Here is a 144,179-nt window from a genome sequence, read left to right as displayed (position 1 = left end):
TTCAGCTACTTGGAGATCATTTGCAGCCATTCATTCTCAAACAACAATGGAATTTTTATGCACAACAATGTGCCATGTCACTGGGCCACAATTACCCACAATTGGTTTGAAGAATGTTCTGGACATTATAAGCAAATGATTTGGCCATCCAGATTGCCTGACATGAATCCCATAATCAAGAGGTCAGTTCAAGTAAAAAATCCTGCACTAGTAACACTATTGCAATTGTGGATGGCTATAGAGGCAGCATGACTCAACATTTCTGTAGGGGACCTCCAACGCCTTTCTAAGCCCATGCCAGATTGAACTGCTATACTGACAGGCGAAAGGGAAGTTCGACACTATAGTAGAAGTTACGTCATGACTTTGGCATCTCAGTGTTAGCTGAAAGTGAATGCTGTGTTGTGATTAAAAATTTGCAGTAATGTCAGACCTACCAGCCTTCATCTGTAGGAATGGCTTTTTTACTGTGCTGAAAATAAGCGAGCATAATGATTAAATTGCAAAAATGTAGTAAACATTGATAAATTTAAGGAGCAAAAGATTGTTGAGAGTTTGAGGGGGAGCATTAGGTTACATTGGACTGGAACAGGAGAAAGGATTATGATAGAAGAAGAATGGGTAGCTCTGAGTGATGAAATAGGGAAGGCAATTGAGTATCATATAGGTAGAAAGGGAAGGGCAAATAGACATCCCTAGACAGCATAGGAGATACTGTAAAAATGGTTAGAGTAAAAATGCAGGACTGTAAAAAGTACATAACTACAAGAAAGATAGATGTTGCCTGTAGATAAATTATAGAGACCTTTGGACAAAAGAGAAGCAGATTTATGAATATCGAGGGGTCAGATAGCAAACCAGCACTAAGCTGATAGGTGGAACAAATACACAGATGGTGTATTTAAGAGAAACAATATTATAGAAAGAGAAGAGGAAGTATGTGAAGATAAGATACTGTGGGAAGAAATTGACAGAACACTGCAAGACTTAAGTGGAATCAAGGCCCCTGGAGTAGGTGATATTGCCTCGGAATTATTGAGATCATTGGGAAGGTAACTAATGACTAAATTATTCCTCTTGACGAGCAAGATACATGAGACATGCAAAATACCCACACGCTTCGGGTAGAGCTTAATAATTACAATTTCAAAGAAGGCATATGTTAAAAGGTGTGAATACTACCAAATCATCACTTAACTAAGTTACGGTAACAGAATATTGACAACTTATGTACAGAGGTGTGGAAGAGTAGCAAAAGCCAAATTGAGGATGATCAGTTTAGGTTCCAGAGAAATATATGAACATGCAAAGCACCATTGGCCATTCAACATATCCTAGAAAACAGGTTAAAGAATCTGCATTTATTAGATTAGACTAGATTAGATTAATTATTCATTCAATAGACCCATAAAAGAGGGAATCCTCCAGGGAGTGGAACATGTCAGGTAGAATTTTTAGATTTAGAGAAAGCTTTTGATGATGTTGACCAAACTACACTCTACTGAATTTTGAAGGTAGTAGGGATGAAATACAGAGAGTGAAAAGTAATTTACAATTTGTATAGAAACCAGACCGCTGTTATAAGAATCTATGGATATGAATGGGAGGCAGTATTTGAGAAGGGAGCGAAAGAGAGATTTATCCTCTCCCAAATGTTATTCCACCTGTACACTGGGCAACCATTAAAGGAAACCAAGGATAAATTTGTAAAGAGAATTGTTGCTAAGGGCTTGTAAATAAAAGGTTTCTGTTTGACTGATGACCAAGTTATATTGTCAGAAATAGCAAAGGACTTGGAAATGCAGTTGAATGGTATGAACAGTGTCTCGAAATGAATCAAAGAATGGTGATGGTGGTGGTTAGTGTTTAACGTCTAACATCCCGTCGACAATGAGGTCATTAGAGACGGAGTGCAAGCTCGGTTTAGGGAAGGATTGGGAAGGAAATCGGCCGTGCCCTTTCAAAGGAACTATCCCAGCATTTGCCTGAAGCGATTTAGGGAAATCGCGGAAAACCTAAATCAGGATGGCCGGAGACGGGATTGAACCGTCATCCTCCTGAATGCGAGTCCAGTGTGCTAACCACTGTGCCACCTCGCTCGGTCAAAGAATGGAAAATGCAGGGTGGAATAAGGGCAACATTAAGAAAAAGGATACATTGCTACTCACCATATAGAGGAGACATTGAGTTTCAGACAGGCACAACCAAAACGAAACTGCTATCCATCTGAACTTTTGGCTAAAAGGTTTCTTCTAAAGTACGAAACACACACACACACACACATTCGCACAAGCAAACTCACACACACATGACCATTATCTCTGACTGCTGAAGCCGGACTGCCAATGAAATGAGTGTTAGAAGATGAATATCAAATGTAGGGTGTATACTAAATACGTGTAACAATTATGTGTTATTTATGGTTGTTCAAAGCAGAGATCTGGCAGAAAAAGAGATCCAGCAGTAAAATACGTAAAGACTTATTAAAGGCTAAGTTAACATTTTAGAGACCATGACATGTGAAGCCACAGTATTGAGAAGCGGCAGCAGTCAAACAAGGAGGCCAATGATCAGCAGCGTTTCCACAGCGGCAGTCAGCAATTCAACAGATCAGTGATTGAGGAGATGGGCAATGCTTCCAAGAACAACAATCAGCACAATATGCGCATCAGTGGTCAATGTCCCAGGAACTGTTATCATACTAATTTACATGTGGGACATGTCTGGTGATTGCAGAGGAGGATGACAGGGCAATACGCGACCACACTAGCATAGAGATAAAACAAGGAAAGCCAGCACATGTGGCAACATTGTTCACATTTCTGTCAAACACGAGAAGAACAAATCAATGACTGAAGAGTGAGTCACGGCTCTAGAAGCTTTGCTACATTGGCGAAATCACTGAATAAATACCTCCAACAAATGGGCATGAGGGGCTTTTGAGGGGACAAAGAAGACATGAAGAAACATCACCTGGATGGATGGTCCAATGGTTGGTTAGTGGGCATCATACTTCGCCGACGACGTAGCCGCTACACTGCTCAACAGAAGATGTCAGTACCATGCCAATAGGTCAATGCAGATTACATCCCAGATGTTACTAGAAAGGAGTTCATGTGGTATTTATCCAGGTGCTTGGTGAGGACAAAGGGACTGCAGCCTCCCTAAATGGGTCACCTGTGAAACTAAATGTTGATGAATTCCACCCGAAGACACCGAACCTGAGGGTCACTGGTTCTATTCCGGAACAGGGCACTCCACATCACACCTCAGCCGCTCTTAATAATGCAAGGATCACATTCACAAGGAGAAGACCTTGTCACTGCTGTTGCAGTTGGCCACAGGTATGGTACTGAATGGAACAATATGCTGCTTGGCACTACGCTGCAACACGAGCCATCACCGCATGAGCGGTCACAGGAATCTGCACACTACGAGTCTGCCCTGCACCACTGCCATGAGGAAGTGAATCAGTTAAAACACAATGCATTACTCTGTTTGTTTAAAGGGTCGTAAGTGTCAATAAATGACTGATAGTGGAAGCACCAATGTTTCATTTATGTCACACACACTGAGCCAAGGAAAGAACCCATTCCATTGCCCTGACAAAATAATGATCTCTGCTTCCCTCTGCCACTGACATTCAATACCTAGTGTCGGAAAACCCTGACCTGCTACATTTGGTGTCAGATAACCTAGGCTCTATTGTGAGGTGTACATGGTAGGGAATTTGTGGTTCCAGAACTTCATGATGCCATCACCAGTGATGGGCCACGAACAACCCACAGACAGCTGACAAAATCCTGGAGCCAAAGACAGTATTTTAGTACATGGGTGAGTGCAAATTGGTCCCAGATGTTGTTCCTTTTCAAGCAACACCTTTGCAGTGTAAAAAACAAATGATATAAAGCTCTTATTCTTTCAAAGAAATTTTGCACTAGAAAATTTCTTTTCAGATGGTGTTAGACGTTCCTGTCATTTTGATCAAAATTGTAATCAGTTTTCTACTGTTACTTGTTATATAGCTGAGTCTATGTTTTTGTGGACATAGGAAATATATTTGTGGGAAAAACAATTTGATAACAGGAAAGCATTACAATGATAGATAGTAAGACACAAGTCTGGTGGGAGTCAAGAAAGCACGATGTAGCACAATATGTGCGCAATTCCAGTGTGCCCAGTATGCATACTATTGCCGTCAATGTTTACTGTTAAAAAGACTCCTGGAAGCATCATACCCATTTCAGATAGTAATAATGGACATTTATGGTCGCTTTAACAAAACAACAGCCAGGAATATGTATGTAATAATGATTACAGATCATTTCTCAAGATATCCAACCATGGTAAGTTTCCCCGATCAACAGGCTATGGTCAACGATTAGATTTTCAAATTTGGCATACCTGAAGCACTTATAACTGACCAAGGTAGTAACATCATGTATGACCTCATGACACAACTTTGCCATTTGCTGAAAGTATGTAAATTACACACCACCCCATTACACCCACGGGCAAATGGATGGACAGAAAGGGTCAATCACACTACCAGGAAGATGCTAAGTTATTTCATCAATGACTAATAGAACAATTGGGATATCATCATTCAATACTGTGTAAGCACTTACAACATCAAAACACATGAAGACATCGGCATGTTGCCTTATGAAGTTATTTATAGAAGGAAGATACCGTCACCATTTGATGTTATTATCCACAAAGAAGGAAAGAAGGGTGAAGCAGTTAGGAAATTTGTTTGAATCATTAAGGACATTTGGAAAGAAGTACCCAAAACAAATATCAGAGCATTAGAACAGCAAGAGAAACTAAGCAGTGAACATGCTAAGTATCCAGAGTTCAAATTTGGACAATGGGTTTTTCTATCCACTCCATATGTTGCTAAAGGAAAGACGAAAAAATTTGTGACAAATTACCAGTATCCTTACCAAGTTGCTGAAATCACATCACCAGTTAATGTCAAATTACAGTTACCCACAAAAACAACTATTGTTCATGCAAGACAGTTGAAACATTTTAAGGGAGTAACAGATGTAATGCCACCAACAGAGTCAAATACTGTTCCAAAGAGTGCTGGACCACAGAACTGGAAGACTGCTGATCCACCACCACAGATCACGCACTCGGCCTTGTATAACCTTAGGGCATGCACAGTCAAATAAGCATCCACAATACAAGATCTACCATTCCAATGCAAATGTAAATAAGCTTTGTATGCTACAGATTCTAGCATAACTTACTAACAGGGAATCAAATACAGAAAAGTGAATTAGCAAAATACACGAAGGGAAATTCTGGGTTTTAAACAATAGGAAGTACCAATATATGATTAGACACCCTGTGCCTAAATAAGTACAGGTCATTCAGTAGAATGTATCGATACGGATATCTAGGTCATACAAAGTGAACAATAATTTTTCTTTTGCCATAAATCACAATTATGTAAAATACACTTAGCAATACTACTTTCTAAATTACAGCTATTGCCTTCTACGACAATGGAGTCTGACATCATTGTAGCACTACTTTTCTTGTTTGCAGGTATGAATAACATGAGCTATGGATTACAGGTGCACCAGTTGAGAAGTGGTGTCATTTATGTTAGATTGGACACAATCGAACTAAATAATCATCAGTGGACAATAGTACTGGAATATAATCTATGGCAGATACAAAATGAACTTAGAAGGCAGGAACTATAATTTAGTACCTTATATTCAGCAGCAAGAAAAATGGAGACATTTAATGAGGTAGCAAGTGAATATAAAACTCTGTAGTACTCATAAGACCAGTTACAATACCAGTTGCATCAAACAGAAGGATTAGTCCCACATACAGTCAAATGATTTAGCGAGGGTGGATGAATGCAAATGGTAAATTATTTAAAACCATGATCGGCATAGCAGATGATGGCAATAACATGCTGTTAAATAATACATTTCAGGACGTTACAGTTGCCTTAAATGCAATAGACAATAAAGAACATATCTCAGCCATATTTCTAGACCTCTCTAAAGCATTTGATGCCATCAATCACAACACCTTACTTTAGAAACTTGAATCTGCAGGTATTAGGGACCCGGACTATGAATGGATAATATTATATCTCCAAAACAGAGAGCAATTAGTTCAGCTTACTATCCAAGAAGGGAAAATCTCATATAAAGATGTGAAACAATTACTAACAAAGAGATAGAGGGGCTGGCCAGTACTTACCTCAGCTCAGTACAGCCGATAGAGACACAAAAAACAACCGAAAATTTAAGCTCCTAGCTTTCGGAATAAATGTTCCTTCATCAGGGAGGAGAGAGGGGAAAGAAAGGGAAGAAGGGAAAGTGGATTTAGTTACTCACAACCCAGGTTATGAAGCAACAGGGAAAGGAAAACAGGGAAGGTAGCAAGGATGGAGGCATGGTTGTCAGAGGGAAGCCAAAGATATCATTCTACCTAATTTCTAACATTATTTTCAGAATTTGTCTTAAATCTGATCTATTTCAAGCTATTAGAGAATGAATATTTTATATAATTTGTTTTTGTTTCTTGTTTGTTAGTCATTTGTAGATGGACTTAGGAGAAAATTTGAGGACGAATTTTTCCGGATGGGGAGGAATGTAAGCTGTATAATAATCATGTGTTATTTATGGTTATTCAAAGCAGAGATCTGGCAAACAAGGAGATCTAGCAGAAAAATATGGGAAGACTTAGTATAGGTTAAGTGAACATTTTAGAGACAATGACATGTTAAGTCACAGTATTCAGAAGTGGCAGCAGTCGAACAAGGAGGCCGATGACCAGTGTTGTTTCCACAGCAGCAGTTAGAACTTCAACAGATCAGTAACCGAGCAGATGGGCAATGCTTCCAAGAACAACGACCAGCGCAGTATCTACATCAGTGATAAATGCTCCAGGTAATTTACATGCATGACATATATGGCGATGTGGAGGAGGACAACAGGGCAATGCCCGACCACGCTAGCATAGAGATAAAACAAGGAAAGCCAGTACATGTGTTAACATTGGTCTCATTTCTGCCCCTGCCCAGCATGAGAAGCACAGATTAATGACCGAAGAGACAGTCACAACCCTAGAAACTTGTTGACATTGGTGAAAACATCGAATTAATACCTGCTACAAATGGGAATGAGGGTTTTTTTGAGGGGACAAATAAGAGATGATGAAATGTCGCCTGGATGGAGAGACCAATGGTTAGTTAGCAGATGTCATACTTTGCTACAACGATGTAGCTGCTTTGCTGCTTGACAGAAGGTGATGTCAGTACTTTGCCAATAGGTCACTGCAGATGATGCCATTCCATATGTTACCAGAAAGAAGTTCATGTAGTACTCACCCAGGTGTACGGTAAGGACGAAAGGACTGCAGCCTCACCAAATGAGTCACCAGTGAACCTAGAGGTGTTTGAACTCCACCAGAAGATGCCAAAACTGAGGATCATTGGTTTGATTCTGGGACAGAGCAGTCTGTGTCATGTCATAGCTGCTTTTTAATAATGCAACAAGAACATTCACAAGGAGAAGACCATGCAGCCACTGCAGTGGGTCATGGTATGGTACTAAATGGAAGAATACGCTGCCTGGCACTCTGCTGCAACACTAGCTGTCGCCATATCAGCATTCACTGGAATCTGAATGCTACAACTCCACACTGCACTGCTGCCACAAGCAATTGATTGAGTTAAAACACAATGCATTACTGTGTTTGTTTAAAGGGTCTTATGTGTCAATAATGACTGATAGTGGCCCCACCAATGTTTCACTCATGCCTCATACACTGAGCCAAAGAAAGAACCCATTCCACCACACACAAAGTGTTGCTCACCCTCCTGCAATCCCTGACAAAATAATGACCTTTGCCCCCCCCCCCTGTCACTGACACTCAATATCTAGTGTCAAAAAACCCCAAACTGTTACCCAACAAAAGTAGAACAAGGATAATGGAATTCAGTCGAATTAAAGCAGGTGATGCTGACAGAATTAGATTAGGAAATGAGGAACTAAATGTAGTCCATGAGTCATATTATTTGTGCCACAAAATAAGAGATGATGGCTGAAGTAGAGGGGATATAAAGTGTAGACTGGCAATAGCAAGAAAAGAATTTATGAAGCAAAGAAATTTGATAGCATCTAATACCAATTAACTTATTGGTTGGCTGGTTGATCTGGGCCAAGGGGACCAAACAATGAGGACACCGGTCCCCTCATGTTAGGAAAGGATGGGGAAGGAAGTCAGTCATGCCTTTACAAAGGAACCATCCTGGCATTTGCCTGGAATGATTTAAGGAAATCACGGAAAACCTAAATCAAGATGGCTGGACACGGGCATTAACCGTCATCCTCCCGAATCCAAGTCCAGTCTGCTAAGTATTGAGCCACCTTGCTCGGTAATTTACACATTAGGAAGTCTTTTCTGAAGTTATATTTTGTTTGCAGTGTAGTATTCTGTGGAAGTAAAACTTGGACAATAAGCAGTTCAGACAACAAGACAATAGTGCTTTTGCAAAGTGTTGCCAAACAAGAATACTGAAGATTAGGTGCTAGTGAATAAATTGTGGAAAAATGAAATTTATGGTACAGCTTGATTAAAAGAAGGGATTAGTTAACAGAACACATCCTGAGGCATCAATCTGATGATGGAAGTGAATGTGATGGGAGGTCAGATAAATATTGTAAAGGAGACCATGGCTTGAATACATAATCAGGTTCAAATGGATGCAAGTTGTGGTACTTATGAAGAGGATTATGCAGGACAGACTAGCATGGAGAGCTGCACCAAATCGGTCTCTGCACTGAAGGCCACAACAACAAGAACAACAACAATAGTGACAAAATTATAGTCATGATCTCTCACAGCCATACTGGTATACCAGTTTGGTAGAGTTCAGTCAAGGTGTTCATTGTGTAGCACTTTCCACTTCTGTCAGTGTAGTATGAAGTAGCACAGTGATACTTTATTGTTGAGGTACTGTGCAGCTCAAGATTCTCGAAGTAGCTTATTTTTTTGTTAATGTGCATCTTACAACTGTAAAGGTTCTTCTTAATGCGGTGCACAGAATATTTATTAATAAATGGCAACCTTCAGCTGTGGGTACAATGCGTAAGTCAACTGACAGAATTCTAGAGTTAATACATTATAATACTTAATTGCCATGTTCTTTGTATAGCAACCCTGTCATTTGATTAAATAACATCTTCATCATACAGGAATTTTATCAATTATTTATAGTTAATGATTTCCTTTATTTGTAAATCATGGCATGATTATTTTAAATTATTATCTTAACACTTATTGTTTATAAGTTATTTCAAGTTCTTTTAATCATCTAATAATCTATTGTTATTGGATTTGAGTGTTTTAATAATTGGTGACACAAAATTAATACTTATTCCACAATAACTAGTTATCAATCTGCAAATTTGGGAGCTAACAATGGTAGTACCTAAAGGGTGTCCAGTAGAGGAGTCCCTTGTTTAAAAATTAAATATATGGAAAATTAAGATCAACAGACAAGTGTAAAAAATGACATGTTTATTGTGAAAGCTGTAATTTTACACAGAAGTTTTGAAATTGTTCGAAAGCTACTACAGCAGGTGATAGTAGCACAACTTTGGCAACCACTTAAAGGACTTGTCTTAGGCCCAAGTTAACCACAGGTGGTCTCCTTTTGGTGCCACCACAGTAAGAGGTGAAGTGTACCACCCCCACAGAACTGAGGCATGTAGACACAATCACAGAATTACGCTGTTCCCCACAGCAAAAAGAGAAAATTCAATCGCTGTTGGTGACAGTGCCCAGGTGCTATTGCTGTAGAATTTAGCAAAGAGACAAACAGTCGGGAAGATATTCATGTAATCCACGGAGAATTAAAACTAGAACCATGAGAGAAGGTTCAATACCAATGAGGGATACGCCGGCATTGCAAGAAACCGACAGACAGTACAACAATTGTCTGCTAGTGTCAGCAATGCCACAGTGGAAAACATCAAGCTTGGCGATCTCGTACCACTACCTCCACCAGCCATGTTGAGGTCTGAGGGGGGCTCCTGCCTCCTGCCTCCTGCCACTGATGTCACCACAGACACCACTGTCACCATCACACCGCCCCTGGTGCCACTACCCCCTCCCCCCCCCCCCCCCACTATCACTGATGCCACTACAATACCCACTGCAGCCACCATCGACCATTCTGTCATCAGCCCGAGGTCAGGCATGCCGCCTATCACTGTATCTCCTACACAGACAAATTATGCTCTGCAGTCAGTCATTGATGGCAGCTTCAGTCCCTTGCAAATGGTAATGGCTCAGATGACTAGCTCCCTTGAAAAGATGTCCCAGAAATTTCATTCACAACAAGTCGAGCTAGCAAGCTGATTCTGTAAGGCTGCAGAAGTGCAAAAACCTTTTGTTTAGTAAAATGTTAGACAAGAAATTAGAAGCCCAGGGCCAGTGGCTGGAAAGGATGTTGCTACAAAATGCTGAAATATTAACGAAACAAAATAGTAGGCTTGATGGGTTCCAAGAGCAAGTGAATAATGTAGCTAACAGGGTAGATGAGCAGAGAGGTGCTATCTTGCTTGAACAGATGGGCAAAATTCGGGTGCAAATTTTGGGGCAAACATTGCAGCTTACAACTATGGGATCTGGGATCGAAGGATCCAAGAAAAAAATATAGTTGAACCTAAGTTTCGTAGAAAAGTAGTAAGTGAAAAGGTCCAAAAGCAGTGTGAAGCATTAAATGAGAAACTATTTAGTCATGATGTAAATAAAATAGAAAGAAATTTCCACATGGGAAAAATATATTAAAAACAAAGATTCCAAGACTTACCAAGCGGGAAAGCGCCGGCAGACAGGCATTCCAATCCCGGGAGCGTAAAAGGGAAGTCTTTCTGCTCCCGGGATTGGAATGACTCCTTATCCTCTCCCTTAAAACCCACATCCTTTCGTCTTTCCTGAAGAAGCAACCATCGGTTGCGAAAGCTAGTAATTCTGTGTGTGTGTTTGTGTGTTTTGTTCATGTGCCTGTCTGCCGGCGCTTTCCCGCTTGGTAAGTCTTGGAATCTTTGTTTTTAATATAAACTATTTAGTCAAATTGATACTGAGGTGCACGGCCTGTATATAGCAAAAGACAATAGGATCAACTCTAGAACTGTCCCCTCCAGAGTAGAGTATTCTGGACACAACTGGGCATGAAAGCCTGGTCAGCGGCCTTTGCCCTTCACCAACTTTGGTCCCCCCAGGGGCTAGCTCAGACTGTGGGGAGGGTCACTTTTATTCTCTGCCATTGTCCCTTTCTTATAGAATGTCTCAGTCAGAAACCCTTTAAGTCTGAGAGAAACCTCATGATTTTCTGTAGCCCAAGCATTACATTCTGTGAACATTCCTTCCCATTTACCTACAACTTCCTGGGAGAAATCTGAAGGGGTTGTCTCCAATGGTCATTCCAACCATAATTTCACCAACATCTTTGGAGATCCGTTGGGTTCCTGCCCCTAATCAGTGAGAACTATCTATATCATACAACTTTTAAAATCAGCGACAGATTTATTTAGTGTTTGCTGTCACCTTCCATCAGAGGCTCACGTATGGTAGGATGTATTGTAGCGTCTTGCCCAATAGTGTAAGGAGGCCTAGCTGAATACTGGAATCGAGCTGAATAGCAACTGATGTTTCTGTTTGCTTTTTGATGGAACTTGAATATTCTATTCACTTTCAACATAATGTGCTCAATGCAATGAAACAGTCTATGTGGGTGGTGCACCTCAGCAGTGAAATAACACTTAGGTTAAGATATGATCATTGTACAGTGAGATCTTGCCAAGAACCGTATTCACAACTTAGGTTTATACAGTGCTTAAAATGAAATACGCTCAGGAGACACCGAGAAATGACATTTTATTTCACAATGCAACACAGATCTTTTGTTGCAGAAGTCAGAATAACAGTGGGTCCCACCATTTATAACTCATCTGCTTATATACATTTAATGACAACTGAAGCATTATTGATTTTACAGGTTACAATTAAAAATCATCACATCTAGTTCATTTGATCAACACACACAATGAGTCCGAAAAAAGAAGTTATCACAGGAATTTACACCAAATATGCAACACAAACAATACTTTTTACCATTTTGTTAATTACACAATAAATAAAGTAGGTACAGGATTTCTACCAAATTTTAGGTGCTTTATTAAACAGACCATTTTATCAGTATTATCAGAAGTTCAGACATTTAAACAGAAAGTAGGCTTTAGTTATTTGTTTATAGTTTCTGAATAACAATAATGCATAAAGTTTTAAAATTATTTCAAAAATTCATGAATATTGGCACATATTATGTTGATCATACAAATGAATATTAGCTGTAAATAAGATAAGTTAAACATTGTCTGAGGTATTTTGGCTGACAATTGAAAGTTAACACCTCATAAAAACATGATTTCATAATCTGCCAATTACAACTGAATGTGCCAGCTTCAGATTCTTCTACCAATTAACTGTTTTCTATAGCCTTGATGCTTTGCTGCTTCAAGATCATACACAATGAGGTGATAAAAGTCATGGGATACCTCCCAATGACCTGTCAGACCTCCTTTTGCCCTACATATTGCAGCAGGTTGACATTGGATGGACTCAACAAGTTGGAAGTCCCATGCAGAAATATTGAACCATACAGCCTCTATAGCTGTCCATAACTGAGATAGTATTGCCGGTGCAGGATTTTGTGCATGAACTGACCTCTCGATTAAGTCCCATAAATGTTTGACGGGATTTATGTTGGGTGATATCAGTGGCCACGTGATTCACTCACACTATCTAGAATGTTCTTCAAACCAACTGAGAACAACTGTGGCCCAGTGACATGACGTACTGCATCCATAAAAATTCCATTGTTGTTTGGGAATTTAAGGTCCATGAATGGCTGCAAATGGTCTCCAAGTAGCCAAACACATCCATTTGCAGTTAATATTCAGTTCAGTTGGACCAGAGGACCCAATTAATTCCATGTGAACACAGCCCACACCAGCATGGAGTCCCCACTAGCTTGCACAGTGCCATGTTAACAACCTTAGTACCTGGCTTCATAGGATCTGTGCCACACTCACTATACTATCAGCTCTTACCAACTGAAATCAGGACTCATCTGGCCAGATCATGGTTTTCCAGTCTACTAGGCTCCAACCAATGTGATCATGAGCCCAGGAGAGATGCAGCAGGTTATGTGGAGCTAGCAAAGGTATTTGTTGTATGTTCCATATTTATTTCTGTGATTATTTCAGACAGTCATTCAGTGAAGGCCGCATCATCCATGGTGAGAGGTAATGTCTGAAACCTGATATTCTGGACACACTCTCAACACTGTGGATCTCAGACTATTGAATTTCTTAACAATTTCAGGAATGGAATGTCTCATGTGTCTAGCTCCAACTACCATTCTGCATTCAAAGTCAGTTATTCCCTTGTACAGCCATAATCAAGTCAGAAACCTGTTCACGTGAATCACTAGAGTGCCAATGACAGCTCCGGCAATGCACTGCCCTTTTATACATTGTGAATGCTATACTACCACCATCTATATATGGACATATCACTATCCCATGACTTTCGTCACCTCAGTGTACATTGCATAACATTCATAAAGTATGGGCATCTTATTTAAACTACAGTGATACTAATCAATTGGAATCTGGATTACATATCCTAACTGAACTAAGACTTATAGTTTCAAACCATTCAGTTTGCTATCTAAGCTGATCTATTACATTTCACATTTAATGAGGAGAATTTTCACAATGAGCCCCTTTTAAGGTCCCACTGGAGGCCATGTTGCACGAGTTTCTCTGTACAACAAAAGATATTGATTTTGCTAATATATCATAGAATACCTGAGCAGCATTGAGGCAGTTCCTGACAGTACACTTGACTACTGACAATGCTCTCTAACTTCTTTCTGCTTCTGAAAAGCTGAAGCGCAGAGGCAGGTAAAGAATCGGAAGGCAGTTGGCTAACGAATGCTGCAGGGGCAGTCTTCTGAAAAAAAAAACCCATTACTCACTGTTTCTCATGTACTAACAGTCAACCTGTGCAAAACAATGTCACTCGATAGTCATCACAGTCAATAGGATGCGCAGATGAACCAGCTAATGGTAATAATGGTGCCACAGAGTAACAGGAAGCATGACTGGCAATCAAATCATAATATCACTGTTAGTAATTTCCCCGCAATTGTAGGACAAAGTGCTGCTGACAGTGCAAAAAATGCCTAAGCAGTGTTCAATTGCTCCTTCTGAATGTGTCAGCAAAGCCATGAAGGGAGGTGGGTTGCCTGCTGTATCTAGCAGAAGAAGTTTTGGCGGAGGAACAGAGATTCTCCAACAGTAGCTACTAGAGACCACAAATAGAACTTGAGGTTTTCTTGTTCCCACTAAACTTCTTTTAAATACAAAAGTGGTTGAGACAGCAATTTCTGAAGTATTTTTCTCATCACTATTTAAGAGAACTCTCTTAGAGGTACTTTAATGACCAGTGAACAAGACAGTGCTGTTGAAACTGGGAGCCGGCATGGCAGTCTTCTATCAGACCACTCTAGTGGTGACGGATCTATCACTTCGAGCCTTTACTGCTGCATATTGGCTTGGCAGTAGAAACAGTAATAGAACACAATGGAAATTTTGTTACCATAAACTTGGATGAACAAAAGGTAAAGCTTGGTTTTCGAAAAACTATACTTGTATGCAAGTGCATTGTTGAATGCTTTGGTGAGCATGCACACCTCTGGCCAGGTATGGAGCAAGAAATGCGCCCTGACTACAAGGAGTACAATGGTGTGTGGCAGTGTGAGAAGCACAATCTGCAGGAGGCCTTTCCCAAATGCTGCTGTCTCTTCCCCAAGTAGCAAGACATGCTGTTTGATCAACAGCCTTGATCGCATCTGTTTTACATGACAGGTTGGGGTGGTTATCATCACACATCTGCCAAATACAAATAAAACTGGGAGATATTTATATCACAACTTCTCCAATCCCCTTAGCAAAGAGTGAGGAAATAAACAGGATGTTGGAATGGTACATAATCACCCCTCCTTAGTGCCAGATTCCATTATCAGAATAATCACAGGAGTGTGCAGCTTTCTTGATAAATGTCAGAAGCTGTGAGTGCACTGTGTTTCCATTTGTTTTAAATTTAAATGTTGCAACATTCATATGCAAGCTAGATTCAGTCCTGAGTCTGGATCTTTTTAGGCAAGTCACTCTCCATGTAGACGACATTGCAGTATCATCTCAGAGTTTTATAAAGCACAGCAAAACTCTGGGAGAAGTTTAAAGGCAGTGTCTCATGTTGGGACCAACCTTTACCTTGAGAAATGCTGCCTTGCTTGCCAGGAAATAAAGTTCCTTGGTTGTGTACTGAGTTCGACTGGGAAATTGGAAGTGACCTAACAGTTCCCTACATCCAAAAGCCTGAGCCTACTGGGAGCAGGGAGACACAGTACCACCAGGACTGGATTACTAAAGTAGAATACTGCCTTTTGTTGGTCTGTGCAGCACAAATGCGAGTTCCAGAGTATTAAGGAATCACTAGCACAAAATCTCGTCCTTCACCACTGTTATTTCAGCAAGCAGTTTTTCATGCCAGATAATTGATTTTATGTGATTGCATTGGATATTTACTAGGAGAACAGTGAGGGAGAGAGCAAAGATCACTGGGTCACCTGTTTCACCAGTTGCATATTGAGAGTGTGCGAGTGTTACTATGGAGTACTGGAGAAGGAACTGTTAGCAGTAGTCTGGAGCTTTCACCAATTCCAAAAGTAACTGCTACATAATGGTAGTGACTGATCACTGGGAACTAAAGTTCCTCAACATCTGTCAACATATAAATGCAAAACTAGTGCAATGAGCTTTTGCACTGCAAGAATTCGACTAAACCATCAAATATGTCCAGCAAAGAAAATGTTGTGCCAGAAGCATTATTCCATCTTCCTTTTGGAATGTCCAGAGGCAATTTGGACCACCCAGAAAGTAAAGGGCTTTATATGAGATTAATTACCAGCATCCCTGGTGAGATGAAGTGCAGGTGAGGTATCACCCTGCTCCAAATGGCACTGCATTGCTCCATGTCTGCACCAAACTCCTTGAAGAGGAATGATGGAAAGCCATAAAGACTTACTACATGATCAAGGATGGGGTTTTGTTAATATCCACACACAGGGACAGTGAGCAACAAGCATTACATATACCTGTGCAGATCCAAGAGGAATTATTTACTGGAATTACCTACTGTTCGGACACTATGGTGCAACCGGATGTTTAAGAATCCTGATGTGAGACACATATTTTAAAAATATGGAGCTCATCAGAGTTAAGGTGCCAGCACAGTTTGTCCTATGCCGGAAAGTGAAACCTGAAAGGGAAAAGCTTAATGAGAAAATTCAACACGCCTGCATCTGCTTCACATGAGATAGTATCAGTGGATATCATGGGAAGGCTGCCTGTGGGCCAGGTAAGCATTGGTTCCCTCTTCGCTATTCTTGATATTTTTACTAAGCATATCAGGCTGCAACCTCTGCACACAACATCTGCTATAGTCGTACTCAGGTGTACAAAGTGTTATGTGGAAGAGTTTGGTAATCCTGAGGCTGACTGTCACACAATGGTCCTCAACCCATCTCTCACTCCTGGATTGGCAAGTTGCGGCAGCAGAACATCACAGTACACAGGATTAGTGTCTATCACACTCCCAGAAATCCTGTATAGTGGTGTTTATGAGACCTCAGGAAATTATCTGCAATATACTGCACTGAATAACATTCCAAGTGGGTATTCATCCCACAGTTTGAAGTCATAACTAACAAGATGGTCCATAATTCAACAGGGATTCTGCTGGTGGAGTAATGTACAATACTCAAGTTACAAGGCCCTTCGGAGAATTTGTGGGTATGCATGCAATCACCTGATATGGCTTGGGAGAAGAAGACTGCTTCAGCTTTAACTCGATTATGCAAAAAGGAAGGAATATGAAAGGAGTGCTATGAAAGCAAAATCAAAGCTAATTCCTTCAAAACAGAGGACTTTGCTCTTGTTTGAAACCGGTTCCTGGTCCAATTTGATTGAGAAGAGTATAGTGAAGTTTTTGTCTTTGTTTGGCAGTCCTTATAAATTAAGGAAATTCTAGGTGACTGGAAGATCCTGAATATGGTTCTAGGAAAGGTTTTCATTTCCACTGAGACAGTTATCTGAAGGACCCACTTTATCCTCTTTAGACATCACTCCAGAGCTTTAGCTTATGAATCATATTTAAATAAGTGCCTAGTTATCTAAGTATTATTTCAGCAGAGTCAGTGTGTGGTGTTAATGCCATTATTTATTTCGATTGTTACTGTATTGCTTTAAGAATAACATGAAGCTATTGGATTACGCAGAATGCTGTGAGATTGAATCTTGGAATTCAGCTGTAATGGAGTCCCAGGCTATCTGTGGTCTTGGAGATCCAAACCTTACTTCACTAATTCCACTCATGTAAGGGCTAATATACCACATGGTTACTTTTTGTTTATGAGTTTTAGTAGGGAGAGTACCAAAAACCTCTTGCAAGGTTGACCTCTTAGTATGGTTCAAATTCTTGTGCAGGCCCCAACAAATTCACATAACTGAAGGCAGCTCATTTCCTTCAGAGATGACTGCAGCAATTTGGATAGGATCTGCCTGAATCTGGCAACTACTGTAGCAGACTAGTCTGCCCCAGGAACCTGGAGAAATGTGTGTGTGTGTGTGTGTGTGTGTGTGTGTGTGTGTGTGTGTGTGTGTGTGTGTGTGTTTTCTCTAAAGTAATTGACACACCAAGAAAGTGACTTGCTGATGAAGTGAGGTATCATTTGAATATAAAGACCTTTTACTTATGTTGGAACTGAAACCAATAACGGAAGAGAAAGAACTTTCATTACTTCTGTCTCGGGTTCTTTGGCCGACGTTCATCTAATGATTTTTTTGACGTTTCGAAAGCACGAGTGGCTGGCAATGTCAAAGCTTCACCCTCCATTGCTGGTGGTGAACTGGAGCCGAGCTCGCGGCCGCAGACTATATGTGCCTGGCGCGCCAACGTTCGAGGGCTTCTCCGCGGCCATTTCCGGTGCGGTTCTCCTCTTGCTACCTGCGACGGTCGTTTGCTGCAGTATGGGAAGCCAGGATCAATTTACCGTAAGGCTTTCCTCTTTCTTAACAATTTTGTAACTTTAATTACCACAATATCCCCTTGCTGCTGCACCCCTAGTAACTTACGGATCCCAAATGAACTCAGCACAGCAACAAAATGAGCTTATATTAAAATCTGTTTGTATCGTACGCCATACTTTTCAATTACAGAAAGGTCTACATATTATTTTGTCACTGAATATGTAACACAATCAGATACAGATTGTTCGAATATATGCTCTGCAAAGGTGTAAGTGCTCATGTCTGCTTCCGGTTAATTTTAACTAAAATGGTGATATCCAGAAATCTCCCCTGTGCAGACAGCACTGAAGGTGTACATTAATTTAGATACATGAGACTTTCGGTTTACTTTAAGCTTTAAGAAAGAAGAAGAGGAGCAGTAGCCTGACTCGAGTTCCCAGAAGATTGGAGCTAAATTCTACTCCCATATTCAATTTTTAAAAATATATTTTCTCAGTTGTCCAGAATATTATATCTGTGAGACACTGAATGTGACCAAAAATACAAGAGGCAAGAGTTTGTAGGTGTACAAACCTGTGCTCACTGGACTGCACACAGCATCTCATTGGTGCAAGTTTGTCATATTGCTGTAAACTGGTTTTATGACAGGTTCTAAAATAACAGACGTAATACAGTGTTTAAATTACTTTAACTATTTTGTACATTTATAAGCACTTCAAGCAACACAATTACCAGACTCAGTCCTCACATAAAATACTGACCATAGGTAGACACACAAAATAACACACCTTACCACAGATTGTTACCATGTCTTGCTATATGCATTCACCATCATGCAGTAATAAAGTTAACTGTTTACTATCTTTAACAGAGCACAGCAATGTCACCTGATTTAACTTGTCCTTTCATCTGCTTGGTGACTGCGAATACCACGGAATCTGACTGCACACTAATGGTGTCAACTGTACAGTAAGGTTCAGTGAAGTCTCCCCCTTTTGTCACCTCGATCTTCTTCTCGTGGTTCAGCAATCCCTCTCTGATTTTTTCTTAGTTAGTACAGGTAGTACTTTGTGTGTGTGTGTGTGTGTGTGTGTGTGTGTGTGTGTGTGTGTGTGTGTGTGTGTGTGTGAATACATTTGTCTAGGTAACATATTTAAAAGATCAACATTGCAAGATTGCAAGCTAATGTAAGTGCAAGAAAAGCCACTGTGAATGCAAAACGCTGGTACATTAACTACTCGTGTAACTGGTGTATTATACAGGTGGCGGATGTCAGTTTGTAGGATGAGTTCCATGCCTGTTGCATTTGATCAGTCAATACAGAGTTGGTTAATGCTGGTTGTGGATTATGTCCTGTTACAAAACACCCCCTGAAATGCTGTTCACGAATGACAGCACGACAGGTCGAATCATCAGATTGACTTACAGATTTGTAGTCAGCGTGTGTGAGATAACCACAAGAGTGCTCCTGCTGTCATATGAAATTACTGCCCAGACCACAACTCCAGATGTTGGCCCAGTGCGTCAAAGATACAGACAGGTTGGGCATATGTCCGCAACTGGCCTCCTCCTAATCAACACACGGTCATCACTGGCACCAAAGCAGAACCAGCTTTCATCCAAAAACACAACAGCTCTCCAGCCTACCCTCCAATGACCTCTTACTTGATACCACTGAAGCCACAAATGGTGGTAGTTTGGAGTCGGTGTCCGTGAAGTGGCCGATTTGTAACAGTTTGTTGTGTCACTGTGGTGCGAACTGCTGCTCAAATTGCTTCTGGAGATACAGTATGTCTGACAGAGTCACACACTGAACACAATAGTCTTTCCTCTTGGTAGTGCCATGGAGTTGATATGAGCCCGGTCTTCTTACAACCGTACACTCTCATGACCATCGCTCCCAGCAATCAAGTACAATGGCTATATTCCTGCCAAGTCTTTCTGCAGTGTCACAGAAGGAACATCCATCTTCTCGTAGCTACACAACCTCATTTAAACTCAGTGAGGTGACAGTAATGGCATCTCTATTGCTTCAAAGGAATTCTCAACTAATATTAACTCACCACGTCCAGTCTCAAAGGTAATTAATACTGGCAACAATTACAGTGTGTACTTAAAGCAAACCTCATTTGCATCCTCAAAGTGAAGCTACTATGGTGCAAAATTTGAATAGACTTCATCTTTCAGATGTAGAAACACACCTACCATCTTCTGTTTATGTTGCACATCTGCCTCTTTGTGATGCGATTTCTTTTCTGCCAATGTACATTGGGAAGCAGTAGTTAATATGTCTAATTCACTAGACAGGCCTCTGCAAGATGGATATGAGTTTACACTGCATGTAATTCTTCTAAACACAAAAAGTTCAGCTTGGACTGATAAGCTGCCCCAGACAATAATCCATATGACATGTTGTTGTTGTTGTTGTTGTTGTTGTCGTGGTCTTCAGTCCTGAGACTGGTTTGATGCAGCTCTCCATGCTACTCTATCCTGTGCAAGCTTCTTCATCTCCCAGTACCTACTGCAACCTAAATCCTTCTGAATCTGTTTAGTGTATTCATCTCTTGGTCTCCCTCTACGATTTGTACCCTCCACGCTGCCCTCCAGTACTAAATTGGTGATCCCTTGATGCCTCAGAACATGTCCTACCAATCGAATCGATCCCTTCTCCTGGCCAAGTTGTGCCACAAACTTCTCTGCTCCCCAATCCTGTTCAATACTTCCTCATTAGTTATGTGATCTACCCATCTAATCTTCAGTATTCTTCTGTAGCACCACATTTCGAAAGCTTCTATTCTCTTCTTGTCCAAACTATTTATCGTCCATGTTTCACTTCCAAACATGGCTACACTCCATACAAATACTTTCAGAAATGATTTCTTGACACTCAAATCTAAACTCGATGTTAACAAATTTCTCTTCGTCACAAACGCTTTCCTTGCCATTTCCAGTCTACATTTTATATCCTCTCTACTTCGTCAATCATCAGTTATTTTGCTCCCCAAATAGCAACTTTAAGTGTCTCATTTCCTAATCTAATTCCCTCAGCATCACCCGACTTAGTTCAACTACATTCCATTACTCTCGTTTTGCTTTTGTTGATGTTCATCTTATATCCTACTTTCAAGACACTGTCCATTTCATTCAACTGCTCTTCCAAGTCCTTTGCTGTCTCTGACAGAATTACAAAGTCATCGGCGAACCTCAAAGTTTTTATTTCTTCTCCATGGATTTTAATACCTACTGCGAATTTTTCTTTTGTTTCCTTTAGTGCTTGTTTAATATACAGATTGAATAACATTGGGGAGAGGCTACAACCCTGTCTCACTCCCTTCCCAACCACTGCTTCCCTTTCATGACCCTCAACTCTTATAACTGCCATCTGGTTTCTGCACAAATTGTAAATAGCCTTTTGCTCCCTGTATTTTACCCCTGCCACCTTTAGAATTTGAAAGAGAGTATTCCAGTCAACATTGTCAAAAGCTTTCTCTAAGTCTACAAATGCTAGAAACATAGGTTTGCCTTTCCTTAATCTTTCTTCTAAGATAAGTTGTAAGGTCAGTATTGCCTCACGTGTTCCAGTATTTCTATGGAATCCAAACTGGTCTTCCCCGAGGTCAGCTTCTACTAGTTTTTCCATTTGTCTGTAAAGAATCCGTGTTAGTATTTTGCAGCTGTGGCTTATTAAACAGATTGTTCGGTAATTTTCACATCTGTCAACACCTGCTTTCTTTGGGATTGGAATTATTATATTCTTCTTGAAGTCAGAGGGTATTTCGCTTGTTTCATACATCTTGCTCACTAGATGGTAGAGTTTTGTCAGGACTGGCTCTCCCAAGACCGTCAGTAGTTCCAATGGAATGTTGTCTACTCCGTGGGGCTTGTTTCGACTCATATGACATTGTGGAATGAAAGAAAGCAAAGTATGCCAGGTTTATTGTATTTACATCATCTATGACTGACTACACTCTCTTTGCAAATAAGGATTATTGTAGCAGCAGATTATTTTAACTTCTCTTCTGATGTCTTTAAGGAGACGTATTACACCACTTAAGCTTTTAGGCTTTTGTGGCTGGAATCATTTTCCATGAAATTCTTTTGGGTTTGTGGACCATGTCATAATGCAAAATTCTCACATTATAATGTAAGTTGATGATGTAATTGCACGAAGAGCATAATTTAATCATCCTTAACATTTAGTTTAAAAACAATGAAAGTGTTTGTATGTGGAACACACGTGGAGACTGCTTATGTAATATTAAGACAAATTTCAGAACCAGGTTTTAAATTTTGAGACATGTCCAGGGGAAGATGTGGACTCTGACCAACATTGTTCGTTTTGAACCGTAGATTAAAGCTGAAGAATTTGCAGAAAGATAGGAACTCAAGGAGAAGGGACCTGGGTAGTTGAAAGAAGCAGAGGTTGCTGAGAGTTTCAAAGGGAGCACTAAGCAATGATTCACTGAAAACAAGAGAGAGGAATACAGTAGAAGATGAATAGGTGGCTTTGATAGATGAAATACTGAAGGCAGAAGAGAATCAAACAGGTAAAAAGACAAGGCCTAGTTGAGATCCTTGGATGTCAAAGGAGATTCTGAATTTAACTAATGAAATGATAAAATATAAATATACAGCAAATGAAAGAGGTGAATGGAATTACAAATGTCTAAAAAAACTGAGATTGATAAAGTGCAAAATGACTATGAAGGAATGGCTACATGACAAATGTAAGTCTTATAGAAGAGAAGCATGTACAATGAAGTGAGAAAACTCACGAGATTAATCCTAATATTGTTTTAGACCTCCCTTTGGCTAGTGTAGTGCAGCAACTTGATGTGGCACGGACTGGCAGCAAATGGTCTCCAAGTGGCTAAGCATAACCATTTCCAGTCAATGATTCGTCCAATAGGATAGGAGGATCCTGTCCATTCCATGTAAACACGGCCCACACCATTATGGAGGCAATGTACTGGCCTTTTATACCTTGTGTAAGCAACACTACTGCCATCTGCATATACGCATATTGCTATCCCATGACTTTTGTCACCTAAGTGTGTAAAGAGGAGAAACACAGATACCAACTACAGGGTAAACTGATGAAGAGTTTGGAGGAAAGAGAAGCAGTTATAGGGAATCAAGAGCTGAGATGGAAAGCCTGTACTAAGCAAAGAAGGGAAACAAAGATGGAAGGAATATATACTGGGGGAACACAAGGAAAATGAACTTGAAGGTAGTTATTACAGAAAGAGAAAAGGAAGTATATGAAGATCATATTAGACATATGATACTGTGAGAACAGTTTGACAGAGTAGTGAAAGATCTAAGTGAAAACAATGCTCATTTAGTAGATGAGATTCCCTCAGAACTGTTGATATATTTGGAAAAACCAATCATAACTAAACTATTTGACCTGGTGTGCAAGATACACAAGACAGGTGAAGTACCCTCAGACTTCAAGAAGAACATAATAATACCAATTCCGAAGAAAGCATTTGCTGACAGATGTATTACAGTACTATCAGTTTAATGAGACATGGCTGCAAAATACTAACATTAATTATTTACAGAAGAATGGAAAAACTGGTAGAAGCCGACCTTGGGAAAGATCAGTTTGGGTTCCTGGTTGGGGTTGTTTGGAGAAGGAGACCAGACAGCGAGGTCATCAGTCTCATCGGATTAGGGAAAGACGGGGAAGGAAGTCGGCCGTTCCCTTTGAAAGGAACCATCCCAGCATTTGCCTGGAGAGATTTAGGGAAATCATGGAAAACCTAAATCAGGATTGTCGGATGCGGGATTGAACCGTCGTCCTCTCGAATGCGAGTCCAGTGTCTAACCACTGCACCACCTTGCTCGGTATTTGGGTTCTGGAGAAATGCTGTAACATTCTAGGCAATACAAACTCCACCACTTTTGTCAGAAGATAGGTTGAAGAAAGGCAAACTTATGTTTATAGCTTATGTAGACTGAAAGTTTTTGACAATGGTGACTGGAATATAGCATTTGAAATTCTTAAAGTAGCACAGGTAGAATACAGGGAGTAAAAGGTTACATATGGGTACAGCTTGTGCAGACACCAGATAGCAGTTAAAGGACTCAAATGGCACAAATGGGAATTAGCAGTTGACAAAGAAGTAAGACCGGACTGTAGCCTGCCCTCAATTATTCAGTCTGTACAATTGTCGGGAATGATAGAAAACAGGGTTAAAAATCAAGTAAGATGTAGGCTCGGAAATTCTTGATACCAGCGAGGCAGACGTAGCTTATGTGTAATGTTTACTCTGCTAACAAGGGCGGACTATGCCACGTCACGAGGCTTGAAAGCCGTTACAAGCCACAACCCTTGGACACAGCAAACATAGCAGAGTACGGCCTGTTTGTCACGTAGGCATCATGTGCTGCCACATGACACACACGCAATACTCGAGAGTACTGGAAACTTCTAGAACAAGTGGTGCTGGGTGCACTACCGCTTATAAAAAGGCTAGCTGCCATAGTGTTTGGGGAGTGATGGCAGTGATGGAGCAGCTGGTCAGTCGGTCAGATATGGTTTAGCTGGAGTTATGATGCTGTGAGATTGTAGGGCAGTGCTGCGTAACCACAAGGTGACTTAGACTCATTTCCATGTAGTCAACAATTCATCTGGTGTGCCTGCCTCTGCTGTATAGGGACTAAGACTCGGGGAGTTATGAGAAGTTACTCTACTAAGAAGGCAGTTAGTAGAATTTGTATATAGAACTGTTTATAAAACGGATGTGCCACGGGTGCTTCCAGTGTACATATCCTCATGCAATTATCCAGAGTACCTTCAGATCCCAGCCAAGTTCCGTACTCTAACTCACCCTACAGCCCTCTTTTCAGTGGAGCAAGTGCACAGAAGGCAGCCCACGACCACAAGACCTCCTGCTAAGTAAGTTCTTTGACGCGCATTCTTGCAGTCCTTCCACTCCCTCTCAGAATTCGTCAGTGGGACACAACACAATGATCAAGCAGTAAAGGATTGCAAAGAAAAATTTAAAGAAGGAGTTGGACTTTTAAGTGCAGTTGAACAGATTAGATAGTGTTTTGAAAGGAAGAAATAAAATGGTCATTCATGAAAGAAAAATAAGGGTAAGTGAAACAAGGATGATATGCAGTTCAGTCAAGAAGAGAATAGACACTTTTGAAGTGTTGTGCTACAGAAGATTGGACACATTAATTGTGTAACTAACAAGGATGTACAGAACAAAATAGAGGAGGGAAGAAATCTGTGGCATAACTTGAATAAGAGAAGGGATCGATTGATAGGACACATTCAGAGACACCAGTGAATCACCATTTAGTACTGGAGGGAAGCATGGAGTGTAAAAATTGTACAGGGAGATCAAGAGGTGAAGAGAAAAAGCAGATTCAGAAGGATGTAAGTTGCAGGAGTTATTTGGAGATAAAGAGGCTTGCACAGGGTATAGTAATGTGGTGAGCTGTGTCAGCCAAGTTTTTGGTGTGAATACAACAACAACAATAACAACAACAACATGATCCACGACTCAGAAGAATGTTATGGAAAGTAACACCATGTTACACATAACATCAAGATTTTTGCCCTTTTACATTAGATAAAGAAACAGATGTGATACAATGGTGACAATACTGTCCATAGATTTCCATTTCTTGGCACATTTCTTGATCATTTACTTATCAGTCCATAAAGAGATGAACAGTAGAGTTGAGAAGCAATTTTATCTCTGCAAAAGAAGTTAGGCTGTTGGACAGAGTTGTTGTTGTCAGGTTGTAGACAAATCTGCATCTGAAGTTATCTGAGCATAGTATCAAAACAGAACTGCTGTGACAGAACTCTCCATATTTTTAAAGCTGCACTTACAGTAGCATCAAAATTAATGAATTCTGCCAATATTTATTGTAGGATTTCAGTGCAACTGCTCTCTTTGGTCAAACATGACTGATGCTGGATTGTGGTTGGCAGCATTCAAATCTTCTGTTTTTTGTTGTAGCTGTTTTTAACTATATCTTCATGTAATAGGAGATAGTGTAAAAAACATTAAGTTTAGTGGAAGAGAGAATACATTATTGGGTTCTAAAGACTTCGAATATCTGAAACAGAAACATATCTCAAAAGCAATGGTCTGTTAGCGTCACTTTGTTAGAAATCATAGGTAAGTAACTACAAAGAATTTACTATGTAAACAATTATACAAACATTTCATATAATTTAAAGAAGTGGAGTATCACATGACCAGATAAGGTACGTTTCTGCAAAGGAATTCTTGTATGAAGTTTCCACATATTTCAAATTTTGTTCACAAGTTCAAATTGACTAACATATTTACCAAAGCACCTACCATGTTCTTTCTTTCCAGGTTTAATTTTCCTACCAGAAAACAGAGACTCAATCACACTTGTTATCACAGTTGTTAGTGTAGTCTTCAGTCCAGAGACTGGTTTAGTGCAGCACTTCTTGCTAGTCTATTCTGTACAAGCCTCTTCATCTCTATGTAACTACGATTTGAACCTGATCACTCAGTACTTTTTCTTCCACAGTTTTTATGTCTCACCCCCCCTTTTATCCCCATAGCCAAATTGATGATTTATTGATAGTTCAGAGTACGTCCTATCAACCTAACTCTTCTTTTGGTTAAGTTGTGCTACCAACTTCTTTTTTCCCCATATTCAATTTAGTATGCACATCCTCATTATTTGTTACAGGAGTGGGTCAAACCTTTGTCAGTCATCTGTAGCATCACATTTCAAAATCGTCTGTTCTTTCCTTGTCTGCAGTCCTTATTGCCCATGTTCCACTTCCACTTCAAATAAATATCTTCAGAAAAAGACTTCTCAATACTTAAATTTATATTCAGTTTTAAAATATTTCTTTTCTTACTATCGCCAGTTTTCATTTTTGTTCTTTCAATTTCAGCCACTGTCATTTATTTTACTTTCCAAATAACAAAACTTGCACTACTTTCAGTTTCTCACTTCCTACTGTAACCCCCAGCAGTGTCTGATTTAATTCAACTACATTATGTTACCTTTGTTTTACTTATGTTGATGTTCATCTCATAACCTCTTTTTGAGACACTATCCATTCACTTCAACTGTTCTTCAAAGCCCTTTTCTGACTCAGAAAATCAGTATTGTAATTCATAAACTTCAAAGTTTTTATTTTTTTCTCTCCAATTAATGTACAGGCTGAGTGTCATCAGGGATAGGCTACAACTCCACCTCAGTCCCTTGTAAACCACTACTTACCCCTTTATGTCTTCCTACCCATACCTGAAGTCTAGTTTCTTGATCCCTGCAACCTTCAAAATTCTGAAAAAGAGTCTATTTCAGTCAATATGTTCAAAAACTTTCTGCAAATTCAAAAATATACGTTTGCTTTTCCTCATACTGTCTTCTAATAAAAGTCGTAGAGTCTATATTGTCTTGCATATCCCACATTTCTCTGGTGCCGAAACTTACCATCACTGATGTCTACTACCACCAGTTTTCCACTCTTCTGCTAACACATTCGGACAATATCTTGCAACCAAAACTTATTAAATAGGTGGAATTGCCACATTCACATCTGTCAGCACCTGTCTTTTTGGCATATGAATAATTAAATAATTAATTTTTTTTGTTTTTGTCTGAGCGTATTTTGCCTATCTCATTTATCTTGCTAAGTAAATGGATTAGTTTTGTCATGGCTGACTCTTTCAAGGATCTCAATACTTCTGAGGCAATGTTATCTAAGCCAACTTCTGTCAAATTTTTCTCACAGTATCATATCTTCCATTTCAACTTCATTTACTTCCTTTTATAATTCTATAATATTTTGAAGTTTGTTTCTCTTGTGTCTGCCTACTACATTTAACATAGTTGCTTCAGTTTTCTTTGAAAGTCACTTCAATTTTCTTATAGGCAGCATTTTTCTTTCCCTAGTCATAAATGTTTCTACAGCCTTAGATTTGTCTTCTGACCCTTTTGCATTTTCTGCCAATCTCAGTTCTTACGCATCTACCTGTCTTCCCACTTGCTAGTTTATATTTTTCCTTCCATCATTTAGATTGAATACAATATTTCATTTGTCAAGAAAGGATTTCTACTCTGCTTGCCTTTTTGATCCTGGCTTCATTATTTTACTACTGAAGGCTTCCTGTTTCTCTGCCCCTGTGTGTTTAATTGTTTCAATCAATCATTGCCTTACACTTCCTTTGACACTAACAATTTATGGTTACTTTAACTTACCCAAGTTCTATCTCCTTACTTCCTACCTGTGTGCAATTCCTTAAAGTTGTAATCTGTAGTTCACAAACTATGGTCAGAATCCATATCTTCCACTGAAAATGTTTTGCAGTTTAAAATCTGGTTTTGAGATCTTTACATAATGAAAAGGAGGCCTCTGATGTTTCCACATACAAAACCTTCTGATTCTGAGATTAAATATTAGTTCTGCGCAGAATTATAAGAGGAGGCTTCTCCATTCATTCATAACTCTCCCCCCCCCCCCCCCTTTTCTTCTTCTCCCTCTCTTATTTTTACCTACTATTGAATTCCAGTTTCCCCACCACAGTTGAATTTTCATCTCTCTTACATACCTGAATAATTACTTTATCCCATAATACATCTTTGTCTCACTTCATTGTCTGAGGAGCCAGATGGCATGTAAAGATGTACTACTGTTGTGGGTGTTGGGTTTGTTTCTGTTTTTGGCTATAATAATACATTCACTGTGCTGTTCATCGTAGCTTATTTGCATTGTTTTTTTATTCAACCCTTAAATTTCCCCAATTCTTTGTCAATAACCTTGTACTGACCTGACCAAAGTCCAATTTTTTCTGCCACCACACTTTGCCATTTCCTACTATATTAAACATCAACCTATCCATCTTTCTTTTTTTAAATTTTCTAGCCTAGCAACCCAATAAGGGGACACAAAATTTCAGTTTGACCCATACAGTTCATTTTATTTCTCCTGATATCATCATCCACCCAAGTAGACCCTGACTGGAGATCCAAATGGAGAGCTATTTTGCTTCTTAAACATTTTATTTGTGAGGATGCCACAATAGTAAACTATAAGTACAGCTCCAGGTCTCAGGAGAAACCTAACAGTTCTAGCTTCTCAGTTGTTCACAGTACCAATACAGCAAGGCCGTCTTGGCTAATGTTACAAGGCCAGATCCTTTTTCAGGACCCATATGTTTGTCTACCTATCCAGAGAAGTCCTTCCTAGGTGGCTGAACTTACAATATTGCTATCTGTATTTTTTAAGGAGCTCACCACCATTTGACTGTTTTCTTGTTTATTTAAGTACAATCCACGTTTTGGCCTTTTAGGCCATTTTCAAGTATTTGCTACAAGCAAAAATTGCATGTAGTAAGACCACATAAAATTTCAAAAGATGTAAGATGAATGGTTACACACACATTATATATACATGGTGGTAGGAAATTCCTGTTACGAACTTCTAGGTCACGTAGAGGGCAGTGAGTGCATAACATGCTGAACAGGAACCCATGCCTGCAAACGCATCATTTCCATTCTGCAATAGTTTCAATGCAGATGATTATCTCATCCACATCTATGTGAGAAATGTTCTTAGGTGTGACCCAGTACAATTGTTGCAATCCATTTGAAAAGAATACTGACTTGTTCCGTTATTACTTATGCACTTGCATTACAACTTACACCTTATAGTTTACATTAGTCAACAACAAGAACCCAGCATCTATGGCACCAGCCACAACGTACCAATGCATTACAACAGCGGCTTGATGTGACGACCACCAACATTGTTACACACATTGTACCTCCAAAGCATGTTCTGGTACACTCTCTCCATCCCACCTAGTGTCTCTTCAATGTCTTGTGCAGTGGCCAGAACTCGTGCCAGCAGATCTTCCTCTATCTCTACAGGTGTCTCATAAATTAGGCTCTTCATATGACACCACAAGTAGCAGTCCATATGGGTTAAATCCGGCGATCGTGGTGGCCACACAGTTGGACCACCACGGCCTATCCATCTTTCATCATACCGTCAGTCGAGATGTCTCAGGACTCAGTGAAAAGTGAGATGGTGCTCCATCATGCTGAAACCACATTTCCTGACGGACATTCAATGGCACAGCTTCCAAGAACAGGGCCATAACGTGTCGTAGGAAGACTAAGTATGCGGGACCCGTGAGCTTGGATGGAAGGAGGTATGGTCCAGTCACATGACCATCCAGAATACCTACCCACACATTAATTCCAAACCTATCTTGAAATCACTGAACATGCATGGCATGAGGGTTTTCGTCCGCCCAGACTTGGCTATTTCGAGCATTCAGAACACAATCCCTTGTGTAACTACGTTGATCTGTGAAGAAAACTCGACGTGGAAACAGGGGTGCGTCGATGCAACAGTGAAGGAACCATGTGCCGAAAGCAACGCGTTGTAGGAAGTCTGCTGGATCCATAGCATGTACCCTTTGTAAGTGGTACGGATGTCATTGTTGCTAATGCAGGATGTCTAAGATGGTACTGTGACTAACAGCTATTGGAGGTGCAATTGTTCGGGAACTTTTTGACCGGCTATCTTCAATGCAACACAGTACACCTTCAAATTCAGGAGTGCGGCGTCACCGTGGAGCACCACAGTCCTGCCTCCTCATGCTGAAGGTACCCGTTTCTCATAGCCGTAGTGTAACTTGGGCAAACAGTTTGTGCGATGGAGTGTGTAAAACGTGTAAGACAGCTAACTAGCAGCTCTTCCATTACCTCCATCTTCGCCATACACAAGGAACATGTCTGTGTATTCCTCAAAAGTGTACTGCACCATGTTTCCTCTATTGGTGATGCACAGGTATTGGCTCAGTCACACAGCAAAGCAGACAATAAGTGACATCTGGGGATTGTTTGACATAGTGCATGTCATCGTGTCTACCCTGTTGCATACCAGGAGAGGGAACTCTGAGTCGTTTCTCTTGCCCTAAGCAGACGTTGACGAAGGTACATATATATCATCCTGATGTTACTAGTATTTCCTTTGTGCATTCTTAGCACAATTATGTATAGGTAAGGCTTTTTACTCTAAAGTATTTGGTGAATGCTTCTATAAAATAAAATATTCTCTAATTCTCTGTAGTATGTATTTTAGTTGTTAATGTAAGTCTGACTCTTACTGCTAGTAATTAAATTACTGCTGTCTTTCCTTTTTTCCCCACCTTTTTGGCACTGCCTTCAAATGAATATTCTATGTACAGTACGAGGAGGAGGAGGAGGACGAGGAGGAAGGGGGGGGGGGGGGGGGGGAGGGGATCCTGGAACTGCTGTACACAATTGAATTATATAATGGCTGTTAATGTTGATTGTGTCCAGTAGACATTCTGGCATGTCTATTGTTAATAAGCCAGAACATTATTTACTTGTATATACTGTTGTGTTAAAGTACAGTACTTTCTTAGGGGTTTGTCATTACAGGTCTATTAGCCCATGTCATATAGTTACAATGCATATGTATGTTTCAGCAAGAAGATAACAGTTACCATACATACCCAATTTTTGAAATATATCTCAGCTGCTCAAATGGTAACTACATTGTAACATATTGATGTGAATGCATGTGGTATAAAAAAAGAAAGACATGTTCTACTAAAATTCTTCATCTCAAAACCCCATATACAAATAATTCTTTTACTCACAGCAAATGTTGGAGTGTAATATGTTTAAAATATACTGTGCCTGTTGACTTGCACCATACCCATAATATTTAACTGTTATCCTATTTGTTACAATAAGAAACAGTATGAGGCATTTTAATCTTATGTTGCCCATAGTCTTCCGAAGTTGGCAGGTGTGAGGAAAGTATTAAGAACAGTAACAAACATTAAATCATATTTAAGTACATCACATCTACTATGTTTAATGCTTTTATGTTCATCACTAACATACGAAGTACATGCATACTGATGTATTACTACTTAGTTAAATCAGAATTAAGAGGGTCGTTCAATAAGTACTGTGCCACATTTTTTTCCTCAGAACTTATTTACTGTTAAAAGAGTCAGAATTTGGTGACAATACACATCAACATCTCTTGTCCATATCCTATTTTTCTAAGTAGTCTCCAACACATTCTACGGCTGTATGTCAACATTGTGGAAGAGTATGTATTCCCTGCTCGTAAAAGCTCTTGTCCTGTACGCGAAGCAGTGTTTTCACTGCACGACTGACACTCTCATTATCTTCACAGTCTGTTCCTCGTAGAGAATCTTTAAGCTCCAAAAATTCAGGTGAACTGGCCTTTCCTTGAATCTTGTGGTCCACTGTGAGCATTCGGGGAACCTATTGTGAGCACCTCTTTGAATATCTGAGAGTCTCTATCACTGCAGACACAGTTCCAGTGCTGACCAACAACAGTACAGCTAATTGTAGAGTTGTGATGCACCAGTAGGAACGAATAATGGCATCTGCACGATTCAGCATGTCTGGAGCATCGGCTTAAACAGGACATCCCGAGCATGACTGATCATGCAGCTCTGTTTCTCAATTTCCTGAGGCACATCGCAAGCATGACTGACTGTGGAGCTTCGTTTCTGCATTTGCTGAGGCTGTAAAATTCATTGCCCATTTTCCAACTGTACTCTTATCAACAGCAGCAACACCATACACAAATGCATGTTCAACATGGTTTCTTTTTCTGCACACAAGAATTCAATAAGAGCACACTGCTTGTAACACGAGTCGTACGTAGACGCCATTTTGACACTGTACTATGGCTCTGCCATCAGCCAGAATGGCTCAAAACTTTACCAGCGCACAGAACAAACATCAAATGTAAAGCCCCAAAAAGGACATTTGTCTATGTATATTAATGGCTAGAGAACCCCCCCCCCCCCCCCCCCCTCCTCTCCAGCTTGGGCACACCAGTAAAATTTTTCCAGGTTCCATGTTGCTGGTTGTGCGGGTACCATGTGGCTGGTTGCTGCTACTGCTACTTAGACAGCCAACAGCCACATTTCTGTAGCCAGAAGCGGGAGAAAGTACTAAAAAGCCTTTGACACATTCTGCTGTTGGCAGACACTTGTACGAGCACTTATTTTATATGGCGCATTTCCTTTGCAATTTAAGTTTTATTTTCGTTTTTTCCTCTTGTTCATGTTTTAATGCTGCAGTATTATTCTGCCGTAGCGGGATACAGTAATATCCTTTGTTAAAGTATCGGTTCTTACCATCAGAATTACAAAAAATTAACTGAAAACTTAAACGAAAACTTCAAGGAATTCTAAAAAATTCCTGGGTTTTCTTGGTTTCCTACCGGATGAACAAATTCCGGGGTTACTCCCGGATCTCCCGGGTCGTAGACACCCTGTTAAAGTAGTAAATGAGTTTTGCTATTTGGGGAGCAAAATAACTGATGATGGTCAAAGTAAAGAGGATATAAAACGTAGACTGGCAGTGGCAAGGAAAGCGTTTCTGAAGAAGAGAAATTTGTTAACATCGAGTACAGATTGAAGTGTCAGGAAGTAGTTCCTGAAAGTATTTTTATGGAGTGTAGCTATGTATGGAAGTGTAACATGGATGATAAACAGTTTGGACAAGAAGAGAATAAAAAGCTTTTGAAATGTGGTGCTATAGAAGAATGCTTAATATTAGATGGGTAGATCACATATTAATGAGGAAGTATTGAACAGAATTGGAGAGAAGAGAAATTTGTGGCACAAATTGACTAGAAGAAGGGATCGGTTGGTGGGGCATATTCTGAGGCCTCAAGGGATCACCAATTTAGTACTGGAGGGCAGTGTGGAGAATGAAAATAATAGAGGGAGACCAAGAGATGAATACACTAAGCAGATTCAGAAGGATGTAGGTTGCAGTAGGTACTGGGAGATGAAGAAGCTTGCACAGGATAGAGTAACATGGAGAGCTGCATCAAACCAGTCTCTGGACTGAAAACAACAACAACAACAACAACAACAACAACATATACACCTACTAATATATTATCTACTAATTACTCCAGACTATAGAATTTATAATGCATTGTTAAATTTTTGTGGTAATATCCCAGCTGCTACATACTTTTTTCATGTACTGTGTTGCTCTTATGTATGCTTGGATGCTGCACTGTTGTGGTGCAGTTGCAGTCCCTTATTCTCTAGTACCATTTATCACCCCTTCCCCCTCCACCACTCCCTTGTCTCCCTGCTTTTCCTACTCCCCACCTACTCCCCCCCCCCCCCCAAATAATTACTTCTAGTACTATGCTTCCTACCTCTCCAGCTCGCTATTATTCTTACGTCCACAACCAAAACATGCAAGTTTTATATAAATAGCCTGTAAGTCATGTCAAGGGTAACTGAATATGCTGGAATTTCTACCATCTCCCTGTGCTTAGTTAACATTCTTGTAATAAATAAGACCTTTATCTATAGTGATTAAAACAAGTTGTACACATACACTGATCTATTTATGCTATGGAACACCGAAGTGGCTTTTATTGAGCATTTTTTCCTACTAAGGTGCAACTTCTCTGTTTTACAGAAGTGCAATGAATTTTTTTACATTTCTATAAGCGTATTATGATTACTATATATTTTCCTACTTTTATTATATTTTATAAATATTGCACTGTGACTGAAGTTTTCTATCCACCTTGGACCCCCCCCCCCCCCCCCCCTGTGTCTTCTTGTCTCTCTCCCATTCTCTCATCCCCCCCCCCCCCCCTCTCTCTCTCTCTCTCTCTCTCTCTCTCTCTCTCTCTCTCTCTCTCTCTCTCTCTCTCTCTCACCACACACACACACACACACACACACTTACAAAATGAAGTCTTGATTTAAAAATGTGCATTCCTGTATCTCTCCCATCCCTCTTCAGTCCACATTCTCCTCTGTCCCCTTTTTAGCTCCTATTGTTAACATTCACCTTTTGTATTATCAATGGTACGTATCATATTCCTATATGTGACTCACTGTCTTTGAACTGTATTTAATTGTGTTCCTTTTAGACTTTAGTTCCTGATCCAGTTTGATGTAGATTCACTTACAGTTGTTTATGATCTGATATATAAATGTTTATTGCAAAGATGATGGTGCACAGTGCCACTCAGAAGATAATTATATATAGTCTGGAAATACTAGCCATATCTATGACACTTTGTCATTTAAACAGTCAGTTCTATTATTCATACTTTTTGATTTCACTATTGTTATGTTTTAATGAGATGTGAACTCATCTTTTATTTACCAGCGTAAATTTGTTTTTACTAAATATTACTTGCTCCCACGATTATTTACTGATCTGTTACGAGATGGTGATTTTACACCTGGCGTTTCATGGAGAGCCAACACTTTTCTTAATTTAACGATAACTTCGAGCTTGACAACATGTTAAATGTTCTCCAATTATGTTAAAGACGCATAACTAAAGTACACACCAATTTACATTCATTGCTTAAGACATTTTATGTATTTTGAAATGTTACCTGGTCTTACTGTACACATTTTTTACTTTCAGCAAATACCTGAAAAAGGCATAAACCTATATTTTACCGAAATAAACATTAAATAGTCAAATAGCGTTGTGTTTCTTTAAAAAAATGACTCCGCCATGACCTCAAGGGGTTGTTTCCACTACCCAATCCGAGTGACTGATGTGACCTGGATTAAAGCAATTCCATCCCAAGGTGTCCTTATTTACTTACTATGATTATGATGGCATATTCAGTTTTTCAGTTAGTTACAGAAAACCAGTAACTAATACTTTTTTTATGGTGACCACTATTGTATCCATGAGACTACAGTTTGATTGTTGGAATCAATAAGGAACAAGAGGATGTCACATTCTTCTTGGGAAGGAAACTTGTCATTAATATGAATACATCATCTTTTTAAGAGCTAATGCGATAGAACTGGAACAGTTTCTAAACACAGACATGTTGTGGTATCTATCTGCCAACAACTGACAATGAGTACCAGATTCATAGTGACCACAATCCTAGGCAAATTACCTTCCAGATAATTCAGCACACGGCTCCCTCTCCCAGCCAACAAGATTATACGGATCTGACCTCCAATGAACACACATGCAAGTTGCTTCATTCCCTTCACGGCCACTGAAACCAGCACAGAAAAGGTATTCCAATTGTAGAACCTGATTAGTGTCCACTGTTTTATGTAGAAACAATCTGAAATCTTACCACAAGTTGATGAATTAAATATTCTGAGATATAGTGAATTTTAAGTTGCTCAGATTTATATGCAACTGCACATCAAACTCAGTTCATGTTTCATATATACTCAAATGGAAACAGTATATTGTGTACTTGATTTCTAACTTGTAGATTTAACTCTTACAAATACCAGAAATATATCTCGTAAAACAAACAATTTAGCACACCAATAACCTGGGAGATTTCTAGAAGTTCTTCAGTGTAATTTATGAGAACGATATGCTTGCTACCCAATGGTCCCAAACACCCTATGCCTTTATGAAGTCACACAGCTTTGTGTGCAAGTCACTTTTGCTTTACAGTTAAAAATTAAAAAACCATTCTTCAGGAGACCCACTGTACAGGTTCCTTTCCTTCTGTTGAAAACATTCCACGACACAAATTTTGACATATGAAATAACGGTAACATCAGTTAAAACAAATCTTCACCGTCTTCATGCTAAACAGACAAGTTTAAAGATTTCAAAGACAATCTTACCATCAAATAACATACACCAATTTCCAACCAAATCTAACTGCTTCTCAAAAGAACATTTTCAACAACTCAAATGCTGGAATGGAAAATTGTTGTTTTCCTTTGCTGTTACTTCATTTATCAAAGTTGTGGTAGAATTTTAAATAGTAAAACATGTGTGGAATGCTATAATTTTTAACTTAAATTTTTAAAGGTAGGTAAATTCCAGAACTACATCTATTTTTTTTACATGGTTTTAATAGCAGTGGAATAATATTTTCTTCAATAAACAACATTCGTGGACAAGTCTCCAATAAACTGATGTAGAACTGTAGCCCAAATATTACTATTTACAGAATAGGTTGTTGCTTTTTGTGCTATAACAGTGTTAATGTCATTACAGATATCTGTTCTTAAATATTACTTGGAGCTAAGTTGTTTCACAGAGAGGAAATCATTTACAAAAGAAAACACATCGAGTAACAAAAAATTTGTATATCCGATTTAATCATTAGAAACTTTATCTACACTGAATGTGAAGTGCCTCAGTATATGAACTAGTCCTTTCGGATTCTGGCTGCTCTTGGGTCATCGGATCTGTATACTGAAAAAGTAGAAAGTGAATGTCAGACTTCAAACTCTCAAATTTCAACAAATTTACTAGCATAGACAATTCTTACAAATAGCTATGTCATGAGCACACACCACAGCCAAAATATTACAACAAACAGTCACATGAAGGTCCATAATCAAACAATGCTTGAATATTGAAGTTATTAGCTATTTGTTTAGATACTAAATAACCATGTGGACGAAGCACATTGGGGCAACCATTAGTAGTTTTAAAGATACAGCCTTCTGGTACATTTTAGTATGGTGTGAAGACAGAGCAGAAATAAATTGCTTTCCTAATGAGATTATTAAGTATTACTATCTCAAATGCCACATCTGTAGTTGTCAGAACGTAGCAACCATGTGTGTAGTGCATTAGATTTGCAATGAAAAACTAATTTACACTAAAAAATCAGTAATGGTAAACAACATATGAACGAATTATTTCCTTAGCAGTGGTGTGGAAAATACTGAGAACTTTTTGAAAATCGAACTGTTAGTACACACTTTTTCTTTCTTGTCTAGAAACATGGCTATTTTTTAAATATAAAAAGAAACTTCATTACTAACCCTCACACAGACATTCAAAATTAAATGCAATACTACATCTTAACATTTCCTTTAGTATTTTCTGATGACGTTACAGAGCTCAGAAGTCAGTGTTCAAAATGGTTCAAATGGCTCTGAGCACTATGTGACTTACCTTCTGAGGTCATCAGTCACCTAGAACTTAGAACTACTTAAAACTTAGGTTACTAAGGACATCACACACATCCATGCCCGAGGCAGGATTCGAACCTGCGACCGTAGCGGTCGCTCGGTTCCAGACTGTAGTGCCTAGAAACGCACGGCCACTCCGGCCGGCTCAGAAGTCAGGGAATTTCAACAATTTATATTTGCCTTAATGTAGTGTTCTGTAGCATAAACAGAGCAGGAAAGCAGTTTTCTGCAGATGCTAATGCAAAGATAAAAAATGTTAATATTTTCTCTGACTAAAATAAATACAATTGGTTTCTGCTACCTCAGCAACAATAAATGTTCCTTGAAGCACTAACAGGCTAACTGTATTATTAAACGACATCAGAAACTGCTAAATTTTCAGAAGTTCTGCTACTCAGTAACAATAACAGTTTCTACAACAATAACATAGTTAAATAGATTTTCAAACTACAAGGACACTAAATTGGCTGCTCCATATCTAACATTTTTGTAGTGAATAGATTTGGTGGTTCTGAAAGACATGATAATAACTGCCAAGCCAGCCAGATCTCTTCACTGCACACACAAGATTTTCTAGCCATAACTTTCCTTACATGTACCCAGAAATCACACTAGAATTTTTTTTTTTTTTTAATTCTTATTGCAGAAGCATCTTTGTGGGCAAGCACTTTGTACAGCAAAATGAGGATTTTTTCCTTCTTTTTCGATCCACATCTTTTCTCCAATAGCTTTTCACCATCTTAAACAGGAAGAATGCATCGTTTTACCAATTGCAAAATTATCAGTCCCATTTACAATCCAGTAAACACTTTTCTAAGAACTGAGTCATTAGTTGGACTGCTGCTTCATTTCCTGAGTGAAGTTCATAACCTTACCCATAGCAAAAAAGCAGCACATGAAATAATGTGGAATCTTTCTACAAACATCCAAAAACTGATGAGAAATTAACTGTATAAATGACATGCTCTGTATTTTTTGATGTTTTCATATGTGGGTGTAGTTCTTCAAAAGGATCAACTTTAAGGGAGTAAGAGCTATCTTTGAACTCAGCTACCTATCTTTAACTGTTTGAAATGGAGGAAGAGACTTGTTCAGTTTTGGGCAAATTTTTATTGGTGATAAATCATTCAAAACAAAGAATTTTATGATAGGTGGAATACCAATTTGTTTGTCTGAATGAAATAATACAACATGACTACTTAAAAAAATCCACACAAACAAAACTAATCAGCAGTTTATACTGATACTTTTATGTTACTGAACAACTTTTTATTGCTGCCAATGCAATCTCTGTGACTTGGCATAAACTCTTCATCTTGTTCCTGCAGTTAATGGAACTGAAGATTGCCAATGTATTCTGCCCCTTTTCATAGATTTCTCTGTGACAAGTATGAAACTCAGACGTGGAGTGATCAGTCACTGTAGTTATGAAACTAAGTACCTTTGTCAGTTGTGAGAAACTGCTCAACCAGTTGGCAGAGCATTTGCCTGCAAAAGGCAACGGTCCTGAGTTTGGGTCTTGGTTTGGCACACAGATTCAATCTGACAGTAAGTTTTGTATGAACACACACTCCTTAGCAGAGTGGAAACTTCACCATACGCACTATAGGTATGTTACAAAGTCCAGAAATAATGTGATAAAGGCTTTTGCCAATAAGGAAAGACAACCACACCAGAAGATTTAAGGGCATTACATGAATTATGTAATACAATGTACTTCACTAAAATTTTTAAATAGAACATGTCTGTACATACTAAGTTAGTGATAAGAGTGGAACTTTGATTTTATACGTCTCATGATACTACATGATAAACTCATAGTCCCTGTGAAAAACCCATGAGATCAATGCTAAAAGTTCCCCAATTTTACAATTCTTTCTAGTAAGGCTTGACTCATTTCTATGTTCTTACTCAGTGCCTCAACTGACTTTTTGTACCATTTGACATGAGTAAAAAAGTTATGAGAGGTGGTGGAGTTAAGAGGATGTTTTAGAATATTGTGGAGAGGGGAAATGTGAAAGAGGAAATACCGACATAATCCACAATCAACACAGCCAACACAACTTGCAACATTTAGCTACACCGTGCAATTTTGATACAACTACTGCTAGGTTGCGGCAGCAATGTAAAAATGTGACAGTTGACGTGAAGTATTCTGGACCGAGTCAATATGTGTATGTGATGAAGGGGCCAAGCAGTCACCTTTTCTTGTGCAACTTAAATTAAGTCTTGTGTTTTTGTATGTATATCTGATATACTGTATCCAGCAAGAATATCCGTCATCAACCTTTTCAACTGAAATACTGAGTCTTTAAGAATATTCTTGGTCAGAATCAAGGCAATGTCTGCCATTTCTGGTTAGTGAGCTCTTATTGCCAGGCAACTTGTTAAGTCACCCAACAGCCAGCTCAGCTACCACACCAAATAACCCAAGTAAAATGAGTTCATTATGTACCAAGTTTACAGACCTTAGCCCACAAAACATTAGAAACTCCCTAAGTACAGGATTATAAAGTATAAACAGCCACAGAAGCTATAAATGAGTCAGTGCGAGAATCTCATTTTTCCTCCTCCCAGGTAGAAATTTTACTAACACTGGGTGGAAAAAAAAGGAAGAAGAAGGTTCAGAGGCTTCCTTTACCAGGCTACAGATTATCTAGATGTTTCTCAAGGAGTTCCTTGCGGGGTGGGGGAGTGGCTCTATACATAAAAAAAACAGTATTCCATAGACTTATCACGACACTGCACTGAACAGATATTTGAAAGTTGTGCAGCGTTAGTTGAATTTAGTGATACTAAACTTCTAATTGTTGTTGCTTATAGGTCCCTTGACTCCAATTTCAGAGCATTTTTGCTCAAGCTAGAGAGGGTTCTTGATTCACTTCGTAGGAAGTACCAGAAAGTAGTTATATGTGGTGACTTCAATATTAATTTTGTATATGATTGTGCAAGAAAAAGGATTTTGGTAGATCTCTTAAATTCATATGATCTGATGCAAACTGTGTTTTTTCCAACTAGGGTGCAAGGGAACAGTAGCACAGTCATAGACAATATTTTTATTCATTCTTCATTACTAGATGGGCATTCTGTTAGTAAAAGCGTGAATGGCCTTTCAGACAATGATGCACAAATTTTAACACTAAAAGGCTTTTGTACTCAAACCAATGTCATATTTAATTATAAACTATGTAGGGAAGTTAATCCAACAGCAATAGAGAGTTTTTTTTTTAACTTGTCAGGGAACAAGAGTGGCAGGATGTTTACAGTGCTGATAATATAGATGATAAATACAATTCTTTCCATTACACATTTCTCATGCTCTTTGAGAGTTGCTTTCCATTAGAACATTCTAAATGGGGTACTAGCAGTAATGGACAGCCCGGGTGGCTGACTAGTGGCATAAGGATATCATGTAGAACGAAGCGGGAATTACATCAAAAATGTTGGAAGTAGTCACAATCAAGTGACAGTAGCCCATTACAAACAGTACTGTACGGAGCTTAAAACGTTATTAGGAATGCAAAGAGTATGTGGTAAGCAAATAGAATAGCTAATTCACAGGATAAAATTAAAACCTTATGGTCAGTTGTGAAGGAAGTATCTGGTCAGCAGCACAAGGTCGATGATAAGACAGTTCGCAGTAAAAATATTTCTGTTACTGATAAATCAAATATATGTACAGTATTTAACAATCATTTTCTGAGCAATGCGGGGGAATTTAATAGAAATTTAGTTTCTACAGGAAATCATATAGCTTTCTTGGCAAATGCCTTTCCAAGATTGATGTCTGAAATACTCCTCTGTGATACAGACAAGGAGACTGAGTAAATAATTAAATCACTGAACACTAAGGACTCTCATGGTTATGATGGAGTGTCTAGCAGAATATATTACTGCGCTGCGCATGTTAGCCCTGTATTTAGCCATATTTGTAATTTTTCCTTTAGGATTGGTCAATTTCCTGAGCGATTAAAGTACTCATATGAAAGCCGCTTTATAAAAAGGGAGAAAGGGATAATGTAGATAATTTTAGACCTATTTCTATGCCATCAGTGTTTGCAAAAGTTGTTGAAAAGGCTGTGTATGTAAGAATAATTGATCATTTTATATAATACGATTTGCTATCAAATGTACAGTTCGGCTTTAGAAGTTGTTTAATAACTGAAAATGCTATATTCTCTTTTCTCTGTGAGGTACTGGATGGCATAATTTTTTATTTAACTAAGGCATTTGATTGTGTAGATCACCAAATATTGCTCCAGAAGTTGGACCATTATGAAATATGGGGAGTAGCTCACAATTGGTTCACCTCTTACTTTAGCGACAGCAGCAAAAGGTCATTATTCACGATGTTGATAACAGCTTTGATGTGGGATCTGAGTGGGGTACGGTAAATTGGGGGGTATCCCAGGGATCAGCATTGGGGCCACTCCTGTTCCTTATTTATATAAATGATATGCCCTCTAGTATTATGGTTAACTCTAAAATATTTCTGTTTTCTGATGACACTAGCTTGGTAGTAAAGGATGTTGTGTGCAAGATTGACTCAGTTTCAAATAGTGCAGCACATGACCTCAATTCATGGCTTGTAGAAAATAAACCAACATTAAATCGCAGTAAGACTCAGTTTTTACAGTTTCTAACACACAATTCAACAAAGCCTGACGTTTTAATTTCACAGAATGGGCATATGATTAGTGAAACCGAACAGCTCAAATTTCTAGGTATTCAGATAGATAGTAATCTGTTGTGGAAAGCCCACGTTCAGGATCTTGTTCAAAGACTTAATATTGCCAGTTTTACTATTCGAACAGTATCAAAAGTGAGTGATACTTCGACACAAAAATTAGTCTACTTTGGTTATTTTCATTCACTTATGTCATATAGTATTAGATTTTGAGGTAACTCTTCCCATTCTACAAGGACATTTTTGGCTCAAACGGGCAGTTTGGCAAATAAGTGGTGCGAGTTCAAGAACCTCTTGTCGACCTCTGTTCACGAGTCTGGGTATTTTGACACTGGCCTCTCAATATGTATATTCCTTACTGTCGTTTCTTGTTACCAATATTAGTTTATTCCCAAGAATAAGTTCCTTTCAATAGGTTAATATGCGGCAGAAATCAAACCTGCATTTGGATTGGACTTCCTTAACTGTTGCGCAAAAAGGTGTGCAGTATACTGCTGTATCCATTTTCAATAAGCTGCCACTCGAATTCAATAATCTTAGCAGTAATCCACGCGCTTTCAAGTCAAAGCTGAAGAGTTTCCCCGTGGGTCACTCCTCCTATTCTGTCGAGGAGTTCCTCGGAAAATTAAAGCTGATTCTTCTTGTGTTGCTGATAGCATTTACTTAAACTTATGGACTGACATATCTACATTTATACTCCGCAAGCCACCCAACGGTGTGTGACGGAGGGCACTTTACGTGCCACTGTCATTACCTCCCTTTTCTGTTCCCGTAGCGTATGGTTCGCGGGAAGAACAACTGCCGGAAACCCTCCATGCGCGCTCGAATCTCTCTAATTTTACATTCATGATGATCTCGGGAGGTATCAATAGGGGGAAGCAATATATTCGATACCTCATCCAGAAACGCACCCTCTCTAAACTGGGACAACAAGCAACACCACGATGCACAGCGCTTCTCTTGCAGAGTCTGCCACTTGAGTTTGCTAAACATCTCCGTAATGCTATCACGCTTGCCAAATAACCCTGAGACGAAACACGCCGCTATTCTTTGGCTCTTCTCTATCTTCTCCATCAACCCGACCTGGTACAGATCCCACACTGATGAGCAATAATGAAGTATAGGTCGAACGAATGTTTTTTAAGCCACCTCCTTTGTTGATTGACTACATTTTCTAAGGACTCTCCTAATGAATCTCAACCTGGCACCCGCCTTACCAACAATTAATTTTATATGGTCATTCCACTTCAAATCATTCCGTACGCATACTCCCAGATATTTTACAGAAGTAACTGCTACCAGTGTTTGCTCCGCTATCATATAATCATACAGTAACGGATCTTTCTTTCTATGTATTCGCAATACATTACATTTGTCTATGTTAACGGTCAGTTGCCACTCCCTGCACCAAGTGCCTATCTGCTGCAGATCTTTCTGCATTTTGCTGCAAGTTCTCTGTATACTACAGCATCATCCGTGAAAAGCCGCATTGAACTTCCAACACTATCTACTAGGTCATTTATATATATTGTAAAAATCAATGGTCCCATAACACTCCGCTGTGGCATGCCAGAGGTTACTTTAACATCTGTAGATGTCTCTCCATTGAGAACAACATGCTGTGTTGGGTTTGCTAAAAACTCTTCAATCCAGCCACACAGCTGGTCTGATATTCCGTAGGCTCTTACTTTGTTTATGAGGCGACAGTGCGGAACTGTATCGAACACCTTCTAGAAGTCAAGGAAAATGGCATCTACCTGGGAGCCTGTATCTAATATTTTCTGGGTCTCCTGAACAAATAAAGCGAGTTGGGTCTCACACGATCGCTGTTTCCGGAATCAATGTTGATTCCTACAGAGTAGATTCTGGGTTTCCAGAAATGACATGATACATGAGGAAAAACCATGTTCTAAAATTCTACAACAGATTGATGTCAGAGATATAGGCTTATAGTTTTGCGATGTCAGAGATATAGGCCTATAGTTTTGCGCATTTGCTTAACAGGCCTACTTGAAAACTGGGACTACCTGTGCTCTTTTCCAATCATTTGGAACCTTCCGTTCCTCTAGAGACTTGCAATACGAGGCTGTTAGAAGGGGGGCAAGTTCTTTCGCACACTCTGTTTAAAATCAAACTGGTATCCCATCAGGTCCAGTGGACTTTCCTCTCTCAAGTGATTTCAGTTGCTTTCCTATTCCTTCGACACTTATTTCGATGTCAGCCATTTTTTCGTTCGTACGGTGAGTTGGAGAAGGAACTGTAGAGCGGCCTTCCTCTGTGAAACAGCTTTGGAAAAAGGTGTTTAGTGTTTCAGCTTTGTGTGTGTCATCCTCTGTTTCAATGTCATCATCATCATCATCATCATCATCATCATCATCATCATCATCATCATCATCATCCCCCCCCCCCCCCCCCCCCCAAGTGTCTGGATATGCTGTTTCGATCCACTTACTGATTTAACACAAGACCAGAACTTCCTAGGATTTTCTGTCAAGTCGGTACATAGAATTTCACTTTCAAATTCACTGAACGCTTCACGCATAGCCCTCCTTACACTAACTTTGACATCGTTTAGCTTCTGTTTGTCTGAGAGGTTTTGGCTGTGTTTAAACTTGCAGGTTCATGAACATTTATTTATATCTGTTATTACTTTTATGTTGTAATTTCATGTACTGACATGTTCTATGACCTTGGAGATTTGCTCCTCAATTTGGTCCTACAGAACTTGATGTGTAAATAAATAAATAAATAAATATATAAAAAACAAAGATTCCATGACTCACCAAGCGGGAAAGCGCCAGTAGACAGGCACAATAAAATAACACACAAACACACACACAAAATTACGAGCTTTTGCAACCGGCGGTTGCTTCGTCAGGAAAGAGCGAAGGAGAAGGAAAGATGAAAGGATGTGGGTTTTAAGGGAGAGGGTAAGGAGCCATTCCAATCCCGGGAGTGGAAAGACTTGCCTTAGGGCGAAAAAAAGGATAGGTATATACACGCATACACACACACACACACACACACATCCATCCATACATATACAGACACAAGCAGACATATTTAAAGGCAAAGAGTTTGGGCAGAGATGTCAGTCGAGGCGGAAGTGCAGAGGCAAAGATGATGTTGAGTGACAGGTGAGGTATGAGTGGCAGCAACTTGAAATTAGCGGAGGTTGAGGCCTGGTGGATAACGAGAAGAGAGGATATATTGAAGGGCAAGTTCCCATCTCCAGAGTTCGGATAGGTTGGTGTTGGTGGGAAGTATCCAGATAACCCGGACGGTGTAACACTGTGCCAAGATGTGCTGGCCGTGCGCTAAGGCATGTTTGGCCACAGGGTGATCCTCATTACCAACAAACACTGTCTGCCTGTGTCCATTCATGCGAATGGACAGTTTGTTGCTGGTCATTGGTCATTCCCACATAGAAAGCGTCATAGTGTAGGCAGGTCAGTTGGTAAATCACGTGGGTGCTTTCTCACGTGGCTCTGCTTTTGATTGTGTACACCTTCCGGGTTACAGGACTGGAGTAGGTGGTGGTGGGAGGGTGCATAGGACAGGTTTTAAACCGGGGTTGGTTACAAGGGTAGGAGCCAGAAGGTAGGGAAGGTGGTTTGGGGATTTCATAGGGATGAACCAAGAGGTTACGAAGGTTAGGTGGACGGCGGAAAGACAATCTTGGTGGAGTGGGGAGGATTTCATGAAGGATGGATCTCATTTCGGGCAGGATTTTAGGAAGTCGTATCCCTGCTGGAGAATCACATTCAGAATCTGATCCAGTCCCGGGAAGTATCCTGTCACAAGTGGGGCACTTTTGGGGTTCTTCTGTGAGAGGTTCTGGGTTTGAGGGGATGAGGAAGTGGCTCTGGTTATTTGCTTCTTTACCAGGTTGGGAGGGTAGTTTCGGGATGCGAAAGCTGTTTTCAGGTTTTTGGTGTAATGGTTCAGGGATTCAGGACTGGAGCAGATTTGTTAGCCACGAAGGCCTAGGCTGTAGGGAAGGGACCGTTTGATATGGAATGGGTGGCAGCTGTCATAATAAATAAATAGAAATTTCAGAATTTTATGTCATATAACAGACTTATTAGAAAAAAGTGGGTTTTGCCACTATTAATACTGTTGGGTATGTAATTGGGAAGACTCACTTCTGCTAATGATGTACGAAGTCATTGAGCCATTTCCAAGTACACTACTGCCACAAATTATACTTTAAAATATGCAGTTTTGAGAGTTCTATCATTTTTTAAGTTCATCTCGAAAACAGCTATAATTTATGACCTACAACATGAAATGAACTGAAAACTGAAATATGGTGAAAACTGTTGGATTAAAACATATGGATGTTTGTTTTCCACCTGTAGCCAATAGCTGCATAGCATAGTGACTGCATGCTCAAGCAGTGGCTTCTAGCATGTAGAGTGGTACACAGCATGCTTACTAGGCGGCTTGCTCCGAAGTACGTGATGTGACTAGAGTGTAGCAAATGGAGTGACAGTGGCTGCCACTTAGGTTTCATTAATATAGTTATATCTCATTCGCCCTTCACTACGATGCATTAATTTTACTTAGAATACTACTGCTTGAAGCCCACTGACAGAATCTGGAATGTATCATGCCTTTACCGACTGCAGCCAACATAGGGTACTCTATTTGCTATGTGCAGCAACACCATTAACAGTGTGAGTTCACTGAAGAGCTGTGCAATGGATTGTTCATCTTTTTTGCAGTCCTCAAAGGTGTTTCACACATTGTGATGGCAGACAAGACTAATGGATTTCTGGGACAGAGGAACACTGAAATAACAGCAGGTTTAACTTTATTTAATACTAATTGGTTTAAATTAGTATCATAAGTGAAGGAACATTTTTTTGTATGTACATGCATCCATGAAACATGCCGTGTTTACACTACAGCAAATGATAAATTTGAAGTGCAAAAGGCGTGTGTTGTGAATACTGCAGGATGCACCACTTCGACCACTCAGCATGAAGAGTTTACAAGCAATACACCAGAGGACACTGCACTCTGATCACCAACATATGCTGCACTGCCACTGGCTACCAACGGAAAACACACACACACACACACACACACACACACACACGTCTCAATTTTTGGTTTAATTCACCACATTCAACAATTTTCGTCTTTTTATGAGTGAGCACAAAGGAAAGATCTTTCAAAAACAGATGTTTTGACATATAATTTGTGCTTATAGCATGTCAGAAAATAGCACAATTACCTTGTGATGATGTTTTAGTTGCCATTACACAACTGCGATTTTTTAAGAACTGATGAATTTCGTACCACAAATTATAGCATAATTTGTACACTGTATTGGACAGGATTAAGATTATTACACTGAAGAGCCAAAGAAACTGGTACACCTGCCTAATATCATGTAGGGCCCCGGAGAGCACGCAAAAGTGCTGCAACATGATGTGGTATGGACTCTTACTAATGTCTGAAGTAGTGCTTGAGGGAATTGACACCATGAATCCTGCAGGGCTGTTCATGAAGCCTTAGGAGCACGAGGAGGTGGACATCTCTTCTGAACAGCATGTTGCAAGGCGTCCCAGATATGTTCAATAATGTTCATGTCTGGGGAGTCTGGGGGCCAGCGGAAGCGTTAAACTCAGAGTAGTTTTTCCGGAGCCACTCTGCGGCAATTCTGAATGTGTGTGACGTCGCATTGTCCTGCTGGAATTGCCCAAGTCTGTTGGAATGCACAATGGACATGAATGGATGCAAGTGATCAGACTGGATGCTTATGTATGTGTCACCTAACGGAGTCCTATCTAGACATTTCAGGGGTTCCATATGACTCCACCTGCGCACACCCCACACCATTACAGAGCCTCCACCAGCTTGAACAGTCCCCTGCTGACATTCAGCGTCCATGGATTCATGAGGATGTCTCCATACTCATATACATCCATCTGCTCAATAAAATTTGAAACTTGTGCAGTCATCAAGGGTACACAAGTGGACCTTTGGCTATGAAAGCCTGTATGGATGTTGTTACTTTGAATGCTTCATATGCCGACATTTGTTGATGGCCCAGAAATGAAATCTGCGGCAATTTGTAGAAGGATTGCACTTCTGTCTTGTTGAAAGATTCTCTTCAGTCATTGTTGGTCCTGTTCTTGCACGATCCTTTTCTGACCGCAGTGGTGTTGGAGATTTTATGTTTTACCACGTCCCTGATATTCATGGTACACTTGTGAAATGGTCATGGGGGGAAAATCCCCACTTCATCGCTACCTCAGAGATGCTGTGTCCCATTGCTCGTGTGCCGACTATAACATCAAGTTCAAACACACTAAAATCTTGATAATCTGCCATTGTAGCAGCAGTAACTGATCTGACAACTGCACCAGGTACTTGTTGGCTTTGCTGACCACAGTGCCATATTCTGCCTGTTTACATATCTCTGTATTTGAACACACATGCCTATGCCAGTTTCTTTGGCTCTTTAAAGTACATGCCAATAGCATGTGTTTTTGCTCATATTTTGGGGGTTTTAACTTTTTCCTCGATTCTGCATTTTCCTCAATTTTGCATTTTTCAAATCTGAACCACATGAAAACATGCAATAAGGGTTTCACGGTAGTTGTATTGAATAAGCTGTATCATTGAAACCATTACTTAATGTGTAGCTGATGAAATGAACAATAATTAATGGAATTGTAGGCAATCAACTAATCATAATATCATGTTAAAATAACTATATGTGATTTATCACGTAATATATCAAAATATACAAATATTTCCACATTGTGATAACTACTTCTAGCACTAGGTGTAACCAATGACATTTCTCTTTACTTACTATAGTCTGGTTGTAGTTTATCACCTTCCTTTATCCTTCACTCCTTTTCTTAGTTTATTCTTTACCTAGTTTTTCGTAAACTACCATTTATAACTTCTCAGACTTCCAAATCAATATCTACTGTGGATTTCACTCTGAATTTCACTATTGTACTGGGTGTCTGTGTTCTTGCCTATAGACTCTAGGCTGAAAAGTAACTATGTAATTCCATCTTTTTAAATTCCTTACATTTCCTGTGACTCCTCTGATCTTATTGCCACCTTCATGCAATTAGGCTTCCCTCTCCTCTCCCCACTACCAGTCATAATTAAAATTGCTATGTCTTCTCTTGCCTTAGTTTATACAAAACTAATTTTCTACTTGTGGCTTGTGATAGTCAATGAATGCAATGAAAGTTCATATTTAAAGATGCAACAGTTGGGTTGAGAAGTATTGTAGAGTGAGGTAGTTATCAGATTTTAACGAGATCTCACATGGTTAATAAAAAACCTCCTCCCATACAGAGTACTTTTTATCCTGGTTCTTCATAATTAGTTTGGCCTGCAACCCATATGCAGCATTTTAGTATTTAGTACTGCACAACTTGTTCTGAACTATGTACATCTTACAAGAGCCACTCAATAATCTGCTAAGCAGATTCCCCCTCTCATTGACTTCCTTCAATGCAATGAATAGCTGAAATTGAGACCTCAGTATTTTACGAGTTATTTACCAGCTCCGCATCTTGCAATCAAGTCTTCCAATGAAGCCCTGGTGTAATGATAGAATTCACAACATTCAGTGATTTATCACATTTTTGTTCATTTGGAGAGGTGCATATGGGGCCTGAAGATGGCATAATGAAATGCTGTAACTGGTAGTCTTCAAAATAAAGTAAAATAACACCTTAAGTTACACGGCTGTTGGTGAATTTCATTGACATCGACAATTACTTAACCAGTCGATGTCCTCTGTCCATAACGGACTAACAGAGATCAAATTTATTTTGTTTCTGATTTGAATGTCTGGCACTACTGCGTCAATGGTTTCTAGCTTCAAAATGGTTTCTGTGGGAGTCCCAATGAGTTATATCTCCAAAGCTTGCTCTGTATTGGTGAACATCATGTCTTTGTTGACCTTAACAGCTGGAATTTTCTATCCCACCCACTGATGTTAAAGAAACACAGCAGTTGCTACAAACATGAAACTGAGCCATAGTATCACAATTTGTCTGCACAAATGCCGGAGGAAAACATTTAATGCACAAATTAAACTATAAGTCCTCCTACAACTGAATGTCTAAATAAATTCGAAGACTTGAAGAAGACAGTGGCCTTTGGTTTTACAATAGCATCTCCTTTACATGATTGAGGAGCAAATATACATGCTTTTCATAGGCATGTAAACTGTTCTGGCATAACCCCCAGTGCCGGAATGAAGAGGAGGAATGCAAGACCACAGAAGGTGGTGAGGCGACATCAGCCAATAGCTCACTGACAAGGACCGTGCCACGATAGAGTGACCTCTGCAAGAAGTGAATATAAAGCACTGCTCCTGCCAGCCTCGGCTGGACATTAGTGGACAGGATTCGTAGACTATTACCACATCCTAGCAGAGAATGCTACCATATCAGATTGTAGTGATCCTTCTCCACTGCTTGTCAGATTTATGTTGCATGTCACCCATCCCTTGCGACACCTTGTACATTTAAGTTAAATATTGTTAATCTGCTATACAGAAATAAAACTACTAATGTTATTTGCTTGAGTTGTATAGCATTCTGAGTACACAACGTCCTTTAGGCACCCTATATGAGATGGGTGGGCAGGACGCAACAAACAATGCTGTTTAATGGTTTGAATGTTTCCTGATGTTTAATGTCCATTCCAAGAAAGAATCATCTTAAGCACACGCCTCCAAGCTGTATATCTCACTACACGAACACTCTACTCCCAACCATAATGCCAAGTTTTCAACTTGCTAAACATGTAAATGAAGTGGTCAAGTCAATAATAAGATGCAGTTCACCTGAAACTGCTAAAGTGAGATAAAACAACATTTATGAATGAATAGTTGCTGTATTCCTGCATTATGTGAGCTAGAAGCCTCCAGACATTGAATAACTAACTGCATATTTTGTGCTGTGTCCACTGTTTACTGCGTTCGTAGCCAAGACGCTTCCTACAGTTTGTTCGATTGTGCAGCCTCATGGCTGCCTCCCAGAACCAAACAGGTACAAATACCTTCTGATGGCCTTCCTCCAATACTCCATGACACATCCCTCACCTGAGTTTTTGTTATCTAGTTTCTACAATGTGGGCAGGACATCCCAAAGGGTGCTTAGGTAAAGTATTACACATTCTCTGGCAGTCTTTTAGACATCCATGCCGTATGCCTTTATAATGAGAGGAGTCACGGCTGACCCTAGGTAGTAATGAATGAGACACCAAATGGCTTTTCTCTGTTTTGGGGATTACAATGTTATTTCATAAATTTTATTGTCATCTCAGAATAATGACATGTCTCATGTATTTCCTCATGTGATTTGAAATTCATGCCATTTTGGTGTGTCTTTAGGTTTATAATGTGGTTAATGGAGTTGAATAACATGTACAATCTACATAAGCAAAGTGGTGCACAACATCCAAAGTTTGTTGAGGCTGTTCGTAGATGGTAAACTTTTGTGTGGTTACAATGATACAAAATTGTAGTATATGTGGAACATCTGCAGATGGTCAACTCTGACACACAAATTGGCATTTTACCTCAATGTAAACAGATGTGCATTAATATGGGAAAAGACCAAGAAGGTAATTGTTTTGTTACATTATCAGTGAAAATGTCAATGCAAAGCACTCGCTGAAATTAAATATCTTAAAAGTACAGATATTGAGCTATTAAGCATAGAACAATTACATAAAACTGATTATAGGAAAGGCTGTTGCAAGATAACATTCATTGAAAGAATCATCAGATAATACAGTCCACCTAGGAAGCAGCTAACTTAGGAAACTTGTTCAACTGATATATCAGTATTATCCCACAGTCTGTGACCCTTACGAGGTAGGATCGACACAGGAAATAGAGAAGAACAGTATGTTTTGTCACAGACTTATTTGGGAAGTGAGAAGGTGCAACTCATCCGATTTCAGTGCCAGTGCTACAAGAGAGGCATTACATACCTAATCTATATCAATATACATACTCTGCAAGTCATTGTACGATTCTTGGCTGACTGAACCCTAAACAACTACTAGACACTTCCTTTCCACGACTGTCACATACACAAAATTATGTTGGTGGCAGTAGAATTTCAAATGCGGGTTCTCTGAACTTTCTAAGTAGTGTTCCTTGAAAAGAAAGCCGCCTTCCCACGTGTGTTCCCAAGACATCTCTTAATACTTGCAGGTTGTTCCAACCTACAGGTAATAAATCTAGCAGCCTACCCCTGAATTGCTTCTATGTCTTTCTTTAATCTGACCTGGTGCGGACCCCAAATGCTCAAGCAGTTCTCAAGAATAGGTCACACTAAATTCCTATATGTGGTCTCCTTTACAGATGAACCACACTTTCCCAAAGTTCTCCAAATAAACTGAAGTTTACATTTGCCTACATTACCACAACTGGCACATACTTGTTCCCTTTATCACTTGGGAATGTTATGTTCAGATATTCAGATGATATAGGTGAGTCAAGCAGGGCATTACTAATGCTGTATACGAACATAAAGCATTTAATCATCTTGTATACTCCTACAGACACTAACTGCTGCTCACCTTGTCTGCAAGATCCTTTACGTGCATAGAAAACAGCAGCAACCCTATTAAACTTCCCTTTCCTCTGATGAACACTCGCTGTCAAGGACAACATACTGCATTCTACCTCCAAGCCACTCATATCTGGGACTCAACTCTATATGCTTGCACCTTCATTAACAGTCTGCAGTGTGGTGCCAAGTCAAAGGTTCTTCAGAAATCTATAAATAAGGAATCTGCCTGTTGCCCTTCATCCATAGTTCACAAAGTACCATGGGAAGAAAGGGCAAGTTTAGAGTTTTGCACGAGCTGTGTTTTCTAAAAGCACACTGGTGCAAGGACATAAATTTTACAATCTCAAGGAAATTTATGAAATTCAAACTCAGAATGTGTTCAAGAACTCTGCTTCACAATAAATGAATGAGAGATTCATGATAAATGCAAACTAAGTAAGGAGCCAATGGTACAGAACACACACTGTAGAAATGAAGAGAGATTCCATCTGGATCTGGCAACTTACTTGTTTCTAACTCTTTTAGTTGTTTCTCTACACCAGGAGTGTTTGTTCTGTGTCACACATACACACACTGCGATGGTCAATTGATGGTATGTTTGTACAATTATTCTGTGTGAACTATTTCTCAAACACAAAATTTAAAACTTCGGCTTTCAGTTTGCTATCTTACACTACCACACCTGACTGGCTGAGTGATTTGAAGGAAGGCTTAGTGATTTTACACAGGACCAGAATTTTCTCAGGTTCTTGGCCGGAACTTTTACTAAGGTATGACAGTGGTGGCAGTTGTACACTTCACACATATTTTTTTCTACTAACCTTTGCCTGTCTTAATTTGTGCTTTCTCTTTTGAACTGAGAATGCAACTGTCTTTGCTTCCTTGGCATTTTCCAAATGTTACTGTTTAACCATGGTGGGTCTTTACTATCCTTATTTCACTGACTGGGCCACAGCATAATTTACTATCTGTTTAAACTTTGTTCATAATTTCTGTAGGTCCATCAAATTGGAACTAAACGCTGTCAATTCCCTGTCTAAGCGAAACACTAGCAACGGCTTATCTGCTGTTATAGCCCCATCTCTATACCGATGTTGATAAGGTCTTTGTAGCTGCACAGGCTGAAACATTTTCAAAGCAAGCGGACTGCCGAACTAGCTGCTGAAGAAAGTTTTTAGAAAACTGTGTTCAAAAGTACTTTGCAAGACTGTGTGTCTGTACCTCCTGCCATAAGTTTGATGGTTTGCTGTTACAATTTTCAGAATAAGTGTCTCAACAAGGATCAACTAATGTACTTCTTCCCACCCACATACATCTCTCAAAAATATCATGAAGGTGAAATCAGACAGGCCTCAAATTAAAGTTTACCACCAATCGTCATTGTGCACTATTTCACGATTGTAGCATGGACCTGGGGAAGGAACAGAGGTACTTTAAATACTGAGCTCATTTCACGAGACATGAGCATGAGAAAATGAAGTAGGCCAGGCATCATGCCCATGGTGTTGTTGCAAAGCAGAAGAACAGATTGAGGATGGTAGGAGAAGAATCGGCTTTGTTCTTTTCAGGGGAACCTTTCTAGCATTTGCCTTGTGACATTTAGTGAAACTACAGAAAACCAAAATCTGGACGACTAGATCAATGTGACTATTTCCATCGAGCAGATTAGGGGCCAGATAAGCCAGTGTGATTCTTGTGCAACAGCAACAGACAAATTTTTTTCTGGTTAATCCTATCAGAATCTTTGTAATATATGTACATCGCTTGAGAGGCATTAAAACTTAAAATTAATTATATTATGATACACAAACTGTATAGGGTGGATTCACACAGCTGGAATTCAGCATCTTCAGTTACAATAGATTTCATTGGATGGGTTGATTGTAGCACTTTACAGCTTGTGTCAGTTGATTTGCATCTTACAATGGTTTCCTTACTGTCATGATGTTATCAGGCAGCATACTTTCAGTGTTGGCTTGTACTAAATGGTTTTCTTGAGCTGTTCTGCTTTCCAAAAGAAGGAGAATTTGTCATATTATAAAATTATGAAAAGGATAGATTGCTAATCACCATAGTGTTGAGATGCTGAGTCGCAGACAGCCACAACAAAAAGACAGCTACACAAGTAAGCTTTCGACCAAAAGGCCTTCTTTTGAAGAAGACATGAATGAACGCGCCCACGCGCACGTGCACACACGCAGTCACTGTTCCTTCATGGCTTTTCCATTGTTTGATTATATCAAATTAGAAAGTGAGGTAGATTTCTGCCTTGAAGTAAGATTCAAAATGGAGATTAGCGTCTATTGAAACCATGGTGGGTTGCTCAAGCTTAGACTGCCAACTACTACAGTATGTGTGCTAGATAATCACTGCAGTGTGTTAAGTTGAATTTGGCAATTAATTGTATGTTTCCTTAACTACTTTTTATGCTTTAAGCATTAGTATCTGCCAGGAAACTTGGCACTGGTCAGGGGCTGCCTCTGATAAGCAGTCCTTGACTAGCAAAAACAGATCATGCTGTTCAGACTGCTGATGTTGGTCATCACACAAGTTACAAATACATACTAAATGGAAATTTCAGCAAAAATATTATGAAGTGCACTGGTTACAGCAATGCCCTCTCATTTTAATAAATTCAAGATGTAGGAGGACATGAAAGCAAATTTTAATCTTTGACAATCGAAGAGTTTTTCCTCCTGTAACAGCAGTCATAATGAAGAGAACAAGGAGTGTGTGATGTATCAACATACAGCATAACTACCATACATAGCATTGCGAATGACAGTATTTGGACTTTAGAACTTGTTCATAGATTTTTACTGTTCATCCTTTTTTCCTTACCATAGAAAGGAGCCACTTTATTCCAGAAGCCCAAAATTCTCTTTCTGCTTAACTCTGCATTACTTTTACATGTCATTTTAGTAATTACAGATGGGTTACCAAACTACATAACTTAATTTGGTATTAACTTATTCAAATATTTATTACTAAATGAGAGCAGCTTTTGTTACCTGTGTATAACTCCTTGTACCTACGATTGTTGCCATCATGAGAATAGTAATTGTATAATCCAACACCTGCTAATCCAAATCCAATCAATGCCATAAACGAAGATCCTATTACTTCGGGTATCTCATTCCATCCCCTCTTAAACAATGCGACCACTGAAAAGAAAAGCTGTTGTGAGTAAAAATTCTCATACTGAGTTATCCATAGAGCTTCATTGCACATGTTGAGTGCCAGGTGACAATTTGACATGTCTACCTACATGGGAAATGGTCAACAAAATGAAACAACTGAAATGTTTCAACACACAATCAGGAGGGGCAAAAACCATACAGTATGAAATTAATTAGTTTTCTGAATTGGGCCTTCCTTTGTCTGGCAAAATAGAATGGACCAAGATGAGGAGTTAATTAAAAAGGTAACTCAGGGCAAGGAATGGGAGCGCGCAAGAGGAGAAATGAACATTTGGTTCCGAAAAGCAGTGATTTGGAGAAACATTGTGCCTATCACTTATTTTTTATCTGCAAACATTCAACTTAACTCCAGAACATATACTCAATGATCCAGTGGAATGTGATTTGCTGGAAGCTTACTTGAAAAAAAAATAAATAAATAAATAAATAAAATAAATAAATAAATAAATAATTCTGTTGGTTCATAATGACCTGTAGAGGGTTCTCTCTCAGTATTTTACACATTGCCACTGACGTATCTTTTCTTTTAAGCAAAATGCAGCTACTTATGTAAGTATTTACAATATCTGCTGGTTAACAAATGATGGTGGTCCACACAGATGAAAGTGTGATGCAGATTGCAGTGTTGCTGGTTCAAGAAACCGATGTGAAATGCGCATGGAGGGGCTCTGCAATTGGAGAAAGCACGTATCCTGCAAATAGTGTGTCTTGCTTGCCTATGTAAAATATTTTTGCTTATTTGCTAAAGATTCAGTAAGTAACACCCTACAATCACGTTTGATGTTCACACTGGCTATGTTGTCTCAGTAGTGTGTTCTGAACACTTCAGAACAATCACTGACTGTTTGAGAGTGTGTGATGTCAGGAGCACAGCACAAGCATAAACTTAACTGTTGTCATCTGTGCCTCCAACTATGTATGAACATCACCAAATTTCCATGTTGCTTAATTTTGTTCATTCCTACCAAACACTCAACATGTTCACTCTTCTTTGAAACAAAATTTTCAATGCTTATACAACCAATGGTGTTAACAGTGCAGGATGGTGGGCTGCTAGATGTAGTATCGAGACAGCTTTGTTGAGGTTGGGGTGAACTTTGATCTCATCCCATTTTTACATTCATCTTATTTCATTTTAACTCTTTTCTCCTTACTATATGTAATCTTGTTTAATATTTTATGAATATTTATGATTTTTATGTCAGGGTGTATACGCAGGCAAGGGAAAAAAAATTCCCTGATTTCCCGGTTAAAAATACACTTTCTTCCAGGTGAAAATACACCTTTTCTGTGTTAAATGACAGTATACTCTTTCTCGGCACTGTAAAACTCATCAATCCTGTGAATGTTTATGGTTTTATATACCGATGTAGAATTTCCCCACACTTTAGGAAACGAAACTCGGGGAGGGGGGGGGGGGGGGGGGGGGGAAGGCATGTTTTGAATGTTCTTTGATGTGCAGCAACATATATGCTGCACATTTCCATATTATGAAGGTATAAGTTTGAATTCCACCAAAAACCGCATGTCACTTTCTGAAGCACTAAAATCTAGGTTGCGATGCACTTTTGTAAGCCAGTCATAGCTCATGTCACGTGACCTCGCCAGCTGATGACAGCACAGGACACGTGATGTAGTCAGCCAATAGCAAGATCACTCTCAAGTAGCGTGAAAACACAAATAAGAAAACTTAATGGTTTAAACTAATATACATAGCATTCACATATAATATTTACCTGTAATAAGCAGGAAGAGCAGCTAAGCTTCCACATATAATGGTGATCTTTTTTGCGCATGTTACACTTTAAGATACATCACACAAATGTGCCAGTAAAATTTTTAAAAACTACGTAAATGTCCGATCTTCTGGGCTTGAAATTCTTCTAAATGGTCGTCCTCAAAGAGGGGATTTTTAAATGAGTCAACCGCTTTGTGATTTAAGAAATTCATCGTACATTCTCGCACGTAGTTCATCTTGTGTACAAGGAAATTTGGTTCGAATGTAACATTTTTCAAACCACCATTCGCAAAATTTTCCCCGCAACCTGTTAGAAATAGGTTCGTTTCATCAATTGGAAGAGAGCGCCAGAAAACAGGCGTCACAGCGCTTACGCAGATACGATGACGCAGGAAGCCCATATGTCCGTACGTGTAAAACATTAAAAGATCTTACATTATGTCATAAAAGAAACAAGACATCAGAGGATACTTCAAGGGCATTGGAACTTCGTGAACCATACTAAAATGTATAATTCGGCTTAAAATGCAAATTCGTATGTAAATTTTCTTGGAGTACCAGTCCTGTATTTTCTCATGTTTGGTTCTTTATTATGGCATAATGCCATACGTGCACTTGAAATGCAGCGAACAGTTGAAACTAGCCAATTGTGTGAAATTAGACACTTCATTGCAAGTAAATTGACTGCCTCAGCAGAAAAGATTAATGAAAGCCAAATCTCTTTAGCAAGCTGACAAAAATAACTTCATTGCTCTGCAAGACGATTAATGCTTGACTGTCAGGAAAGTGGAAATAAAATCTAAAACTAGTAACATAATTTAGCATTCTGTAATTACGCAAACATATTTTAATTCATTTGATAGTTCCCGGTAGCAAAAATCCGTTTGTTATCATTTAATGTGAGAGAAATAAGCGAAGAGGAAATAACAAAACCACTGAACGTAAACAGGTCACATGGAGACAACCCATCTCCCCACCACAACTCAGACTGCTCTGGGCATCAGGCCCAGATGTACTACATTTCCGAACTGGGGCAATATTAAGTAGTGGTGCCCAGCCACACTCTGTAACCAGAAGCAGCAGAAGGTACTACTCATATGAGACTCAACTGCACAAGCACAAGAGCCCGCCCGCAACTGCTCTAACGATTCTAATTTAAACAGTTGTCACGTCACGCTAATCGGAGGCAATTTGTTGTTATGAAATATTGCATAGCCATCCTAAAGCCTTTGACACACTTTGCTCAGGGCAGACGCTTGTCGTATACGGTGCATTTCCTTTGCAACTTAAGTTTTATTTATTTATTTTTTCTCTCGTTCATGTTTTGTTGCAGTATTAACTGCAATAGCTTTGTTAGAGTATTTGTTCTTACCAGTCAAAATCACAAAAATTTAACTGAAAACTAAAACAATGAAAAATTATAAACAATTATATTATAAACAATTATTATAATTATATTATAAACAATTCCCAGGTTTTTCCCGGATCGTATACACCCTGTATGTATTTTATTTTCAAACCATCTCCATATGCCATTAACACTGTCATACCCACTACAGCTACCACAACCTAGTACTACCGTCCAAACGGTACACAGCCAAGTGCCTAAACACATCCACCACACAGTTTTGATCCTGTCTTCCAAAAGCCCAGTGCTGCAGAATTATCAGTCCTCTGAATTGCTCCAATGTCTTCCTTCATTCAGACTTGGTATGGAGCAGTATTCAAGAATAGGCCGCACCAGCGGTTTCCCTTATAGGTGAACTATTCTTTCCTAAAATTCTCCCAATAAACCAAAGTCAACCATTCACCTTCCTTACCACAATTCTCACATGCTCATTCCACCTCTTATCGCTTTAATATGTTATGCCCAGATATTTAAAAGACTTGACTGTGTCAAGCAGGACACTGGTAATACTGTATCCGAATATTACAGGTTTGATCTTTCTATGCATCCATATTAACTTACATTTTTCCACATTTAGATCTAGCTGCCATTCATCATACCAACTGGAAATTTTGTGCAAGTCGTCTTGTATCTTCCTACAGTCACTCAACTTCCGACACCAGGCAACAAATGCAGACTGCTGCCCATCCTGTCAGCCAAATCATTTACGTATATAGATAACAGCAGCAGTCCTATTACTTCCCTGGGGCACTCCTTATGACACCCTTGTATCTGATGAACACTCACCATCAAGGACAACATACTAGTTTCTATTATTGAAGAAGTTTTTTAGCCACTCACATATCTACGAGCTTATTTCATATGCTTGTACCTTCAGTAACAGCCTGCAATGGCTACCACCCATCACATAGTTACTGAATTGCCACAAAGGAACACCTACACTAGGACTGGAAGAACTGAATCATATTCTCTACCATGGTTTGAACTTCCTCTTGTCATCTCCTGGAATGATACAAATCTTCCCCCATCCCTGACACACTATTAATCTACTGCCCACCCAACCTACACAATATTCTTGTCCATCCCTAATGTCCCATACATCCTCCAAATACCACCTACTCCAGCCCTGTTACGGGCATTTCCTTCATTCTCAGAGGCAATATTACCTGCAGAAGCAGCCACATAATATAGCAATGAGATGCAATCACTTTACAGCATTCTACACAGACAAGATGACTACCGAGCATCTGTCTGCATGGAAGGCCACTACCGAACTGTGGTAAATAAACAGCTAGACCAACGCAGTTGCTGAGCACGCTACACAACTCTTTGTGCTTCACTTCAATGGCTGTTCACAGCCCTTGCCAGCTGAGCCCTTCCCATGCAATGAACCTGATCAACACATCTCTTTTACATGCAGTAGACCAAGCGAGGTGGCGCAGTGGTTAGCACACTGGATTCGCATTCGGAAGGACGACGGTTCAATCCCATCTCCGGCCATCCTGATTTAGGTTTTCCGCTTCAGGCAAATGCCGGGATGGTTCCTTTGAAAGGGCACGGCCGATTTCCTTCCCATCCTTCCCTCACCCAAGCTTGCGCTCCGTCTCTAATGACCTCGTTGTCGCCGGGACGTTAAACACTTAAGATCTCCTCCTCTTTTTTTTTCCGTGCAGTATCTAAGTAACTGATACACTGTAGTTTAAATCATGAATATTTAAATTCTGAACTGTATTTAACAATTTCCATTATTCAGCAAAAATTTGAAATTGATAAAAAATGCTTTTGTTTATGAAACATTAACTGACTATAACACGTAATACTGTGTCTGCCTGTCATGGTTGCTCTATGGAGATAGAGCATTTAGTCTGAACAGACATGTAAAACTACAGCGTGTGCTACCTTGTGTTAAAACTAATTTAACATTCATTAAATAGCTGATGAGAAGCAAATAATCTGCATCGTAATATTATACTTTAACGTGCATATTTCTAAGTAACAACACAACAAAATGTTGCAGGAAGGAGAATCTACCATCTATATAAACAGCCAAATAACAATTTAAACATCAACAAGCACAAAGTTACATAGAAAGAATATACTTTGAGTCTTCTACGTGCACTTACTCACACAAATATGTATTTATAATGCAAACACATGCAATCAGTAGTTTACCAAGTTTGCTGATTTCCTTAATACTACAATTATTGGATTATTGTGGTCTACAGAGCAAGAGGCAGTTGAGAATTTGGGGTGTCTGCACACGGGACAGATATATACATCAATGTGTACTGAAATAATATGTATGTTGCAGGAAGTCAAGGTAAATAGAAACACTGTTAACTGAAGTAAAGAGTAAGTTCTTTTTCCAAAGGATGATAACGCTGAACAACACATTTGAAGTGCAAGTGTGTAAACTGCATGATTTTGAGTTAGTTATGTTTATTTCCGTATAAAATGATATAAAATCATCATCTTCATAAACATTTAGCTCTAGTTTTTTTTTAAAAGTAATCTACATTTTTGTATAAATAACTCACTAACTAAATATGCATTCATGTTCCAAGATTCAGCATAACAAATTTTAAGTGACTAATATCTTGAGTTATGTTATGTGTTAAGCATTGATAAATTTCAGTGACATTCTGAAAGTACAAAAGTAAAATATTAAGAAAGAATGAAGATAATATTACATGAATGAATATACTTTGTAAGTTTACTGCGTACCAGAACTATGTAAAGTACAATAGAAAATATATAAATTAACTGGTCACAAATGTATATAAAGGATTACAAATGTCCATGTGAACAGTATACAAAATTACATATTTTGTTCAGAGAAACTCTGAAGACGACCGTTTTTGCTTGCTTGATGTTTATACACATACTCTGAAACATCCTTATAACAGTCCAGCAGTAATATGCTAAAATAGTAGGGCTCCACTTTCTGGCGTACCTCTTCTAAAATAAGGGCAATATCTTGACGAAATCGCTCCCTATGTTCATCACTTACTGCACCACAATCTTTGGGGAAGAAGTCATGATGACTATGTAAGAAATGCATATTCAATAACATGTTGCAACCAAGTTTTTCATAAGATGACAACACACATCTACAATCTCCTAATTTATTGCTCATTTGTTCCCCAAGAACTGTAAACAGACTGTCTTAAACCATTCCCATGCACATGCTTCTCATCACCTTGTACCGATTCCATCAAAAGTATGGTTTCCAAAAAGTGCTCTAATCTGTGGGCCTACAAAGATGCCCTCCTTTACTTTGGCATCGCTTAAGATGTAAGCGTTTTTAATTGCTGGAGTTATTTGCTGTTTTTGTGACGCAAATGTCACTTCTCCACACACACACACACACACACACACACACACACACACACACACACACACACACAGCAAAATTAGTCAGCACTGTTAACACAAACGCATGGCATTTTTGTTCACTTCAATAGCAGTCAACCTGAAAAATTTGTAGTTAACAAAAAAAAAAAAAAAGAAAAAAAAGTGCAAAAATTACTACATGCATTACTAAAGTCACTGAAGGTGAAGAGGAGGGAGACAAAAAGATCACTAAAATTGGCATCAAAATGTTTATATCCAAAATATTGCACACAAGTAAGACCAGAGACAATAATATAATCCATTGTTATTAGTTATTATGATTTTGACAAACCATTATAATATTTGATTTTAAATTAACACAAAAATCTGTATATAATTATGTCACTGTAATAAAACAAAGTAAAATGAAAACTAGAACTAGTTTTGAATTGTATTTATGATATTTGCGATCAGCACATTAGAACTGATGTGAATTGGCCATTTTCATTCAATTTACATTTTCATTGATTTGCAGTGTAATTATGACAGACAATAAAGGAAGTGATCTAGCCAACAACAGCAGCTAAAGTTAAGTTGTGATGCAAGTGTGATTAAAGCCATCAAAAATGACTAAGGAACACAGATATTCAGAATTAAAAAGATTTATGCTAATGTTGGATCAAAGAGATAACTAATGCTCAAAACCAACAGTTTACATTTGGAAAAATCAATTAAGGTTAAAATTGAAGAAAATTTAGAAGCTGTAACACATCTAGACACGAAAGTTTCACATGTGAATCAATTCATGTAAAGCAGAACACAATAAGACTACAGATATAATGGAAATATTTGGAACAAATGATAAAATTTACAATGAGAGTGTGCGTGTTGAAAAATAACGATGTAACCTAATCACAACCTAATTTAGTGGTTTAAGTAAAATGCACTGGTGACCAAATGAAACGTGTGCCAACTATTAAAGATGAAACTCTAAATGGACTTTACAATGGTGCAGTTTCAAACTTAGCTGCTGAATTATTTGGACTCTACCATTTGCAAACAACCTGCGGGGACAGAAGTGTCTGAAATATCAAAAATTTTATCTTTTTCGAAAAAGCTATCAAATTTTGCAACTGCTTTCAGCTTAATTGGTGCACAATTTATCAAACCAAGTTTTGTTGTCAGTTTGCAAACAGTAGTCCAAAAATTGGTGGTAGTAATGCAGACAATGCAATAGTCACAAAAGCCAACTCCAACTCGCAAATTTCATTGTCCAGTTAAATACTATGCAGGAATAATTCTGAGCAACATTGTAGCATAGCTAATGATGTAACTAATTTACATGAATGCTTGGCTGATTCTGACCAAAATGATCATAAATTTGAACATAAAATTGTAATGGGAAAAGAATACTGCAACAGTTGATAGTAAACCCGTACCAATATATACTCCAAAGTTGTGTTGCGTTTGTGTAAGAACAAATATGAAGAGGTTACTAGTAGTGCAAAAAGTTAAAGTACTACAGTTTGTGTCAATTAAAAAACCCAAGAAGCCCTCTGATAGTCATTCTTCAAAGAAGCAACAGCGAAGTAAAGATATAAAAAAATTAAAAACACAATAATAATAATATTTGTCTATCACGGATAATGCAAAAGACTTTACTTATGTTTGTGGTTATGAACATTTTCTTGTCATGTCACGCTAAATTTTATGAATGAACTAATGGTTCAAAAGAACATTTAATACTGGAACCTATATGATGGTAGGATTGGTATTTTATGGTGATTATCTGATGTTTTTACCCTTGTTATGCTTATTATTTATGAGTTGAACTATGTTGAGGACAATTAGTACTACAAAATCAGTTAGTTACATGTTCTATTGATAATTTTGCACAATACAGCGTAATGAAGTGGAATGACCAATTTTACATTCACATCGCAAATTAATTTGTACATATGGTTGCATCCTGAAAATTTCTAAGACTATTTAAAAAAAAACCACACACACACACACACCAAACATGTATACATATGTCGAGAATTAGTTTAGTTTGTTTTCAAATTTCACTTCGCTGTCTCTCTCACATTTTATATCACTAGGTACGTTATCAAATGTTTTTGTTGCAGCATTGTGCATTCCTTTTGGTGCTAAAGACAACCTTAATCTGGAGTAATGAATCTCATTTTTTGTACTGGAAACATAGCATGATTTTTTATTATTGTCACATTGTGCTCTGTCTTTTTATTCAGTTTCTATTGTAGAAAGCTTTGAAGGATAAACGTCTACACTAGAATATGGTATTTACTGTTTTGATGGGAAATATTACTGGAGAATTTTCCATTGGATTTTCTGAAAACAGTCATGTTTTGTGTGAAAGAAAAATACCAATAGATGAAATAGAGATGTCTGTCATACTTTTGGATACATTTGGGATTATTGCAACATATTTAGGTAAAGTTTTATTTTGCAAACATCAGACATTGTCCTTATTCTCTCACTATTTGCCGCCAATGCTTGAACAGAATGGTTATGAAACAGTAAATCAACAAAGATTATGTAACATTAAGTACGTGGTATGTTAACCTGAGGTCACATTAAGTAACTTTTTATCCCATGCCAGTCATGTTTTTGAGGAGAAAGTTGTTTTGAGAGAAAGGACTGTTTTTCAGACTGCATAGATAGAACATGATAAATGCCGTAAGATGGAAGTCAGGAAAGCTATGAACAGGTGCCAAATGAAATATTGTGAATAATACATTTGCTATGGTCAGAATATTTTTATTTTGCATTATGGAGGAAACTATTCCTGTAAGATATTTTAAGAAATTAAATGAGTATGGTGAAGTAGAGATAATGTACTTCAAGTGATAAGGAATGTATGGCGTGGGGAAGAATAAATTAAAGTTAGGCCCTGTATTCTGATTAATAGTGTAGTACTGTCAGTTGTAAAACTTAAGTATGCCTCCACACCAGGGAATAACCTGACGGTTTAGAATGATCTTACTGTGCATCTTATAACTAAGAGAAAAACACTAGTGACATTAAATGATTTTGGAGATAAAAGCACGTGATCGGATAACTTTCAAATCTCCCAATTCACAGTACGAATACAGCAGAAACCATGAGCTCTAACCTGTGTGCTGCAGGAGCACATGGCATGGGCAATGTTTCCAGTACTTGTCCTAGGGTTTTCATCTATGTGATGAAGCATGTCCTGTTCAAAGACAAGAATGCAAAACATCAGTTGAGCATCACAGCCAGCTTTACTAGTTTTGAACGTATCAATTTCTCATAACCGTTGTTGTAGTCTGATGGAGATGTTAAGTGGTCTGGAATTAAATTTTCACTCTGCAGCAGAGTGTCTACTGATATGAAACTTCCTGACAGATTAAAATTGTGCTCAGTCGGTAGTGCCTTTGCTGCGAAAGGCAAGGTCCCAAGTTTGAGTCTTAGTCCAATCCACAGTTTTAATCTGCAAGGATGATGTTATATGCATAACGGGGACTGATGATGGTGCCCTCTTCTCAGCTTACGTGTGTACTGTGGAGTGACAGCATTTTCAGACTCATTTTATATCCAAACATTGATTCCCTATCAAAACTTCATTTATTAAGTCCCCTCTAAAACCCCTAGAAGCCTGGACTAGGAATTCAGAATTACTTCATATATTTAAGTACTACTACTATTTTCATTATTTTGTTTTCCATATGTTATCTTTGCATTATGGTACAAATGATTCCTCCAGAGGAATGTACACTTATTTGCATATTATGAGCTTAGCACACATAGGGCCTTCAGTTGTTGCAGCACTGTTTTCTCATCTCTTCCGGGGTTACAACTTCCTTCTCTAGCTTTTAAATCTATCACTACATACATAGATACATATGTACTTCAATACTTGTTCCATGCGTCACAAATATGAAATTTTGTAATAAAGTGGAACACGCCACTTTAACATAAGTTTTCATTACAGAAAATAATTTTTTTACAGCTACCACTTCGTATCTAAAAATTATTTTATCTCCATCTACACTACCTCTCTTCCATTTGAATGGACAATTATTTCAATATACATATCTACACTTTTTGTCTTGCAAAGTATTTTATTATCTTCATCAGTAATTCAAGTATTTTTGCAACATGTTGCATATTGCTTCAACATTCATTACAGTTTGACAAATTTTTCAGTGATAAGGTTTCATATGCTTTATTCGGGACATAACCACAATCATTAATTCTGACAATCTGTTTTGTGATTCAATATTTGTGGGTGGTTGTCATTGGATGCGACTCAGCTGAGTTCTTCAGCCCTCCCCTTTCGTATTCTTACCGTACTGCCTTATCACTATTGCTATCTTTTCTTTCTGCTTGCACTGATGAACGATCATTTCAACTGAACTTCTGTCTTTCTTTACATTCACATATTTTGAGGGATCATATTTTCCTTGTTGCACTGACTATACTACACTTATCTCCTGTTTAGTTTGCCAGTGGGTGTTATGTTTCTTCTATAAATAATCCGTTGTAAAGTTATGTGATTACTTAGAGATAGTCGATATTTTGCTTGAAAGTAAAACTATATTTTATGAGTGATGTCTAATTCACCATTTAACAAAATGCAATAGCTAAATATATTTTATCCTATTTTGTTAAACATATGTAGATAATTAAACTTATGTGTGACAACGCTGGAAATATTTTACAGTAATTTAAAGAGAGAGGTCAGACTTGGTACACTGTCATTCACTCAGTAACTGCATTATGACTGAAGACCCATAATATTATTATGAAGTAAAGCTTTTCGATGAAATTTCATGTACGAAAACAATTCTGAAATTATTGTCTTAATGACATCATGTAATAAATGCTATGTGAGCAAAGAAACTGATTTCCAGACTACAAAAGTGAGAAGAAACTTGATAGAAACAGTTACATTTTCTGAATGAATAGTTGGAGCCTGTGTATACTGAAAGTGACTGCAGTTTAACTACAAATACAGTGTGTACAGAATTATCTATTATATGAAGTTGATGGTTTCAAGAAAATGTTGATATGATACATATCAAAGTAGTCTTTGTGAGATGTTGAAGAGATGTTCCTAATAATGTTGAAAAAATGTTGATGAAAAGATTGAAGACAGGGTTAGATGACTTTATTCTGTATTATGGTGTAACGTCCAATTGTGACAAGAAGCGTGAATGTGATGTATAAAGAAAGCTCCATGTGCCTTGATTGTGGTTCTGATTTTTAAAGACAAACATGAAATAGTATTAAATAATTACTATAATAAAAAGGGAAGCTTTTGACAGTAGAAATGATGGAAATAGCAGGAGGATTGGATATGAAGGAATATTTGTAGTAGGAGAATGTTTCTGACCATTTAATAACATCAAAAGCGGAGAGGAGGGGGAGATGGGGGAACAATTTATTATGTAATTCGGAATGACAAGAGAAAAAGGAGTGGAGGTGATTTCAATTCATCACTAACATGTCCAAGAGGTAGCTGTGGAAAAAAAGGAGACCAATGCCATTGCAAAGTAGACAAATTTGTCAGTGCAGAGGTCATCCTTAATAAAGATACTCATTACAATTGTGGCTCTTTGCAGCTCAGTGTCCTAAAGAGCTTTAGTCTATATCTGGGATATATGTTCCCTGGATTGAGGTGAAGCATTCCCAGCTTTCCTTCTTACAGTGTTTAGTTAGAGTTAGTTACTTTCATGTTCCATGGATCATTTTGCACAATAAATTGTCATGATATGGAACAAGACTTTTATATTCATATTGCAAATTAATTTGTACATCTATTTGTACTTTAAACATCATCATATTATTCCCCCCCCTCCCCCCCAGAATGAAAACAAGATATACAGATTGAGTTAGCAGTTCCTACCCACCACTTCTACAGAATAGGAGTTGTCAATTTATTTTCAAATTTTACCTTGCTGTCTATTATACATTTTATATCACTGGTAAGTGGTCAAAAATTTTTGTTGCAGCATAGTGTGTACCCTTTCTGTGCTAAAGACAACCTTAATGTTGAATTATGAAAAGCTAGTTGTAGCACAAAGTCACTTGAAAGTAATAAGGTTGGTCTGTGAAGGATGTCGCTTAAATGTTACAAAGCTCCTTGGTGATCCTGAACAACTATTGCAATGTCTCTGGCTCATCATGCACTGGCTGGCAATGAGCAGGACCTGTAGCATGAGGAACAGCAGTTTCGGTAGCATCAGTAATGCGTTTGGCAAGTCTAGCACAGCCTTATCGATGCAATCTGAGAAAGCGGGGAAAAGATATCCACAGAGGCACACATCTGCCTACTCACTATTTGAAGCACTCAGTGTGGTAGTTGGTCTATCTCATGGTGGAAGGCAGCAGCAGGATTACTAGAAAGTGGTTAAAGTCATGAGATGCCCAAGTAGTGACCAATTTAGCAACATCATGAGATTGGGGGAAGATCATAAAGCGTGAGTGTGTCTGTGTTTTCTCTTTATTCTTTTAACGACTTTGTCCAATAGCTAAAACCTAACTGTCTACTGTTCAGTGCCTCCTGTAAGTGGGGAGTAGCAATCTATCTTAACATTATTGTTATTAAATCATGGATTTTCCAATTTTTTTTTTTGCAAACAAATATGTAAGAAATGTGTATTTTCCAAAGAAAGAAATTGAAAATAATATTTTTTTTAGTTGGACAATTTCATACACTTAGAGAGAGAAAAAAACTGGAATGGTCAAAAGCTGTAAGCATTTGCAGTATTTACTAACTGTGAACATCATATATATAAAAAATCATAAATCTTGGAATCAAAGTCTAAAAATTAACCAAAACTGGTTAGCTGAATATGGACTAAACACTTGGAAAAAGCAAGAAGGGGCTTTGACTGAACGGACTCGCTGTTGACATATGGCCACAATATCTATTGGCGAGATGGAGCTCCTTTACTATATAACTGAAAGCTAATAAATTAATAAACACATCAATGTGAAAAAACATTTGAACAGCATCACTGGCATGTTGAGTGATGAAGTCTAATCTTTCTGCATTGTACTGATATTTGTTCCTTAGAGATGGCTACTTAAGTGTTAGATGCTACTGTGGTGACTTATCTCACAGCATGAATTATTGAGTGGTACAGTGGACAAATACCAAATCTGATGTTTGGTACACCAGTGGTTACAACACACATTATGGACTTTTTTTTTTTTATATTTAACATAATACGGACAGTAACACCTACATCAGGGAAACTTTAGAGTTACAGATAGAGCTCTTCTTTCTGACAACTCCCAATGACACATTTAAATAACATACTGCTTGGCTTAAAGTGATGAATTCCTCATGTTTTTGCTGTCTGCAAATTTACCTGTCATGCCACTTGTCAAACATGACTGAATTTGTTTGTATTCAGTTCTGTTCCAGTCCTCCAGAAACCAAAGTCGATGCTCTTTGGACATGCACAGACAGTATAACACTCTTTGCTACCATACCAGGATATTAGAGGTTCTGATTGCAGCACATCGGGGCTTCACATGATGCTGATTTTTAAGTGAGAGATCATACACAATTCTCTAACCCTAATCATTAGTGTATTGTCATATACAAAGCCATTGGTATTATGTTTATTTCAGTCATATTTACTTTCCTTGTCCCTAGAATACTGAGAAACGTTGTCGTACGTCACCGAGTGGACTGAAAACTTCACCTGAGGCACGTGTTCATGTTGGACTAACATAGTTCAGCATTCCATTATTACAATAATAATAATAATAATAATAATAATAATAATAATAATAATAATAAAGGTAGACATGTTATGCCATGCTATGACCTTGTGTCATTCACATGGAAGAGCAATTGAACAAAAACATATGTTTCTGCTTAGGAATATATTGACTGGCACTATTTCAAAGAATACTAGGCCTAACAAAACAGTGCAAGTATGCAGAAATAAATATTTCCAATACAGTACTGATATTTATGAAATAAGAAAGCTTATCAAAACAACTACCGAAATCAGTCTCAATAAGATTGTCAAAATGAGATACAACAGCACCCAAGAAACTTTTACTGTTTGTAATAAAAAATGCAAGGAAATGAGAACAAATGTGGTTCAATCGTGAGTGAAGTGCGTCCAGTGGAAAAAAATAGTGAATTCATTTGTTTATACACTGTCTACAAATACTTTCATAACATATCTGAATACAACTTGATCTTGTGGGATGCACACGAGATTTGACAGAGGAGAGAGGCGCAAGCAACACAAGAAGGGTGACAGTGACATACGTTCAACTTGAGAGCCTCGCAAAAATGTTGACTATCCTGTAAACACTGCATGGAAATCGAAAGGGGTGAAAATACATTTCTTTTGTGAGAACAGTATGACAACAGGGAAAGATGATCAAGCTGTTGATGTGTTTCTTGACTATCAAAATGCATTCAATAGAAATCTGTCACTGTAAGTTAACATAATGCATGATACGAACAGAATATGGGTCTATATGGAGAAATTATATTCACAACTTATGGTGGACTGCACACAAATGCTAGTGAAATGTAGCAATCAGACAAAATTTCTCACCAATGCTTGAGCATAGTGTTAGCAATAAACAAGTACAAAATAAGCAATTTACAAGACGTGTAGTCTGACGGAATCTACATCAAAGTTTATAGTTAAAGAAATGGAAGTTAACAGAAGTGCTGCTGCTATTTTTTTGAATTACCTATTTGATTGAGCATGGAACTATTTGATATTGACACGGTTCAATAAACCTATTACTGTTCTCTATACACTGAGCAAAGATTGTGAGACAAAAACAAAAGCAAAAAGCAATTTTTTTCCAGAAAAAATTTCACTGGAGGATACAGACTGCAGCAGGTGGATGGACACATCTGGTTATACACATCAATACACCAAAAGTGACTTGTGGATTACTGGCATAAGTGGTCTGAAATTACTCCTCTGTAACAGTATAATGAAAAGGAAAGTTGCTACTCACCATATGGCAGTCACAGATCAACAAAACAAAGAGACTGTCAACATACACACACTCTCACTCTCTCTCTCTCTCATGCAACTCACACAGATCTTTCTTTTATGTGGGGAAGTGCTCTACCAACTGAGTTATCCATGCACAACTATAGACTCTCATTCACAGCTACCTCTTCTCTGAGGGCAGGCTGATAGTCATGTTTGGATGGCTCAGTCAATAGAGCATTTGCCCACAAGAGTAAAAGGTCGTGGGTTCGTGTCCTGGTCTAGCACACAGTTGTACTGGAAAGATAGTTTGGGGGGGGGGGGGGGGGGGGGAGAAGGATACCACCCAGTGGAAGTAAGTTCTTAAGTAAAAGAGCAGATAAATTCTGTTCAATAATGATATGCTTTTATTCAATGATTGGAAGTACATAGGATGCACACAGGGAAGACACCAACTGTTTGAATGGAGCATTATGGCCAGATAATAAGAGGACCAAGAGGCTGCAGGAAAATACATACTGGTAGCTTGGAATCCTGTTGGAGAGAGATCGAGCTTGCCTGGGCCCAGTACTCTGCTCCCATCTACCAAGGCGTCATGTGATCTTCCTTCCACACTTCAACTGGTCGAGGGATGTGAGAGAACATTTACTAGGCGTCTGTCAGAAGTCCTCCACTATTAGAACTTTACCATATCATCAATATGGGCCTGCACTGAGCAACAAGCTATGGGAACATATCTAGCAAACAACTCATATCAGAATGAAGGAAAACCCTTTCAATCCAAAACTTTTGCTATAACTATCCCCAAATACCTTCAGATGGTCACCTGCATGCAGCTCTAATCATCCAGGAAGTTTTGATCATACACACTCCACTACAGAATAAATATTTATTCTAGAAGTCTTAAGTTCCTTTGCCAATGATTCCAAATGCAGGAAGCAAATTATGACTTTTGCACATAAATAGATACAACCTTCAATATTGCATGGTTGTCTCTAACCATTTGTTTCACAATTAACTGCCTCTCTCCCCATGCACTCCTTCCCACAGAAACAGATGAGAAAAATTTAAATTTACTCCCATAAGGGTAACCCCTATTTTTAATAATTATCAGAGTTGAGAAAAACCTGGATATTTTTTTTAAAAAAAAAATCCCAACTAGTGCGTAAAAGTGGTTTTGAGAGTTTTTTCATACTGACAGTTTAATACTTCAGTTTATATTACTATGATTAATGTATTCAAAACACTAACCCATTCCTCGAATATCTGCGGGCCTCTTTTTCTTGTCCTGTCAGCACTGCATTCATACAGTGAATCTTCCCCCTTGGATTTGTTTGGTCAACATTAAGAAATAATTTACGAGAGAAAAAGAGCTCGAGAATTTAATGAAGATCTATATATTTCTGCATGCTTCCGAAGAGTAGTAAATTGTACTTTACGTTTACAGCAACTACATCAATTTAAAGTTTTTCTGTGGAAGTGCAAATGTTATTCAGTTATGTTTCTCAGGGTGCAAGGTTAAGTTAGAACCCAGTAATAATGATGTAAATTCTTGAGACAGTAAATGGTTGCCTTCAACAAACATGATGGCTCTATGATCTCCATAGTTAAATATTATAGTGTTTCATGTTTTTAAACATTTAAAAAAAACAGGTTTTTTGGTTGAGGTAAATTATATCAACGCTGACAACTCCGTGCTAATTCAAATTGTTAGTCTCTATATGAACCGCAACTAAACCTGGGAGTCGGCAGCTGGCACGCAAAGACGGTGCGGTAGTAGATGTGAGTTTTCGAGTTACAACAGCAATTGTCTGTATTCTTCAAGTAATTTTGACACCTCATTTCCCTAAAGCCTGCTACAAATCAACAAACAGCGTATTTTTGTTGCTAATAACAAGGTATTACGCAGTTGCATGAGACAAAATTAGTAGAAGGGCTCTAATAATATTTCGCACTTGTTAACACTGACTTCAATACCACTATATGTGGAATAATTTTTAAAAAATGCAAAATTGGCTAAACATATGATGGTGTTTATACCTCCCCTACTACTCTGCACCGCTGCAGCCATCCTCAAACTCAATTCTTCACCCCCGCAACCGGTCACTTTGGCTACAGAAAAAGATGTTAGCAAGGTTTATTGCGAACAACCAAGGATAACTGAAGGTAGCATCAGAGATAAATATTTTATAATGCAAACGCACTCATAATTTATCGCTATTACAAAAACACTAAAAAACTTGTATGCTTATTTTCGATTTTATTAAAATGTAATTTATTACTTGAAATTCAATTTGCCCATCAAGAACATTTGAAGAGTTAAATATGTTTCTTCCCGCCCTCTTGGCAGCGTGTGACTAGTAGTGACTGAGTCAGAGCGGGAGTGACAGAGGAAGGATGAAGGAGTGGGAGGGGTAGATGTTCATGTCAAACTAGCTTCGTAAATATAAACAAAGCCCCGCAGTTCAAGAAAGTGCCATTGTTTTGTGCCTAAAGGAAAAAGAGGAAGGGTGGTGATTTGTTGCTCTGCAACGTGATTTCTACCAAAGCGTCCAGTCACAGATGGATAAAAAATAATTCCTTATCATCTTCAGACATGAGGTAAATCTGCCTTCAGTCCGTCATTTCTTTCTATTTTTTTGCCATACACTTACTGAAATATTAGGATTGAGTGTGACGTTTTAATCGATTTTAATGTAACACATTCTTCGAAGAAGGAGATAGTTACATCGAATTAGGTCACTGCAGTTAAGTGTTCTAGTTTTTTATTTCCATAACGTTGAAAGAAAGAGAAATACATGAGGTGCTGCGGTCGCCTTAAATTCTGAACTTTGTTTCAAACTGTAAATAAATGGGTTTCCTAGCCCACATGCAATCTCAAACAGGGATTTAGTTCCACGTGATATAGATGTATTTGTCAAATGGTCTGATGGTAAAATTTTACTTTTACATTGCTGTGTGACCAAGCTGTAATATACTGACACATTTTGGTGTTACCCTAATTTAATTTCAAAATATCATACTAGTGCTCTTCTTCATTGCCATGAGATTTTAAGGTATTCTTATAAATTCTGGGATTACATAAAAAAACAAGTTCTTGACAACCTGCTAAGTATCTCCAAATATGGTTGGTCTAGAAATTGCAGTAATTATTGTATTTTGATGTTCAAGGAGTCGAAGAGTTCGTTTCACTGTGCTGTGGAATTAACTATCTACTTTTTGCTCACTTACCACAGAACTATACAACTTAAAAATTTCACATTTATAAAATGTTAACCAACAAATTCTTTCATCTGTGTTGTAGTACCTAGTTTACTTACATATTTATTCTATTTCCAGAATGCAGCCTATTGACTGCAACAGATTTTTTGCACTCATCAGAGTAACATAATTGTTATGCATTACAAATATGTCAGAGTTGTAGAGTGCAGAAGGTTATTAGGTATTTTATGACACTAATGGATCAATATAGTTGAAGCAATGGTGTACACAGTAAAAATAGCAAGTCTTGTAAAAACTCCGTGAAGTATTATTTTAGGGTGTATTGGTAAAATAGTAAATGAAGAAAATTAAATAAAAATCTAAGTAATGTTTGATTTTGTTAAGCAATATTTTCATGTTTTGCATCTTGGCTCCCTTCCCAATCCTCACTTCCGCCCCAGTTGTTGTTAACAAAGATGGATATTACTGTTCTTGAGGAGTGCAGGTTGTTGTTCAGAAACAGATCGGAAATTTTTATTCATTTGTTATTCATCATGAAGCATTAAAGATGCAACCAATTTTCTATTTTGTGGAGTACACATACATGGTGTAAAAGATATTTTAGTTCATTGTGGTTATCAATAAACAAAATTGTTCATTATAAAGTACATGATATATTAAACATGTTCATGTATATTATCAGGTGAAACTATATTAGTATTTAAGGTCATTTTTAGAGCACATTTTAAACTCTCCTATTGTGTAAATGCTTTTGTGCGAGCCATTTCTGTGAGGTATTTTTAATAAACTCAGTGACACAAAGTGTGCCTGTACTGGCAACATGTAAAATAGTTGCAACCCCATTATGTGTAACTATCTCAAATTTTCTGTAGTCAAGCGACTGTGACGTCAATCGCTGTTTTAGACGTGTGTTAAGTTGATGGAAAGATAGTCGCAGCTTGTGACTGTATTGGTTCTCTTTTGTTTGTATTAGACAATTTGTATAAAGAGACACACAACTGTTGACACTTTCAATTTTCTTAAATACAGTCTACAAGGCTCATTGTTCCTGACTCTGTGGATGCACATAATTGCCTTCTGTTGCCAGATGAGAACTTTTTTCACTCCAGTGGTATTCCCGTATTACAAAATGGCACATGTCAAATGGATGTGGAAAATGGTGTAGTATGCATTGAGCACTGTTATCACAAACATCAGACTTTATTTTACTTAACAAACATGTAACACATGCTAACTTAGTTCAGGTATTATCGGTATGACTCTTCCATCTTAACTTTGAGTCAAGATGGATCCCAAGGAGTTAATTTGAAGTACAGTCATTGCCATTATCTTTAATACATAAGCTGAAGCGAACACTTTTCATGATTAATAGGCATTTCATAGATTTGGAACCACTTACTGGCTGCTCCAAGATGATCCATACTTTGCTGCTTTAATGCTCCTAAGTCTTTCCCCAGCTGTAACAGATGTGGTATTGTCAGCATAGAGTGTAGATTTACACAGCACAGTGGTGGGGAAATCATTTACATGTATTATCAAGAGTAAAGGTCCAGACACAGAACCCTGTGGCATGCCCTTCATGATATACAAGACATTTGATGACATATTATTGAACTTTACAATTTGTTTTCTAGCGCTCAGGTAGTATCTGATCAAAATAGCTTTAACCTCTAAAACTGCAGCAGTAGTGTTTTTCTAGCAGAATTCTATGGACAACACTGTTATGAAAAGGAAAGTTGCCACTCACCATATAATGGAGATGCTGAGTAGCAGATAGGTGCAATGAAAATACTGTCACAGTATAAGCTTTCGAACACACACACACACACACACACACACACACACATATATATATATATATATCAGCCTCTGGCAGCTGAAGCCAACAGCAGCAGTGCATGATGGGCGTCGCACCTGGGTGGAGGTAAGGAGAAGGGTGGGGTGGGGAGGAGGAGGGATAATAGGTTAGGGGTGGGCAAAGTGCTGCTGGGGAGCAAGCAAGGACAAGGTGGAGAGAAGGTAGGGTAGTTTGGTGCAGTCGGGAGGTGAGACGGAGGGCAGGGGAGGGGGAGGGGGGGTACTGGAGAAGGAGAGAAGTAAAACAACTGGGTGCATTGGTTGAATGAGGGCTGTTTAGTCCTGGAATGGGAACAGGGAAAGGGTAGAATGGGCAACTAACGGAGGTTGTAGCCAGGACAGTTACAGGAACGTAGGATATATTGCAGGAAGAGTTCCCACATGTGCAGTTTAGAAAAGCTGGTGTTGGTGGGAAGGATCCATGTGACACAAGTTGTGAAGCAGTCATTGAAATGGCGGATGCCGTGTTGGGCAGTGTGCTCAGCTACAGGGTGGTCCCCTTGTTTTGATTTGTCTCAGAATTAGCAGTTACGTTATCAGGGCCTGTAGATTGTCTTTGAGATATCCTTAATAGAGCACAGATCATGTGACCTTAGTATATTGAGCAGACTAAAAAGGGGGGCCATGATGTTGGGGTCACTGATTTACTTCAAACTTTGTTCACCTATAGTAGGCCATTAAAACAATGTAATGTGCAAGTAGTATGGTGCACTACTCTGGCAATTCCAAGAAAATTGGAAGAGAAGTTTTATGCATTCATCATGTGGTTTATGTATCTGTACATAGGTGCCAGACGTTGGAGTTCATGGTGGTCAGCTGGTTAGTGTTTGAGCGTCATAAGATGAAAGTGTATGAGGCGACGGTTCAAATCCTGTTCAAACCTTAATTTTTGTAGCATGAGTGTAAATTTTGTAGTATTCAAAAAATTTGCCCCTACACTATTCATTCATGCTATATGAGCGACAAAATCTGATAACTATGAGCCTCTGTGTCTGCAGCTCAAAGCGTCGAGGTACAAAGTAGTTTTGGATACCTTATCAGATTACATTTGTAAGGGATTTTGCAAATCACGACAGGCTTACATGTTCAGGAAAACTCTTTGCATTTCTTCATTTACTTGTCAAAAGTTATAAATGTCTTAGTTCTAATAATTAAACTTAATTAAAAATAGTAAATAGTCAAATAACATGAACTTCACTAAAACTGCATGCAAATACACGTGGTTTTCTTTAATCATATTACCTCTTAAATGTCCTATAAATTAAATAATAAGACCAGTGACAGAAAAAAATGGATTAAAAGTTAAGGTTGAGCAGGAGTCGAATTGTACCTCATATCCGTTCGCCTTATAAAGCTCAAAAGCTGAGCACTTGACCACCAACTCCAATGTCCGGTCACCTACGCACAGTTGCATTCATTTCATAATAGATACCTAAAACTTCTCTTGTGATTTTCTTGGAACTGCCAGAGTAGTGCACCTTACTACTTGCAGATTGTGTTGTTTTAATGGCCTACCAAAGGTGTACAAAGTTTGAAGTAAATCCGTGATCCCAAAGTCATGGCCTTCCCTTGAAAGTTGTTTAGGAGGGTCTCCTTCGCTGTACAGAAATATGTACTGAATGTCACCAAAAATTGAAATTTCTCAAAGTGTGCAATCGGTTTTTTAAGGCCTATGCAAATACTTAAATATCACTATCTGGTGTGCAGTTTACTGACACAAGTACAAGTTTAACATGAGCAGTAACATTGCTGCCATTTCCAGTGCATTACCTATACAGTAATTATTGGCACTAAAGGGCACTGCAATGAAAGTTTATCCCACTACTAACATATATTGAGCATCCCAGCCCCTCCATCCTGCTCCCATAGTTTTGTGTACTTCACAAGTGTTCATTAATAAATAAAACAATATACTTGCTCATCCCTAACAGAACACTGACATCATCAATTTTATTTTTTAAAGACTTGATGTTTGTCATTGTAAATAATAAGTTGTCATCACAAAGTGGTAGTTCTGGATTTGTGCACAGTAGCACACCTGTTTGGTCACTTAGCTAGTAGTCTTCTGTCACCTGCAGATTGTGTTCTTACACATATGGCTAGTTTCTTGATCATGTTGGATCCAGATGGTGATGAAAAAGTGATTTCCATGGTGCCAGCCATAAGAACCATTGCTCCTCTTTGGACTTTTTCTTTTTTTAGAAGACACATGTACAGCAGCTTATTTGCCTTCACACATGCACTGGGTGGTTGTTCTTTTTAATTTTACAGTTTGATGGTTTTCACACACTGACTGAGCATTTGCTTTTAGTGCCTTTACAGCTTGGCTGTTTTTACTCACTTACTGGGTACTTACTTTTAACAGATGAACATGGGCTGGAGATGCCAACTTACAATTTATATGTGCAGGGTTGTTTTTGATGTCTTTCTATTTTGCTGTGGAGAAGTGGATTGGGTAATGGTTTCACTTCTCGTTATCATCTGAACAGCATGCCCCTAAACTGTTTTCATCATATGTTTGCAATTTACTGAGGAGGTAGCTGTCTTTACCAGTATACACCTTGTCATGTGCACCTTGCAGAAGTAGCAATAATACTTCTATATGTTTTCTGTTTTCCTCTTACAATAAGGTGCATCCGCTCTTTTGTGTGGTCTTCTCTTTGTAAATGGTGGTTCATGTTGCTTACAGTGATATTAGCATATGCATGGACTAGATCGATTATCACATAATTAAGTCTAAATATCATGTAGTTGGTTCCTGACTTGTCATGTCTGTAAGGTATTGTACACTGTAACACCCTTATGACTCATTCTTGAAATTAATCCCTGTGCATTCATTTTGAAATATGTTTTGTTTCTGTTATGCCTTTAAAACCACAACTACCATTAAGTCATTCAAAGTGAAGTCCCCGAAGAGTTCAATTGTTTCCCTGTTAACATTCTCAAACCATACAATTGGTTTAACTACTGCTGTTGTGCTGTAGTTAGCAGATGTAGCTTTTAAGAATGATGCACTTCAATGCTCATGACTGTCAGGTAATCACATATTGCATACAAAACTGGGGTGCTCTTCCAATGTCGAGACAGCCTTGGCATTACTGATGATCTAAAAAAGGGAAAATGGGCTGAAGGTGTGAATTGAAGTTTGTATTAGGGAGAGCATTAAACAAGTGTAGTCCTTAGAGCTACAGTAGCCACAGTGCTACATTGGTGTTGTTGTTAGCACATCTGACTAGTAAGCAGGAGACCCAGGTTCAAGTCCCAGCTGTGACACAAATTATAATCCCTTGCTTTAGCTTCTATTCTTATCGAAGATAAAGTTGAGACTTGTATGTTTCCAGGAAAACGTAATTCCATCAGATCAATTTCACTAACCATTTTTGTGCAGTTGAAGATTTTTCCGGTCTTTTCTCCTATGTGGTGTGAGAGAGAGAGAGAGAGAGAGAGAGAGAGAGAGAGAGAGAGAGAGAGGCATCAGTATTATTGTTTGGCAGAATATTGGCACTAACAATTGCTGGTTTCAAATTGTGCCCAGTAGGTCTGCTGGTTATTCCACTTTGTTTTAAATTGGAATGAAGACTGTGTGTGTCACATAATGCAGGTTCACTTATTCCCAAGAACACATCATATTCAAGTTTCAGAAGTTAAATCTTACCTAGTAATGTCGAGATAACTTCATATTTATTGTTACATGTTTGGCCTACTACTCGTGTACATTTTCAACAAAGTCAGATTATTTGTAAGCATTTGTATAACAATGATAAACAGCCCCACATTTTATGTACAAATCAGCTAAAATAACAAGTTTTTGCAGTACTGAGTTCCACCTATTCCATCATGAAATGAAGTCAGCACTGACACATAGCTTCATTAACGTATTTCACTGTGTTTGTACTCCTTTTTTCTGCTACATTAACAGTGATATAAGACACAGTTCACTTGTTGTTGCAATAAGTGGTGGGTGTTCTTATTTCATCCCAGACAGGTTTAAACATTTGTTGACTGTTAAAGTTGGCCACACTACAAAATAATGAACAGTAATTATTGTTGCTTTGGTTGAATTTGACCTATCCCCTGGTTAAAAAACATACTCTCTTGTTTTGAGCACTGTAGGCAGAAGGGGAAAGGCATCATCATTGGTATCAGATACTTTATTGAAGTTATATCATTCTTTGTGTGCTATTCTTTACAAGAGTTTTAATATCCTGTAACTTATGATAAGGACATCAAATCCAGAGTATTCCTCATCAGTAAAAATAACTGAATAAATCACCATGCAAAACCCAACTTGCACTCTTCTCACATGACATCCTCAGAGCCACCGGTCCAAGAAATCAGTACTGTGAAAGTACAACCATAAAGGATATCAAAATTTTTGACTGGATGGAGGAATTAAATGTAGAGAAAACTACTCATATTATCTTCGATGGAGACATATTGACAGCTGTAGGAAAACACCATAGAAATGCATTGGGATCCTTGCTGTTCATACAAGGTGGCAATTATTGAACCATATGAAAAAAATCATCATAACTTTTGAACAGTTTGAGTTAGGATGTTCAAACTGTATGGTTGGGCGCGGGGTGAGATAGGAATTATTATGCGTGTATGCACGCATCTTGTTGTTGTCAACCATTTACATGTGAAAAGTCACGGTACAGCGTGCCCAAGTGTACAGCGCTTGTGAAGGCCTACTATGTGAGCCATAACAGCCCAATTGCGGCTCAAAGGAAGTTTGCATCAGAGTTCAAGCTGAAGACAACCGGTCCAAGTGTGCTAACAATCAAGAATTTGATTTGAAAGTTTGAGAGAATGGATAGTGTTGATGATGACAGTGATGGCGATGTTGATTGTCCAAAAAAGCATGAAAACACCTGAAAACATCGAAGACAAGCTAGATTTCAAACCAGCCCCAGGAAATCGATCAGACAAGCTGCACAACAGGTGGAAATCAACTGGGAGTCCCTGTTGTTGAAGACCTGCTTCTCTTCCCATACAAAATTCAAACCCATGAGCCATTAAGCCCCAGGGCCATGGAACAGTGCTTATGGGGGCATGGGACAGTGGTCATGGGGCCACGGAACAGTGGTTATGTTTTGCCAGCACTGTTGTCCACTGAATTGACCATGACTTCGATTTGAATATGATTTTTTGGTTTGTTGATGAAGCCCTCTTTCATTTGGACAGATTCATCAATAAGCAAAATTGGTGCATTTGGTGGACTGAGAATCCGCATTTTGCTATTGAAATCTTCACCCTCAATGGGTGACTGTGTGCTGTGCAGTGTCCAGTAATGGAATAATCACTGTGAGATTCCTTGATGGCATGGTGACTATCAAATTGTACATGAAGGTTTTGGAAGATGATTTCATCCCCATTATCCAAAGTGACTCTGATTTTGATAAGATGTGGTTCATGCAAGATGGAGCTCGACCCCATTGAAGCGGGAGAATGTTTGATTTCCTAGAGGAGCACTTTGTGGACTGCATTCTGGCTCTGGGGCACCCAGAGGCCACTCGTATGGCCCTTGATTGGCTCCCATATTCTCCAGATCTGCAACTACTTTTTGGAGGGCTGTACAGCAATAACCTTAAAACCATTGCGGGATACACCAGGATATTTATTCTGCTATGCTCATCATAGTTGTTTTCAGAGTATAGATGTAGCTACATAAGACAGGCATAGGTAACTCCTCCATATCCACATGTGCATCATGAGATCTTCGTGCCACTGCAAGTGAACTCTGTTCCTTTTGTAGTGAAAGTCATGCCTCTGTACATTTTTCTCTTGTCACATGTTGTGCTCATTGTAAAAGAAGAATTAAGAGGGTGGTATGAAGTAAGTGACTAATGATTTTAATCACTGTTTTAATCAATGCTAGTGATCTGGGGAGCAGATTCCAAGTAATTTCTGGTGCATACATGAGGTATAAGTCAGCAAAGAAGAAAACATTGATAAGATGTTGGATATTACAGTGCATGGGGAGGAAAGCGATTCTTAGGAGAGTTACCACAGGATGAACTGACCCATTGAAAATTTATACAGATATGTCATTTCAAATTTTAATAAGCAAAGGAAATTAAATTTTCACATTTCAGTGAAGTACAGTGACAGCCCAGTAGAAGAGTTTTGGCCCGTGATTTTGAACTTGATCCTTATGATGGGTATATCCTTATGATGGATATTGTCAAACTATGACAGCACCACATAACTACCAAAAACTGTTACTGAATTTGATGATTGATCTGCTTTAAATTTGATGTTTCCATAAGCTATCTCAAGGAGCCTGCGGGTATTACGAGTTGTGACGAATGTGTATGTTGTATGTTTGATTTTGGTGCACATACAGCTATTTAATCAGGAATAATTGAAAAGCTAATATCTCAATGAAATATTCGTTTCGAAGAGATGAATACATTTGGAATGGCCAGTACCCTCAGAAGATTTACCAGGAATTCAGTTTGATTTGACTGAATCATGTTACTAACTAAACAAATTTTCCCTCTTAAAAATGACAGGGACATGACAATTCTTTTTTCCCCAAACTATGCACTTAATTTATAATAAGGAATAGTGAAAAACATATTGGTGAAACTATTATGCTCTAGAAAAGATGGACCAGACAATATTTTGAACAAGTGTCACTGCTTTGAGAGTGAAATCTTGTAATTGTGTGATGTTGAGGAATACACACAAATTTTACATATTTACTTCAACTAAGAAAAATATCTCCCCCTCCCCCCCCCCCCCCCCCACACACACACAGGTGTTCTCCCCTCTCCCTCCCCTCCCCCCTTTCTCTCTCTCTCTCTCTCTCTCTCTCTCTCTCTCTCTCTCTCTCTCTCTCTCTCTCTCTCTCTCTTTTAAATGAAACATTGTGAGCTAAATTAAATTTAAATCCCTCCAGTGTGCTGAACAAGAAACTTGAGAAGGATATGACAGAAGAAAGCAGTGTAGATGTTGCAGTATTGAAACGGAAAGACAAGTTGGATGTTTTAGTTCTTAGCACAGGACATCTCACTAGAAAGACAACCTATACAAAGAAGAAGAGAAACCAAAGAACCCTTGTTAACTTCAAGTAAGTCACATCAAACTAAAAGATGCATTGTTCACACCCAGTTCACTGGTAAATACGGGTGTACATAAAGTCTGGGAACACTTTCAATTATTTATTGTACAAGAACCAAACATTGTACAGATATCATACATAAGTCATTTTGAAGAGAAACCCTGAAAGGGTTTATTTATTTTAATTTTTTTCATGTATACCGCCACAGTGTAATTTGGTAAGTTGCCAGTAGTCAGGACTATTTGCAAACATGGCGAGTTCCAGTGCGGAGTGAGCTTTCTATGTGTTGGAGTTCGGCAATAACAAGTGTGCTACAGCTGTTCAATGGATGTTTAGAACCAAGTATGGTAAGAAGCTACCAACAAGGAAGGCCATTTACCACTGGCACAATAAATTCGTTATTTAAGGGTTGCCTGTGCCCAGCAAAGAGAAGCAGATGTCCCAGTGTGAGGGAAGTGAATGTGGAGTGCTCAGGAGAGACATTTATAAGCAGTGCAAAGGAATCGGTGCAACGTGCATCCTGTGAACTTGGAATGGCTCCCATGACTGTGTGGAAAGTCCTGCAAAAGAAGTCTATGAAACCATTCAAAGTTGAGCTAGTGCAGAAGCTCAATGATGACACCACAGACAGGCATTTTGAGTTCTGTTCACAGTTGCAACAATTGAATGAGTATGGGGATGGCATTGTTGATCACTTAATTTTTAGCAACAAACCCACTTTTCACACTAATGGGAAAGCGAACAGGCATAATTGTCAAATGTGAGGTACAAAGTGTGATCCCCAAAGGTAAATGTTTTTTGTGCCTTGTCACGTCGAAAACTGTACGGGCCATTCTTCTTCGCCGAGAGCACAGTCACTGGATATTCCTACTTGGACATATTGCAGCAATGGCTGATGCCCCAAATGCAATTGGACTCTCCATTCATCTTTAAGCAGGATTGGGCTCCACCCCATTTACATCGTGAAGTTCATGGGTACCTGAACACAGAGCTGCCACATCAATGGTGTTACGGAAGGGGACAGCTGTTTCATGAAATGGCGTCCCCCATCATCAGATCTCACTCTGAGTGACTTCTTTCTATGGGGACACATTAAAGATCTGGTGTATGTTCCACCTCTACCCCGCGATGTTAGCAGAGCTCAGGGGGAGAATACAGGAAGTGACTGCTACAGTTGATAAAGCCATGCTGCGACGGGTATGCCAAGAAATGGATTACCATATTGACATCTGTTGGTTCACTCATGGTTCACATGTCCAATGTTTGTAAAAAAAAAAAAAAAAGAGAGAGAGAGAGAGAGAGATATTTCAGAATTTTTCTTCAAAATGCAATATGTTTGACATCTGTACAATGTTTAGTTCTTGTGCAATAAATAATTGAAAGTGTTCCCGAACTTAATGTACACCCTGTATAATGCCAGTAATCAAATAACCACTAAAGCCAAATGTTTAAATTTGTATGACAGAGGATAGATGGAATTCCTGAAAGTATCACATTCAGCATCTGGTACAGAAACTTAATGTTGATGTTTTCACCAAAGGAATAATCTCCACTTTCACAGAAATGTAGAAGCTTGTTTATATTATTTACTTTCACTCTATTACACCCAAACTATTCCTGGTGTTTGAAGTGCTTCGAAATGCTAACTCGGCCATTCCTGTACAAATATACCCATTAGGCATTTATGGTCAATAATATGAATGCATTAAGGAGGAACTGCAGTACTCACTCAGTACTCTCTAAGCAGGAAACTATTATTGACAGCACTACTTTAACAACTGAATGGGAATGTGTTCACTATCCTGCAGACTTCTAGTATAATTGAAAAATCTGAATTCTAAACCTCATATTTTGAAACTTGGATGAAAATATTTTATGACTCAGTCTTTCCATTGTGTCCTGTGCTATTTATTTGTATTCACTATTGTCAGACTCTTTTACGACTGGTGTCAGTTTTGCAAATGAAACAGCTGAACAATGATTTAAACTAAGTGATTTTGGTAACATTTTATTGAACCGACCAGACTCATATTTATAACAAGGTGATAGAAGGTAAACAAATTTCAAAAATATTTCACTGATTTGAAAGGAATAATGTTTTACCACAAGTTGTTGGAAAGTAAATAAATTTCAAAAATATTACAAAAGAAAAAAGGCACATAGGAAAGATACACAATCAGTTTTGCCATTCTCAGTGCCTTTTATGATGACTTGTGTGTTTTCAAGGAATAACTGTTTTTAATCATGTTTTGAATAAAATCGTTATCTTACATGTTGGTTTGCCTTATAGTATGAGAAGATAGTCACATATTCTTCTCCTAGCATTCTTAGATAATTATAGTACAGGAAATGAAAATGAATCGTAAAGCAATGTGGTCACTGTAGCTAGTGTCGTGATAGCTAATTTATAATTTTGAGAGTCCTTTAACATCATTTGTAGCCTTTATTACCTCGTGTTGTCTAGTTTTAGGCCTATAGTTATTATAGATATGCATAGCTGTTCTAGACAATTCACATCTCAACGCTCTACATTTCTCCAACCAAACTTATTTTTGTAATGTGTGATTCATTAGTGGGAGATAGGATAACTTTTTGTGCCGCAGTGTGTCAGGATTGGTAGACATTTTATGAACATTAGAATCTTCTTCTTCCTGAAACTTTTCTGGTTATGCAGGTCATGCAGAATATTAGAATAGGTAAAATAAATGTGTATTAATATGATTAAGTAAAATCCTAATGAAATACAAACAGTGGCACAAGAAAAGAGAAGTAGTTACCTTACTGAAGAAATGAAGTATACATACTGTTTAATCCGGAGTCAAGGGCTGCTTCTGAGCTTTTTGAGTTTATGAAATTGCCTCTTTCAGTAGACACAGATTATAGTGTGAGAGATCTCCCCCACCCTCACTGACTCACATTTACTTAATGTTCTTTGTTGTAATGGTTTCCTTACATTGTATTAAGTAAGATAAAACTGCTTTCCAGTTTACCAAGACCTCAGATGCAGTCACTGAATGGGAAGAGACCAAATATTCAGCGAATGCAGCCAGATATAACTACTCCACAACACGATGATTTAATTAAATACATATATGACTGTAAGTCTGCTTATTATTCAGTATTACTTATAGTTTATTGTACATCGTGTCCGTTTCACCCCATTTTACATTTCTGTTGTAGCGTGGAACAAAGTCACGAGAGAACTAGAAAACTTTAGTCAAAATGGATCTGAAAATGGGAAAGGTAACTGAATTCTGAATTGGTCTTTTGTGACATAACAGTGTGTGAGCTACTTCTCTTACAGCTTTTGATGTTTTATGTTTTAGGAGGTCCTTGTGTTCTTTATTATGCAGAACAAGATTCAAATCCTCAGTTGAAAGGTATGATAAATGTAGCTAATAAATCAGAAGGAAAACTACAGCTTTGAAGAAAGCTGTTATGTATCTTCTGTTCTAGATTAATTTTTTATAAACGTACACTGAAGAGCCAAAGAAACTGGTACACCCCGAGCATGCAGAAATTTGGTAACATGACATGGCATGGACTCACCTAATGTCTGAAGTAGTGTTGGAGGGAATTAACACAATGAGTCCTGCAGGGCTGTCCATAAATGCATAAGAGTGTGAGGGGGTGGAGATTTCTTCGAACAGCATGTTGCAAAGCATCCCAGATATGCTCAATAATATTCATGTCTGGGAAGTTTGGTGGCCAACGGAAGTGTTTAAACTCAGGAGAATGTTCCTGGAGTCACTCTGTAGCAATTCTGGACGTGGGGTTTTGCAGTGTCTTGCTGGAATTGCCCAAGTCTATCGGAATGCACAACAGACATGAATGGCTGCAAGTGATCAGACAGGCTGCTTACGTACTTGTCACCTGTCAGTGTTGTATCTAGACATATCAGGGTCACATATCACTCCAACTGCACACCCCCTACACCATTACACAGCCCCCATAAGCTTGAAAAGTCCCCTGCTGATATGCAGAGTCCATGGCTTCATGAGGTTATCTCCATACCCGTACATGTCTGTCTGTTTGATACAATTTGAAATGACACTCATCCGACCAGGTAACATGTTTCCAGCCCTCAGCAGTCCAATGTCCGTGTTGGCAGGCCCAGGTGAGGCATAAAGCTTTGTGTTGTGCAGTCATCAAGGTTACACAAGTGGACCTTAGGCTACGAAAGCATGTATTGGTGATGTTTCATTGAATGGTTCATATGCTGACACTTGTTGGTGCCCCGGAATTGAAATCTGCAGCAATTTGCGGAAGGGTTGCACTTGTGTCACACTGAAAGATTCTCTTCAGCAGTTGTCATTAGTCCCATTCTTGCAGGATTTTTTTCTGGCCACATCAATGTCAGAAATTTGATATTTTAGCAGGTTCCCGATTTTCACGGTACATTCGTGAAATGGTCATACGAGAAAATCCCCACTTCATCACTACCTTGGAGATGCTGTGTCCCATAGCTCGTGCGCAAACTATAACACAATGTTCAAACTCACTTAAATCTTGATAACCTGCCATTGTAGAAGCAGTAACCAATCTAACAACTGCACCAGACACTTGTCTTATATAGGTGTTGCCAAGTGCAGCGCTGTATTCTGTCTGTTCACACATCTCTGTATTTGAATAGGTGTGCGTATACCAGTTTCTTTGGTGCTTCATTGCTTATTGTTAGCAGATACCTACATATGTAACAGCAGAGACCTCTCCCCAGTACACTAGTTTTTGTCACACAGCTTTACAATGCTCACTCCTACTTTGATCGTGCCAAGAGAAATTTTGTCATTGAATCTAGATAATTAGATGACTTTTTATGGGTGTCTAATGATGTATATTCATAATTTTCTTTGGATTTGGTAAGGGTTCCTTTTTTGAGTGTTGCAATCCAGTAAATTTTGGGAAAGCTATTGTGCAGTTCCCATTCCTTCTACTGTTGTTGTTGTTGTTGTTGTTGTTGTTGTGGTCTTTCGTCCTGAGACTGGTTTGGTGCAGCTCTCCATGCTACTCTATCCTGTGCAAGCTTCTTCATCTCCCAGTACTTACTGCAACCTACATCCTTCTGAATCTGCTTAGTGTATTCATCTCTTGGTCGTCCTCTACGATTTTTACCCTCCAAGCTGCCCTCCAATGCTAAATTTGTGATCCCCTGATGCCTTGGAACATGTCCTACCAACTGGTCTCTTCTTCTTGTCAAGTTGTGCCACAAACTTCTCTTCTCCCCAATCCTATTCAATACTTCCTCATTAGTTATGTGATCTACCCATCTAATCTTCAGCATTCTTCTGTAGCACCACATTTCAAAAGCTTCTATTCTCTTCTTGTCCAAACAGTTTATCATCCATGTTTCACTTCCATACATGGTTACACTCCATACAAATACTTTCAGAAACGACTTCCTGACACTTAAATCTATACTCGATGTCAACAAATTTCTCTTCTTCAGAAATGCTTTCCTTGCCATTGCCAGTCTACATTTTATATCCTCTCTACTTCGACCATCATCAGTTATTTTGCTCCCCAAATAGCAAAACTCCTTTACGACTTTAAGTGTGTCATTTCCTAATCTAATTCCCTCAGCATCACCCGACTTAATTCGACTACATTCCATTATTCTTGTTTTACTTTTGTTGATGTTCATCTTATATCCTCCTTTCACGACACTGTCCATTCCATTCAGCTACTCTTCCAAGTCCTTTGCTGTCTCTGACAGAATTACAAAGTCATCGGTGAACCTCAAAGTTTTCATTTCTTCTCCATGGATTTTAATACCTACTGCGAATTTTTCTTTTGTTTCCTTTAGTGCTTGTTTAATATACAGATTGAATAACATTGGGGAGAGGCTACAACCCTGTCTCACTCCCTTCCCAACCACTGCTTCCCTTTCATAACCCTCGACTCTTATAACTGCCACCTGGTTTCTATGCAAATTGTAAATAGCCTTTTGCTCTCTGTATTTTACCCTTGCCACCTTTAGAATTTGAAAGAGAGTATTCCAGTCAACATTGTCAAAAGCTTTCTCTAAGTCTACAAATGCTAGAAACGTAGGTTTGCCTTTTCTTTAATCTTTCTTCTAAGATAAGTCGTAGGGTCAATATTGCCTCATGTGTTCCAACATTTCTACGGAATCCAAACTGATCTTCCCCGAGGTCGGCTTCTACCAGTTTTTCCATTCGTCTGTAAAGAATTCGCATTAGTATTTTGCAGTTATGATAGTTTGGTAATTTTCACATCTGACAACACATGCTTTCTTTGAGATTGGAATTATTATATTCTTCTTGAAGTCTGAGGGTATTTCGCCTGTCTCATACATCTTGCTCACCAGATGGTAGAGTTTTGTTAGGCCTAGCTCTCCCGAGGCTGTCAGTTGTTCTAACGGAATGTTGTCTACTCTCGGGGCCTTGTTTCGACTTAGATCTTTCAGTGCTCTGTCAAACTCTTCATGCAGTATCATATCTCCTATTTCATTTTCATCTTCATTCCCTTCCATTTCTATAATATTGTCCTCAAGAACATCGCCCTTGTATATACCATCTATATACTCCTTCCACCTTTGTGCTTTCCCTTTCTTTGCTTAGAACTGGGTTTCTATCTGAGCTCTTGACATTCATACAAGTGGTTCTCTTTTCTCCAAAGGTCTCTTTATTTTTCCTGTAGGCAGTATCTATCTTACCCCTCATGAGATAAGCCTCTACATCCTTGTATTTGTCCTCTAGCCATCCCTGCTTAGCCATTTTGCACTTCCTGTTCGCCTCATTTTTGAGATGTTTGTATTCCTTTTTGCCTGCTTCACTTGTTGCATTTTTGTATTTCCTCCTTTCATCAATTAAATTCAGTATCTCTTCTGTTACCCAACGATTTCTACTAGCCCTCGTCTTTTTACCTACTTAATCCTCTGCTGCCTTCACTACTTCATCCCTCAGAGCTACCCATTCTTCTTCTACTGTATTTCTTTCCCCTATTCCTGTTAATTGTTCTGTTGTGCTCTCACTGAAACTCTGTACAACCTCTGGTTCTTTCAGTTTACCCAGGTCCCATCTCCTTAAATTCCCACCTTTTTGCAATTTCTTCAGTTTTAATCTACAGTTCATAACCAATAGATTGTGGTCAGAGTCCACATCTTCCCCTGGAAATGTCTAAAAATGTAAAACCTGGTTCCTAAATCTCTGTCTTACCATTATATAATCTATCTGATACCTTCCAGAATCTCCAGGGTTCTTCCATGTATACAACCTTCTTTCATGATTGTTGAACCAAGTGTTAGCTGTGATTAAGTTATGCTCTGTGCAAAATTCTACCAGGCGGCTTCCTCTTTCATTTCTTAGCCCCAATCCATATTCACCTACTATGTTTCCTTCTCTCCCTTTTCCTACACTTGAATTCCAGTCACCCATGACTATTAAATTTTCGTCTCCCTTCACTATCTGAATGATTTCTTTTATCTCATCATACATTTCATCAATTTCCTCATCATCTGCAGAGCTAGTTGGCATATAAACTTGTACTACTGTAGTAGGCATGGGCTTCGTGTCTATCTTGGCCACAATAATGCGTTCGCTATGCTGTTTGTAGTAGCTTACCCGCAAGCCTATTTTTTTATTCATTATTAAACCTACTCCTGCATTACCTCTATTTGATTTTGTATTTATAACCCTGTATTCACCTGAGCAAAAGTCTTGTTCCTCCTGCCACCGAACATCACTAATTCCTACTATATCTAACTTTAACCTATCCATTTCCCTTTTTAAATTTTCTAACCTATCTACCCGATTAAGGGATCTGACATTCCACGCTCCCATCCATAGAACGCCAGTTTTCTTTCTCCTGATAACTCCCTTTTACTAATATCTACTTATATTCACAACATGGATGATTTGCATCGGAATACACAGCTGCACTCTGAACCCTATACAAGGGGGCAAAGTCTACACAAAAATAGTTTTGTCTATTGTGATTCACAGGTACTATCATAATGAACAAATTAAGGTGACCTTTGCAAAAATAGCACACCACCAGGGATTGAGCTTGGAGTGAGTTTGGCATTGGGTAGAGAGGGAAATTCAGGGACCTGCTCAAAATGCATCTTTACCTGGCCAGTAGAGGCAGTCCTGTCTCATGGGAATTGATGGGACAGCATAACATTATTCAAAGCTGAGTAACCAATAAGGAGGCCGCAGTAACATTCTCTCGATTACTGGAGATCATATAGTTAAGGAAACCAAGGAGTACAATGCTGAACTTAGCCACCTGAGAGTGACACATCTGTATTCAGTAAGTCTTCAAAAAGGGGTCTCAGTTTTTCTCCTGTACTGAATGCAATGAGCATCTGCTGTTTCATTGTAACAAGCTGCTGCTAGGTTTCTTTCTGAAGCACCTGAGGACATCAGATGAGATATGTGGTTTCATCACATGTGCGTGACTGCAGAAATAGAAAATCAAGAAAAGGAAGGTCAGCCTTGTGGCATCTGAGGGAAGATTAGAACACCATAATCCTCTCAGCAAAGGCAATGCAACCATATTGTTATTAGAAGGAGAGTTCATGGAAGAGAATGAACACCCACCTCTATGTAGTTTCTGTTTGGCGGTGACTATTGTGAACTGAACAGTGTGGCAGCAATGGGAAGCCACTATCCCCTCTGTTGTTACTAACCTATAAGGGGCAATCAAATGAAACTTAGACAGAAGGAAAAAGGTAATTAAACTGTTTATTATTTCAAAAGTAATTCCCATAACTGTCAATACATGTATCACGCTGACAGACAGGCAGTTGCAAATGGAACTGATTGTACCCAGACATGCACATCTTCATACAAAGTAAATCAAAGGTTATGAATGTCTTTCTTCATTGCTGCAAAAATATGGAAATCACATGGGGAGAGATTGGGACTGTGTGGAGTATATGTAAGGACCCACATGTTGCCAAAGTTACTTTGAGTAGGCTGCAGAAGATTTGCTGGAAAGCTCTTTCACACTCCTGATCTCTCCCCATGTGATTTCCATATTTTTGGAGCCCTGGAGAAAGGCATTAGTGAATGTCACTGAAAGATTCACAACTGGACTAGAACATCTGACAACAGAATTCTGCAGCTGTGATTATACTGAACAGCAGCTGTGCAAATTCTCTACTCTGTCCTGTTCAGTTGTTGGAACAAGACCTGGGAGAGCCAAAGAAGTTGAGAAAGACTGCCTTGGTGCACTGTGAAGAAGGGTCAACCACATTATGGAGAAGTCTCAGTGCAATGCATATTCTGCCCACCTCACAAAATTCGATCACTTCTGGCCCAATCGAAAGACGATTTTCTCCTCTGCAGGCTGTAAGTTTACCAGATTCCGTACAAAGTAAAATATTCTGAACCATGGAATAATGTTGCACAAAATATCAGTATACTGAAATCCTTGTAAATCTTGTCATAGGGTACTGCCTAAATGAAGCATGAGGTCATATCCTCTGTCTGATTAAAAAAAGCAAAAATATAGACCATAACAAAAGAATAGAAAACCAATGAACAAGCAATAACATGGTCATCGGAAAAGTGGGTTTCCTGGACAGAGCACTGTGAGCCAAGCATGGTAATGGGACACAAACGTAGGACAGAGTGCCAAGTCTACTGCCAAGAAAGAAGAGGCACCCGAGGATTAAAAGAGACTGCTTCTGCAGCACATAACCAGCAATACTTCATGATCCTGTTAACATCCAGCCTACACACTTGGTGTCATCAGTTTCAACATCTGGTGGATGTCATCAGTTTCAGCACAGGTGAATAAGACTAGCCTAATCATCAACATATATGCAAAAAGACTGAATGGCTATCTTGGGGAATGCCAGGAAATTTGTTGTTTATTATGCAATTTGTTGTTGGAGAAATGTCTCCAGACATATCTGAAGAAAATGAACAATTCCTATACAAATTAAGAAATAGTCATTAGTTATAGGGATGAATGGGTGATAATAGAAAGCAAAGAAAAGAAACATTGCATATGGAACAAGAATATTTTGAAATACTTTTTTACAGAGTTGACTGGAATACACTCTTTGAAATTTTAAAGGTAGAAGAGAGAAAATAACAGGAAGTGAAAAGTTATCTGTGATTTGTACAGAAACCAGACTGCAGTTATAGTTGTCAAAGGACATGAAAGGGAAGCAATAGCTCAGAAGGGTTGAAGGGCATACCCCAGGTATTATTTGACCTTTGCACGGAGCTGAAATAAAGGACACCAAAGAAAAATTTGGAAAGGAAATTGAGTTCAGAGAGCAGAAATAAAAACTGTGAAGTTTGTTAATTACATGGTAATTCTTTTAGAAATGGGAAAGTAGTCCTCAGTTGGCCTCACAATGCTGAATTCTTCCTATTCGAATCCCTGGCAGCCCCGAGAACTGACCTCTACATGGCAGTCATACAGAGTGGTCACTCAACATGGAGGCTAAGACATATTATGGTTTGAAATGGTATCCTCTACATTAACAGGTAAGGTCGTACCATAGACACGTGTAACTTTAACATTGTCATAAGTTTGCACTGGAAAGAAACACAGGATACAATTAAGAGGGGTGAAAAGTATTTGTGACTTTTCCAACAAGGACTGTTAAGGAAGGTCTGTAGATCTGAGAGTTATGAGTGGCTAGAAAGACAGCAAAATGAGAAATTGGCTGATGTAGAACAGTCTAATGTATTTATGAGAATGGTGTCATGTGATAGGGAGACATAATGGATGGCTGGTATTTACATTCAAAAAATGAAATTCCGAGTATTGCCAATAGACATAAGTGTATGTCTATGAGGTAAAACTGTATTTTGATTAGTTTGTTAGTCTCATGTTCCACGGAACATTTGCATTATAATTTGTAATGATGTGGAACAAGTCATTTTATATTCACATCACAAATTATTGTGTAAATATGACAACATTCTGACCACATGTAAGCTTTTTTTTAATGTGCCGATGTGAGTTAGTAATTCCTAACTACCACCTTTTACCGGTTACAGTAATAGAAATTCTTTTACAGAATAGAAGGAGTTGTCAAGGAGAAACTTTTTTCAGTTTCTTTTCAAATTTTATCTTGCTGTCTGTCATACAGATCAAAAATTTCAGTTGCAGTATTGTCCACCACATTTTGTACTAAAGACAATCTTAATGTGGAGTAATGAATGCCATTTTTTCTTCTGATATTGTAATTCGGTACAACATTGTTCCCATTGAACTGCAGTGGATTATTTTCAACAAACTTCAAGAGGAAATGAACATAATGGGGAGCTGTAGTCAAAATGCCTACCTCCTGAAACAGATGTGCACAAGATGATTGTGAATGAGCACCACATGTTATTCTTACAGCATGTTTTTGACAATAAAGACTTTCTTTCTTAAAGATGAGTTACCCCAGACTGTTACTCCATACAAAATTCATGAATGAACATGTGCAGAATACATCAACTGATTGATTTGTCTCTTCCTAAGATTTCCAACGATTCTAAGTGCAAAACAGACTGAACATAGTTGTTTTATGAGTTCTAAAATGTGTTTTTCTCACTTTAAATTTCTATCAGTATGGACATGTAAGAATTTTGAAGTCTCCAACCTATTTGCTATTTCCAAGCAATTTGTTACACTTATCAATGGGTTCAGTGATTGTTTTAAGAACATTGTTTACCACTTCTTCCGTTGTATGTGTAGTTGGATTGATTACAATATTAGTGTCATCTGCAGAAAGAACTAATTTTGCTTGTTGTATATTAGATGGTAGATTGTGGCCACAGTGCTACCTCCTTCATCCTGTACAAATTGCCTACTGGCTTTTGTCTCAGGTTGTTCGGCCTACATTCTGCATGAGTGGCTGGCATTGTCAAAGCTGCACCCTCCATTAAATGTCGCACACTGTGCAATGGAGATGAAGCTTTGTCGGTGCCAGCCACTGGTGCTGGCAAAACGTCAGAAAAATTGTCAAACAGATGTTGGCTGAAGAGCTGGAGACAAAATCCAACAGCCAGTGTGTCAACAAGTGGTGACAAAAACCCTAACAGTTTTGTCCTTCATCTTTTTCTCTCATTGCCCTCACAAAGGTTGGAGGCACCACTCAAATTGGGGTCTGAGTTAACTTGCACTCTTTTCCTACCTATCCCAATCTATCTCTCTTACCTTGTTTATGAAGGTACTGATGATTCAGAAAGTTAGGTAATTTATTTTTTAATATGTCTGTTGGCTGTATCTGGAATTTTTCCATCAGAATGTAAGTACTTCTCAGCCATTCTGTTCCCTGGTAGTTTTACCATGTTCTCAAGTTAATTAACAATGGAGGCAAAAGGAGAGGACAGGACGATTGTGTGCATATTGGTTCTGTGAATACTTCAGTTTCACTTCTTGTAATATCTCCAATTGGGTAAATGCAGGTTGCAGTTTTGCTGCTCCTTGTCTTAATCATGACTGTCATCGGCATCTGCCTTCATGTCACAGAACCATGAAAGAGGCAAATATCTGATCACCACTTTTAGATATGTGCCCCCACCATTGTGTTTGTCTCTTCAGTGGAAAGTTCATCACTCATGACATTGTTTTAAGGTCCAGCAGGAGTATCTGTAATTTGTCACCATCAACAGTTTTAGTAAAATGTTGAAACTATACTGTATTCAAATAAGTGAAAAGTTGTTCAAAAATCTCTAGTAAGAGTTGTTTGGTGCATATGTCTGTTTTTCAGCTAATGATTAAATGTGTCACTTCTCTCTTTCTTCGGTACAGAAAGTAAAAATGGAACAGAAACAGAACATTGTACGAGAAATGTCCAGCTGCTAGTGTCCACTGTTAGTTTTTATTGAATGATCCTTGCCTTTTCTAATTCCAGATACTTCTTAACCAGCTACTGTTACTGTGTACTGTATGTGGATGACACAGTTGTTAAAGGGTGGCAGGGAAGTTGGTACATTACAAGGTGCGTGGTAAGCAGGTTGAAACATTGTTAAGTCCTCTTGAGTTGGAAATTAATTGGAGCTAGCTTTCTCGGTACTAATTGTAACAAAATGCATTGTTTTACATTGAGAGAAAGTAACTGCCCATACCCTAACCAACAATGCACTCTGGGGCATACTGCCTGCACCAGGAACCAGAAGCCTAATAGGGGTGTGTAACTTGGTTGCAATGCAGACCTAACTATTGCTGCTGCATCTCTAAAGTCCATATGCACTTCCTTGTCCCTGCAGTGCAGTTGCCAGTTCACGCAACTCCATCATATGAACTATGATGAGTTATTCTAACACAACACTCTGGGAGAAGCTGGTACATTGGTAAATGAAGCACAAACAAATCCAGTAACATTTTAATATATTATTGAGGCCCAGTGTCCTCCAGTTTTGTAGGTGTACATTTGTTACATCAATTGTACAAGTTATTTATTGTGAGTATCATAATTGTGGAACTCGTGTGACTATGACTGACTACTTGTGATGAATGCGGCACTACTACCCTGTGCGAAACAGTTTCTTACATTTGTATTTATAATTTTGAGCTGCCACAACCTGCTATACGAGGGCTGCTATATATATTTCTGGCCTAATAATGAAAATACGAATATTTATCAACAAAAATGGTTTATTGTTTTTCAAAATATTCTCCATCAAGATTTATACACTTTTGCATGCGCTCAAACCAATTTTCGAAGCACTTTTTCCACTCCGATTGAGACACCTCCAAAACATGGTTTTTGAATGCTGCAACAGCATCTTCTGGCGACGAAAATCGTTGACCACGCATTTTTTTCTTGATGTGTGGGAATAAAAAGAAGTCATTGGGTGCCAAGTCAGGGCTGTACGGCGGATGACCCATCACTTCGACGTTTTGGCTGGTCAAAAAGGCGCTGGTTTGAGCCGATGTGTGACAGCTCGCATTGTCATGGTGCACAATGATTCGTCTTCTCTTGTTCATTTTTCGAATTTCTCCGAAGACTTCAGGCAAACAAATGGTGGTGTACCACTCAGAATTGACCGTCCTACGTTGCTCAAGCGGAACAGTCGTCACATGACCAGTTTTGCCGAAGAAACAGGCGACCATTTGCTTCGAAGTGCTTCTTCCACGAACAACTTTCGTTGGGTTTGGCTCGTCTTGGAAGACCCACACGGTCGATTGCTGTTTTGTTTCGGGTTCATACGCATAGATCCATGATTCGTCACCTGTGACGATCTTATAAACATCTTTTGAAGCACCACGATCGTATTTTTTCAGCATTTCTTTACACCAATCCACAAGAGCTTTCTTTTGAGCGATTGTCAAATTGTGCAGGATCCAACGGGAACAAACCTTTTTTACGGCCAGGTGTTCATGCAATATCGAATGTATGCTGGTGGGAGAAATGCCTAGGCATGCCTCTATCTCACGGTATGTCACATGACGGTCTTGCATTATCAGTTCATTTACGGCATCGATGTTTTCTGGCACAACGGCTGTTTTTGGACGACCTTCACGGAATTCGTCTTTGAGCGAGCGTCGGCCACGATTGAATTCGTTGTACCAGTTTTTCACAGTGCTATGGGATGGTGCTTCGTCGCCATACAAAGATTTAAGTTCATCGATGCACTCTTGTCGTGATAATCCACGTCGAAAGTTGTGAAAAATGATCGCACGAAAATGTTCACGAGTTAATTCCATTTTTGTGCCAAATTGATTTCTTCAAGTCCCTGTAAAAGAAAAAAAAATTGTCGTAAGTCAAAAAGTTCTGAGTACATTTATGCTAAAAAATGTCAAACTTTCCAATGGAAATGTCAGATTGCACCTGGCAACACTTAGTGTTGCCTAGGCCAGAAATATATATAGCAGCCCTCGTACTATGTGGCACATGACATACACTGTCACTGTATGGAATGTATGACCTTGACAGGATAGTTTAGGATCTGTCGGCAGTAATTAGCATGTTATTCTCCAAGACACAAAAATAATTTAAACGTGCCATCACACCCAAGAGGTTGTCAGCAAAGCCACTGAAACAGTAAACAACCAGTTGGCCATGTTGTCCCACTCTGACGTGCATTGAAGTGTTGGTGTATTGTACGGCATAAACTGTACTCACTGTCTGTCATCTAAGTTTGTATGGATTGTAACAAATCAAAATGTACTTTATTGACAACAATGAAAGACACTGTGTGCATCTGCACTTGATTATATATTGTTAACTCGACATGGGCAAAAACTGAGCTCATTATGCCATAGAGGCGAAGCTGCTATTGGTCTCATGTCTGATGTCTTCCAACACCCATCACATTCTCCCTGAACGATGTCTGATAGGTTGCATTTCCCCCCTACCACCACCACCACCACCACCACCACCACCACCACCACAATAACATTTCTGGGCAGCAGTGATGTCAGAAAATACACCTTAGCAATATTCATCGTCCATATGATACAATGACATAAAACAGTCCTCTTATGGGACATGAATGTGTTAATGAACAACGAGCTGGTGATGTCACAGCATAAAATTCCACGTTCCACTACATTGTGTAGTGTTAAACGGAGAGGAATGTGGTCAGTGAGGTGCAGCGTTAGTTTTACATCACGGGCAGAACTTAGGAGAAACCATAAGATATTAAGACAAATGGCTTTGTATTCCGTATTTGGTGGTTTTTATATTGTATTCGGTATTAATATAAATCACTTCAAACCAACAGCATATTGAGGCTTTCTCAAAATTGCATATTTTTTTACAATTTTTTTATAATAAAATAACAGAAATTACATATTGGTAGTTAAAGCTCCTGATATTTGATGTTTTCTGTATCATAACTTGCATGCCGTGGCAGTACGTTATTTTAGTGCCACAGCACATTGATGATTTATCAGATGCACGTCATTTTCTATACAGTTTGTTACAGTTTAATATCAAATAATGACATCTCTGTTTACAGCCATAAAAATTTGTAAAAATGCTGCTGTCGCGGTGACGCCATAGCATAAATGTTACCTCCATGAACTATGAAGAGAGGGGTAGGAGATTTGCGTCTTAATTCCAGATTGTCATCCATGAAGATGAAAGCCTTGCCGATATGCTGCCGACATGGTTGCACTGTCAGTTGGAGGATGACATTCACGTATTGTACAGTCGTTATGGCACCTTCCATGACCGCCAGCGGCGTACGTTGATCCCACATGATGCCATCCCAAAACAGCAGGGAACCTCCACCTTGCTGCATTCACTGTGCAGTGTGTCTAAGGCGTTTAGCCTGACCGGTTTGCCCCCAAACATGTCTCCGACGATTGTCTGGTTGAAGGCATATGCTACACTCATTGGTGAAGAGAACGCGGTGCCAATCCTGAGCGGTCCATTCGGCATGCTGTTGGGCTCATCTGAACACCGCGCTGCATGGTGTTATGGTTGCAGAGATGGACCTCGCCATGGACATCGGGTGTGAAACTGCACATCATGCAGCCTATTGCGACAGTTTGACTCCTAACATGGTTTCCTGTGGCTGCACGAAAAGCATTATTCAACATGGTGGCATCACTGCCAGGGTTTCTCAGAGCCGTAATCCATAGGTAGCAGTCATCCATTGCTGTGGTAGCCATTGGCTGCCTGAGCAATGCATGTCATTGACAGTTTCTGTCTCTCTGTATCTCCTCCATGTCCGAAGAACATCGCTTTGCTTCACTCTGATATGCCTGGACATTTCCCTTGTTGTGAGAGCCCTTCCTGGCACAAAGTAACAATGCATGCGGACGCGATCAAACCACAGTATTGACCGTCTAGGCATGTTTGAACAACAGACAACACAAGCTGTGTACTTCCTTCCTGGTGGAATGACTGGAACTGACAGCTGTCTGACCCTCCTTCCTCTAATAGACACTGCTCATGCATGTTTGTTAACATCTTTGGATGGGATGAGTGACATCTGTGAATAGCCAAAGGGACTGTGTCTGACACAATATCCACAGTCAGCACATCTCTTCAGGAGTTCTGGGAATCAGGGTGATGCAAAACTTTTTTTGATGTGTGTATGTACATTACTTATTCTCCACCTTTTCGGACACTTTTGGCCATTCAGCCTTAGTTCCACACCAGCCATGCTACAACTAGCCCCATCCAAAAATGTAATACTATTCTTGTACTCAAAGTGTCTCAGTCCAGCATTTACCAAAACATGAAACATAACTTCTTCACCATAATATTATTCTGGCACTAAGTGCTATTCGGTCCCTGTTTCCTTAGCCTGTTGCATAATATTTGTGGATTAGCCAGTGTACACAAAAGTCTTATCTCCTTGAAACAGACATCTCATCCTCATATTTGTTCTGCACTCCATAACGTTATCTGTTCCAAACTTCATTTCCTTTATATTTAGGCATCATCCAACCTTCTTAATTTAAATCACTCGAACACTATTCATACATATCTAACTCGGATCATTGCTTCCTAGGTCCTGCTTTAGCCAGAATTATTCTTGGTTTCTACTCATCCCAAATTGAGACATTTTCCTAATTTCATATTTTTGTCCTCCCTTAGCTAATTTGGGTACTTTATTTTTCTCGAGCTTCCTTCCCACCATTCTATATCCACATTGTATTTACTTGGCATATTCTTTTGCTGCTTTAGTAACTTCCCCATCAGTTATTTCATGGAAGGTTCGCAGCTTCTTTTATCCATACTAGAAGGAAATAAAAGCATGGAACAAATAAGGGAGGAAGAGTGTAGAACAAGAAAAAGGATTGTTCTATGCAACTCAGGTGCACATTATTGCCAAACTGTGAAGCTTCTCAAAGCATGGGAAACCCCGTATGCTTGTGCATTAGGATAACACCTCATGAACTTTCATCTGTTTATCCACCTCCACTTTCACTGCTTCCATTTTAACTCTGAGGTCATACAAACTTGTGGTTCATACTTTCTTTGTCACTGAGTTCGGTCATAGTCGGAATTTCAGAGGTTCCCAAAACTTGGTGATTTTGCTTCATAAATGCTACCTCAAGCACTTATTCCATTATATTTATTTTTATATAACACAAATCAAAATTTGCATCATAGCATTACAAATTAAAAAAAGTACGCAATAATCATGTTAATACTTAGGTTTGGAACGATCAAGAACATGTGCTCTGATGACGCCCTTTAACTACCAGGTAGTGCCAGATTATGTGGGATGTCTTCGTTGTAGGACCAAAGATTTTAACATTTGATACAGCCAGTATGGCTGTGTCTGTTTCGCTTAGTAAGGCTGTAAAGCATTTGAGAAACTGCCAGAATCTCAGAATCACTGTTGACTTAACAACTCATTCTTCCAACCACCTACTGATACTGTAACAATAGGATTGACACCCATCTGAATACTAATTTATAAATGACTGTATTTACCTCCAGAGACATTCTTGTACTTTCTAATTTATGTGATAGATAGAGTTCTCTCCCTTGTAATTTGGAAGTGCTTTCACCTTTCACTGTTTAGCATTCTGTTTTGGAGCCCAAAGTTCCCACACTTGACAACTCAATGCACTGTTATTCTTTGCTGTCCCTACTGCAGTTGGTTCCTGTATGTCAAACAGCCTCACTATTCCGAACATATAATTGGTGCGAAACTATCCAAGGATCTCATGAGGGCTTGAACTACAACTGTGGTGGTCACATCGCATGACACTCACTCCCCAGTCTTCAAGACTATCAGTCTCTCCACCCTGACTGAGATCATAAGAATAACCCAGTCGCTGCTCCAACAGACTAATCTGTGGCCTTACAGCCCCCATCAGCTGCTGCCACATTTCACCAAGGTCAACCATGGGTTTTGCTTTCCACACCTTGTTCACTCTCAATCTATGAGTATCCTTTGCCCATGATCTGTTTAATATTGGGACCTCGGTCCTTGTTGTTTCTGGCTAATCGTGTGCCAAGACACTGTCTAGTTTAATGGCTAATGCAGGTTATGCTGATTGCCATATTCCGCATTGTCTTCACAACAACTGCTACACTATCACCTATTGCATGTGTTTTGTGCATCCTGATCTTGCATAAGCTGCACCAACCTAACACCATCTTGTCGTGGCTGTCTGTTCTGCTGGCTTCCATACTGGCTGTGCAATCTTTTCACTCTTTTGGGGATATGGACATAGTTATCATAACTGACTTGTGGTGCTGCAACTAACTCTCAACGAATATAAAATGATAATATATGCTCAGTACACATGGCAAACAGTTCTATAGCCATGCCTGCTTCCAGATAATTGATTTTCTTGTATTAGTGTTCACAGAACCCTTTCATTGTGCTACAGTCTGATTGCTGCTTATTCCCACTCCAAAAATCCACTAGCAACTCTCTGTATTCTGCAGACGAGTGCTCTTTCAGAAAATTTTCCTAAAATTCCTTCAAACCATTCCAGACATTGGCCACATCATTTGTTGTATAACAGCACCTACTCTGAAATGTCCTACAACAAAAGGAATTTCCTCTGGCACTGAGCAAGATACCAGCAACATTTCCATGAATTCCTGTATGAATCATTTTGGATGTACATTTCCATGTGGATTGAAATAATTAAACTTTGTCCAGTGAATGAATACTGCTTCGACTGAGGTAACAGACAAATGTTGTTCTACCCTTCTAGACAACTTTGAGATCTTTTGATCTGTTTTGACTGGTTTTGTGTCAACTACTTGATTATACGCCAGCTGCTGTGTTTGAAATGACTTGTTCACTCTGCTCTCAGAATGTGATTTGTCTTACATCCACGTTAAGATTAGTACCGTATTTACTCGAATCTAAACCGCACTTGAATCTACGCCGCACCTGAAATTTGAGACTCGAAATTCAAGGGGAGAGAAAAGTTTTAGGCCGCACCTCCAAATCGAAACAAAGTTGGTCCATTGTAATATGAGACACAATTTAGGTCGAATGAATGACGATACAGCTACAGTAGTTGGGTTCGAGTCGTAAGCTTAGCAGTTAAGCTTTACCAGGTAGCCATTGCTATGTGTCAGGCGCTCCGTCTGTATTTATACGGGTACCCTTCCTTTTTCACGTGCTTCGTCTGGTTTGAATCGATAGCTTATTTTGCTTTGATCTGATAAGTGCCGTTTTCTTTGTTATAGGTGTTTACGTCACTCGAAGCTGAAAATGCATTACTGTATTGTGTCATGCATTGTTTGGATAGTGCGTGTTTACGGCTTGTCGCCGCTCGCGGCATGTCTTGCTTTTGTGCGCGCTATCGCCGCTTACAGTTAAAAGAGAGAGAGAGAGAGAGAGAGAGAGAGAGAGAGAGAGAGAGAGGAATTGTCTCATTAGTGAAACAATGGCAAGAGACTGCTATTTGTTGTTACGTACACTGCTGCTTTCTTTGATAATGATCAACAAGAACCAAATGATAGAGGATGTTCTGAACGAGAGTTTAGCGAAAATTTTTCTCAGTTTGAAAATCTTTGCTGCCGCTTCTTTAGTACATCAAATTCTGCACAGAAATTAGTCATCTTAGATTTAAAAATCTAGTCAGTTGCTGTGCTTCATTTCTGGCTGTATTACTGTTACGCTTAAGAATAATACGAATATAAACATGACACGATACGTATATTCTTCCGCGTTTGCTGTTGTCTCACTCTAGTTTCGTAGTTTATTGGGCACACAGGATTTAAATGAGATAGTAGCAAACACGAAAGAATACATGACAAAATGTTTATATTCGTATTATTCTTATGGTGAAGAGAATACTGCATGTGATTCACATTTCATCAGGATCCTATTAGCAACCACCTCTTCTCACAGGTAGGAAAAAATTCAGAACGTAGAGTTGGCCATATTGACAAACATCCCAAACAGTCTTACCAGTCGGTTTTTCGCAGTACATTGAAATTCTGCTACATTCGAAGATGAACAATACGAAATTTGTATTTACTTCGTTGGATAATGTATGAAAATGTAGTGGTCGAAACTCGGGGCGGAGAAGAAAAAGCTCGTCTTCCAGCGGGAAAAAAGTGCGGCTTAGATTCGAGTAAATACGGTAATCTGATCAAGTATTCACTCATACTAGTCATTTCTTTGACTACCAGCTCATGTTCTGTATGCTTTAACTTTATTTGCTCAGGATAAATGTGATGGACAGCCTTGTTAGTGTCCAACTATTTTACAGTCTGGCAAATGCATCAAAATTTTTGTGCACCTTAGTGAGACCTGAACCTACTTTTGAAACAGTCTTTTTTTTTTTTAACTTTGCATTATATGCTGTTCCAGTTGGGCTCGAGAGTGGGTAAACTGCTCTTTGATGTCATTCTTTACATCAGATTTTAACTTAAATATTCCTTTTGATATATCTACATTAACCTTGGCAGTGTCTGTTTTTGCATGTAAATTGGCGGCGTCAGTCTCTGTTTTTACATTTAACTTTATCTCTTCGTTACCCGTATTGCTTGAAATGTGCCTCTACCAGCTGTTTAAATAAAGCAATTTAAGTTGTTGATGCTTGATGCACATTTTCAGCATAGCAATTAAATCTGTGTGCTTATGCCAATATGCTGGAGAACACCACTTCATAGTAAGAAATAAAATACTCATCTTCTCTGTATCCATTTGTGGGAGTTGTTGTCTTCAGGGAATTTCTTCAGATGCTCACATTGTTTCAATAGCTAATGAGAAAACTAGTAGTTGATCATCTTCAGAATTTATTGAATTACGTATATGAACACAGTCACAACGTAATTCTTACTGCTGCCATAAGCGAAAAACTTCATCTAAAGCAAACTACAACTGACCTGCTTTTGGTGCCAAGTGCTGGTGTTGATAATAAACTGTGTTGTTTTATAATGTATTAGAACAGTGCTATCAAAGTAACTTACATTTCTAACATCCGGTAATTACAAACAGTGGAAAGATACAGACAAAGTTTTAAAAAGTTATTTAAATTATACTTGTGGAAATAAAAATATTATTATTATTATTATTATTATTATTATTATTCATGTATGGGCCATCAATGTCACTTTTTATGGTTGGCCTTCCTTTGTGTCCAACTTTGTTTCATCCTTTCAGAATGAAGTCTTTCTTTCATCAGATCATGGTGTTCCAGTCCGTTTTCTAATTTCCCTCTGACCAATTTTCCAAGCAAATATTTTTTGCTCGAATGTTTTTCTATCTGTAACGTCTGCCTGAGTTACATCGGCCATGTTAAGCTGCTCTTAATCACAGTGATCCATTTAATTGGCTCAGTTTTGGTCTTACTTCTGTTTTCATAGAGTTCTGCTATTTGTTTTGTCAATCAAGTGGATGCAGTTCTTTTAATGTGGCCACAAAATTTCAGTCTTCGTTTTCTCATGTCACCATGTGTGTCTGTGTATTATTCTATTTCCTTATTACTTCTTAGCCTGTAAGTTACACCATCAGTAATTTTGAGGCCTAATATTTTCCTAATAATCTTTCTTTCTTTTGAATTTCCTCAGTATCTCTCTTTCTATTTAAAATTAAAGTTTGTGCTCCATAAAGACATTCAGGTTTGATTACAGTGCTGTAAAGCCTAAGTTTACTGAACTTAGAAAGTGGTTCTTTATAATAAATATTTTGTGTTAAATAAAACTTCCTGGTAGACTAAACAACATTTTGCAGAAGAGCTGCTGTGAAGTTTGGAAGGTAGGAGACCGAGGTATGGCAGAATTGATGCTGTGAGGATGGGTCGTGAGTCATGCTTGGGTAGCTCAGATGGTAGAGCACTTGCCCACGAAAGGCAAAGGTCCCGAGTTCGAGTCTTGGCCTGGCACACAGTTTTAACCTGTCAGGAAGTTTCATATCAGCACACACTCTGCTGTAGAGTGAAAGTCTCATTCTATCTTATGTTAATCTGAATGCAGTTGCTATCTTTTGACAGCGATCTTCATTTGCACCTTTTTCCAGACTGTTTTCTTGTATCATTTTCACCAAGTATTTAAACTGAGAAAACATTTTATTTTTCCATATTTTGTGTTCAAAAACTTTGCTACTTGTTCATTTCAAGTTGTATATTCCATTTTTTTCTTTTCTTTTTTTCTTCTTTTTTTATGCTATTTGTAGTCCTACTTCTTCTGCAACTCCTTTAAGAATTTCAATTTGTTTTTGAGCTATGGAAATATCTGTCGTTAAAATTGGCAGATCATTTGCAAAGGCGAGGCAACCTACTCTAATATTGCTTCTGCCTAACTTGACTAATTCATCTGAATTTTGACTCAGATTTTGCTCTTTCCATTCTGTAATCACCTTTTCCAAAACACAATTAAACAGTAATGGGGAGAGTCCATCTCCCTATCAAACACCAGTATTTATCTCAAATGGTTCAGAAATTTCTCTCATGAATTTAACTTAAGAGCAAGTGTCAGTTAATGTTACCTTAATCATTTTTAGAGTTTTATTATCTAGCCCTTGCTCCTTTAAAATTTGGAAAAGAGATTCACTATCAACTGAGTCGTAGACCTTTTTAAAATCCACAAATGTACATACAATTTTGCTACCAGGAATTCTTTGGCGCCTAACGATTAGTTTTAAATTAAGAATTTGTTCTGGACAGGATCTGTTTGGTCTAAAACCTGCTTGGTATTCACCAGTTTTAGGTTCTAACTGTCCTTGGGCTGAATCAAGTAAACAACGTGAGAGAAACTCCCTGGCAGGTTAAGACTGTGTGCCGGACCAAGACTAAAACTTGAGAACTTTGCCTTTCACGGGCAAGTGCTCTACCACCTGAGCTACCCAAGCACGATTCACGACCCGTCCTCACAGATTCAATTCTGCCAGTACCTCGCTTCCTACTTTCCAGACTTCACAGGAGCTCTTCTGCGAACCATGCAGAACTAGAACTCCTGGAAGAAAGGATATTGCGGAGACATGGCACACAGTTTTTAATCGGCCAGGAAGTTTCATAACATCGCACACCCTGGTGCAGAGTGAAAATCTCATTCTGAATGGGAGAGTTTTTTTGTATGTGGCCGGGAGAACAGAGAGTCCTCGTAAATTATTAACATCAGTTCTATCCCCTTTTTTATGCAATTGATGAATTGAGGCAGTTTTCCAGTCCTCAGGTATTTTCTCAGTTTGCCAGATATGTCCTGTTAGTTCAGTGATCCCTTTTACAAAGTTAGGGCCAGCTGATTTTAGTAGTTCTGCAATTACACGGTATTTTCCAGTGGCTTTATTGTTTTTTTAGTCTCTTAATTTGTTTAATTATTTCAATTTTTGTCAGTGTTGGTGTTACTAGGTTGCTGTGGTTGGAATTTATTTGTTGATTCTCGACAGTTTAACAGTTTTTCAAAATAATTAGCAAGTACCTTACAATTTTCCTGATTGTTAAGAGCCAAGCAGCTATTGTCATTTTTTAAGCAAAGACCAGTTAGTTTCGTTTTGAATGTTTTATAAACATGTCTTGTATTGTTCTTTTGGAAGTTTTTTTTTTATTTCTAAAACTTGGCCATTTTCGTAGTTTCTTTTAGTCTGTCAAACTAATTTAGATGTTTCTTTTGTTACAGTTAGAAAGGTGTTGTGTGTATTTCTAGTTTCGTTACTATTCCAATTTTTGAATGCCTCATGTGTGGACTTAACTCCTGTTTCACAATCCGCTTTCCACCAGGGGTGTTTTAGTTTCTTTTGAAGCAGAATTAAATTTTGTGCTGTTGTGATGAATGTTTCTTTTAGGCTTTGCCAATTGTTGGATTGTTTTTTGTCAAATTTGCTTGTTAGAGTTGGAGTTATTTTAGCAATGTCTGATTTTGGGATAACATTTTTGTTTTGTTTTGAAGAGTTTTTGAGGTTGAAGTTTTACTTTTATTTTTTAATTAAATAATGGTCAGAATCCATATTAGCGCCTTTCCTAATGTGGACATTTAAAATTTCTTTGTAGTTAGGGTATGAAATTGCTACATGATCTATTTGAAATTCCCCAATAAATGTATTGGGTGCGCACCAAGTTCTTTGTTTAGAAGGGTTCTTTTTAGAACGTGTTAACATGATTTTAAGGTTAAAATTTTTGCATGTTTCAACAAGTCTCTGGCCATTTGGTTTGTCCACTTATGCACAGTAAATCCACCCACCATTTGTTTATATTTTTTCTCTTTATCTAATTGAGCATTGAAATCATCCATTAACATTTTAACGTGGTTTGAGGGTGTTTTCAAGATGATGCTTTCTAATGTTTCCCAAGCTTCATTAACTTCCTCATTTTTTTGTGGTTATCCTCATTGACTGGCATATGAGCATTAATTACAGTGTATGTCTTATTTGCACATTTAAGAGAAATTGTCATTAGTCTATTATTGATGTGTTTTACATCTGTTATTGAATTTAAAATATTTTTGGAGACTGCAAAAACCACTCTCAGATGTGGTGTATTATTAAGTATATAATCGAGGGAAACATTCCACGTGGGAAAAATATATCTAAAATCAAAGATGATGTGACTTACCAAACAAAAGTGCTGGCAGGTCGATAGACACACAAACATACACACACAATTCGAGCTTTCGCAACCGGCGGTTGCTTCGTCAGGAAAGAGGGAAAGATGAAAGGATGTGGGTTTTAAGGGAGAGGGTAAGGTGTCATACCAATCCCGGGAGCGGAAGGCTTACCTTAGGGGGGAAAAAAGGATAGGTATACACTCGCGCACACATACACACAAATCCATCCGCACATACAGACACAAGCAGGGGAAAGAAAACTGGTATTATACCGATGGGAGCGTGGAATGTCAGATCCCTTAATTGGGCAGGTAGGTTAGAAAATTTAAAAAGGGAAATGGATAGGTTAAAGTTAGATATAGTGGGAATTAGTGATGTTCGGTGGCAGGAGGAACAAGACTTTTGGTCAGGTGAATACAGGGTTATAAGTACAAAATCAATAGAGGTAATGCAGGAGTAGGTTTAATAATGAATAAAAAAATAGGCTTGCGGGTAAGCTACTACAAACAGCATAGCGAACGCATTATTGTGGCCAAGATAGACACGAAGCCCATGCCTACTACAGTAGTACAAGTTTATATGCCAACTAGCTCTGCAGATGATGAGGAAATTGAAGAAATGTATGATGAGATAAAAGAAATTATTCAGATAGTGGAGACGAAAATTTAATAGTCATGGGTGACTGGAATTCAAGTGTAGGAAAAGGGAGAGAAGGAAACATAGTAGGTGAATATGGATTGGGGCTAAGAAATGAAAGAGGAAGCCGCCTGGTAGAATTTTGCACAGAGCATAACTTAATCACAGCTAACACTTGGTTCAACAATCATGAAAGAAGGTTGTATACATGGAAGAACCCTGGGGATTCTGGAAGGTATCAGATAGATTATATAATGGTAAGACAGAGATTTAGGAACCAGGTTTTACATTTTTAGACATTTCCAGGGGAAGATGTGGACTCTGACCACAATCTATTGGTTATGAACTGTAGATTAAAACGAAGAAATTGCAAAAAGGTGGGAATTTAAGGAGATGGGACCTGGATAAACTGAAAGAACCAGAGGTTGTACAGAGTTTCAGTGAGAGCATAACAGAACAATTAACAGGAATAGGGGAAAGAAATACAGTAGAAGAAGAATGGGTAGCTCTGAGGGATGAAATAGTGAAGGCAGCAGAGGATTAAGTAGGTAAAAAGACGAGGGCTAGTAGAAATCGTTGGGTAACAGAAGAGATACTGAATTTAATTGATGAAAGGAGGAAATACAAAAATGCAACAAGTGAAGCAGGCAAAAAGGAATACAAACGTCTCAAAAATGATGTGAACAGGAAGTGCAAAATGGCTAAGCAGGGATGGCTAGAGGACAAATACAAGGATGTAGAGGCTTATCTCATGAGGGGTAAGATAGATACTGCCTACAGAAAAAATAAAGAGACCTTTGGAGAAAAGAGAACCACTTGCATGAATATCAAGAGCTCAAATGGAAACCAAGTTCTAAGCAAAGAAAGGGAAAGCAGAAAGGTGAAAGGAGTATATAGATGGTCTTGAGGACAATATTATAGAAATGGAAGGGAATGAAGATGAAAATGAAATAGGAGATATGATACTGCGTGAAGAGTTTGACAGAGCACTGAAAGATCTAAGTCGAAACAAGGCCCCGAGAGTAGACAACATTCCATTAGAACTACTGACAGCCTTGGGAGAGCCAGTCCTGACAAAACTCTACCATCAGTGAACAAGATGTATGAGACAGGCAAAATTCCCTCAGACTTCAAGAAGAATATAATAATTCCAATCTCAAAGAAAGCAGGTGTTGACAGATGTCAAAATTTACTGAACTATCAGTTTAATAAGTCACAGCTGCAAACTACTAATGCGAATTCTTTACAGACAAATGGAAAAACTGGTAGAAGCCGAACTCAGGGAAGATCAGTTTGGATTCCGTAGAAATGTGGGAACACGTGAGGCAATCTTAGAAGAAAGATTAAGGATGGGCAAACTTACATTTCTTGCATTTGTAGACTTAGAGAAAGCTTTTGACAATGTTGACTGGAATACTCCCTTTCAAATTCTGAAGGTGGCAGAGGTAAATTACTGTGAGCGAAAGGCTATTTACAATTTGTACAGAAAGCAGATGGCAGTTATAAGAGTCGAGGGACATGAAATGGAAGCAGTGGTTGGGAAGGGAGTGAGACAGGGTTGTAGCCTCTCCCCGATGCTATTCAATCTGTATATTGAGCAAGCAGTAAAGGAAACAAAAGAAAAGTTTGGAGTAGGTATTCAAATCCATGGAGAAGAAATAAAAACTTTTGAGGTTCGCCGATTACATTCTAATTCTGTCAGAGACAGCAAAGGACTTGGAAGAGCAGTTGAATGGAATGGACAGTGTCTTGATAGGAGGGTATAAGACGAACATCAACAAAAGCAAAATGAGGATAATGGAATGTAGTCAAATTAAGTCGAGTGATGCTGAGGGAATTAAATTAGGAGATGAGACACTTAGAGTAGTAAAGGAGTTTTGCTATTTGGGGATCAAAATAACTGATCATGGTCAAAGTAGAGAGGATATAAAATGTAGACTGGCAATGGAAAGGAGAGCGTTTCTGAAGAAGAGAAATTTGTTAACATTCAGTATAGATTTAAGTGTGAGGAAGTCATTTCTGAAAGTATTTGTATGGAGTGTAACCATGTATGGAAGCGAAACATGGACGATAATAGTTTGGACAGGAAGTGTGTAGAAGCTTTCGAAATGTGGTGTTACAGAAGAATGCTCAAGATTAGATGGGTAGATCACATAACTAATGAGGACGTATTGAATATAATTGGGGAGGAGTTCATGGCACAACTTGACAAGAAGAAGGACCAGTTGGTAGGACATGTTCCAAGGCATCAGGGGATCACAAATTTAGCATTGGAGGGCAGTGTGGAGGGTAAAAATCGTAGAGGGAGACCAAGAGATGAATACACTAAGCAGATTCAGATGGATGTAGGCTGCAGTAGGTACTGGGAGATGAAGAGGCTTGCACAGGATAGAGTAGCATGGAGAGCTGCATCAAGCCAGTCTCAGGACTGAAGACAACAACAACAACAACAACAACAACAACTAGTCCATAATCTGGACAACATTTCAATGGCGTGCAACTATTTCCAGTCAAGACGCAAAAGAATGAATGACATTTAGCTGAGTAGTGGTCATCGATTTACATCATTGGGAAAGTTGAAAATTTGTGCCTGACCAGACTCAACCTTGGGTCTCTTGCTTACTAAGTAGATGCTCTGACTGCTAAGCCATCTGGACACAGTGGTCATTGCAAATACACAGACTACCTGAGCATGCTTCCCATCAGACCCAAATTCTCAGCTATCCATGCACTACTGACGTAGTGCCCATGCCTATTATCCTCATTACTTACGGCATTTTGCTGATTCCCATAAGAGTTAAAGTGTGGTGTACATTTGCACTCCAGGGCTCATTGGAAAGTCTCACCGTAATTATATATGTAATGTCTGTTCATTCAGACATTTCCAAAAGAACAAACACCAGATATATAATTAAGCGAGACTGGCCAATGCTCCCTTCAGTGCAGATGCACACCATTTCGGTCAGTTATCTAAATAGAGTTTCTAATGCAACTTACTCATAACTAATGTAACTATAGAAGCCATTTCTTTCCATTCTTCTCCCCAGAAATCACCGATCAAAGAATGGATGCAGAACAAAATCCTCTGAGCACTATGCACTTATACAGACATCTCACAACAATCTTCATCTTTGGCATCCTCCATACACAAAAATTCCCTAATGATGTAAAGTTTAGTGAATCTGTCATTGCTTGAGTGTTATCAGTACTCATGTGGTTGAATTGCTCATATTGGTGACCAGTGGTTTAGAATTCGTGTGTTCAGTTGACACAATACTGGGAGATTATAATCTTCATACAATACTCATGTGGATTACATATCAGGACTGAAAACTTCAGTACTGCTCAGTCGCCACTCACCTCTATCCACATCAGTTGCACCTGCAGCTTCACGCTTGAAGGGGAATCTTCTGGATCTTTGTCACTATCCACCATTCTGTTTTCGTGTTACAAAATCTGATAAAGAATTTGAGAACTTGGCTTTTGAAGAATTCTGCATCACGTTGTTTGTCACTACTCCAGCTGCCACTGCTATTGAGGTGAATGGCCATCTCTCTATTTGGCCCTGCATGCTTCTGGCACCAATCCATCTCCTGCTGGCTACCTTAGGACCTCATTATGACTCACTTTATGACTGACTTGGGCAATGTTATTGGTGTACACCAAAGTGTTGGGCCCATTACTGCACACTCTCTGCTGGAAGCAGGATGCTTTTCAACATCCAGCTGGTACTGTTCAGTGTTGTTTGAAAACCTGAAACTTACTCTGGAGAATATTTGACCAACTTTTATTAATTACATTTGAATATACCATTCTGTTTCCTGACTCTATGGAGGACCATTTACTCCCCTCATATTATAAATTAATTGGGTTTAGCATTTTTAGTGCTAATTGCAACAAAATGATTTGATTTACATTGAGAGAAAGTAACTGCCCAAACCGTAACCAACAACACACTGTGGGACAACCAGCCTGTACCAGAAAGTGTAGTGCAGTGCCAATCTCCAAAGTGCACCTGCACATCCTTGACATGTTAAATTTATCTGCCCTTACTTGCAGTGCAGTTGCTAGCACACTGCATTCCAGAAGGTGAACTGTGATGATGAATTACTGTAACACAGCATCATCCTGGGATAAGTCGGTACATTGGAAAATGAAGAGCAAAGAAATCTGATAAAATCTTAGTATGTTGTTGAAGCCAAGTATCCTCCAGTTTGGTAGGTGTACATTTGTTACATCAGTCGTGCGAGTTAGAAATGCATTTATCAGAATTCATGAAACTCGCATGACTATGACTTAACTACTTCCAACTAACAGGACATAACTATCCTGAACACAACAGTTTCTCATATTTGAATTCACAGTCTAAGCTGCTACAACACTGCTATACTGTGTGACATATGATTTATGCTGCCTGCCGCATGGGACTTAAGACCACAATGCCAGGATAGTTTAGGATCTGCTGGCAATAAGAAACATGATATTCTCCAAGACACAAAAATAATCTAAACTTGCCATCAAGACCAAGAGGTCATCAACAATACAAAGACTGTAAACAATGTGTTAGCCCACATTGTCCTACTTACTGACAGGAATTGGTTTAGCCCACATTGTCCCACTTACTGACAGGAATTGGTTTGATAGCATTTAGCATGGTGTAAGCTTTGCTCATCATCTGTAGTCATCTGTTTCTTAATAGATTGTCTGAAATCAAAATTTACTTTATTGATACAGTCAAATTCACTGTATACATGACTGTACTTGATTATGTGTTGTTACCTTGGCACGAGCAAAAACAAAGCTTATTGTGCAATAGAGATGGAGCTGCCATTTGTTGCATGGCTGGCTCTTCCAGCACCTGGTGCCTCCTCCTTGAATGGTGACTTGTACACCCCATTGCTAATATTTCTCGGCTGCTGTGATGTTGGACAGTCCTTTAGGAATATTCATCCTCCTCATAATATAATGGCCTAACTCGTTGGCTCCAGAGGAGACATTCTTGGAATGATACCTGAAATAATTACTCCTAACTCTGAAAACATGCAAAGATATGATGAACTATTTATCCTTTCCTTTCCGTGTTTGACTGTTCCACCAGGTTGTAGCTGAGGGGAGTGTCCAACCCTGTATATTTAATTTTAGCCCTGTTGGTATTCTTACTCCAGCGTTCTAGACTTCCTAATGCTGCACTCTGGACTCCCACCACAATGACTTCTGCTTTTTGTGTGTGCCTTCTCCTTCCTGCATAACAATGGCTTCGTGTAGCTGTTCCCATGTAATGCCAATTCAACATAACTGAAATTCAAATATCTTCTGAACCGAAGCTCAAAACATGATGTGGTTTTCACCAGTCTCACTATAATAGAAACTCACATAATTCTACGTAGGTTTTCATCTGCTTCCTTCTCATTTCTTCCTTGTGGAGGTCTTACAGTAGTCACTGCATCCCAGACTTCTGTCGCCAAATGCCTCATCTTCCTCATTCTTTTCCATTCCTTTTCTTTCCATCACTTGTTGGTTACCACTTAGCCACACTTTCCATGGTCTTCCTGTTCTTCTCCTTCTAGGAGGTTGCTATAAAAGTACTCTCTTGGGCCATCTGTCTTCATCCATTCTTTCAATATGCCCAGACTATCTTAAATGGTTTTCTTCTTTTTCTATCCATACAATAGTGACTCTGTGTCCTTTCTCTTATTTCCTCATTTCGTATGTGGTCAAGTTGGGAAATTTTATGGGCTTTTCTCAAGTGGTTCATTTCCAAAGCTCTAAGCTTCTTTTTATTTCTTTCTGGTAGTTCTCAGCATTCACTGCCATAGCTTGTTGTTGGTTCCACACTGGGTTTGTATAAATGAATTTTAACCTTTGAACTCTCTTTGAGGACCAAACCAATGGGTTTAATTTTTGGATAGCAGCCCTTTCCTGTGTGGTTTGTTTAGGATACCTCTCACATCTTCCGTCACGTAATAGGATACTATACAGATACTAAAACTCTTTACACACTTTTATAAGATGTCCATCTGTGTCCAGGTTCTTCACTCTGCAACATAGATATTCCATCTTCTAGGAATTAATTTTCAAACCCCACTTTTTATATTCCTCCAACAGCTTCCTAAGCTTGTAAGATATATCTTCATCGTTTGTTGCAATGACCTGCTCATCAGCATAGAAAGTGTCTACATACACTGATTCCCTACTTCAGTCCCCATGCCTATGACTTTCTACACTACATATCCAGTGCCTTCTGCACATACATCGTAGAGTGTGGAAGACAGACTTCTGCCTTTTAGTTATTCTGGAGGTCTCGAGAAATTTCTTTCCCTTCTTTCAGGACACACTCTGCTGCTTGTAGAGGTTTATGGTACCTCTTACGTATAGATTTGGCAGTTCCTTCTCTTAATCATTATTTTAATCCACAAACTTACTAATTCTGAAATAAGTGTGCACAGTGAGATTACGTGATACTGCACATCTCAAGGTGGAAAGCCTTCTGGAGGTGAGCAGGAGGGGAGGTGAGCAGGAGGGGAGGGGAGGGGAGGGGAGGGGAGGGAGAGAGAGAGAGAGAGAGAGAGAGAGAGGTTTGGTGCCAAAATAACCATATAATGTGGCACATTCAGACAACAGTTACAAGACATGCTCAGGTCAACATCCTTTGGAAAATGAAGATGCACAGCCACTTAATTAGCAGAAAAGGATCAGTATATTACATTTCTTCCTTTCTTTGAAAGAATGGTGAGTAAAACTGAGCGAATTTTAAACAGACAAGAGATTCATTCATTTTTCAGATGCCTAAGAAAATATCAGAGATGCTGTACTCAGTGAAGATGATTTGGAAGTTTCACATATATTTACTATTCCTTGGGAATGTGGTAGTAGCTGTATCACATTGTTTAGTTTCCCAGTGTTGAACTGAACATCTACATGACAGAATGTGTCAGTATCCACAAGATCTTGTTTGAGCAGATGCAGATTCTATGTGACACTACAAATTACTAGGACTCGACCACCCAACAGGTCATGGAAGTTAGAATATGTACTAACCACTTTGGAAAATCCAGGATGGAATAATGACAATATTATGAAAAGTTGCTACTCACCGTATAGTGGGTATGCTAGTCACAGATAGGCACAGCAGAAAGGCTGTTAAGCAAACCTTTCGGCCAAACAGGCCTATCTGTGACTCAGCATCTGTTCTGTATGGTGACTAGCAAATATCCTTTTGATAATGTTGTCATTACGAACTACTTTAATAGAGATATGGGCCATGCACTCAGCAGTTAATTGATACCAAAGTAGTTCAGAGTTGTATCACGAAAGCTACCTTGTGATGGGGAAGATGACATTACATATGACATATCATGATTTCTGCTGCACATAATTTGAATCTGCAGATTCCTATGTTGTCTGAATGTGCCACATTATATGGTTATTTTGGCACCAAACCTCTCTCTCTCTCTCTCTCTCTCTCTCTCTCCCTCCCCTCCCCTCCCCTCCCCTCCCCTCCCCTCCCCTCCCCTCCCCTCCCCTCCCCTCCCCTCCCCTCCCCTCCCCTCCCCTCCCCTCCTGCTCACCTCCAGAAGGCTTTCCACCTTGAGATGTGCAGTATCACGTAATCTCACTGTGCACACTTATTTCAGAATTAGTAAGTTTGTGAATTAAAATAATGATTAAGAGAAGGAACTGCCAAATCTATACGTAAGAGGTACCATAAACCTATGATCTCTTTGACAGCCAGTTACTTTCCTCCTAAAGACAAGGGAAGCTATTGTCAATAGCTTTAAATATTGTACCCTTATAAAGCACATTGCCAGCCTCTTCCTCAGGTATCTGTCCATGCACCCACATACAAATACCACCTCTTATTAAATGCCTCTTTGACAATTGCTATAAGCATTTTCATCATCTTTATTGCATCTCATATCTTGTGTAATTATGCTTCCCATTTAAAGCACTAATGTGTTCTGTATCTTCCTGTTGTAACTTTATTGTTGATCCTACTTTTGTTGCAGTTATCACCATACATTTTGTCTTTTTCTTATTAATTATCATTCTGAATTCCTCTTATTCCTCACAGTTCTTATTTAATTCTTTTAACATTCGAAGCGTAGTTCTTTCGCTGACTGCCAAATAACACCATATTATCTGCAAATCAAATACATTCTATCATCCTACCACCAACTCACACTCCTCTTTTTTGTTTCAAACATTTCTGAATAATATGTTACAAGTGCATCTTAGTAATGTTATGTAATGCTTGTGCATAGTATACTCAGTGTTCCTTGACTGCTTTATTCAAGACAACAGTTCAAACCCACTTCTGGCCATTCTGATCTAAGTTTTCCGTGATTTCTGTAAGTTGCTTAAGACAAATTCCAGAATGGTTCCTATGAAAGGGCATGGCTGCTTTCCTTCTCCATCCCTCCCTAATCTGAACTTGTGCTCTGTGTCTAATGACCTTGCTGTCGGTGGGACGATAAAAACTAATCACCACCACCTTCACTGCTGTGAACAACATTGCGATCAATCAATTATATAGTAAACCTTGAGATGTATTTTTATTAGTTGATTCTTTTTTAAAGATAAAAAAAATCTGATGGTTTCCATTCTTGCATAAAAGTTATTTTCATTGTTTCAGATTTTGAACCTTTTGATCTGGAGGCTTGGTGGGGCCAACGTGTTGTTAAGAATTACAAGCATTCACAGTCAACACCATAGTTAAGCATGAATCTTTTATTATCAACCAGAATTTCATCTGCCATTGAATAAAGAACAAATAATTTTTCATTACATTATTTAACAAAAATGGTTAGATTACACAACTTCTGAAAAACCATGATAAATTTCCCATGTAATGTTGCGAGTGTTTACTGGCAAAAGAAATTCTAAATTATTCTGATTTATATGCACTTGTTAAAGAACAAACACTTTTATTCATAGTTCTTAATGAAAGTTGTGATCTAACATGTCTCTGAAAAGCTTGTGAACAAGAGTACACATGAGAATTAAGTAAGTACTGTTAAGAATGTTGAGACACAAGGAAAGAATTTCACATTCCTATTTCTTTCAACTATGACACAGCCCAATTATTGGTTGAATGCTTTTAACCCTTATGTATTATATCTTATTTATTGAAAATATGTTATCATTTTTCTATAGTTAATTGCATTGTATTTTTGTTTGTAAACCTGTGTGTAACACTTTCTTTTCGTGTGAGATTCCATTACCCGATAGAACAAACACTCCATACAAGTGCCTAGTGGTTTCTTTTGATAATTTATTTATTTGCTTCAAAAGGACTCTTAGGTATATGTCGAGTAGTTATCTCACATGAAGAGACAGTTAGGTATTTCTCATTACTAAGTAATGCACACACCTTCAACAAGAAACAACATAGTTTTTTAAGGTGTATCTAATTTTGTGGGAAATACCTATAGGTAAGATAAAATAAGTAATTAGAACTTCTGACTTTGTTAGTTTTTGTATAACACAAAAACAAAGCAATACTGTATTTTTAAGAGACGTAGACTTGTTTTATTTGAGTCAGAATTTCACTTGCAAGACTAAAAATAATGACACCATTTTTATACCAGATATATTGTAAAAATGACATTTTCTTGATGATTGTATTGACTGTAACAGTTGAAACTTATTGGATCATTTTGTAGAACTTAGATTTGTAAATGAAAAGCTTCAGTCAGTGAAGTAAAATTTATAGTAAAATCTTCAGTTATTAGTTGCACTTTTTTGGAAATGTGGGTCATGTGCATTGATGAAATTGGTGTAAGAAAACTACAAAATACCTGGAGCCTTTGTCCTTCTATATAATAATATAGAAGTAATATATAAATAAAATAGAAAGAAACTTCCACATGGGAAAAAATATTTAAAAAAAAAAATTCCAAGACTTACCAAGCAGGAAAGCGCCGGTAGACAGGCACAATAAATAAAACACACACACACACACACACACACACACACACACACACACACACACACACACAGAATTTCTAGCTTTCGCAACCGACGGTTGCTTCTTCAGGAAAGAGGGAAGGAGAGGGAAAGACGAAAGGATGTGGGTTTTAAGGGAGGGGGTAAGGAGTCATTCCAATCCCGGGAGCGGAAAGACTTACCTTAGGGTGGACAGGTGTACACTCGCGCGCACACACACACACACACACACACACACACACACACACACACACACACACACACACACACACACACACACCCATCCATCCGCACATACACAGACACAAGCAGACACTTGTAAAGGCAAAGAGTTCGGGCAGAGATGTCAGTTGAGGCGGAAGTACAGAGGCAAAGAAGTTGTTGAAAGACAGGTGAGGTATGAGCGGCGGCAACTTGATATTAGTGGAGGTTGAGGCCTGGCGGATATCGAGAAGAAAGGATATACTGAAGGGCAAGTTCCCATCTCCGGAGATTGGATAGGTTGGTGTTGGTGGGAAGTATCCAGATAACCAGGATGGTGTAACACTGTGCCAAGATGTGCTGGCCGTGCACCAAGTTAAGTCTTTCCGCTCCCGGGATTGGAATGACTCCTTACCCTCTCCCTTAAAACCCACATCATTTTGTCTTTCCCTCTTCTTCCCTCTTTCCTGAAGAAGCAACCGCCGGTTGCGAAAGCTAGAAATTCTGTGTGTGTGTGTGTGTGTGTGTGTGTGTGTGTGTGTGTGTGTGTGTGTGTGTTTTATTTATTGTGCCTGTCTACCGGCGCTTTCCCGCTTGGTAAGTCTTGGAATCTTTGTTTTGGAGTTATATATAAGGTGTTTTGCACTTTGGGGTTGCTCTTATAAGTCACTTTTTATGGTTTTCTGGACTGCACCACCACCACCACCACCACCACCACCACCACCACCACCACCACCTCTTCCATACCCATTTGATTCCATCCTGTGTAAAAGTGAGCCGTGTGAAATTTGGATTCTGTAGGACAAGGGGAAAGGATGCCCCTAGGTCATCAAAATTGAAAATCCAAAAAAAAAAAAAAAAAAGATAACCATCAACTTCAAGAAATATCACTTCTACACTAAGTGCATTCATTACTTAGTGTTGGTCACTTGTTTACTTTATTGTCCTTAACAGAAAGTGTCGTCATTGGCTGGATGACATTAAAAATCAGTTAACTCGAGATTTGTAGGTGAAGGGAAGAGTGAACCATTCTTCCCTATTTATGGCCCAATGGAGTCTACTGCTGTAGACTTTCATTTTCGAAGGAAGATAGCAGTTGTAACACTCAGTATTTTGGTCTACAATTTGTTTGCAGGAGGCAGTATATTTATTTCGATATTACTTAAGTGAATTGACTGAAATTAAACAGCTATTTGTCAAAGCACTCTCAGTGGTTTCTTTTTACAGTTTGTGAGTATGTAAATTAACTGTGCATCAAAGGCCCTTTGAACTGTGTTGGAGTGAGCAGAGACAGCTGTGAAGAGGTAAAAGTAAAGTGACTATGTGATGAAATTCAACAGTTCAGTAATTTAGGAACTTATGATAAAAATTTTACACACAAATATATTTGGAAAAATGGATAATGACAATTAACTACACATTAAATACTGATAATTTTAGGCACAGAAAAGAGAAGGCAAAAGTTGGCTAAGAAACTCTTGCTGAATGGGATTTTCAGCCCTAAGTTAAAAATATTAGTTTTTGACACACCAGCATAAAAAATACAAACACTTTTAGTGTGTGTGTGTGTGTGTGTGTGTGTGTGTGTGTGTGTGTTTTTGTTTGAAAACATTTTTTGAAAAAGCTCATTTGTACAGGATGTTGCAGAAACAATGGCCCGTTTCAAATTGTGCTCCACTGCTGAATAAGGCTTCCCAGAAAGTTGATGTTGGTATCAGTGCATAGTGTGGTTCAGACATTATCGGTCAGTGTGAGTCATTGGTCAAATGAACTACGTGCTTTCCCAGTTGAAACATTTTTCAAATATGTTGACAGTGTTGTATCAACACAGTATTTATTTCAGCAACATTTTGACACAGGTCACAATCATAAAGTTCCATTGCCCATAGATCAGGTTTGTGAGTAGCATGTTAATGGTGCGAGATTTGTTCAAAGTATTTTCATTGGGAGGGGGGGGGGGGGAGAGTGGGGAAGCCAGTGGGCATTCTAGTGAGATCCTCTCCTGGAAATGCAGAATCTGTAGCAGAAATAAGCTGCTAGAGGAGCATAGGTCTACGCCCTTCAGGTGCAGTTAAAAGGCACAAAGGAGGAACTAGATAGGTTGAGATGGGTGAAGGGCACTGGGGAATGGGAAGTGGCAGTTGTAAGAAGACAGCTAGGAGGAAGAGATATTCAGACAATTGTACTTCATGTGTGACCAAACTAAGGTCCCCTAACTCTTGACTTAGAGAATTTCTGCCCCAAGCTAGAGAGGGTTCTTGGTTCACTTTATAGGAAGTACCAAAAATTAGTTATATATAGTGACTTCAACATTAATTTTGTATGTTATTGTGCAAGAAAAAGGATGTTGGAAGAGTTCCTAAATTCATATGATCTGATGCAGATAGTGTGTGTGTGTGTGTGTGTGTGTGTGTGTGTGTGTGTGTGTGTGTGTGTGTGTGTGTTCCCCCAGTCAGGGTGCAGGTGAGCAGTAGCACAGCCATAGACAATATTTTTATTCGTTCTTCATTACTAGACAGGCATTCCATGTGTAAAAGTGTGAATGGACTTTCTGACCATGCTGCACAAATTTTAACAGGAAAAGGTTTTTGTTTGCAAACAAATGTTCCATATAATTACAGACTAAGTAGAAAAGCTAATCCAATGGCAATAGAGAGTTCTTTAAACCTCGTTAAGGAACAAGAGTGGCAGGATGTTTATGCTGCCGATAACATAGATGACAAATATAATGCTTTCCTTACATTTCTCAAACGGGGCACTAGCAGTAAAAGACAGCCTGGGTGGCTGATATTGGGATAAGGATATGACGAAGGATAAAGTGGGAATTATATCAAAATATCAGAAGTAGTCACAATCAAGCTACAGTAAGTCCATTAAAAACAGTACTGTAAGGTGCTTGACAATGTTATTACAGGGTCTATACGGTCCGGGAAAAACCCGGGAATTTTTCAGTGTTTTAGTTTTCTGTTAAATTTCTGTAATTTTGATGGTAAGAACCGATAATCTAACAAAGAAATTACCTACCAAGGGATACCACTGCAGTCGTTTATTTAGATTCTGGTAGTCTGAATATATGGATTTCGCTAGTAATTACAACAACGCTGATCATTCGCCAACCCAGTCAACCACACAATCAGACAGCGATTGGAATTCGTCCGTTCGGCTTTACTCCGCTCAGCTCGTACAGCCCCGTCTCCTATTATCTGCGGAACTTTTATTTTTGGATGCGACGAGGATTCTCCTGACAGACACATCATGTACACTATGCACACATTCAGAAATCAACTTAAACAATAAAACATAAACAAGAGAAAAAAAAAACGAAAATAACATAAATTGCAAAGGAAACGCGCCATATAGAACGACGACACACAGTGGTCATTCTAACATGTGGCAACAGCAAAATGTGTCAAAGGCTTTAGGAAGACTGTGTAATGCTTCATAACAACAAATTGCATCCACTGAGCGTGAACTCACAACTGTTTACATTAGATTCGTTTTAGCAGTTACGGGCGGGCGTATGTGCAGTTGAGTCGCGTTTGAGTAGTAGATTTTCCCGCTTCTGGCTACAGGAATGTGTTGGCTGTGCAAGCAGTCACAGCTAGATTCTACCGGGGAAAGGGGAGCGCCAAATTCATATTCTTGAGGGATAAAAAAAAAAAAAAAACTTGTTTCTCAAATCGAATACTCATATGATTTTGAAGCGCATCCCTGTTGGTTTTTGGTCACATTTTAAGTTGATTTCTGAATGTGTGCATAGTGTACATGATGTCTCTGTCAGGAGAATCCTCGTCGCATCTAAAAATAAAAGTTCCGCAGATAATAGGGGACGGGGCTGTACGAGCTGAGCGGAGTAAAGCCGAACGGACGAATTCCAATCGCTGTCTGATTGTGTGGTTGACAGGGTTGGCGAATGATCAGCGTTGTTGTAATTACTAGCGAAATCCATAGATTCAGACTACCAGAATCGAAGTAAACGACTAACAGGTGAGAAAGATTACGTCTTATCTCCTCGGTGTATCCAAGAAAACGAATTTTTTACAGAAAATTTTGGCCAGATCGCTACACTAGTAGGTAAGAACCAGTTGTACAGTCCCCGGCTAGCAGTCGCTTAAGTTATATTTTTGGAGTAACGCGGAAAACGTGTTGTACGATCATGTAACAACACCTAACGGGAGAATCATCGCGAATAACTAAACCTGTGATTCTGGCAGGGTTAGTGAAGTTAATTGGCGAACAAATTTTGACAATGGTAGGAATAGGTACAGAATTGGTGATGAGAAGATTGTTTGTTAGAACGAGGAAGGAGAAGAAACGGGGATATTCCACAAATTATGGAAGAATAAGACGATTCCAAATTCATACAAATATTTCGTAATACTACTTTTCGATCCCATGCTTGAGAAACTGGTGCGTATGAATAAAATGAGAAACGATTTCCTAACATAAAACTTTTTGCTTGTAGTAGGCCTAATAGGCATTTGATGTTGGTACTTCATGAGTTATATTCTGTCGTGGTATAAAAATGACCATTTGTGCCAAAACAGTCTCGTTTAGTTGGTGTGTTGCAAAATTGCTGCAGTATTAGGAAGACCTATTTTGTTTTATCTAGCAGACAGTGACAAGATAGACGTATTAAGATCGAGAAACGACGCCAGTCGTGGGTGATATTTGTTAACAGCTGTTTCAGTGTTAGATAACATTTCGATTTTTCATGTAGCAAAAACGTTTGACGAACATTGATAAGGTAACAGATTCTTTCGCAGAAAGGAAAGCACGCCATGTAGAGCTGTAACAAGATCAGAGAGAAAAAATGCTGGGAGCTAAGGATTGAAGAATTGTGTACTGTCTTGCTTGTCTCTTGTCTTCATTGGTTTTATGTATCCTGCATTTAATTTTTTGTCACACAAAGCAGTAAGTTATTAGCTAATAGACATTAAAGAGTGCAAATTTTCATAAGTTTTCTTGTTCTACCGATTAAAAATAATCCCATTCGCTATTAATTGCGAGATATTTTTTTAAGAGGGGCAGGCTGTCATACCGGCCGACTGGGAGCAGGAGAGGCACCACAGGATATTTCAATTTCCACTGTCCTGCATATAGTGTGATGGCATACATTACAAAACATACACGTTTCACTTCCACAGAGCGAAATACAGTGACGTGCGATAGAAGAATGCTATATAAAGAGGTGTGGCATTGCACTTTGGCACACGTAAGACCAAATAACATGTCTTACATTTACTCGAGCACACATGTTTTATGTTTCAGACTTTTCAGAAGGATGTGTGCTACAAGGACAATGGTTCAAACCTGTGCCCGGCCATCTGATGGTTCAAACCTGTGTCCGGCCATCCTGATTTATGTTTTCCATGGTTTCCCTAAATTGCTTCAGGCTAATGCTGGGATGATTCCTTTCAAAGGGCACAGCTGATTTCCTTCCCTAATCCAAGGTTGCACTCCGTCTCCAATGACCTTGTTGTTGATGGGACGTTAAACACTAATGTCCTCCTCCTCCAACTACTTCTATGCCATCAGCATTTGCTAAAGTTCTTGAAAAGGCTGTGTCTGTAAGGATAATTGGTCATTTTATTTCAAATAATTTGCTATCAAGTTCACAGTTTGGTTTTAGAAGTGGTTTAACAACTGAAAATGCTACATTCTTTTTTCTCTGAGAAGTACTGGATGGATTAAACAAAAGGTTTCAAATGCTAGGCATATTTTTTTTATTTAACTAAGGGTTTTGATAGTAGATTAGAAGGAAGGTCAGTGTTGGCCATAATATTGCTGGTTTATTGACAGCAAAATCGATTTTCCACCACATAGTGATCATCTTCAGTGCTGTGGTGTACAAATTAAACTCATAGGCATTTGTGTCAAGTTATTATCAGTAACTAAAGCTAAGAAATGATCACAGTAACTTTTGATAGTGTTGATCACATAATATTGTTCCAGAAATTGGACCATCATGGAATACGGGAAGTAGCTCACTGTGGTTCACATCTTACTTTAACAACAGACAGCAAAAGGTAATTATCCACAGTGTTGAGAATGACTATGATGTGGTGTCTGAGTGGGGCACAGTCAAATGGGGGATGCCCCAGGGATCAGTGCTTGGGCCACTCCTGTTCCTTACTTATATAAATGACAGGCCCTCTAGTATTAGAGGTGATTCTAAAATATTTCTGTTTGCTGATGATACTAGGTTAGTAGTAAAGGATGTGTGCAACACTGCTACTGTTTCAAATTGTGCAGTTCATGACATAAGTTCATCACTTGTAGAAAATAAACTAATACTAAATCATAGTAAGACTGAGTTTTTAGTTTTTAAAACACAATTCTACAGAACCTGATGTTTTAATTTCACAGAGTGGGCATATGTCTAGTGAAACTGAACAGTTCAAATTTCTAGGTGTTCAGATAGATAGTAAGCGGTCGTGGAAAGCCCATGTTCAGGATGTTTTTATTATTCAAAAGGTATCTGAAATAAGTGATAGTTCAACATGAAAAGTAATTTATTTACCTTGCTTATTTTCATTCTCTTATAAAGTATGATTATATGTTTTGGGGTAAGTCTTCCCATTTTTTGGGATAATTCTTCCCATTCTAAGAGGATATTTTCGGCTGAGAAACAGGCAGTTCAGGCAATAAGTGGTGTAAGTTCACAAACCTCTCGTCAACCCCTGTTCATTAGTCTGGGAATTCTGACAGTGGCGTGCCCCCTCTGTCATCTCTTGGTAACAATAGCAGCTTATTCCCCTAGAACTAGCATCTTTCACTCACTTAATACGAGGTGGAAATCCAATCTGGATTTGGATCACACCTCCTTGACTCTCATGCAGAAAGGTGTGCAGTAAACTACTGCATCCATTTTCAATAAGCTACCACAAGAATTCAAAGATCTTAGCAGTAATCAGTGTGTTTTCAAATCAAAACTAAGGTTTTCTCATGGGTCACTCCTATTCTGTAGAGGAGTTCCTTGGAAGATTAAGCTGATTCCTCTGTTATATTGTTGATTGATTGCATTTACATAAACTTGGTAGCCTGTCTTTTTTTGGGTTCATAAACATTTTATTTTATCTGTTATTACTGTTATGTTGTTATTTCATATACTGACAAATTCCATGACTTTGGAGGTTTCACTATTCAATTTGGTCCTACAGAACTAGATGTGTAAGATAAATAAAAATAAATGTCCCAAATTCTGTATACAGTGTCTGAAGATGATCAACAGTCAACCAAATCTTCTCAACAATTTAGTGACATGTTACAAGGCCCATTTCCTTTTGTCAGGCAATGTAAACAAACAAAACTTGTATTGGGTGCTGACCAATCCTCATTAAATGTGTGAAAGACCACATCATAGTTGCTACATGGAGTGACACACAAGGTGTTATTGGTCCGTACCTTTTTGGAAATGATTAATACCACTATAACATCAGATCGGTAAGTTGTTGTGCTGTAACAGTTTGTAAGGCAGCAATTGTCTTCTAGGAATATCCATATCAGTTGTGGTTTCTATAGGATAGTGCAACCACTCACACAGTGAGAACATCCATGAGAGCTTTACATAGAATGTTTCCAGAGAATATTGTTTCCCACTGACCATCCTGTTCACCGGATTTATTGGCTTGTGAATTTTTTGTGGGGGATTCAGAAATCCAAAGTGTATGACAACAGGCCAACAAGTATTGAGGGCTTGGGAAATTCAGGAATATAGAAATACAAGTGACTTAGGAATGAAATAAATAGGAAGTGCAAGGAAGCTAAGGAAAAATGGCTGCATGAAAAATGTTAAGAAACTGAAAAAGAAATTATTGTGAGAAGGACTGACTCACCATAGAGAAAAGTCAAAACCCGTGGGTGAAATTAAGAGTGCAGCGGGATTCCGCTGTTAAATGCAGAGGAGAGAGTGGATAAGTGGAAAGAGTAAATTGAAGGGTCCTATTATGGGGGAGACCTGTCTGGTGACATTATAGAAGAAAAAACAGGTGTCAGTACAGAACAGATAAGGCATCTAGTATTAGTATCAGAATGTAAGAGAGCTTTATAAGACTTATAACAGAAGAGATAGATAACATTCCATCAGAATTTCTAAAAGCATTGGCGGAAGTGGCAACAAAATGACTACTCATGTTGGAGTGTAGAATACCATCTGACTTTTGGAAGAATATCATTCACACAGGCCTGAAGATTGCAAGAACTGACAAGTGCAAGAATTATCACACGATCATCTTAATAGTTCATGCATCCAGAAAAAAAGTTCTGACAAGTATAATGTACAGAAGAATGGAAAACAAAATTGAGAATGTGTTAGATGATGATCAGTTTGAAATTGCACCAGAGAGGTACTAACATTGTGGTTGATAATGGAAGCAAGACTAAAAAGTATTAGACAATGCAAAATGTTCAAAATTCTGGGAAAAATAGTGTTAAGCTTAGGGAAAGATGAGTAATATACAATAAGTACAAAAACCAAGAGGGAGCACCGTGAGTGGAAGATCAAGAACAGTGCTTGTTCTTGTTTTTGCACCTAATGTTTAATCTATACATCAAACAGGCAGTGGCAGAATAAAAGAAAGGTTCAAGAATGGAATTAAAATTCAAGGTGAAAGGATATCAATCATAAGTTCACTGATGGCATTGGTAACCTCAGTGAAACTGAAAAAGAATTACAGGATCTGGTGAATGGAATGAACAGTCTAATTAGTACAGGATATGGATTGAGAGCAAGCTGTAGAAAGGCGAAAGTACTGAGAAGTAGCACAACTGAGAACAGTGAAAAACCTAATGTTCCAACATAACGACAAGCGCAGGCACGAAGATCAAGAACGATATAGCAGAGAGGGCTGTGAGACCCCACCCAATATCGTGCTGACTATGACGTCACCACAGCAGAGAATTAAAGTGACATGCTGCCTAGTCATGGCACACGAGAAGGGCTGCACTAGAAGATGAGCCATCATGCCAACTGTTTAGCTTAGACTTGTGCCTTATATTAATTGCTTGCATGGAAATTTTATATAGCAAAGGACATTGATTTTTACATGTCGACAGTTGCTTGTGACACTTCATTGTAGAAACCCAAGTTAAGTATTGTCAATTCAATTACTATAATAAAATCCATTAATATGATTTGCATGTATGTTGTCTAGCTATCTGAGAGAACAGCTTCCTAGGCAGCCCATAAGAGATCAGTGAGCTGAATCTCACACCTAACATCAGGTTTGATCATCAGAAATAGACAAAATTAAGGAATTTTCCCACCTAGGTAGCAAAAAACACCCATGAAGGATGTAGCAAGAAGGACATAAAAAGCAGACTAGCATTGGCAAAAAGTGCATTCCTGGCCAAGAGATGTCTACTAGTATCAAACATAGGCATTTATTTGGAGCACAACATTATATGCTAGTAAGCATGGACTGTGGGAAAACCAGAAAAGAAGAAAATCAAAGGATTTGAGGTGTGACGCTACAGAAGAATGTTGAAAATTAGGTGGTCTTACAAGGTAAAGAATGAGGAGGTTCTATGGAGACTCAGTGAAGAAAGGAATGTATGGAATACATTGACAAGAAGAAGGGACAGGATGGTAGGACATCTGTTAAGACATCCTTCACTAGATGGCACTAGAGGAAGCAAGAGAGGATAAAAACAGGGATTGGAATACATCCAGCAAATAACTGAGGATGTAATTTGTAAGTGCTACTCTCAGATGGAAAGGTTGACACAGAAAAGGAATTCATGGCAGACCACATCAAACCAGTGGGAAGACTGATGCCTCAGAAAGAAAATACCCTTCCCAACCCTCCCACATTGATATTCCACCACCCAACAAACCCATGCAGTATCCTTATTCATCCCTACTGCACCCCTGCCCCCAAACCTCATTTGCTTGTATCTCTGCAGTAGACCTAGATGCAAGACCTGTTCCGTACGCCCTCCCACTACCACGTACTCCATTCCAATCACAGACATCTTCTATTCTTTCAAAGGCAGGGCTACCTGTGACATCAGTCATGCGATCTACAAAGTAATCATTGCCCACTTTGCTACTTTCTACATGAGGTAACGATCTCTCTTGTCACATGAATGGGCGGTGACAAACTTTGACCAAGAAGCAGCTGGATCACACAGTTGCTGAACTTGCTACTCAAAACAATATGCTTCACTGCAGTGACTGCTTCACAGCTTGAACCATCATGATCGTTCCTACTACCACCAGATTTTCTGAATTGCACAGCTGGAAACTCTCCCAGCAATATATCTTACATTTCCCCAGACCTCTCCTCCCCCCCCCCCCCCTCCCCAGCCTCAATCTTTACTAGTCCCTGTCCTCCACTTACCTATCTCCTTGCCTGCTCCCACTCCTGCACAACACAGCCTTCTGTTCCACCAAAGCACCCACTAATCCTCTTCCCCTTTGCACTTCTCACCCTTTCAGCTCCCACACCCCACCCCTGTGAACCCTTCCAACAGCTCCTAGCAGTTCTACCTTGTCCCCACCACATCGCTGCATGCTCCCACAAGAAGCACTAACGTTACCCCATGCTACCTTGCTATCACCTACCTGTCCCATGCCACCTCCTTACCCCACCAGACTGCTACTCCCATCAGGTGCAGTTATGACCCTGTCTGCCCTCAGTGGCCAGGGACAGTTGTGTGTGTGTGTGTGTGTGTGTGTGTGTGTGTGTGTGTGTGTGTGTTTTTCCCTGAATCACCTCATGCAAATGCAATATGAGAGATGGTTCCTTCAAAAGGTCATGGCCGACTTCCTTCACCATCCTTCCCTAATCCAATGGGACCGATAACCTCACTGTTTGGCCGCATCCCCCAAAATCAACCTACCAGTGAAGGTAGCCAGCCTTTTGCCCAAACACAAAAATGTTATAGGTCTTTTTATTGTGCCTGTCTGTGACTCAGCATCTCATATATAAAATACGGTGAGTAGCAATCTATCCTTCTCATAATATTGTACATTGCAGCTTTGTTGAGTGTATTGTTAAAATAGTAACTTTTATTATTAAATTTAAAGTCATAAAGTTATTGGGTAATCAACTAATTCCAAACAATAGGTTTCGAATTTTTAAAAAAAAAGTTGAGTAAGATTTTACTGTGATTTTTCATTTCTGTTTCAAGTGTAAGGGCCTAGAGTAGCCCCTGCCCCTTCCCCGTGGAGAAAATATACTTGCAAATTTTTTTTTGTTCGATGGAGCCAAACTAACAAGAAATCCATTGAGTTTGAAGTCTTAAGTTTAATCGTTAGTACGGCTCATTTTAAAGTGTTGTGTTAATTATTATGACAGGGAAAATATTAGCTGCTAATGACTCACCATGTGCATTAGGAGTGTGACAGAAGATGAATGCCCTGGAGGTGCAGAGATCAATCTTCTATCAGATGTATATATTACACTTCTCAAAATGGACATCATTGACATTCAAGAAATGTTGAAAACATACCATTAACTTGTACCATTAACATTGAATGAATATATGGCATGATACAGTGATCACAAAGGTTCACACCATCAAGACGAAGATGAACTCCTTGGGAGCTGCAAACTGTGCAGGACATTCTGCTAGGTATCCACTTTTAAAGAATGCATATAGAATCATATTGGTGTAATGCTGTGATGATGATAACTGATGGGATGTGATGGCATACTACCAAATGCGAAAAAGTCTGTTGTGGAGCTTATCATGAAACTGGCTATCCTTTAAGGCATAGCTGCAGATATTGTGTTAACATATTTTTATAGGCAAAGAAAAAACAATCATCCAAAGGCTGAATTTCTCCAATGGTTCTATGTGGTATGAATTGCAACGTCACATACTTTTCAGACGGATAGTTTGCTCTCAAGGATCCTGATTTGTATACACAGATGAGGAATCAAAAGCAAGTTATTTTGACCAGATACTGGCCAGAAGCAGTGGTCATACATATTTGTGGTTCTGTAATGTCCATTTTCCCACTCTTGCTTGCTGTGATGTAAATATTTCCTACTGCCCTTGCAAGATCACACACAAAAAAGAATTGTAGGCAGGCAGAGCACCTCCAATTTCTTGCAGCACAATAAAGAACTTTCCATCCAATTTACCGTCCAGATTAACAATTGCCATAATTGTATACAATGCGTTAAGGATTAATGTTAGTTGATCTAGATATAACTCTCTTGGTACCTCTAATTTCCACAGTTCCTTTCATAAGCTGTACACTTCAAAGCCTGATTGGCTGCATTTGAAAACAGATTCATTATCGGATGGTGGGATAAGTCTGTTTATCTCATCTACAAGATTTTGGGCTCATTCCAGAGTTTGCAGTGCATCATCAGGTTGACACTTTGAACTTTCATTATTTTATACCTGCCAATTCTGCGGCAGCGTTGAAAGTCATGCAACTATCCACTGCTTCCCTTGAAATCACTGTAATGTATGTCGTGCAGTTTGATGTGCATAACATAGTAGGTCACTATCAAGCACATCCTGTAAATTCTACTGAGCATCTCTGAAAAGTGCAAACACTAGTTTTTGTAGCAAGTGCACCTTGCCTCCCTTCAATATTCATTTCTTATGCACTATACACTCATATTGCTGCAGACTTATTTGAAATCTGTTCATAAGTCTTTTTTTATTATGCTGTAGATGATCTTCCATGTATGTAATTATGTTTAATACCTGTTCCTTGGACAACGATTGCCCTTTACTATACTTCACTAGAGGCAGGAGTTGTGGCTCCCTGTCTGACAAGGATGATGAAATACATAGCTTGACAGCTGTTTTGGTATCACTTTCACTTGTTCAGCATACATTGTCATCATTGTACTCATCATGTACATTTCCCACACAGTCAAGCATGTATGACACTACAAATTCTACTGACTCATCTTACAGGAATGCTAATATTTCATCTGCCACTTCTTTCTCACCCTGTGAAATTCCTTGGGTTCCCCTCTGACAAAATGTCAACTTTGGCAACTGTTGCTACAGATATACTGCAATGTTTGCTTCATTTATGATTGCCATTGCTCTGCTGTGTATGAACACTACTGGCACTCTAACATTGTTGTGAGTTACTCGTCAAATAAGCAGTTAAACTATGCTCCATAGCTTCATGCTCTGCTCACCATTGGGTATCTTCAGTCCTGTCCCCTGTTGCCATTGGCAGCCAATATTGTAGTTGTATCGTGGACAGTACGTGGGACATCAAATGCCGTAAACGTCAGTGGCCTTTTGTGACCTTGCACTCAAGGGGTTCGTTGAAAGAGGTAGCACATGGAAAAAAATCAAACTTGAAAAATGAGAACCATCTTATTCTACATATTTGCGCATCAGACATGTAAATCATATTGTTTTGCTGCAGCATTTTTGTCACTATTATGTTGAGAAAGTTATACTATAAATAAATACCATGTATTATCTCCATATAAAAGAATTAAGACTACTTGCATTACTAAAGATCTGTCTGCTGTGCCAATGATTTTCAGCCTTAAGCTGTGTCCTTATGTCGTGGAATGTTTCATCAAAAATGATCAGCATGCTGCCAACAAATGAGTTGTTTACTACAGAAATGTCATATGCCCTGCCAGAAAAATATTATGTAAAAGAAACAAGAATGATGCTGCAAAATTGTGAACATACCAAATATGTTTGATTAGAAGTGCTCACTTACAAAGTAGGATGTATTTTGAGTCCACTTGTGTCTACTACATTCATTTTGTCCACTGCTCAAAATATTTATACATTTCGTTCTCCGTGGAGCCGTGTAATATGCCCATTATTTTCTCCTCAGATGGACTGTAAGAACATGTCTGTTTGTTAACTGGTCATTCACTGGTGTTGAGTTGATCCATTTCAGTGAATCATGTTAGCATAAAAACAGAGCCGAAGGTTGAAAATGAGTTGGGGGACTAATACATGAGAAAAAAAAAAAAAAAAACGAAATTTAAATTTCTTTAATTATCATGTGAGAGTATCTCTTACAGCTGTGTTATGTTGGTAACTAATGAGACAATTAAATCAAGTAAACAATTACAATTTTTCACCAATTTTATACAATATAGCATTTATTCTACAATTAAAAGCGGATTTCAGTGTTGTCTAAAAACGTATATGAGAGTATCTCTCTATAGCTTCTAGTTTGTTTTCAATCATAACTACATTAGTGAAATGCTCAGGAGACTGTTCAGTTTTTGTAAAGCTCACAGTGGAGCATTTGTGAAGTTGCACAGATTTTTGAAGCCAAAGATTAGTCTATTAAGTGTTGGAGTAGTACGCATGTATAAGGGGTAGTCATATTAAAATGACACAGATGGAAAAAGTAAGTAAACTGTTTATTATTTCATAGGTAATCACCATAATTGTTAGTACATTTACCCATATGTGAGACCAGATGCTCAATGTCTTCATGGAAAAATGTTTGTGGTTGTCTGTGGAACCATGATTGTATACAGGTGTGCACCTCTTTATCTGAAGTAAATCAACGGCCATGAGTGCCCTCCTTCAGGGCTCCAAAAATATGGAAATTGGATGGAGTGAGATCAAGACAGTATGTAGGATGTGCAAGGACTTCTCTATGAAATTTTTGTAGTGTAGTCAAAACAATCTTGGCAACATGTGGGGCCACCCATATTTATCTCATATTTCATCATCTGACAAAATTTTCAGAAAATTACACTGTGCCTTTTACATTTCACACATACTTCTTTTTCTTCTCAACAAGACTAGATTAAATTTCTTTTCAGGACTTGGAAATAACTAAAAAAAGCAAAAACTTTGATTTCTGTAGTAAATCAGAACTACTACTTTCTTTAAAAAATGTTTAGTAAATTATTATTCTGGGTTATATGATATCAGTAGATTACATATCAAAATAGATTCCATGACAGTTAGAAATGGGGGTGGGGGGGGGGGGGTGGGGGGGGGGGAGTGCAAGAAACATGGAAAACAGATGGATTCACTTGTAATTACACTTAAATGAAGATGTTTTTCCACTTTTATTTCTTTGTCTTACAGTACATCTGTCTTATTTTGAATTTTGTCATCTTGATTTTTGCAGACATTATGTGCAATCCTTCCTTATGTGCAATTGCTTAACTTACTGTTGCAATGAAGGTACAGCTGCTTCTCCAGGCTCCATGTAAGTAGTTAATATACATGGAACAATGACGCTGACTCTCTGAGCATCTCTAAATTAATGTCAGTTTTGTATGTCGTATGTTGCATATTCTGATTTATTGTGCTCTAGAAGCTATTTTCAAGACTATGCCTGTTTTCATTAGATTCATACCTTCATCCAGCAACATCTATTTCATTTGTAGTGTCATACAGCAATATGTGTAATGTGTAAACAAATCGCTGGTCCAAGTATCTGAAGATCCTTGGCTACCTGGTCTCTCCATCTTACTTTTGGTCTCTGTAGAGGTCATTGCCATTTGGGTTTCTGACATTCCCATCAATCTTGATGCCTCCTCTCATCTGAAGATGTGGCTGGCCCATCTCAGTGTCCACATCTTGGCTTCTGCAACATTATCTGGTTCATATATGTCTTCCTGAGCTCCTTGTTCTTCCTTCTCCACCATTCTTCTCTCTCACAAATAGTTCCAAATATCTTCTTAGGACTTCATTTTGAAAAATCTTTATTTTTTTACAAACAATCCTGTCAGAGGAACATCCACAACTGAGCATTATACCAGAGGTTGAAAATACCACTATATTTGCAAGGTTCTTTTATTTAAAACTCAACTGTTTTTGGGATCTTATATGCCCATCTTCAGGTGTTGTACTGAATATAGCAAGAGATGGAAGACAATAATTTTTACATACAGCAGCTCACACAAACAAACAAAAATACCATAAAGAAATTTAAAAACCACCAATCAAGCTAAGTGCTAAGTGCTGTAAGTCAATGCCAAAGTGACATGAGACTTTGGCATTGACTTAGGTTTTACAGCAACTAGCTCAAACAGTAGTTTTTAAATTTGTTTTATGGAATTGTTTTGTTTATGTGTGTAAAAATTATCATCTCCCATCTCTTGCTATTTTCAGTACAACACCTGAAGAAGGGCATACAATAGTCTGAAATCGGTTGTGTTCTGAATAAAAGAACCATACAACTGTAGTGATATTTTCAACCTCTGGCTTTATTTTTTTTTAAATTATTGTGTGGCATGAAAACCTGAGCACTATCTACTTCTGTGATGTTATGACAGAGTAAGCCACTGTATAAGACATCACCTTGCCTTTAACTTGGCTCCTTGTTACACTAAGATTCCTTATTCAGGATTTTTTTAAAAAAAGAAAACAAAAGGGTAAGGAAATAGCTAGTGGGATAGGTACACCTGTCAATTACCACGTTTACTAGTTCTCTATATTTCAGTCCTTTGCAGGATGTTAGTACCATTTCTTAGTAAGGTAAATATATGCTTTTATAATCATGTAACTGCATAATGCTCTGAAAGGTTTATCATGGACTATACCATCGATACAAAGATATACCTTAATCGGTACAGAGTCTACCCAAGACTAATAGGGAAATAGAAGATAAAATAATCCCAGATGAATATTAAGAGACATCAATACTGATGGAAATTTGTATAGTGAGGGGAAGGGGGGGGGGGGGAGGGGGCGGAAGCTTTTAGATTTTTTTCCACTGTGTAAGAAATTGCATCAAGCAATGATATACTTTGGTGCCAGGTCTGATACAATCCTCTTTTACACTTAATAGTTTCCATAGTTTTAACTGACACTAAATATTTTTCTATCTATTATTTATATATTCTTGGGCTGTTTCATTCTACTAAGATATTATCCTTACAGAACTGCATGAAAATCTCTTTTTTTAATTAATTCCTTTTGTTATTAAATGCATCTGCATATTTAAATAATTTAGGCATCTGCTAGCTGGTCACAATATACATCAACAATATTACCATATCTGTTTACTTGAGCTACCTGACATCAGCTACCCAAAATGAAGTTCCATCCACAACTTTTCTATTAAAATTCTAATTATTCATTTTTGTTTCCTTTATTTTTAACCATTTTTAGTGCTAGCTAGTTGCAGAACATCAAGTTGAACTGCTTTTCCCATCTTTGCTATAGAAATGGTAAATTTGTGACCAGCTAACACTTCAAACCTAAGATCTTAATTTTTTAAAATTTACTTTAAGAATTCTTTCATCTGTAATTCTTGCTGGTTTTGTCACCCTTAAGTAAATTTAATTCATCAAACTAGTATTCTTTTGTCATAACTAGGTAGACGCAATATCAGTTTTGACAATCTAATATGCCAGTGTACAGAATTTGGCACATTATCCCACAGGAGGACATCCGACAACTCTATCAGTCAATGCCATCTGAATAACCACTTGCATAAGGGCCAGAGGAGGACCAACACAGTATTGACTTGCTCAATTTGTGAAGCTTTTTCTGTTGAATAAGTCATCCAATTTTTCTGAAATTGTAATAATTTGTTAGTCTGTACATGCACATTGTATCTACATGTTCCCATACCAATATGCTAATTACCTCACGATGTGTTTGTGCAATTATTTTGTGTAGTTCATTGACCACTGCTTTTGTGGCTTGTAAGTATGGTTTATGGCAGGCTGGGCAGCTGATAGGCAGTGTGTTATGAGAATTCAGTGCACCGTACTGTCATGAATGTTACATTGTGTAACTTTTAGTCATGACCCTTTGGGTGGGGGCATTATACACTTGCTTGATGCAATGAGGGTTGAGACAGAGTGTACCATACTGGCCTGTGTGGTATGCCATGTTCTTGGGGTCGTTGACTGTGTAGCTGTAAGTCAAAGTGGTGGTTGGCTACGGTGGGTGTGGCGGCGGTTGTGTGTAATGTGTGAGCAAAAGGTTTGACATTGTCTGGGAAGCACTATAAAAATTAAACTAAATGTATAGCAGAAGAGTAAATGTGAAGTGTAAAGAAATTACAAAACTGAGTGTGTTTCTGTCAATAAAAACCATAGCTAATACGACAGATAATTATAAAACCTACAACTTGTTAATATGATATTTTTGTGTTGAAAATGTTAATAAAATATATATTTTTGTATCAAAAAATAAGTATACAATGTAAAGACATTTTTTGTAACCAATTTTAAAAATACTTGGTTCAAAGATCTAACCCTACTTTTGTCTCTAGTGTTGAAGAATTAAGTCACTTAGCTGTTGTGACACACCAAGTTTTCTGTTACTATAAATGGTTAAAACTGAATTCCTCCTCTTCTTATTCAAAACCTCTCCCTCCCTGTGGAAATATTTAAGCGAAAATAATTATTTAGAGTGAGTTTTGTCACAGATTGCTCATCTGGCTTTCTTTTGTAATAATGGTGCACAGGCGGACATTATGTGGCATTTAATTAAAATATTAAATATTGGGCTTCACCCTCAAGTTAACATAACAAATATTTTGAATATTGATATTAATGTTCAAGCATTAATATTTGCAAAGTTCATTTTCAGAATTTTTACAGAATTGCATAGATAAATTTAACTGCATTATCAACAAGGCTTAGGTTTGCCTTAAGATATCTGTGAGTTTGGAATTAAATTTATTTCTGTCAAGTAAATGCCTAAAGAAAATGAAACCAGTGTGAGATAAATGAAATTATTTATCATGAGTACAAATCCTTACACTACATAGGAGGTTACATCATCTCTCTCTTTTTTGAAAAATTAATTTATCGGGCAGTAACAGTTATAGTTTAATGCTACTTCTGACTATATTTGGGCTAGTCATTAGTTTGGATAATGTAATTAAAACATTACGGGCAAAACTGTACCTATTTTACTTTTTTTTTTTTGCCTGCATGGGAACTTTGATTATTGTTGGCATATATGTGAGCCACATGTACAAGCGCGCAGAATGTACGCAACGCCAACAGTGTATTAAATATTTTTGCCTTTTTCCAAACAATCTGAACCACATCTGAAATTAAAATCAAAACACTCTACTACCAAAGAAGAGAGAGGGAGAGAGAGAATATAAGCAGTGCCTGCTGTTGGGGCTCAGTAGTAAGCAAAATACAAAATTTAATAGAAACCATTATTTTATTGTACTGATTTCCATTTTATTGTATTTGTAATTAATTGATGAATGTTTCTTTCCACATGTTGATCACTTGTGCTTGATTGAATAGTTAAAATCCCAAAATCTTCCTTGCAATGAGAGAAAATTGTAACGACAAGGAATTAGATTCCTGGATAATGTTACATAATGTGCTTCCTTGGTTTTCTGTGCTGATAGATCAGGAAAGTACTTTGATACCCCATGATACATTTTCTTATTGTGTGTTAGGTTATTTTGTATATGTATTGTGTATATTACAGCAAGAGGCTGTATTTATGCGAAGATTTAGTTATGATTTTACTGCATTTAGTAACAAGCAACACTCTCAGCTGAAATAACAGTTGGCCCAACAATTGGGTGTTGAGTTGCCAGCCAAAGCTAGCAAGAAAAAGACTGTGTTTATTTACACTGTGCAGTGTGCTAGAAGTAGACAGTAATCGAGAAAGGGATCAGAATACTCCAATTCTGAATCTCTTGATAATATACAAGAACTACCAGGTGAAAGTAGTGAGTTAACTGAACCCCCGTCATAATAAACTATGATAGGATCAGAATCAGAGTAGCTGATACGCAGTGAATCCAATGTGAATATCATGGTTGACGGTAATAAATGGGCAACATTGACCTCTGCAAATGCAAGGTCAAATGCTACAGTAATGAAACTATCACTGACAGGAATGCCTGGTGATTATTTTCTTACAATTTTATTTGGGAAACTACAAGAAAAAGAGAAAGAAAGAGAAAAGGTATGCTCAAACAGTTTAATGAAGTACTTGAGACCAAGGAGAGAGAATGTGAGTAACAGTTAGCTCGAAAAGAAAGAAAACATGAAGAACAGTTAGTTCTCAAAGAGAAAGAGTGGGAGGAGAGACTAGCTCTCAAAGAAAAGAACTTTAAGAGAGGCAAGAAGCACAGAGAAAGTATGGGATAAGAACATCACCTGTCAGTTAAATGAAATTTTAACAAAGCATGACAAAGATCTGTTAACAAGTCTAGACAAGTAGCTAGGGACTATTAAAACCGAAATATGAGGGAAATATATATAGGCTTATTTGAAGCAGTATCTAAGGTTATTAAAGATGATAAGAAGTGCTGGGATGCACAAAATGTCCTGGACATTAAAGTAACAGAAGTGACACACAAATTAAACCAACTTTAGATTAACTGAGCAGGTCAAAGAGTCCTTCAAGGCTCATTTGGAAAATATTGAAACTGAAATAACTCAGTGGTTGGAGCAAAAGGATGTAGAGATTAAGGAACATGTGCACTGAGCTACAAAGTGTGGTACAAGAAGTCACAAATGAAGCTGCATTAGGTCGTGGTGAACCCACAAATGAATTGCAAAACAAACTAAGCCAGATACAGCACACTTTGTCAGAGGAACTTTCACAATGGCAAAGAGAAATACAGGACAGAATTGCAATGCTAGAAAGTAGTGAGTCTAGTGCACAAGATACTGAGCGAAATATGATATAAGATTGTAGGCTTTATGGAAATAAAAGTTGTTAGCAATCAACAACTTTCCATGAACAAAATGTTTACAATCTCGCTCCAGGCAGGATACCAGCAATAGCTGATGAACAAAAGATGAGGTACGCTGATACTAAACTGCAAGAAAGCCTAATAAAACAAAGGCTCTTTCAAACATTTTCTGCAGAGAAAAAGACCATGTATCCGATCATTTTCATTAAAGTTTTAGATATGTTCTGCACAAGGTTTAGATGGAGTGACAAAAAATATAGTTTGTGACTTCACATATTATAGGTGAAGGTGCACTGTGGACAATAGACAGTGGACAGCTGTCAAACACAAAAAATTCGAGAAAACTATCTTAGCAAAATACTGAAGATCTTGGACCCAAGAACATCTTAGACAAGACATGTTCTATCCTACCATGTACAACTCAAAGTTAGGTAGCATGAGAAAATACATACAGAGTTATATTAGTAAAACTCATTATTGGGATGAACAGATGACAACAAGAGACATGTTAAGACTATTAAAACTGAAATTACCTATCCACTCAGAGAGGAGTTAGTTAACATCTCTGAACATGACTTTGAACGATTTCTAGCTATCGTGGATTTACTAGATTTGATCCACAAAGATAGAAGGAAGGTTATCTCTGGTAATGGTAGTTATCCTCCGTAGAATGGTGGAAATAATAATAATAATGGAAATGGCAATGGTAACAAAAACAGAAAAAGGAAAGATTACCATAACAACAGTGACCATAATATTGGTGGTTATAAGCAACCACAACACAATGTGGCATACATGAACTCAGATGGGAATGAGTGTCAGCAATCAGCAAGAAAATAATAGGTAGAGACATGGAGATGTCATGGAACACAAGAGTCCCAACTTCCAATAGCCTAAAACTAATTAATCTAATACCGGCAGGAGGAGTAACCAGCAGGTGGCTCAGCCAAGTCGAAATGGGGGGCCACCTGATGAAAACATTCAATACAGAAGTAATTCTGAGTAAAGTAATGTGCAGGAACAAAGCAGTCATATGATGCAGCGGCATCAGGACCAACAAGTCAGGATAGTAGAGGTTGTGTACAAAGCCAACCTAGCCTTTAAACTAAAGTTGACCACCCCATGCCTTCCAGTAGAGTGGTCAAAGAGAACAGTGAAGGTACCTGTATAAACTTCGTAAACATGTTGTGTAACAACAATGACCAGAATGTGCACAATGAATTATGTTCTGAGCCGAAAACTTGCAACAAGACTGGTAAATCCGTAGTGCAAGCTGCAGTGCACACGATAATAGGCAGTGTACTGTTGTCTGTAATCTCGGACACAGTCGCAGGTGGTCAAAACATGGGTACTCGTTGACCTTTTATCACCATGAATGTGCACTTAAAGGCTCCATTTCCTTTTAACAGGAAATGGAGCCTTTAAGTGCACATTCATGGTGATAAAAAATTTATCAGTGGCCTGTATCCTGGGTTGGATTTCATCAAAGAGAGGAATGATCGACCTTTCATCTGGAACCAGTACTGTGGACACTGTAGGAAAAAGAGTCGTGTTGGTACTGGTAGCCATGGAGGAAGCACATGAAAAGTATTGTCAGTGTATACATATTGAATATGCCAGACCTCAAATATTATTTCTAGACATTAATCTAACTACACAGGGGTATTACTTCATGCCTTAATCAAAGTGATGAGATAATTGCCACAGAAAAGCTGATTTGGCAAAAGGTACTTGAATCAGAGTGCCTAGATATGCTGCAACAGACATAGTTAATAGGTTTACTTTGACTGCATACAGAAGTATTTTATGAAAAACCATAAACTGCAAAAGGTTATGTATACAACATGAAGGCATATCCACATGAAACATACTGCCGGATTACATATTGAATCCCCTGGACAAACGAGGAAGCAGTAACAAAGGAAATTAGGAAGATAATCAAATGGCATATAATAGAGCCTTCCTATTCTCCATATAGTAATCCACTATTGACCATAACAAAGGCAGATGGTAGCATGAGGCTGGTTCTGGATGTGAGATATATTAATAGGACAATCCTACCAGTACCTACGAGGCCAGAAAATGTAGAAGAACAACTCCAAAAGTTCTGTGGGATGAAATATTTTACAATTATTGGCATGCTCCCATTGTATTGGTGGATAGCACTGTCAAGCACATCAGAAAGTACACTGCTCACTGCTTTCCTGTTTGCTAGGTGGAGTTACCAGATTAAGGTGTTACCCTTTGGACTTAATATTAGTGCAGGGGTGTTCATCAACACACTAGATACTTTGCTAGGCATAGAAACTGCAGGCAATGTTACACTGTACAAGATAATCTTGCAACCACTACAAAAAACTGGGAGGAACATCTGAAACTGGTGAAAGAAGTGTTAGTAAAATTTGTGGAGGTGGGTGTCACTGCAATCCTAACAAAATCTATGTTTGGTACAACCCACCTCAATTTTTTTGGGCATATAGTGTCAGGTGTAGGAATAGTTCAGGATCCTAAGAAGCTGGATGTAATACGAAATTTTCCCACGCTTACAAGGAAACAATTGAAGGCATTCCTTGGCCTGGCCTTTTTTTTTATTTTTTTTTGCTGAACAATGAAACATTGCTAAAATTATTGAAGAAAAACACTCTGTGGATAAGGACAGTAGAATGCCAGTCAGCATATGAACATTCAAGGAGGCTCTAATCCATTCCCTGACGTGATGAAAGATTTTTGTCTAGCTATGGATGGTATGTTTTGTGGGTTAGGCACTTGCCTATTCGAGGTTGAGGAGACAGAAAGGAAAAGGGAAGTGAAAGTAATAGGATGTGCCAGTCGTGTGCTTTTGCAGTACGAGAGGACGTATTCTGCCACAGAAATTGATGCATCATCTGTGGTACATGCTCTCAAAAAGTTCGATTACTGCATCCATGGCAAAAGAGTAATGGTTTTCTGTAACCATCAGCCACTGAGCTTCCTCCTCACATGTAAGTTGATACATTCAAGATTAGCTCCATGGCCCTGTTGCTACAAATACCTTGAAATAAAGCACGTCAGAGGCTGTGACAAGGTAGTAGGTGACGTGTCTTCTGCCACAGGGTCTTCTGCAATTGTGGACTAGTGTGTGGTGTCACCGCCAGACATCACACTTGCTAGGTGGTAGCCTTTAAATCGGCCACGGTCCGTTAGTATACGTCAGACCCGCGTGTCGCCACTATCAGTGATTGCAGAC

The 144,179-nt window shown here is 38.6% G+C and overlaps 2 protein-coding genes and 1 long non-coding RNA gene across 3 annotated transcripts; 2 read left to right on the top strand and 1 right to left on the bottom strand.

The window, feature by feature from the left end:
* Window positions 1–37,333: 37,333 nt before the first annotated feature.
* LOC126353768 (uncharacterized) lies at window positions 37,334–74,254 on the bottom strand. The gene is made up of 3 exons (XM_050002849.1): window positions 74,147–74,254; window positions 56,464–56,616; window positions 37,334–37,457 (listed from the first exon to the last, which is right to left on the bottom strand). Exons 1-3 carry the CDS (start codon window positions 74,175–74,177, stop codon window positions 37,411–37,413), a joined length of 231 nt encoding a protein of 76 aa, XP_049858806.1. The 5' UTR covers window positions 74,178–74,254; the 3' UTR covers window positions 37,334–37,410.
* A 28-nt stretch (window positions 74,255–74,282) lies between these two features.
* On the top strand, window positions 74,283–119,964 carry LOC126353767 (MAPK regulated corepressor interacting protein 2-like). The gene is made up of 6 exons (XM_050002848.1): window positions 74,283–74,707; window positions 84,093–84,263; window positions 87,240–87,352; window positions 87,435–87,497; window positions 87,581–87,634; window positions 118,874–119,964. Exons 1-6 carry the CDS (start codon window positions 74,703–74,705, stop codon window positions 118,951–118,953), a joined length of 486 nt encoding a protein of 161 aa, XP_049858805.1. The 5' UTR covers window positions 74,283–74,702; the 3' UTR covers window positions 118,954–119,964.
* Window positions 119,965–126,314: 6,350 nt separating this feature from the next.
* On the top strand, window positions 126,315–138,616 carry LOC126354883 (uncharacterized). The gene is made up of 2 exons (XR_007565390.1): window positions 126,315–126,416; window positions 137,705–138,616. It is a non-coding gene; the product is annotated as an uncharacterized LOC126354883 (long non-coding RNA).
* The last annotated feature ends 5,563 nt before the right edge of the window (window positions 138,617–144,179 follow it).

The sequence above is a fragment of the Schistocerca gregaria genome, chromosome 3, assembly GCF_023897955.1.
Source record: "Schistocerca gregaria isolate iqSchGreg1 chromosome 3, iqSchGreg1.2, whole genome shotgun sequence".
NCBI classification, from domain to species: domain Eukaryota; kingdom Metazoa; phylum Arthropoda; class Insecta; order Orthoptera; family Acrididae; genus Schistocerca; species Schistocerca gregaria.
The sequence above is the reverse complement of the archived record's forward strand: the minus strand, read 5'-3'. Positions and strand labels throughout refer to the sequence as shown.

Excerpts from the sequence above, each read along its gene's own strand:
- LOC126353768 (XM_050002849.1), bottom strand. The coding sequence starts at position 74,177 with ATGGCTGCAGCGGTGCAGAGTAGTAGGGGAG. Across the intron at positions 56,617-74,146 it reads GGTGCAGAGTAGTAGGGGAG|TGGTCGCATTGTTTAAGAGG; the intron begins GTATAAACACCA and ends TTTTCTTTTCAG. Across the intron at positions 37,458-56,463 it reads GTACAAGGAGTTATACACAG|TATACAGATCCGATGACCCA; the intron begins GTAACAAAAGCT and ends CTACTTTTTCAG.
- LOC126353767 (XM_050002848.1), top strand. Across the intron at positions 87,353-87,434 it reads AATTAAATACATATATGACT|CGTGGAACAAAGTCACGAGA; the intron begins GTAAGTCTGCTT and ends TTTCTGTTGTAG. Across the intron at positions 87,635-118,873 it reads TTCAAATCCTCAGTTGAAAG|ATTTTGAACCTTTTGATCTG; the intron begins GTATGATAAATG and ends TCATTGTTTCAG.